Source organism: Adiantum capillus-veneris, chromosome 19 (genome assembly GCF_014529385.1).
Source record: "Adiantum capillus-veneris isolate H3 chromosome 19, ASM1452938v2, whole genome shotgun sequence".
Classification (NCBI taxonomy): Eukaryota; Viridiplantae; Streptophyta; class Polypodiopsida; order Polypodiales; family Pteridaceae; genus Adiantum; species Adiantum capillus-veneris.
The window spans coordinates 72,759,322-72,903,500 of NC_140949.1; the positions used below are offsets into that span (position 1 = coordinate 72,759,322).

Here is a 144,179-nt window from a genome sequence, read left to right on the forward strand (position 1 = left end):
ACAACAAATGAGTCATATGTAAATAATATTTTTTGATCTGAGTTAAGTCACATAGCTTGCTTCTGAAGAAGGCTTCTTTATTCCTTTCTTGAATCTTGTTGGTTGATCCAAGGAACTGCATGACTAAAGCTGCAAAGAATAGTGAAATAACATTGTCAAAATTTTCATGACCATCATGACCTCCTTGCATAATGTAGGCTTTGCTATCTGCACTTAGATCATCCCACCATGCTTTGAGAATTCCTTGGAATCGTGCTATGATCATAGATACTGATTGTCTTTGCGTCAAGTCTTTGTAATGAATTCCATAGTGTGCAAAATTATAGATGAATTCAAATACTTTCCATAAAGATGTGCTGGAACCAATGCTTGGTTGATATAGGAAATAACAGATCCAGAATTCCAAAGAGCATCCAATTGAAAGGATTGGTCTTGGGGGATTTTAATCCATACCTCATAATAGTATGCTCTGTTGTAGGCAGGATTGAACTGGAGGATATGGAATCCATTGATATTGTGTTCGGGTATCCAATCTGTTGTGGGTTCATTAGCAATTTGTGCCAATGCAGTAAGTTCAGACAAATTTTGGGCCATTCCATAGATAAGGTCTACTTTGCCTTCAATAGCTGCAAGTTGGGATTGAACAGATAGCAATTGATGATGGAGTTGTTCACACATTTAGTGCTTACCTGTTGGATGGCTTCCAAGATGGCTTTGTCATTTTTACTACAAATTTGTATGTAGTCAGCTGCTTCATTTATCAAATGTAAAGCAGATGTAGAGGCTTCTGGATGGATGAACGGTTTTTACATTGGTCCACTGATAAAAGGATGAAATACTCTAACCAACTTGAGCAGATTGCTTCCCAACTGGCACAACAGACAAGTGACAACCCATTGGCCTTTTGGGATAGAGAAGAATATTGGATCTCTTTGCCTGTGACCTTAAGCCGATAGGGCTTAAGGCTACACATCCTGGTATGTCTCTGGAGGACACTAAGTTATGTCATGATGAGGAGATTGATCGTCTTCTTGCAGATGGATTAGTTGCTCCATCCAACAATGAATTCGCATGTCATGCATTTTATGTAAATAATCACTCTAAACAGAAAAGCGGAAAAAAGAGATTGGTGATTAATTACAAACCTATCAATGATTGGCTAGAACACAAAAGATTCCCTTTGCCCCTAAAGGACAAATTTCTACGAAGGATAAAGAATTATCGAGTCTTTTCTAAGTTTGACCTAAAGAGTGGCTTATGGCACTTCAAGATCAAGCCTCAGGATAGATACAAGACCAATTTTGTTGTCCCCCAAGGTATGTACCAATGGAATGTGCTTCCGCTCCATACAAATGATGTAGAGAGAGAGAGAGAGAGAGAGAGAGAGAGAGAGAGAGAGAGAGAGAGAGAGAGAGAGAGAGAGAGAGAGAGAGAGAGAGAGAGAGAGAACAAAATTTACAAGTTTGTTCAATATGAGTATTAAATCTTTTGCAAGGTCTTGACATATTAGCTAGTAATAAATAGGCCAGTGGTTGGTTCTTGTGAACCCAACCTGCTGCCATAAGTAGTAGATTTTGAAACCTAGCTTTCATGGAGAGAGAGTGTGAGCAAATAATTTTTTCATCTCGTCATTTCCTATCGAGTGCCCATACTCCATGATAGACAGTTTCCTCATACTTACTTTCCCCCTAATAGACATTCAAATCTTCAACTTCATATGTCAACCCCTCCACAATCCCCTTCCTCTTTTCCATGGCTACCATGCGCGTACTTTACTTGGTCGATGAAATATTGTGTGTATATGTGAAATTTTTTAATCTTTGGAGAATTTTAATCTCACAACCAAGGGTATTTTGGGAAATTTTGAAAAAAAAATGAAGGGCATTTTGGGAATTTATGACAAATTTTGGAAATTTTGGAAATTTGAGGGGTATTTTGGTAATTTTTTTATTTTCTTTGGTTTAGGAAAATGTGTTTTTCTAGACCTGGACAGGATAGGTGGCCCAAGAGTCGGGTGGTTACTAGAGAGAGAGAGAGAGAGAGAGAGAGAGAGAGAGAGAGAGAGAGAGAGAGAGAGAGAGAGAGAGAGAGAGAGAGGAGAGAGAGAGAGAGAGAGAGAGAGAGAGAGAGAGAGAGAGAGAGATGACGTCTGTGCCGAGTGCCAAGCGGAGGGATGAGAGATTTGTTTTCTTTGGCATATTGATTGAGGATGCCATATGGCTGGTACTGCACGGCAGCAAGGACCTGTTGGTGGAAACACTACTGAAAGTGTGCGAGCATAGACGAACATGAGGGCTGGGAAATGAAGCGATGTTGCAAGTTCTTGTGTAGGCAGAGAGAGGCCTGGTTTGGCCCCACCGATTCTTGTTGTGTTGCAATCCTAGAGGGGGGAGAGAGAGAAAGAGACATGGTTGATGGGAGTGCTCATGTTACGGTCCTGATTGTGGCGATCCCAACAGACACACACACACACACACACACACACACATAGAGAGAGAGAGAGAGAGAGAGAGAGAGAGAGAGAGAGAGAGAGAGAGAGAGAGAGAGAGAGAGAGAGAGAGAGAGAGAGAGAGAGAGAGAGAGAGAGAGAGAGAGAGAGAGAGAGAGAGAGAGAGAGAGAGGGAAAAATGGTTCTTCGAATGCTCATGCAGCATGCATGCCTCCCTGGTGAGCTTGAGAGAGAGAGAGAGGGAGGGGGAGAGAGAGAGAGAGAAAGAAGGATAAATTTTTGGTATGGAAGCAGAGCGGATGGCTTTGGCATGTGCAGCAAACCAAGGAGGGCAGGGTTCGTCGTCGAGGCAAGGAAGAGTTGGAACAGGGATGGGCAAGGCTCAAAGGCATGTGTGCATGTGTCGGAACAAGTACAATAGAAGAGCTTATGGCTTTTTGATTAGTGTGCCAAGAAATGTTGCCATCTAATTAAAGAGAAAGTTGTGGAACAGAGCCAATCTTTTTTCAGGTTACCCAAGAAGCGTAGCTTGGTTGGTGAGACCTTTGAGATGTAACCCCAAGGTTGAGCGTTTGAGGCTCATAAGTTACGTTCTCTTGGGTGTATTCTCCTCCCCTATTGGGGGGACTAGTTCCCACGGTTTTCCCTCAAGGGTGTAATGTGCAGCAATGTACATTTGTAAATACATGATATGTGTATAGTTTCTCCCTACTTCTTTCTAGAGGGAAAAAGGTACAAAGGGCACATGGAGAAGAGAGACATGTAAAGGGAGAGAGATACCCGTGTTTTAGTGCGAATAGGTGGGCACAATCTTTTTTACTTGATAGCATGTGGAAGAGAGAGAGAGAGAGAGAGAGAGAGAGAGAGAGAGAGAGAGAGAGAGAGAGAGAGAGAGAGAGAGAGAGAGAGAGAGAGAGGGAGTGCGTGTTCTTCGTAAGTCGACAATCGGACCGACGGCCTTGTTGTGTTAAATTGCTCATGCGTATGCGTTGCCAGAGGACATGTCGACAACAACAAAAATATCAAGAGGGCACCTATTGTAGAGCATGGTAGCCTGCACTTGTGTTAGACATTGTGCAGAGTAGACGAGGCAGGCACATGTTTGAACCTTTGGGCCGGCTAATCTCTCTGTGCGTCAATGTGTAGAGTGGGGGAGCTCGGATTTTGCATAGCAATGGACACATCAAAGGACTTTGCAAACTCGGAGACAAGTGGTAACATGCGAAGGTGCTTTGGAGATTTTGTCCGAGAGAGAGGTTTTTTCTACTTAGGTTGTGATGGCCTCCCTCTGTGTAGGTGAAATGTGTGCCTGCGAGTAGGTTAGGGACGACATTTCTCTTTGGAGTGGAAAAAGCCAAAGGGTGTCACTTGGAGAGAGAGAGAGAGAGAGAGAGAGAGAGAGAGAGAGAGAGAGAGAGAGAGAGAGAGAGAGAGAGAGATGATGTGCATCAGCAAGCACAGATAGATAGAGAGATTTTTTCTTGTTCATTGCGATGGTATATGTTCAAGGAGAGACAAAGAGATTTCTACTATTAGTGGCAATGGAACATTCACATGGGAGCCCTTGAGTGCAGGCAAATGGAAAGAGAGAGGAATGGGTCGGGTGAAGTGCAGAGAAAAAAAGAGAGAGAGAGAGAGTTGGGCTGCTACCATGACATGCACTATCGAGGAGCAATGTTTCACGAGAGAGAGGCATGACGAAGGAAGGGAGAGGAGGGCACAAAGGCGGCGATGCTGAGCATACACTGGTCTTTGCAATGCATGATGATGACAAGGGGGGTGTTTTTCCTTCAAGTTCCAAGATCTGACAAACTCCCACCTTTTCATTTTCACTCTGAATTTTTCAAGGACCCAATGAAATCTTATTTTCTGAGTCACATCCACCCCCAAGGGGGCCCCCAGATGCTTGAAGATATTCCCTTTTGAGAGAATCTCACTTTCCCAGTCAGAAGGGTCAAGGAGTCATTTTCCAACAGGGAGATCAACCTTGACTTCTCAATATTACACTTGGACACCAAGGCGACGGCAAACATTTGCACAATCTATAGGTCTTTTGACAACCTGGGGGCAGGCTTTCAAGAAGAGGAGCAAAACGTCTGCAAATAGTTTTTCCAGAAACTGCTCATTGCCCGTAGTAAAACTTTTTTTGTTTTTGTTATTTTGTATATCATTAGATATCCCCACTCTCAGAAAAATAAAAGAAAATTCAAAACATATTAAGTGCATAAATGAAGGGTGAGTCTAGGAAATGAAAAGACAGACGAAAGTGGAAAGTCGAAAGACGAATGAAGGTGGAAAGTCAAAAGACAAATGAAGATGGAAAGTCAAAAGCCCTTTTGTGTCCATATAAATAGGTGTTTCTTTGATCTTTTATTTTTTCTCTAGCATTTTCCTTTAAGTTCTCTTTAGAGTTTTTCTTGCACTCTCTCTCTCTCTCTCTCTCTCTCTCTCTCTCTCTCTCTCTCTCTCAATGTTGTATTCATCTTTCTTAAGTAATATTGTTGAAAATTGTTGTGTCATTGCCTGTCGTCACGTGCTATAGATTAACGCATCGTTTTTTAAAAAAAAAAAGTGAAATCTTTGAATTAAAAGCACCTTTCAATTTTCAAGCCATTAGTTAAGAATACCCTTTAATTTTTAAAGCCATTAGGAATACCAGCAACACAAGGAGCTCTGGGCTTTGGGCCTCACCTTTGTTGCCCATATGCACACTTGGAGTTGGCAACCAATCAGAGCTCCAATTTAATGACAAAATTTGAGGTTAAAAGGTCTATTAAGCAAGGATGTCCCCTGGCCCCCTTGCTTTTCACCATCGGGTCGCATCCTCTCATTATGATGCTCGAAGCCAGTGCTGCGCGGGGAGAGATTCAAGGTCTGGCATTGCTGAGCAATGACCAGTTATTGGCCAAAATGTTCGTAGATGATTCACTCCTATTCTTGAAGGTGTGCCCTCAAGTTGTCAGGAGAGCTCTGGAGATTGTGCAAACATTTGCCGTGGCCTCGGGATCCAAGTGCAATATAGAGAAGTCAAGACTAATCTCCCTGTCGAAGAACGACTCTTTTGACCCTGCAGTCTGGACAAGAGAGATTATCTCAAAAGGGAGTGTATTTAGACACCTGGGAGCCCCCGTAGGGGTGGAGGTAACCCACAGTCAAAGATTTCAATGGGTCCTCGAAAAAATAAGCACCAAAATGAGAAGGTGGGAGTTCGTTCTCCTACCCTTCCAAAGCCGGATTAGAGTGAACAGTGCTTTTTTGATCCCATATCTTGCTTTCCTCAACCCGTGCTCAAGATGGCTAAGTGTAACTGGAAAGAATTCTTAAAACCAGTGAAAAGGTTTCTTCCAGAGAGATGGGATCTAAGATGAATAGTAAAGCGGGTGAATCTTGAGGCAAATGAAGGAGTACAAAAAGCTCACCGAAGTTGACCCACCCGCTTACAACTCGGGTATTAAATGCCAAACCTCCGCGCTTGTAGCCCAGTGCTATCCATGTGCTTGTGTTGGTTTGCTTGTCGCTTCACTTAATTAAGGTAATTCAGACATAACTAACCTTAGACGACAAAAATAAACTTGGACCCATCATACGGATCTTAAATGTTACGATAATTGTGCCTCACTTTTTGGTCATTAATCCCACTGCTTGGGGTCCAGTCCAGACCCTTTGGTATATAGTGTTTAGTCCCTTGTCTATATGTAACACGGGGTCCAACTCAAGGGATCTAAGGTGGTGATAAAATTGGCCGTTCATTTTGGTTCAGGAGAATTTAGAATTTTGGGGGCGCGGAGTCCAGAGGGAAAGCGATGGGCATGCATTCCAGTTATGACACATAGATCTGCGGGCCCAAATCCAAAATCCTGCGCGTAAAGCTCTGCCAAGTCCTCTTGCACAACCTGCTAACCTGCACGAATCTGCCATATCCTCCTGCTCGACCTGCACGACCTGCTGTTGCATAGCCTGCGCGACCTGAGCAGAGCCTGCGCGTGAATGCTGACCTGCGCGACTTGCTAACCTGCACGGCCTGAGATCTGCGAAAGATTTTGGCAAGGCCTTCGGTGTTTTTGTTGGCCTTCTCTCAAAGCATCGCCCTCTCACCATTCTCTTGATCGGTTCTCTTGAGGGCATGGTCGGCTATGGTGTGCAATGGCTTGTCATCAGCCAAAAGATACAACCACTCCCCTACTGGATGGTGAGTACCTCTAACTGCATGCATTGTGAAAGAGTACCTGAGTGCATTGGTAATTTTGCAATTTAAAACTGAATTGGACCCCTAAGAAGCAAATTTACTCTGGCTTTGTGCTTAGAATCTGGTTTTTTATTGAATCATGCTTTTACAGAAATCGGGGGTGTATATATAAAAGACTGGCATGGCTTGCATATCACCCAATTCTGGAATCATTCACATGATCATTGAAGAAAGATATCGAGCTGTCAATGCAGTATTTTGATCCTTGTTTTGCATTTATCGTAGATGTGTGTAGTGATCTGCATGGGTGGTAACAATACTACCTCGATGTGTGAGGAATTTTCAAAGGAACAGAGGCTATGTGTCTGGTATTCTTAAAGCATATGTTGGCCTTAGCACAACAATCTTTACAGATCTATGCTCGTCCCTCATCACCGGTAATGTCATAGAACTGCTCCTTTCTTGCATTACTACTGAAATCTGTCATAGGTGTGCAGACCTTATAGCAAAGGTGTGGGTTGATTGTGAGTAATTTCAAAGGTGTACAGAGATTACTTTCACCGGTATTTCAAAGATTACAATATTTGCGGCTTCAACTCAAGGGAAGTCTAGGGTGTAGTACTTTTGCAATAAGATGGCGAATCATGAGGTATGTCTACGAGCTCACTTTTCTCAAAATTCCACACAATGTTGACGTAAATTGCGTGTGTCTTTGGAGATTTGGGGCTTTTGAAGCATGTGATAGGGATTAGAAAAATTGAATGTTGTTTTTCGTTTCATTGTCAGGAATTGTCTCCATTCATTGAGGTTATGGGAACAAATGGGAAGGTTATTCGTGAGTGTCATGCATCGCAAACATGTATTGACCAAAAGGTTTCTTACGAAAGGCGATGTCTTCTTATTAAGAATCTAAAAAATGTGCACAAAATCACAAATATTCACGATCCAGAGCACCAAACATGGCAACCTAAAACCGGCGCGAACGGCCACCACGACCAATGACTCCTAGATCTAAATGCCAATGCGTTATAAGGTTTGGAGATATTGCATATAAAGTTAGGGCGGCACGAAGAAATTTTCACAAAGACTTACAAGTGTGAGCAACCAAAGAGTGGGAAAGAGTCTTTGACAAAGAAGGAAAATCGCAAATAGAGTGGGAAGAGGCATGGATTGAAGCACAAAAGTCTGCATGGGAAGTGGACATGCCATTTAGGATAGCAAAGTTAGAGGAAAAAATTAAGCGCGCGTACAAACCTTGCGCTTATGGAGTTCCACATGACGTTGACATTCCTCGAGAGGAAAATGAGAGGGACGACAAAGAGGGTATTAAAGTTTCAGATGATGAGTCTGCCATCGTAAGTTTACTTTCCTTGACTACACACTCCCGTTCTCTTTATAGTGACAATTTTTTTACATTTATTTCAAGTTATAATTTGAATGTTATTGTAGCCGGTTTTATCATCGACCTCTAGCTTTGTGCATGTCGAGACCATTTCTTTCTTGGTGAGCCATGATCGCCTTGTGTGTGAGATCGATCACTGCAATATGGATCAGTTTTTGGATAGGTGTGTTACTAACGTAGATTCACTCTTTTGCGTATAAATCTTGCAAGCGTAATTAGGAAAGTAAACAATATAAGTGTATGCATTTTTTCATAGGTGCCATAAGGGAGTTACTTTTGTTTTTTGGTCTTCTCGAGTTGGGCTTGAGTCGGGGTTAGATGCCCATGTCATTGACGATGTTCTAGATCTTGAGGCTTCAACAAAGAAGATCAAGCTATGCCTAAGTAACGTTATATATTTTTTTCTTTTGTTCACTTGTGTATCTCATCCTTCGTAGGTGGATGGAAAGCATATTGCCCCCCGATGTTCTCTCAGCTGTGTGGTGGGTAGACAACTTATGGTTCCCATTTCTGAGCGTGCTATAGGAGATCATACGTTTAGCAATTTCTTTGGGACACCTGATTTAGGATCTCACATATTTACCTTCTTCCCCGTTTCGGATGGGTATGGATGTTTTTCTTTTATGTATTATCGTAGTATCAAAACTGTCAAAGCTTCAAGTCTAAATGTGTGTTCTTTATATAGATCACATTGGGTTCTTGTGGCATTTTACAATGCCCATCTCATACGCATACCTACTCTTTCTCGACGACGGTCAGCTATACTTCTCTTTGACTCACTTTCAATTGTCTGCATGGAGAGACTCTTACCACACGTGTCTAGGTATGCATTATTTTTTCTTTAAACATAATGGTCAAATTGTTTGCATAATTTCAATTAATCAATTGCTTGTGTTTGAAGGGTACTAAATCATTTTAGTAAGCATTGTTCAAACCTTCAAGTCAAAGAAGAACTTGAATATCCTCGAGAAGCTTGTGAACTCCTCATTGCACAGGTTTAGGGCGCAATTTAGTATTGTGTGCTTTTGCATTGTGTACTGAACTTTCTGTTGTTGACTTATACACATGTTTGTTGGATATAGTGTCCTCAGCAGCCAAATTCTATCGACTGTGGTTATTATGTGATGACAGCAATGAGGTCATTGATAAAGACCACTCTTAAAGATCAAAAGCCTTAAGGAATTTTGGTAATTGCTTGTCTTAATTGAAACACTCATTGTAGTGTGAACTCTCATTACTTTTTTGCTTTCTAATGCTTTGTGTTTTTTTTTCAGTTATAAAAGAATTGGTTTGCGCATGAAGAGGTCGAGTTCACGAGATAGAAACTCAAGGCCTCGTTGACAAGGCTTTGGGTGAGGTCATACTTGGATAGGCCATGGTTTAGATCTTTTTTGTGTTCACTTTTTTTGTATTAATGGAAAACTTTGGAAGTCGTCATGGCCTACTTTGTATCATGATTATATTAACATATCTTGTCTATATCTACATTTTGGTCCACTTTGTATCGATGGAAAACTTTGGAAGTCGTCATGGCCTACTTTGTAATGATGATTATGTTAACAGATCTTGTCTATATGTACATTTTGGTCCACTTTGTATGGGCATTATGTATCAGGGACGCACATGTATGGTGCTAGAGAATAAGGAGATAAAAACGTGTGTGTGTGTGTGTGTGTGTGTGTGTGTGTGTGTGTGTGTGTGTAACTCGAGAGCTGGTTTCTTTAAATTTTTGCTCTTTTGAATGAGATTTAGATCTTACTTTGTTTGTGGTGTGTGTGTGCACGCACCCGCAATACGTTGATAACTGGGTGGAGATAACGTCTGGTGCTGTTAATGGTGCATCTTTTGGTCTTGGTGCCTCTCTTCCTTGGGGAGGCTATGAAATGCAACAAGGAGGTGCCTGCTTGCTGTTGAACTTGGATTCAAAAAGTACTTTTGTCCATCTTAAATGCACAGATGCCATGAATGAAGACATCAGCACGAAAGATAGATGGAATTTGTCTTTTTTTTGTGTTGTAATTTGCAGCAGGCTGCAATGCTGAGAATCTTACTTACATGGGATATTGTCATGTCTGGACTTGGTTCATCCACTCAGGCTTATGGGACACTTTTTTATAGGATTTTCAATAGATATTTGGGTTGTTCAGGGTCATATCTTATTCTTTTGCTGTTTGTAGAACCCAGTCTCGTGATATTTTTGAGTATCTTATGCTAAAGCAAGGCTATGCTATGTAAAAGGTCAATAAACATAAAGAAGAAGCTTTTATTCCGATGTAATTCCGGTGTGTCCCATCAAGAACTTGCGACGAATTATGTTCATAGGTGCTTATGTTCATACCTAAGTTGTCTTATGTCAGAGATTTACCACAATACGTAAACTCCAACCACAAAAATAAGAATCATAGATCTTGAAGGTAAATTGTGTATATGAAAAACAATATGCATGATCTGTAAACCACATGATGACTAAGATATAGTAAGTATAATTAGAGTAAGATATCCACCACTACTTATAGTAAGTGGAAAACAGAGCAAGATCTCGGCCTATCAACAATCAAGTGTCTACTTTAGTAGTATGAATGTCCGTAATCACTCCTTGCTTTGGTATAAATGTCACTCCGTGTCCAACTTATCACATAACTTCGAAAACAACTCATACTCCACTGTGCCAAAAAACTAACCTCACCACATTTGAGATTACTTCTATGGTGAACAGATCAAAATTTCTAACTCTCGGGAAAATAAGTAATCTCGACACAATGTGCAGAGATTACTTTTTCTCCAGAGAGTATCAATTAGAAACTCTCTGTAAAAAAGTAATCTCAACACATTGTGCTGAGATTACTTTTTTTCCAGGTAGTGGCAAATAGATCAAAATTTCTAACTCTCAGGAAAATAAGGAATCTCGACACAATGTGCAGAGATTACTTTTTCTTCAGAGAGTATCAATTAGCAACTCTCTGTAAAAAAAGTAACCTCAAAACATTGTGCTGAGATTACTTTTTTTTCCAGGTAGTGACACTAGATCAAAATTTCTAACTCTCGGGAAAATAAGTAATCTCGACACAATATATAGAGATTACTTTTTCTCCAAAGAGTATCAATTAGCAACTCTCTGTAAAAAAAAGTAATTTCAACACATTGTGCCGAGATTACTTATTTTCTTGAGAGTTAGAAATTTTGATCTGTTTGCCACTAAGTAATCTCTGCACAATGTGCAGAGATTACTTTTTTTCCAAAGAGTAAGAAATTTTAATATGTTTGCCACTACCTAGAAAAACAGTAATCTCAGCACGATGTGTTGAGATTACTTTTTTTCCAGAGAGTTGCTAATTGATACTCTCTGGAGAAAAAGTAATCTCTGCACACTGTGTAGAGATTACTTTTATGACAGAGAGTTAGAAATTTAGATTTGTTTGCCATTAACGTAATCTCAACACACAAATAATGTTTAGTTTAAATCAAAATTGAATAAAACTCATCAAAATTTACCGCTTGTATTAAAAAGAAGCTTGAAATAAAATTGTCATAAATACATCATTACATGGCTTCGACTAGAGGAATACAAAAGTAGCATTCTGATGATGGAAGCTTTGATGCCTAGTAGTTGTTCCCTATTTTCTTGGGTAAGTGTAAAGCAATAACATCTTTTGCACCACCAGATTGGTAAGAAGAGATCACCCCCCCAAAACTCTCAGCTTCATTACAAACGCGAATCACTTGACCCACTAGAGATTGTATGACATTTTCTTTGATGTGCATACGCTTTACTGGGAGGACAGCATGACACGTGTGACACGTGGGTGTGATTTGGGAATCCACTAGCAAGGAATTGGTGCAACAATGTGGACACCAAATACGGGCCCGTTTATCAAAATGGACACGAGATCTATCCCTTTGGTGCTTACATCTGAGTTGGCCCATTTGACGCAATGGTTTGGAAGGTTGGCTAGTTCCATCAAGATATATGCTTTGTTGTTCTTCATTTGTGCGAACTAGTGGTACACCATGACCAAGCCAAGTTGCTGTAACGTGGGTCTGTATTTGTCTAATACGTCCTTTGGTAGGGAGATCAATCTTTGTAGGGATCAAAAATGTTGAGAGTGTCCCTTTCATGTTTTGCAACTGTTGCTTGATGACTTCAATCTCTTTGGGATCCTTGGAATACACCTCTTTCTGTATAGTTGACAGTGCATCCTTGAGGTAGCTGATGAGATCCACCACATCATCTTCCCTCTCTTGTATATCATTGTCACTATCGTGCGCTTCAAAATCACGATGCATGGCATCTTTGTAGATGTTGTATGCGTCTTCATGTGCACCATGTAGAAATTCTTTCAAACGAGGAAAGTGAGTCAGTACTATCATTCAAACACCATTAATATGCTTACACTGGCTGCTCCAATCCGGACAATCACAATAATTGCTTTGCAAGCTGACATGATACCATATACTCTCATTTGTGGTACTTTGAATCTTGAAGAGAAGTGACCCTTCATTTATAACCTGAAAGCTAGATAGTGTGGTTTGAAACCTTCGCAAAATTCTCTCCCCTTCAAGCATTTTTACTGTCTGCACCTTTGTCCCTCCCCGAACGCCATATCTCTCAGAGTCAGCTACCATGCAAACCATGAATAAAACATGAATCCAAACCTTCAACGTATAATTTGCATCAATCAAGAAAGAGAAAAAATTACCTATTTCTTGCTTTTGTTGAAAGAACCTCAAGAGGGTACCACGGATGCGACTTCCAGACTTCGAGTCACCCACAAGCGCATGCAAGAGCTCCAAGATAGATCGATTAATCCGAGCATCCAAAAGAGTATATTTAATATATTGCCATAAGTGCTCCACCAAGTTTGTGGTGTAAACATTGCCATGTCTAAACATTCGTCCAAACCTTGGCCATCGGGTTCTCCACATGCAATCCCCCCCACACCATCCATTAGTGACATAACGAACTATATTTGGGTATGGTGAATACCTTACCAAAAGCTCTTGAAATGTGCCTTCAAAATCCGATTCTGTCGCACAATGCATTAAGTTTGACAAATCATTATAAACATTGTCCCTTAACTCCTTTGGAACCTATATTTCAAAACAAACATGCATATGTTGTACATCATTTTTTTAAAAATAGATACACTAAAGTAACTTAGCAGTATAATACCTGAGGTAAGAGATTCTCCACCCATGCTTTTTTGGTATGGAACCAACAAAGTAGAACACGGCATGCAACTTGATACTTTTTTCCATTGGCGTCAATACTCCAACTATGCGGGTCTTCATCCACAACCTTCGATAGAGCCTCTAACTCTTGTTGTGACTTATCAATCACAATAGCTGACAAACGAATGTGGCCCATCCTCTCAAAGACTACAGTAAATGTCAATTTTAAAGCAATGACATCATGATGATAGCCACGATCTGTCGTACACAGCATGAATCAAATTGGTAGGCCAACACCTTGTTGGTTTGGCAACACTGCAGCATACAAAGGTAAACCATATATGTTTGCTTTAAATGTGTTGTCAATAGTCCATGAGCTATTTGTAGAGAATCACTTGGCCATTTGCAGCATCCAATCAGGATACAATCAACTAGCATGTTTGCCAATCGATTGCGATAAATTGGATCCGATTCGATATTTCTAATTTCGTTCGCTACACTGCTCCAATGTACCATGAGTTTACAACTACGTCAGACTTCAACCAATTTTTTTAAATGTCTTTTTTAGACGGTGTTTTAAGCTACTATTGCGGCTTCTTCACTCCATATTGTAGAGTGGATCCACCGGAGTCATCTTGAATGATAAAGATAAAAAGCTTATCTTTGTCATTAACTGCTTTTGGATTGTATGGTTGGCAATAAATCACCAACATAAAAATTTGAATGTAAGAAGAAAAGAAATTTGAATTACTCTCTATGACTTATGACAAAACATCACCTTGTTGGTTTCACGTAATTTCAAAGCCTCCGTATACATAGAAACCCAGTCATCATCTGATACGTGACTTGTATCAACTTGATCACTTAGAGGGTATCCTCTATATAAAGCAGTTTATTAAAGAATCAAGTCAAAGTGCTACCTCGATAATGCATTTGATAATACAAGATATTGATTTCATGCGGTATCATAAAGAACTTGTAGATAGTACAGTCAAGAAGGGAGGCTCGCTCCATGTGAAATCTTTCTTTTGACCAAGACATAGAAGCAACATATCGAGCATTCCCGATATCAAATAGATCTTCCATGGAACACTCAATTATGGATGGATGGATGGGCAAGTGATATATATCACTTCTTGAACCTGGTACATGACACTGTGACTAGTGTTTAGATAAATATGAACATCATTACTCCCATTGGTAGTTATCACTTGTATTTTAAATGGAAAACCACATTTCTTTGATGTCCTTGTTCTCTTTTTATTTCCCCTTCATCGAGGGGCACCACCTCGATGACATATATAATCAATCACAGTTTTTGATGCACCGGATTTTTTGGAAGAACGAACCATCACTAGCCTTGTCTTGTGCTCGATCATGATGGTCTTTAGGTGCCCCTCTACATCGGACATGTTTGTAGTAACCACATTTGGAGGCTCTTTATTCAGGTCCATTCTTTGACGCCATGATCTTGAAGTTGAAGTGTTAGTTGCATTGCTACATCCACAAGCATTTATGTACTCTTTGATGTATATGTTAGATATACCATGCTTCTTAACTTCAATGCACTATTTGTACTTGATGGAAATGAGGGTTTTATTAAACCCTTGGTGTTTTGATCCTTCAACAATGTGGGCAACTTTTACAATATCCTCCCAACCTTCAACACATGGAACTCTCACCGGCTGCGAATCTCCCAAATATAAACAAAGCCATTTATCCTCATCACGCCCAACATGAAGCTCATCCTTCATCTTGCGCCACTTCTTCAAATCCAACATGTCTCTAGAGTCATAGGTTAAGAGTCTCCAATGTTGTGGTGGAGAGGTCACTTTGAAGCACTCTTATCATGTAATTATATGCCTCTCTATGAAAGGAAAAATATGTTGTGGATACATAGAGATTTGGGTCCTGAAATACCTTAACCATTTGATCATCAAGAGGCCTGTTTTCTCCAAGAACATCACCTTCTTCATGGAGTACCTCAAAGTTCTCATCAATACTTTCACTACTTGCATTGCTTGAATCTTCATCAAACAACTCTTCAAGCATATGATCACCTTCCACATTTTCTTGATCCCAATCCATCACTTGGTTGTGATTGAGCGTGATTGGATGAGAAAGCACACTTCTTTCCGTCTATGATGTGAATGTTATTATGTGTGTGTGTGTGTGTGTGTGTGTGTGTGTGTGTGCGCGTGTGAGAGAGAGGGGCATAGAGAGAGTAGTTTTTTTAAAATGTGTCGAGATTACACAAAGTGTGTCGAGATTACATATAGTGTGGGTCTCTACATTACTTTGATGTGGGTCAAAAGTTAAACTCTTTAAAGTAGGATGAGTGAATGCTGAGCATACTTGCAAGAGTCATAAATGAAAGAATCTACTTTAAGCTTGACTTCAATGCACAAATAAAAGGCACCATGCCACGCCTCCAAACGTTATGACTGTGTGGAATTACTTTTTGTGTCGAGATTACGATTGCACGGCGCCGAAAAAATATGCGGTCCTCATTCCATCTTGATCCAACTTTTCACTCCCACCTTTGATCCCTTGAGTTAGACCCTGCGTTACATATAGACGAGGGTGTTCAGCCCCCCCCCCCCCCCCCCCCCCCAACCCTCGAAAAAAATAAGGGCCCATTACAGTAGCATCCAAGAGAAGAGTTCTCTTAAATGTGGAGGGGCTCTTTAAAAATTTCCTTGTGACACGTTGTGATAGGAGTTTTTTTTTTTGGAGAAACTTCAATGAATTAAAAAGGTAAATAAATTACAAATTCCCCTAAGCAAGGACAGGGGATATCGTGTCTATGAGAGAACATACTAAGGGAAAAAGCAGCTTTAAAAGGATACATCAGATTGACAAGTATCTATGAATAAAACATAACCTTGTGGGCCCATAAAGGGAGAAAAATAGTCTACCTCCATCTTTGCCATCTAATAATCTTTTGAAGCTCTTTAACCTCCACGTTTGACGCTTTTGTAACCATATCAAGGACATCCTTCATAATGTCCATAATTCCAATAGAAAATGGAACTGCAAATGGAGGGTGTACTTGACCATTGTGAGCTTTGTTTCTCTCCAACCATATATGCCATAGGAGTGTTCCCTTCATGCATGTCCATAAGGGTACATCCATGAAACTACATTCCCCAAGTAGGAGGGATCTCCAGTTTATCGAAGTTTCTGATACATCACAAGCCTTCTACATGTCCCCTTTGAATAGCAGATTGAATTTGCAATGCACAAATATGTGTAGAATAGATTCCTCATGACATTTACATATGGGACAAATTCCACTTGAAACACGTACATTTTTAGCTTTAGCCCCTATCCAAATTCCTTGATGGAGGATCAGCCACATCAAAGAGCTATGCTTGATTGCCAGGGGATATGCCCAGACACATTTAAATATATATATCCATTGTTTATCTGTCTAGTGAATGCCCCATTTATGATTGAGTTTATTCATTAGGTTAGGATCCATCTTGACAGTACTCACTTTGTAGAGATAAATGTGAAAGTAGATTTGAGAGGTAGACACATAATATCCCTTAGCAGCATATTAATGAAGATCTCATATCTCTCAATTATTAAGATTGCACAACCCTGAGAAATACACAACTTTGAATGAGTTCTTTTGCAGAAAGAAAGACCCCATCCTTATAAATGTCCTTCCAGCACCGTATACCTACTTTGAAACATTTGTGGGCCTTCCCAGTGAGTTCCCATCCTTCTGACTAAACCATCCAAACTAGATAGAATCTTGCAACCAAAAGAAGTAAGAGTAACTCCAAGCTTCTGGAGGAGACCAATGAGCCTTTTGGCTATTCCAAGCATTCTAAAACCTGCAAACAAGAGTAGACCCTCTACGGGTAAAGTTAGCACTTGAAGTTAATTATCCTTGAAGTGAAAGATCTGACCATGCTCTATAACCCTTCAGGTGGAATTGGCTGGTTCTTCTTTTAAATTAGAAGAAGAAGCTGCCCTCATAATCCATTTACTACGAGCTCAGCCGCTAGGTGTTGAAGGTTAAGAATGTCAAGTCCTCCTTGTTCTTTAGGGCTGAAACAGACTTTCCAAGAAACTTTAGGTACTTCGTTCACTTCTTCTGATCCACCCTAGAGGAATATTCTTGCTAAGGAAAACAACTTGGTTGAGCTGATATTGAGAAGGGTACTAGCAAGATAAGAAAAAAACCAAAGTAAAAAGTAGGTAATGGTTCAATACAAAAACTCTAGTAGATAGATGAGGTTGATGATTATGCACTAGAGAAAGAGTTTTTTCCTGAATTTTTCTAGCACCCAATTACATCTATGGATGAAAAGGCACATTAAATCCCATAGGAATACCTAAAAGCATGAATATTTGTCCTTCCTCTATTTGTTTTGTAGCCTGCCTGAATTATCATTGCAGGATAGGTTCCTTTGGAAATCTTGTAACCTATTTTAGCATGATTGATAATGGAGCCATTGGCAAGACAATAAGTGTTAAGACAAGCCCAGAAGTTCTCAAATGACTGTACATCATTTCTCATAATTGCATTGGTATCATCAGCAAACTAGGTGAATGCACAATTGTTCCATAGAGCCAGGTATGTCTATGGCATTAAGTTTACCCTACTGCATAAAATCTTTAACAAGCCAACCCAAGCCATCAGATGATATAGCATAGAGCAAAGGAGACAGTGGGCAACCATGTCTTATGGATTTATGCAAAGGAATAGCATCTATAAGAGTACCATTCACTGAAATTCTAGCTGATGCATTCCCAAAAAGAATATGAACAATTTTGATAAAGAAACTGTCCATACCTATATCATAAAGACTTTGAAGGATGGCCTCCCATTCAATTATTTCATAGGCCTTATCAAAGTCTTAACAAATTCCAATTTAAACAAAGAATTGTATAAATGTGGCCAACTAGCTTTGAATGAAGGACCCTCTTTATGCAGCTCAAACAACAAAGGTTTTTTATCAGACAATAATATAGAAGAGTCAAATTTATAGCTCACCATCCAATACTATTGTAGCAAATCAGTTTCCATGCACATTTTGTCAAGTCTGGTTGTTATGTGATAGTTCCCCTATTGTTTATTGGGACCATGTAAAGCTAGTGTTCTCAAAGGTGTCCGCTAGAGTGTGTCCGACTGTCAGCTCCTCCCAACTTTTTTTCTTGTAGCCTTGTACTATATGGCCTAAGGCATTGTATCTATCATTCAAAGAAGTTACCATGGTAAAGTCACGAATGATCACGAAAGGAGAATTGAGGGAGTTTAGCTCTGCCCAAGTAGAAGTCCTCTCAAAAATGGAATTTGAAGCATATAGGGTGACTATTGTACAATTGGATGTTTCCTTCAAAGTAACAGCTATCTAGTGTCCCTTATGTCCAGTCTTGACCTAAAAAATAAATTGTTCATGTTTTGATTTGATTCCCAATTCAACTCCTCCTTTACCTCTAGAGTGGTGAGAGGAAAACCATTTATGTTCTCTATTGATTTTCTGAAGATTAACCTCTAGAGAAAATCCTTTAGCTTTGACTTTTTGCAAGCAGTTGAAATCAGGTTGAAGATTAGTAATCTACCAACAATTCCTTAATGCAAAGAGGTCTGATAGGGTCAGTTAACCCTTTACGGTTGAAGGAAATGCCAGTTGTGGCCTTCATCATTTTTTAGAAGCTTTAGAAGGCTTTACATATGAAATTGATGCCTGTTGGGATTTGCATTTTTTTCCTTTTTCCTTTTGGGTTTAGCTTTTGGCCTAGGAAGGGTTTCCTCCTCTGCTTGGGTCATGAGAATATCCACTGAGTTCAGAAGGGACTGTGAGAATTTGTTTAACTACGCTTTGCCTTGCTCCTCGAGCTCATTACAGAAATTATCTTATTTATTGTCTTGCAAAAATTATCTTATTTATTGTCCTTGCTAATTGGACTCCCTTTTTTTGTATGGGCATAATTGGCTCTTGAGTTGCTGGGATGCAGGTTCATTGTCCGAGGAGTCAAAGTCTGATGAGAAGCCCCTAGTTTTGTCCATTGGGCTTTCAAGAGGTATCATTCGGTTGGTCTGCATGGGGGAATGGTCAGAGACTTGTTGTGTTGGACCATTATTTCTTTAAACAGCATCTTGTGTTTGAGAAGAGGGTGTCTTATCTTCAAGGTCAATCTCTTCATAAAAAATAGAGGGATTGAAAACCTCATCAAGGAGATCCCCAAACTTGTTGACATACCTATTGAGATTGTTCCTCGTGAAGTTCCTGTTTCTTCCTCTGCCCCTTCTGTTGACTGGCTGAAATCCTTGATTTGGGTCTTTGATATCCTTGAATATTTATGGTTCTTTCTGAAGTTTACTAACAAGAGATGGACAGTCTTTAATAAGTGGAAGCATGCATTAAGAAGGTTCATGTAGATTATCTTATGAAGATGAAGCATATTTCCTTCCTGGTCCTTTAGTTGTATATGCTCTCTAAGAGAGGCATTTGTGTCCACTTCTATGAGCAATTGGGGATCCCACTTTGGATTGATACCATTGGTGGGGTTTTGACCTAGCACTTTCCCTAGTAGTTGTGCTGGGATTTTCTTTAGCCAGGGGTAGTACTCAATAGGGTAATTTGGGAAATCTACCCAAGCAGGTACCTTGGAGGGTTTTTTACCTTTAGTGTCAAATCCCCTATGCCATTTGAATACAGACATTGGAATGTTTCTAAGCAGCCATTGACCTCTACCAATCACTTGTAAAGCGCTGCCAACATCTTCAAAGAAAAAACAAATTATAGTTATTAGGAGATACTGAACCTGAGTTGGGAAGATATTCCTTGCCTCCCAGTCTTGAGACATCCATTGCTTCAAGACTTCAACAGGAGGTCTAAATCCATGGCAGAGTCCTATTACCACTCTTTCCTGTAGATGTTTATACCAATGATTAAGTTCAGTAGAACTGACCACTAGTTCCCCCTCTAAGTTTTCCTGCTTGAAAGTATTGAGGTTCTCAGACTCTGTGTTGGATTGTGCATTGACATATTCATTACACTTATTCTCTACTTTTGTGTCAGAAGCAGTTCCTTGAACATTAACAGTGTTAGAAAGAAGTGGATTAACAGGGTTTTTTTTGCATGGAGGAGGGCCGATTATCAACATTGTGCTAGACATTTGAAATTAAAAACAATGACCATTTAGAGGCAGGGGGTTAGGACTCAGTTGATGAGGTTTAAGGAGGTGAGAGGGAGGGGTAACATCATTTTGAGCTTGCAATGCCACATTAGACATGAGAGAGGGGAAACCTTCATGTTGTATGTGATGTTGCATAAAGGACATCGGGTTAAAATTGGGGCGTGGTTGAACTCCTTGCACATATGACAAGTGACTTTGCCCTCCTGCTCGGAGATGAGGGGATAGCTCGTCCAATGTTTGCAGGTGGGGAGGGACCGAGAGACTAACTTTTGGGGTAGTTGCAGATGTGAGGAAGACACTCATTGGGTTAGTAGTACCTTCTCCTATGGGTTCACTAGAGCATCATGGAGTGCCATGGAGTTACCCTCCCCCAAAGGGGAAGGGCGGTGAGAACAGGGCCGCAAATGCAGAGCTCTCAGGGAGGAAACGGGAAAGAGAAGATGAAGGGAGATTTTTCCTGCACCAGACACGAACCCGTTTAGAGCTCAAAGCTCCTTAATTACCCACTCCCTCTTCACAAGAAGATTTAGAAATTTTCTCATGTAGGAAAACACAGTCTTTTTCATTGTTTTTCATACAATGCATAACATCATGAGCTTTTGCTCGAGAGGCACTGCATACCTAGCTAGGTACGATCGGGGGCAGGGGACCGTCAACCCGGTGGAACAGAGTCTTTTTCAATGTTTTTCATACAATGCATACCATCATGAGCTTCTGCTCGAGAGGCACTGCATACCTAGCTAGGTACGATCGGGGGCAGGGGACCGTCGGCCCCCCACCGGGCCGACGGTCCCCTATCCCCGATCGTACCTAGCTAGGTATACGGTGCCTCCCTCACAGAAGCTCATGATGTTGAGGTAAGTCACAATGTGAGAATTATTGTGAGAATTTATCCAAAACTTCTTGTGCTTCCAACCATGATAGGAGTTGATGCCCATCTTCCTTTCTTTGAGGAATTTTTTCATTGTAAGAGGGCCAAAATTCTCATTAGCCTTTCATTAGAAGGGCTTTCTTAACAAGTTAATTAAAATTACAATGGCGTACATTTAACATTGAAAAAGAAAAGAAACTAAATTGTAGAGATATAGTAAGTTGAATTGAAACTAAACATGGCCAACCTCTTCATCAACTCAAACAACCTCTATACAAGTAGAGAGAGAGAGAGAGAGAGAGAGAGAGAGATTGCATTACTAAATAGCCTCCACACCAAGTGGAAGACAACGCAACACCGCTCGAAATTTGAATACTATTGCAAGCATGTCAACACAAAGTATTGGGAAGGCTATAGCACAAACCCAATGGAAGCTCAGGCCCACATACGAACACCCATGTCCCACATGGCACGAAGAGCCATCTCTTTGATGCGCACAAGGTCACATATGCTCAAAATAGAAACAAAGGGCTGATTGGAAATTGATGCTTCTAAACGGATATGCACATCATGTACAATGCAAGCTCTCGAAGATGAAGCACATGTGACATTGGAATGCCCAGAATACGCTCACATCCGGGCTAATTTTCAACCACTTCTAAGCGGTTGTTCTACCTTTGCGGACCTATTATCCAAGAAAGACGCCTCCCCTACAGCTCTCGGAACATACCTCACCCGCATACTTGAGCATCAAAAGACGCTCATAGGAACACAAAAAGAGAATAACACACACCACACCATACAGCCCCGTGAGGAGAGACTATGTATCACTTTGAGGTCCCATGGGTCATTTCTGGCCCCCCGTGGACGTTAATACCAAATCAAATCTCTCTCTCTCTCTCTCTCTCTCTCTCTCTCTCACACACACACACACACACACACACACACACACACACACACACACACACATAAGAGAACAAAAAGATGGAGATAAAACCAAAGCTCTAAGTGAAAAGATATTTGTGATATTTATCTCTCCTCTAGCACTACATTTCCTTTTGATGAAACTATCCAATGACAATTCAAACCGTTTTTAGTTGGACTTGGAAAGCCACGTTAGAGTAATCTCACATTGAAGCTTTTGCATTTTTAGTACGCTCACTTTGAAATGCTCACATAGTGTCACTACAATTTCTCCTACATGCTACTAAATTTCTTAAAATGCAGGACTCATCTCTAAGGCCTCTCTTAGAAGGCCAGAAAGAGATTCAGAGAATACTCTAATATAGTCATAAAATTTAATAGGCCAAGAAAATTGATGACCTACAACACACACTAACCAAAAAAAAGAAAAAATCTCATTAGAATTAAGCCAAAATACCCCTTTTAATTTGTGGAAATTCTCAAAGTACCCCTCAAATTTCAAAAATTCCCAAATAACTCTTGTATCTTTTTTGGTTGGATTGTTCAAGATTTTCTAGTCTTTGTTTCTTTTTTACAAAATTGAGATCCATTTTTGAGTGCTTAGCATGTAATTTGTCACAAATTACTTCGCAAAAAAGGCAAATATGTCTAAAAATAATGAAACTATTCACCTCCAAATCCTACATAACCAAGTCAAATTCTAGTTTTAGCATCTTATATTGATAGAAAATCAACCTTCCTATGAAAAGCTACAAACTTTTTTGTCTTTGAAGATATTGAATCTCACAACCAAGGGTATTTTGGGAATTTTGGATAATTTGAAGGGCATTTATGACAATATTGAGGGAATTTTGGAAATTTTTTAAATTTACCGGGTTTTCTAGGAGTTTCCACAAATTAGAGGGGTATTTTGTAATTTTCCCTAGAATCAAACTTACACCCAACGTGCATGTTTAGTAAAATTTTCTTTTGAGCTCATCATCATCATTTTGTTGAAGCACAAAGCACACTAAAATTCAACGCCTAGAGTAAATTAAGAGCAAACAAAATTTAAAATCTTGTCAGCAAAGAAAATTTACTCTAAAGGCAATTGAGTTTTTAGTGAAATGAATTTTTTAATTGTTTTGTTGCACATCAAGAAACTCATAATGGAAATATACCTAATCTACTTTTACATATGATGAACTTCATAATTAATCATATAAAGCTCAGATGTTATTTATTCATTAACTAAGCTCTCAAATTGTGAATCCTATCTAGCCTAAGCTACCATAGGCGAGCGCATGGGAGACTCACTAAGGGCTACCATATGGCAACACATGAGTGTAAGGGAGAGGGGTTATACAAGAGAGGGAAGGTGTACTTAACAAAGCATGGTAAAGTATCAAGACATAAAGAAGGGGCATTTGATGCGCACAGATGAGACTATTATTACTAGTGAATCCCCTCAGGGTGAGCCACACTTCGTGCCACGTCGACAAGCATTATGGCCCTCTCCTTCCAGCTTTTTTTTGAGGTTGATTGGGAGAGAAAATGGTAAAATATCAAATTGAGAGGATTTTGAGCCAATTGTTATCCATCCCAAGTTGGATATGAACTCCTCATCTTAAAACTTCCAAACAACAATGCCCATATTAGCATATACAGACAAGCGAAGCAGAAAAACATACTGAAATGTTGACACAGAGGTAGTTGACCCAATCTAATTGAGAAAAAATTGTTTGGACTTTTGCACTTGCATTTTTGCTGTCAAAGACGATCCCAATGAAAACCTCTTGTTGCGTGCCATAAAGGTGAAGCTTGAGAGCTTGAAAACAAATTAACAGATATGTTTTAGAAAGGTGAAAGGACCTTACTCAATTCAATTTGATCAAATTAATTACTCCTGTACAATTTTTATCTGTTATAAAAGCAAGAAAACTGCAACATTGCAACTTTGGGAGAAGTTAGGCAACAATTTGAGTTTTTTCCTTGTATTCTCTCATCATGGAAACCTCTCATTAAAGACACCACCCAATTCCACACAAGATTGGAAGTAATCTATATAATCTATTACCGGATTTTACACTACTTGGCAAAGAGGTTTTCTGTTGCTAGCTCAGCTTTGACCACATGAGGACCGACAATGATGCCAAATTAGTACGAATCAATTATACTTCTTGGATTTCAAACATACCAAGATTTTTTGGGTGGTGGGGATTTTTATGGTTGGGGGATTCTTCGGGGCTAACTATACTTGTCCAACATAACAAAGAAACCCCCAATCTGTGTCAGTTAGCGCTGTCTGCCTTCCTGAAGATATCATGAGCTACAGAAATATATGGATTTCTTTAATGATTTAGTGACTATTTTAGCAAACAAAGGGTACATTGAAAATGATACAGCAAGTATCATACAACAGCAAGTAGGCTTCCAGCCATAGTTCCATGCAGCGGCAAACAGAAACGAGAACGTCAAGGCCATCTTCTAAGGCGGAAACCGCTTTATCTTTCAAATGGAACAGATTCTTATAGTTATTATTTGTATATGTAGCCTTCAGAGGTTCATTGGAACAGCACAAAAGAAACGAGAATTAGGTAACTTTGGAAACGGAGTTTCCGATCCTAGCGGATTTCCGCGTGACAATGTGCTTCCAATTCACACAGAGTAGAGCTATATTGTAAAAAGTGCTCCTTTCAGGATAGCAGACTAATAGATGTACAGTAGAAATAGCAATCCTTTGCATTAAAGAACATAGCCTTACACTGTGACACTTGTAGGAACGCATAAGAGTGCAAGAGAGAGATTTCAAGAGAATGAGCTCTTGAAAGAAGTTACAACAGCACACACTTCTCTGCCTCCAATTTGTCGATGTTGTGTATTGCCACAACACCTTGTAAGACATTATCAGCAAACGAGCTTCTGGGGATTGCATGAAATAGAGAAAACAGAGAAGGACCAAGCCATAAGATCACGACATTAGCAACCAATGGCGCAGGGTTGCCACTGTACGGTCGTACGGTACACTACGGTTTCCTACGGGCATATACAATGTGTTACAATCTATCTAAATCATACCGTTATATCTGTATGGTGTATGTTTTAAAACTATGAAGAACCATTCAATATTGTGCGGTGTATTGTAGCAGGCGGTCATACTGTACAGTCACAGAGTATGCCGCATTTGTACGTACGGTCACTCATAGCTTCCATGCCTGAATGGCCTACTGCGGAAAGACACGTTTGAGATTAATAAACCATCTCAGTTCACAAAGATAAAGATGGCGGCATTTTTCTATGATGAATGTGGCAATCAACAGGCTCTTGCTTTCAAGGTATAATTTACAAGGCCTTCTATAAAGTGACCTAAAAAATTGTGTAGTTTGTACAACAAGACCATCATTGCTTATCTGCTAGTAGTCAGTGTGTACGATAATAGAAAACTGTGATTACTTTTGCACAGCTCTTCTCATGTGCCATTCAAGAACTATACCTGAGTCAACCGCAAAAACTACTCAGGCTGCACAATATGAAGCTATGTACATTGTCTTGCCTTAAATAAGAGGGGATCCCAATCCGATGCCAAGATCGTCGGCAAGTCCATCCCACAAAGGAAGTAAGGTGAGAAGAACTAGTATTAGAGTCACAGCAAAAACAGCCTGTCTCCAACTCCCCACCTCAGTAACATCATTTAAACACGGCTTTTCAGGATCTCTCTGTACATATCAGCACAACTATTAGAAACCAACTAAAACCATCCATGCATTGCAGTTCTCAAAGCTTCAGAGACTTTACCTGGCAGATCAAGATATACAAGCCCCATGGAAGAGACAGAGGCCCTCCCAGCTGCAAAAAAGGCCGACTTACGAAAGTCAAAACTCTTGTGTATTTTTGTGATTAAACGCTCTGCAGCTCTCAATTCAAAAGTCACTTACCACTCCAAGACCTAATAGCAAGTATGTCCCCAATGCAAAGCCAGTCAAAGCACTCTTTCCAAAGGCTGCCTGAAAAATAAGAGGAACACGGTAGATTGTAAGAAAATCCGTAGCCATTCAGTAAAAAACCAGTTAATAGTGTTTAGCTCAAGACAGAAAAATCCATCGGGATGAGGATTATATACAAGAAAGAGAGAGAAAAAAACAAATCCCCGAGTCAAAACTCTCACATTATGTGACAAGATGGTCAGTAGAGATACCCAAGACTGTTTAAGTGTTAATGCTTCATCCTCTCTTTCTCTTTCTCATACACACTGCCAAAATCCATAGTAACTGCGTTTATAAAATTATCTCCTGCTTTTTCCCAATCTTTGTCCTTCACAAAACATATCATGCTCCATTCTTCACAGTAACAGAGGAAAGACAGACGGATAATTCATGACTAATTTATATATTTTTTCTTTTGTGATGAAACAATGGTTGATTTGTTAGTAGAGGTATGTGATGCGCTTTAAGCATGATGTTAAATTTTCTGTATCGTAATTACAGATTCACACAGTTTGGAGCTTCTTGCCCATTACAGATTTACAAGCAGCTGGCCCCATGAGCAGAATGCAAACATTACTAAGGCAATCATGCGAATACCTGCATCGCTCTTCCACCATCCAGGCAACCAACAGGAAGAAGGTTAAATGCTGTTGTAGTCAATCCACACCTAATCAAAACATCCAAAATAGATTATTTTGGTACAGCATAGAAGAGAAGTGCCTATTCATATAAGAGAAGTAAAAAAAGAAGCTTTTACCAGCCTGCAAGGACCAAAGGATGAATAGAAACTGTAGCTGCATGCATGGCACTGCACATGGGGACAGCTAAATAAGAAACATTTAAGGAAACCACCTCAAAGCGGCCACAGCAGGCAGGGTCACAAGAGAAACCATAACAATTACAAAACCAGAAAGGTAACTAAAATCTTCAAGAAAAGGATTCCGTTCAAGCGGTCAGACAAAACCAGCTTGATTACGTTACATCTTGTCAAGCATTCTAGTCAGCAAAAAATATTTCTTCTGGATGGTCAATAGCTCAAGCAGATTAAAAGATTTCTGTGACAAGGCACCCAACCCTGCACCTGCTGCTCTTCACCATATCCTCTCCTCTCTATGTCAGTGTGCCCTCATCTCTCTCTCTCTCTCTCTCTCTCTCTCTCTCTCTCTCTCTCTCTCTCGCGTTGGGCCTCTCCTTCAATCTTTTAGCCATATTATCGAATAGTACACGTGACCTCTCTGTGTTCGATCTCTCTCCTTCTCTTTCACGCACAGTGTTACAAAAAGCCAGCGCTATCATCTGCTACCTCTTGCGCACCCATCAAACTATTATCAGAGCATTCTTTCGCGTGCTTTCACACACTCAGCAGCCAGCAAAAAGCAAAACGTTGCATGAGCAGGTGGTCTTCAGGTCAAATCAGCCCATGTCCTCTCACGCAGGTCGAGTTAGAACCCTACTGACGCGGGAAATTATCAGCCTCAGCGCTGTTCTTCCACAACAGCAGAATTTGCATAAAAAATTGCAAGTTTTGTGCACAAAAGCTTCGCAGATTATGGGGCTTTTCATGTAAAAGTGAAATTTCACTTGGCCGAGTCGATTTCATTAACATTTGTTAGTCCACACAGCTGTCAGCACGAATTGCAAAAAGTCGTATAGGTTGCCACATCATTAGCTGTCAGCATAATTTTCGGGTCTGCTGTACTGTTCTGCCATGTCAGCATCTGTCCGTAGGTGGTCATGCCACGTCATCATTGTGTGACATACCCCCCTCTTGAAAGAATTGTAATCGCCTTCGATTACGCTTGCAAAATCAGACATAAGCCATAAACCAGTTCAATAGACACTGACTCTTGGGCACCATGCAGAGATATGTTCTTGTTCTCCACATTCAAGACATTTTCTTGCTTTGAAATAATCGTCTCTTTGTTCTTGTGTCAATCAAGATCGTGTGTCTCTTTGTTGTCTGCTTCTGTTTTGACTCGTTGAAGGTTCATCTGGTGGGTAAGTCAAGTTACCTGAATGCATAGCGAATCCGTATTTAGCATGTCCCATTAATTATTGTATGGACTCTGGCTTCTTCTCAAGACAGTAGTCTCGAATTTCTTTGGGAAGTCACAACAAAACTACTCAATTTTCTCCTTAAAACTGATCTTCTTAAAGGATGAAGCGGATAGAAAAGTATCCCAAAATCTCTCACAGTAAGTATCCAAAGGTTCTGCCTTGACCATCCGAATGTGATTCCAGTCAATAATCACGTCTCGTTCGTATTCTTGAGTGAGCCATAAAGAAATAAAGAGTTTCTTAAACTTCAGCCCCTTTGTCGGTGCTTCTTTCCTTAACAAAAGAGTGGACCACCATGTCCGTGCATTGCCTCTCAAAAAGAATGTTGCCCGCCTAATCTTGGAGTGCTCTGTATAGCGGCCTCCAGAAAATGCTATGTCAAACTGTTGGATAAAGGCTAAAGCCTTGGGAGCATCTCGAAACCCTGAAAAGTACTCAAACTTTATTGCCTATCCTCCCTCTTTATATTCCTTGGCCTTTTTGCCCTTGTTGACGAGAAAGTCATACTGGTTGGCTCTGTAAAAGTGCTTCCTTTTTTAATAAAACGTATGGTCTTTTCATCGTTTCTTGCTCTTTTTGTCCTCATCACTCAAGTCAGAAGAGGATGAGCTATCCGAGTTGTTTGAAGAAGATGAGGACGAATTGGACAATCCTTTGAAGCGTACACGCTTCTTCTGTTTTCTGGCGTTCTCAAAAGAGTATTTTCGGCCCAAGTAACCAAGGAAGTCAGTTCCCTTATTATGTTTCTTCAGTTGCTTCTTCTTTACCCCCAACAGTTGGTTGACTCGTCTTTCAACCACATCCTCCCGTTCATCTTCAGTAAACATCCATGGGGCAGGAAGTTTCTTGAGGGCTGACTTTATCGGGGAGTCGATGGCTTTCTGCCAGTGGGAATACACCGCATCAATCGGGTGCCGAGTCAAAAATTTCGCATACTGGGGATCCTTTACAAACTGAAGCATCTGCTTTGTACAATCATCAACCTGTTGTTGATGCTGCATTTCCATCAATTGATATCACGTAGGCCGAGGGGGCCCGTACTCTGGATCTGCCGGTTTATAAATTTCCCCTTGTTGCCTTCCGTTTCGAAAACGTCAGGAGGGTTCGTATGTTCTTGCCGGATCCATCGTTTGAATCCATGTGTGTCGCGATAAGAAGAGGAATCTATCATGCTCTGATACCACTGTCACACTCTTAGACACCCCAAGACGAGAATCTGACACGACACACGAGAAAATCACTTAAATACTTCACAACTCTAAAACTTGAGTCGACACAGCCCGACATAGTTCCGTGACTAGAGGTATTGGTCCCAAAACCTGGCGTCCCTTTCGGTACTTCTTTATTATATTAATGCTTGAGCAAAGTACAACACCCGAAGGGCTTCTCTGCTCTCAGACTTTGCGTCCAGATGCTCTGAAGAGTGAGGCCCCTTGGGTCCTTTTTATTCTTACAAGGGATGCCCAAAAGCAGAGCCCCAAAAGCTTCCAAACTTAAAAGTAAAAAGTCCCAAAAGAAATTGGCTCCAAAATCTGGCCCAAAAAGCATTAGTGCAAATTGCAAAATTCTGTATAGTCCGTACAGCAGTTAGTGCAAATTGTGGAAAGCCGTACAAGTTGCCACATCATCAGCTGTTAGTGTAATTTCTGAGTCTGTCGTATTGTTCTGCCACGTCAACGTCTGTCTAACAGCTTCTGCCACGTCAGCATCTGTCCGTGGGTGGTCATGCCACGTCATCATTTTGTGACATCGCTCTTGGAAACTAAGCCTATAACCATGCCAGATGAGAATTGGGCTAGACTCAATAAGAATACCATTGCATACATTAAAATGGTTGTATCTGATGATGTACATACAGACATTAAGCGTCTTGATACGGCTTATGCTGTATGGAAAAGGTAAAGGATACTTATGGAAATACAACTCCTTTGAATCAAGTGCATCTAATGCATAAACTTGTGAACACGGAGTTGGATGAGTCTAAGCTAGCATCTGAGCATTTGAGTGTTTTCACAGAGATTTTGAGTCAATTACAGGATTCAGGTCTGCAAGACTTTAATTATAGATTAAAGGCTATTTTTTTGTTGATGACTTTGCATGATAGCTAGGAATCTTTAGTGGTTTCACTTAGCAACAACTTTGCTTTAACCTTTGATGGTGTTCGAGACTCTAACCTGAATGAAGAAATTAGGAGGAAGTCTAGTGGTGAAAGCACTGGCTCAACTTATCGAGTTAGAGGCAGATCCAAAAAGAGGGGAAATGCAACCAGTAAAGGCAAAACCAGGAGTAGAACCAGGGGAAAACAACAAGATTTGACTTGCTATCAATGTGGGCATAAAGGGCACGAAAAGCTCGATTACCGATACTACAAGAAAGAGCAAGCAAGAAAGAAACAACAGGAAAAGAAAACAAAGGATGACAAGAAGATGACAGCTCTTCCTCAAAAGAAGTTGCTAAAGCAAATGTAGCGTCTAGTGTCATTGAAGAGTAAAGAAGTGCTTGTTGCAGCCTCATGTAGTAATGGAGACATTATGGCAGAAGCAGGTGATAATATGCACATCACCAAAAGGGAAGTGATTGATGCTTTACTTTCAGCTCATGATGGACTGTCCCAATCTTGGATATTGGACAGCCGTGCCTCTTTTCATGCTACTCCCTCTTTCGAGTCGTTTTCTTCATACATTGCAGGTTTCCTAGGCAAGGTCTACTTGGGCAACAACTATGCATGTGAGATAGAGGGTGTTGGCACCATTCATTTAGTTCTTGAAAATGGCCAAGCGCTGATTTTGCAGGACGTACGATATGTGCCTAGCATTATTAAAAGTTTGCTATCTGTGGGGCGGCTAGATGCAAAAGGTTATTTCACTACGTTTGGTGGTGGGTCTTGGAAAGTACACAAGGATTCTATGCTGATTGTAAAAGGCAGCAAGAAGGGGGCTTTATATTACTTGTATTGCAAAGCATTACCTCGCAAGTTTTTGGATGTAGTGGAATTCCAGTCTCAAATGGAGCTTTGGCACAAAAGACTCGGTCATATGAGCCAGAAAGGCCTTCAGGTTCTCTCCACTTCAGGGAGATTTGATGTAAAAGGCCCTGGTCTCGACTTTTGTAATGATTGTATATATGTGAAGTCTTCTTATTACTCTGGTGTCGCTACGAAGTGTAATGCTCTTGATTTGGTACACTCTGATGTAGGCACCATGCCTGTTAGTTCATATGGGGGTGCACGGTACTTTGCTACTTTCATTGATGATTTCAAAAAAAGTCATGGGTGAAGCCGAAAACTCTACCAAAGAATCTCTGATAGCAGACTCAGGTTTCCAAGGCCGTTGAAACAGCCCATCCCAACAGAATAGACATCACCATTGCAAAGCGACTCTACACCAAACATCCAAAAGAGATGGCCTCTAGCCATCCTTGGCAAATCAGCAGGGCTATGACATTTTTCAACCTCCAAGGATGTCACGTGACACATCCAACCCTCTGTGTCCGTAGACAAGCTACTTCATAACAAGGGTTCCGTTAGTCCAGTCAGTCTAGATTAAAAGTGTTCTGACACTTTTGTAAGTCTGATCGCAGACCATGCATGCCCAGGCACTTAGTGTAGATGCATATCCTCTGGTTGCACACAGCATGATCATAAGCATTCCCATTAGAATCCATCAAAATCCTTCAGGGGAATTTTCCAGCGTATTTTCCCTATTTTTGACAATTTTCACTTATTATTTTAAGTGACTTTCGTTGGAAACTGAGTAGGGCAAATAGGGTAAAATAATATATAAGCAAACCAAGGCTAGCACTATTTGGCAGATAAGCAGGGAGAACACAGGCCCTCGACAGCAGGTTCACCCTCTCTCTCAGCAAGACCAAGCCTTGGCGTTTTTCCTCCAAGGAGAAACCTCACAGCCCTAGCGTTTTTCATTAGCATCGCCATAGCCTCCCATTGGCTGGCGTTTTCAGCAAGTCACCATCGCTCTGCAGTCCGAAGCCTTGGCGTTTTCATCAGTAACCTCCATCGCCAAGTCTCATCAGGTCTAGCGTTTTTCATCCAAGCAATTGTCGCCACAGATCTCAGCCCTAGGGTGATTTCAGCAGGCCTTTGTCGCCCTCTTCCCATGGCCATTTCAGCCCCACAACAGCAACAGATTTTTAGCAATAAAGACCAGCAAACCAGCGTTCTCCATAGCGTTTTCAGCAGTAGCAGAATTCAACCAGCAGCGTTTTTGGACAGCAATACAAGGACAGCAGATTTCAGCCCTTAGATCGGTCTCGCCATCCCCGTCGTCGTCATCGATCTAGCCTAGACTCGCATCAGTCACATGCATTCACTTTGTACCAGTTTGTGCAATCAATCGTAGACCACTCTCGCCAACGAGAGTGGGGCCTGAGGAGGAGGGTTTTACAACGTCTCTAGTGTTGTATTCTCTTCTCTCTCTATCTCTCAGTCTCATATACTTGCACATACAGTGTCCATTCACTTTGTTCGTGATCATTGCACTCTCTCATTAAGGACGGAAGGCTTTCCCTTCCATAAGAACAAAAAGGAACCTTGAGCACATTAGGGAGCACTCATCTTGAGAAAGAACAACATTCATTCCGCTGCACCTTACATTGGTATCAGAGCTTTGGCAGTGTTCTGTATCACTCAAGGAAAGAACCACAAGAATCACAAGAATGTTTTTGCTTGTTGTGGTCGCACGAACCCAAGTTCGCTTGGGCGTGTCGATTCCTAATCGTGTTTTTGAAGAGTGACAGGAATCCCAGGAAAGAAGGGCTTGTCCAGCCTCCCCTTGTGCCTCTTTTCACTCATTGAGAGGGGACCGTGCACTTGGCGGCCGGCCAATCGACGTGAGGTGGGAAAAAGCAACCTTGGTGTGAGCGCAAGGCCGCCAAGGGGTGCATCCGTGGAAAAGAGCACAACTCGGGTGAAGAGAAGATCCTTCTCTAACACAGATTGCAAGCGAAAGAAGAACCTCAAGAACTCAAGACCCCCAAGAACCCAAGAACCACAAGAACCCAAGTTCCTCATGAACTTAAGAACCAAAGATCACAGTGCATGGTCGTCACCCGAAGTGGAATGGATCCTTCGCATGGAGGTGATGGGCATGAAAGTAGTGAAAAAGAATTTGCTTACCATGGAGGTTTTCCTGACCCTCCCTCTACACCATCTACACACGGGATTGTACCCAATCCTATGGAGGCCTTGGTGAAATCAATGATGGACATGATGGCACGACAAGAAGCGACTCGCATTGCCTTGGAACGCGAGCGCGATGAACGAAAAGAAAGAAAAGCACAACGAAAGGAGGAAGCCGAAGCAAGACGAGCGGCCTTGGAGGCTGATCGTGAGGTTCAAAGAGACCTCCGCACTCAAGAATTGGTTCGACAAGTTCTTGCCTCGAAGTTTGAACCAACCAAAGAGGTTGGTAGTTCCTCAAGTGGTGCAAGCCGGGATGCGGACTCCAACAACCCAGTCACAGAGAAGTTGACTTTCAGTAAGTATGATGGTAAGATGGATGCTACGGTTATTCATTCTTGGTTGCATCAATTTAATGCTTATTTTGCGCCAACTAAGAAGACAGAAAATAGCAAGGTTTTGACGGCAGCTATGTACCTTGCCGGTGATGCCATCAATTGGTACCATGCATGGCAAGAGGCACAGTTAGCCGCGCACCTTGAGGAAGCCGACCAATTCACGCCCCTTTCCTTCAATTGGGCTGATTTCCAAGACAAGCTCAAGGCGCGGTTTATGCCACCTCAGTACCTCGCACGATTGAAGGACGATTGGCGTGCTCTCAAGCAAAATGGTATGCCGGTTATGTCTTTCTCTAATCGTGTTTTACAGCTAGGCACTCAATTACGCAAATCGGATACAGAGCGCAAGGAGGCAATCCCTTATGGATTGGACAAGTATATCAAGTATGATGTCGAGGTACTTGATCCAATCGATCTCAACAAGGCGGTAGTGATTGCTCTCACACAGGACATGAAGCACAACAAAGGAAAAGCTAAGGAGAACAAGACTTCTCAAGGAACATCTCAGAATTCTAAGAACACGCAGAATGGTAAGAACGGTAAGAATGGTAATTGTTCTAGCCCTTCTTTCTCTAATTCCTCGGAAAAGAACTCTAACAATGAATCTAAGGGTAAAGCTAAAGCACTTGCAAAACCTAAGCTAACCCTATATGAAAAAGCTGCACAAGGAATTATAGGAGAATACATCACGGCTGAAGAACAAGTGATTTATGCTAAAGAAGGTAGATGTTATCAATGTCACGTCAAAGGTCACATTAAGAAGACTTGTCCTAAGACAGCCCCACCTAAAGAACCAAAGGCACCCACAACAACCACAAGCACTTTAATGAACCAAGTTGAATCTTCTCATGTCTTTGACACACACATTGATGAGTCTCTCATGAAGTGTTATGGTCATGTAAAGGGTCAGCGTTTTATCATATTGTTTTGATCCAGGCAGTATGCATGATGTGATTAGTGCCTCTCTTGTTGAGAGAGCCCGCCTAGAGGTTAGTCAGAAATCTCCTCTCGAGGTTTCTGGCTTTGCTCTTGGTATGGACTCTCTCATCACGAAAGAGTGCCTTGAAGTGATGTTTACTGCTCAACAAGCTGCTTTCCGTCGGAAATTTCTAGTGTCTCCTCTCTCAGGATGTGTGATGATTTTGGGCATAAGATGGTTTCCTGAGCATAACCCTCTCATTGATTGGGAGGCTAACACTCTCACATTAAATGCCAAAACTGACTCCCCCCTCATCATTCGTGCTGAGCAGGGCTTGCATTCTTTGCCTCTCATCTCTCATGTGCACGTAAAGCGTGAATTACGATGAGGAGCACAAGCGGTATTCATCTATGCTGCTCCAGATTCCTAGATCATTCAGGCTCCAACTAAGTATTGAAATTTGTTTACCAAGTTTAAACATCTCTTTTTGCAGGATGATCTTCCACCTCGTCTCCCACCCGAGCGGCCGGAGGACCATCGCATCGAGCTTATGGAGGGGACACAGCCTATCAATAAGGCTCCCTACCGTTTGAACAAGACACGGGAAGAAGAGTTAGAGCGACAACTCACAGAGTTGGTGGCTAGAGAATTCATCCGTCCTAATGTAAGTCCCTTTGCTGCTCCTATTTTGTTTGTTCGCAAGAAGGATGATTCGTCTCGTTTGTGTGTTGATTACAGGGCATTGAACAAGATGACCATCAAGAACAAATTTCCGATGCCTCGCATTGAGTATATCCTAGATAGGCTCAATGGGGCAAAGGTTTTCAGCAAGGTCGGCCTCAAGAGTGGATACCATCAGGTACGGGTATTTAAAGGCGACATCTTGAAGACCGCTTTTCGCACCGAGCGAGGGCAATGGGAGTATATTGTTATGTCTTTTGGATTGATAGGCGCCGTGGGTACATTTAATCGTCTCATGGTAGGTCGTTTCGGCGATATGATCGGTGTATGTGTGTTCATCTTTTTCTCGTTTTTTCTGCATCGTGGGAACAACATGAAAGGGATGTCGAAAGGGTACTAACCCGTTTGGATGAGTGTCAGTTGTATATTGTAGCTAAGAAGTCTGAATTTTTCCTTACTGAAGTCACTTATCTGGGTTATATCATTTCTACAGAAGGCGTCGAGCTAGATCCCGGGAACGTGGAACAGGTTCGTGATTGGGATTTGCCCAAAACTGCATATGATGTGCGTTCTTTTCATGTCAAGCATATAGTTCGCACATAGAGAATTTTGCACGCATTGCTGCATCTATGACTGATGTTCTGAAAGGAGTAAAGACTCGCCGTCAGCGCATAGACTTGCACGCAGTAGCCATTGAGGCTTTCGCAGCTCTCAAGGTTGCGGTGACAGAAGCACCGTGTCTTATCCTTGCCTCTTGGGATGATCCCTTTGAGGTATGGATGGATGCGAGCAATGTCGCTGTAGGCACTGTGCTTCAGCAGCATGGTCGTGCTGTAGCTTTCTTTAGCCAGAAGCTCATTAGTGCGGAAAAGAATTATTCAATTTATGATAAAGAACTTTTGTCTGTCATTCACTCTCTTAAGCATTGGAAGCATTTTCTTTATGGTAGAAAGTTTACAGTTCGCACAGATCATCAAGCCCTCAAGTGGCTACAGTCTATGCCTAGTGCACATTGGAGTGATCGCCAAGCACGGTGGTCACAATTTTTTGAGCAATTTGGAGGTTTGATTGAGTATGTGCCTAGAAAAGCTAACCCTGTTGCAGATGCCTTGAGTCGCAAAGGACAAATTTTGGCTCTTGAGTCAAGATTCACATTTTCTATTCAGGGTGAGTCTTTCGACAGCATGAAGAATCAGTATGCGGATTCCGAGTTTGGTAAGCATTGGTTGCAGGCTCTTGCTTCCCAAGGGCCAAGCAACTATCTCATTCGTGATGGTTTGTTGTATTTTTGTCAACGTTGATGTGTGTTGCCCTCTCTCAGGCCAACCATATTGCATGATGCACATGATTCTCTCACGGGTGGGCACAGGGGAATGAACACCACTTTGGAAAAAATTGAAAGATACTTTTATTGGCCTAAAATGCGAAAGGATGTGTTTCGTTATGTCAACACAGTGCACTATATGTCAAAAAGTAAAAGCTCCTCGGAGTAAGCAACAAGGCCTCTTGCTTCTGCTACCTATTCCTGATGGACCTTTTCAAGATATTTCTATGGATTTTGTGACTAACCTTCCACCAAGTTTGTATTCAAGGAACACTCAATGTTTGACAATTGTCGATCGTTTTAGCAAGTTTTGTATGTTGATTCCTTGTAAAGCCACAATTACTGCACAAGATGTAGCACGATTGTTCATTAAGCATTGGTACCCCCTCTGTGGTTTCCCAAAATCAATTGTTTCAGATAGGGATGTTAAGTTCATGTCCAATTTTTGGCGCGCACTCTTTGAAAATTTTGGCACTAAGTTGAATTTTTCATCGGCTTTTCATCCACAGTCAGATGGTCAAACAAAGATTTACAATCAATTGGCTTTTGATGTTTTAAAGTCATATGTGCATGATCAACAGTCTTAGTGGGAGCTCTATCTCCCATTAGTACATGCTATTTTGAATGACTCTTTTTCTTCTGCCATTGGTCGAACTTCGTATGAGGCAGCTTTTGGCCGTCTGTTCCAGTCACTTTTGACTCGCTCGGTCAGTCAAATGCTTGATGCCAATGCTGAAAGTCAATCATTAAATGAGATTTTTGAGAGTGTGAAGCTTCGGCTAAGCAAGGCTCAGGAATCTTATTCACGGCAGGCTAATAAGCATCGTCAGGATGTTTCAATCAAGGAAGGAGATTGGGTGTATTTAAGAATCATGAAGCAACGTCTTAAGCAAGTTGGAAAGAAGTGTCCCAAGTTGTCTTTTCGTATGTATAGTCCATTTCCAATCATTAAAAAGATAAATGAGTTTTCAATGAAATTGCAGTTGCCTAACTCATGGTCAATGCACAACGTTTTCCATGTTTCTTGGTTGAAAGTGTTTCAGGGAACACCTCCAAAGGACATTTCGGAAGAAGAAGAACCAAAGATCATTGATGAAGCTGAAGTCATGGAGCCGGAGCAAGTGTTGTTGCATTGGTTTCGACATGGTTCGTAGAAGCAAGTGAGACAATACTTTTTGAAGTTCAAGGATCGAGGGACCCACGAAGCGGTGTGGGTCGACGAAGAGTTTTGTAAAGACTATCCAGAGTTGTTGGCAGACTACAAGGAAGCCATGGAGCTCGGTACTAGTACCTCACTTTAAAAAGGAGGGGATGTCACGCGACACATCCAACTCTATGTGTCCGTGGACAAGCTATCTCATAACAAGGGTTCCGTCAGTCCAGTCAATCTAGATTAGAAGTGTTCTGGCACTTTTGTGAGTCTGTTCGCAGACCGTGCATGCCCAGGTACTTAGTGTAGATGCATATCCTCTGGTTGCACACAGCATGATCATAAGCATTCCCATCAGAATCCATCAGAATCCTTCACGGGAATTTTCCAGTGTATTTTACCTATTTTCCCTATTTTTGATAATTTCCACTTATTATTTTAAGTGACTTTTGTTGGAAACTGAGTAGGGCAAATTGGGTAAGATAATATATATGCAAACCAAGGCTAGCACTATTTGGCAGATGAGCAAGAAGAACACAGGCCCTCGATAGCAGGTTCACCCTCTCTCTCAGCAAGACCAAGCCTTGGCGTTTTTCCTCCAAGCAGAAACCTCACAGCCCTAGCGTTTTTCATCAGCATCGCCATAGCCTCCCATTGGCTGGCGTTTTCAGCAAGTCACCATCGCCTTGCAGTCCCAAGCCTTGGCGTTTTCAGCAATAACCTCCATCGCCAAGTCTCATCAGGTCTAGCGTTTTTCATCCAAGCAATTGTCGCCACAGATCTCAGCCATAGGGCAATTTCAGCAGGCCTTTGTTGCCCTCTTCCCATAGCCATTTCAGCCCCACAACAGCAGCAGATTTTCAGCAATAAAGACCAGCAAACCAGCGTTTTCCATAGCGTTTTCAGCAGTAGCAAAATTCAACCAGCAGCGTTTTTGGACAGCAATACAAGGACAACAGATTTCAGCCCTTAGATCAGTCTTGCCATCCCCGTCGTCGTCATCGATCTAGCCTAGACTTGCATTAGTCACATGCATTCACTTTGTACCAGTTTGTGCAATCAATCGTAGACCACTCTCGCCAACGAGAGTGGGGCCTTCGGAGGAGGGTTTTACAACGTGTCTGGTGTCGTATTCTCTTCTCTTTCTCATACACTTGCACGCACAGTGTCCATTCACTTTGTTCGTGATCATTGCACTCTCCCATTAAGGACGGAAGGCTCTCCCTTCCATAAGAACAAAAAGGAACCTTGAGCACAATATGGAGCACTCATCTTGAGAAAGAACAACATTCATTCCGCTGCACCTTACAAAGGAAGTTGAAGCCGCTGCCGAAACCTCCTTTGCCAACCATACCAAAACCTCTCCAAATCCAGCCGATTCTGCTTCCAACAAACAAGAAAGTGAACAGAAAAACATAAAAACAGGCAAGCAAGCAGCCATACATCGATGCACACTTCTCAGAGGCAAATACACAGACACATGTATCACATGCAACTGCCAGCATTACATAAAACAAAGAAAGTCACATACATACGAAACAGGCAAACATGCAGCTACCAAGCAAAACCAAGAAACCTGCGTGGAAAGGAAACAGAAAAAAACAAGGAAAGCAATGCAAGACAGATCCAAGCAACAAGGTTATGGAAAGAACGGAGGCGGGGGGGGGGGGGGGGGGGGGGGGGGGGGGGGGGGGGCATCCAAGATCGGGCAGACGTCATAGCAAAAACTTTCTCAACAAGTCGGCGGCACAAGTAGAATCAGCAGGCAGGGGGGCGCGCTGCGAACACAGGAGGAGGGGGGAGGAGACAGCGCAATAGATATGCAAGAGTACCAAGCCATAGCTCTCTCTCTCTCTCTCTCTCTCTCTCTCTCTCTCTCTCTCTCTCTCTCTCTCTCTCCGCCAAAAAATCCTCTTGCTGCTATCTCACACCTACCGCTGCGTGGAAAACCCTAATCGCACAAGCAGATTTGTGTTGCGGATTAGGGTTCGTGCAATAGTTGGCGCCTTTGATTTAGGTTTCGCGCAGGGCTTTATGGTTTACAATAGGCCCTGAACTAGAGTTTCGCCATAGCAAGCTCTGTCTCAGCCCCCGTCACGCCCATCGGCCCCATACTCCTGCCGCTGCCTCAGATCTACCGCCGCTGTCTCAACCCGCCCTTTGTCTGCAGAAATTTTGGGATATTAAGAGTTTCAAAAAATTTGAGAAATTCAAATTTTTTGAAGGAAGCAAAAACAAAAATTTGGAAACGCTGTTTAGGATTGCAGAGATTGTAGCCAAGTGTGGAATTATCATGTATGCATGATGTGGGAACACTTATAAGCGTAGTGTGGTTTAGAATGCCAGAGATTGTATACAAATGTTAAATAAGCATGTATGCATAATGTAGAAACACTTATATACATGGTGTGGATTTCTCTCTCTCTTAAGAATTTTCTCTATTTTTGTCATGTCCCTCCTATAGGAGAGGGATCTAGCCTATGACAGCATCGAAAATAGGTGTCGAGTGTTCGGACGGCCGTAGTGTGAACTTGGCCAAGTGTGGCTAGCCACTTTTATAAAAGGAGGCGAAGGCCTCATTTGTAACTATCGACCCCCACTGGCAGAGTGTTAATGGTTAGCCCGTAAGGCTAGGAGGGCGCGAGGTCATCTTGAGGAGGTGAGGCCAGGTGATATGGGATGCCTGGTCTTACAGGTCCGCGCCTACGTCTTGGACACTGGCCCTAGCACTGGGAAGTTGTCGGATGGTGGCTATGGTTAGGTGGTTCGTCCGACGTGTGTCCATAGGCAGTCCATGTAGCCGGGAGATCTCCTCCTTGTGTTCGTTTCATGATATTAGAGCCGGCTTGGCTGCAAGAAGGACCATAAGTACACCTATGAATCGGTTCGAGTCGGATAACCTCAATTTCGCGTAATTTTTAATAGTTCATTGCTGAAATTACTGATTTTTCCTCTCGTGATTCGCGTGCAGGTAAAAATTATTGCTCCTTTTGCTGATTTTTGGCGAAAATCAGAAGTTTCTTTGGTTGATTTTTTGCTGATTTTCAATAAAAATCAGAGAATTACTCATTAATTTGCTAAACTATAAATAAATTCAGCATATAGTATCTTTTTGAATCTTTCGATATCCTTCTTCTGTTCGAAGCACAAAGAGAGAGAGAGAGAGAGAGAGAGAGAGAGAGAGAGAGGGTGATTGGGTACTTTTACGGTTTGAAAAGGCAAGGTTAAAGAAGATGAAGGGCAAGGAAAGGTTGTCTCCGGAGCTCAACATGCGTTACTATGGGCCTTTTCAAGTGCTTGATAAGATCAACGATGTTGCTTATAGGCTGAAATTGCCTGACACTTGGAAGATTCATAATCCGTGTCACGTGAGTCTTTTAAGACCCTTTGTGGGTGATGTGCCACAAGATATGCTACAGGAGGATCAGCCAAAAGTCGATGAACTTGATGAGATCTTGGTACCTGAGCAGATTTTGGCACATAAAGAAAGAAAAGTTAAGGGACAGGTTGCAAGACGCTATTTGGCGAAGTTCAAGAACTATCCACCTATGGATGCAAAGTGGATGGAAGAGCGTGAACTGTCAGAGTCACCAAATGTATTGCAGCTTTACCTTGGGGCCTTTGGGTTACAGCCTACGTATGCCCCAACCCAATGTCACAAACTGGTGACGTGGCTGCCCGGTACACACACACTGCCCACTGAAATGATGACGTGGCAGCCTTGTACGGATCCGGAAATCACGCAGCCCTGCTGACGTCGCATGCCGTACAGAAGCCCGTGAATTGCGGAGCTTTTTGCGGCAGACAACAGCAGCTTTTTGATTTGCTTTATTCTACGCAATAAGCAAGAGAGAGAGAGAGAGAGAGATAGCTTTATTTTTCTCAAGCAAGGCTTGTGAGAGAAAAGTTGCTTTATTTTTACAAGGCCTTTTATTTACAGCTTTTGGGGCTCTGCTTTTGTCATCACTTGTAAAACCTTTATAAGTGTGGGAGTGTGGGCAGGCCTCCCACTCCTCAGAGCATTTGGACGCGAAGTCTAAGAGTGAGAACCTCCCACTCCTTTGTACTTTGAGTTGCACATTAATACAAAAAGAAATACCGAAAGGGGCGCCAGTCTTTGGGGCCAATATCTCTAGGCACGGAACTCCGCTGGCACGTGTCGAATCAATTGCGAACTGTGAACTGTAAAGAATTCTTGTCGTGTCGCGGTAGAATCTCGACTTCGAGTGTCCAAGTCTGTTACAGAGGTATCAGAGCGCGGCCGCTTTCAGTTCTACCGAGAAATCCGATCCTTTTTACGCGGCACTTATGGATTCAGACTGTCACAAAACGGGAGCGTACACGAACACTTAGAAAATCTGAAAATTATAATTCTTTGAAAACATGAGAGAAGGGAGAAGATCGACACAGTATTGGGGACCAGAAGATGGGCTGGTCCCCCCTCGTTAAGAGTATTCTTTTATTCAGGGAGAATTCTTATACAAGCACGAGAACCCGAGGAAACCCCTCCGTTCTGTAATCTTAGACCCGAAGGTCGTGCTTTCCCGTAAAGGGCTTGGGCACAAGGCTGTTCCTTTCTGTAAAGGACTTAGGCGCGAAGCCGTGCTTTCCCGTAAGGGACTTAGGCGTGAAGCCGTACTTCCCGTAAAGGGCCTTCCCGTAAGACGGGAGATTCCTGCAAAACAAACCACACAAAGCAACAATTCTCAATGCGTATCAACACCTTATACCTGTCGCTCCTTGCTCTGAGAATCGACCTCCGTACTCAGTCGTCACGCGAACACTTGCAAATTCTGTCGCCAGCACGTGCTCCAGAATCCCAACGCTAGCTTCCTCTGCTGCTCGCGGCGTACTCCGAAACTGAACGCTGGCTTACCCTTTTATAGGGTTGGCACCCGACGGGAATAGAGGCCCAAAAAGCAGAGCTTGGCGCTCCTAGAGAGAGGAGAGAGAAAATCGTTGGGCTTGGCGCTTTCTAGAGAGAGGAGAGAGAGATCGCAAATCGCCCCCCCCCCCTCTCTGCGTAGCTTTTTTTTAACGCTAGCCTTTTTTTTTTTAGTGGCTTGCTTTATTTTATTAATAAAGGCCTGGTCACTTAACCCCCCCCCCCCCCCCTCTGCGTAGCTTTTTTTTAACACTAGCCTTTTTTTTTTAGTGGCTTGCTTTATTTTATTAATAAAGGCCTGGTCACTTAAAAGTGACCGGCCATTTAATAAAATAAAGTGTGAACCTGTTCAAACTTTAAAAACTCACTTAGTTAGTGAAAGCAATGCTACACAAACACATTCCAGGCGTCCCCGGGTGCAGGACACAACACAGATGCAATGCAGAAACAGACTCCTCGCGGGAAAACATCTGTCCTCCCGCGACTGTTTCTGCTTTTCGTAAAAAGCTTCATTGAACCCATCTTTATTCTTGTGCTTGCGTTCTTACGCGTATTTTCTTACTCAGTTCGGATTTCCTCCTTAGCCTACGGGATGCCCCCTTACTGATGCACCCGTCACCCATCATGTGACGCATCAAGGGCACTCGTAACCCGGCCCTTTCCACCGAACTTACGGAAACTCCTTCGCGATGTTTACTGTCACCCATCAAATGACACATCCAGAGTTGTCCGTTCTTGATGGCAGTTCCTGTAGCTACAATCTTTTAATAGTTCTTAGTGCACACAATAAAATATCCTAAAAAAGAGATTAATCATTAAAAAATAAGAAAATAGTCCAATTAGCAACATCCCTCTGGCTTCTAAACAGTTACCTCAATTGTAGTGCTTGGACATATACCTCCAATATCTCGAGATAAGCTGCTAATTCCTCCTGTGTCATCCACTGAGCATCTAGATTCGAATAGTTCTTAAACTTAACCAAATACTTCCGTGTTATCTTTCCGGATTTGAGAGACCGCTTCTGATGACTTACTATCTGCTCCGGTTGGAGTATTTCTTCTGTTTCCTCAACCTTAGGAGGTTCCTCAGCACTAGGCTGGCTTGCAGGCGGTCCCACATACGGCCGGAGTAAACTGACATGGAAAATTATGGATCTTCCAATTAGGCGGTAGAGCGACATCATTCACTCGCTCAGTGATCTTAAACGGCCCATAATAACGGGTAGAAAGTTTTACCACTTTCCCCTTATGAGACGCTTGTTTCTTAAGTCTTGCCTTCTCAAATTTGAGTAAGACTAACTGTCCGACTGTTAAGTCGAGATTCCTTCTGTGCTTGTCTGCAGCTTTCTTATGCTTTTCCTGAGAGCGTAGAATAGCTCTCCTAATTTGCCAGTAGGCGGTGTCCAGATCCCGGACAAATTCATCTGCTGCAAAGGTCTTATCCTTAGTTAAAAGGATGGGTGGAAGCAAAGGCTTACCATAGAGAATCTCAAAAGGTGCTTTCCCCGTCGATGAGTGTATGGTATTGTTATACGCATACTCGACAAGAGGCAAATATTTCTCCCAGTCAGATTGCCGGTCTGACACATAAGCTTTTAGCATATCCAATACTGTGGAATTGGCTATCTCACTTTGCCTGTCCGTTTGAGAATGGTAGGCAGATGAAAAATTCAGCTTTGTACCAAGATTATCCATCAAGGCATGCCAAAAATTTCTTGTCATGCGAGGATCTCGATCGCTCACAATAGACTTAGGCATTCCATGATGCTTAAAGATCTGTGCTAGAAAGACCCTAGCCATATGATCTGCTTTGATCGTTTTCTTGACTGGTATAAAGTGTGCTTGCTTGCTAAACCTGTCCACAATGGTCCAGATCGCGTCATTTCCAGTCTGAGTTCTAGGGAGGTCCATGATGAAGTCCATGGCAATACTTTCCCAAGGTTCATTAGGCACAGGCAAAGGTTGTAGCAACCCAGGCGTCTTATGCCGATCATACTTCACTTTTTGGCAAACCAAGCATTCCCTGACATACTTATCAATGTTTTCTTTAAGGCTAGGCCAAAAGAAATACCTTTCCATTGCTAAGGTTGTATGGAGAATACCCCGATGACCCGCATAAGGCGAAGCGTGTGCTTCATCCATGATCTTCTTTCTTAATGGTTCCACCACATATATGGCCTAATGATGGTAGAGATAACCGTCCCGGATGGAATAGGGAAACTCATTCTCTCCACGATGTAGCTTTCCCCAAATGGTGGAGAAGTCTGGATCATTCGGATACAAATCCGGTAGTGCTTCTAATTCTTGGTGATACACCGAAGTGATAGTGTTCACCCTTGGCCGCCTAGACAATGCGTCTGCAACTACATTCTTACTCCCAGCCGTGTGAAGGATCTGGAAGTGAAACATAGACAAAAAGTTTGCCCATCTCATCTGCTTCTCAGATAGTTTCCTTTGCGTAAGAAAGTACCGCAAACTCTGGTGATCAATTTTGATCACAAAATCCGCTCCTAGAAGATAGTGCTTCCAGTTGGATAAGGCGTGAATCACAGCCGAGAGTTCCTTTTCGTAGATTGATGCATCCTTAAGCCGTCTGCTTTTGTATGCCACTGCATGGCCTTCTTGGTTTAACACTGCTCCGATGCAATCACCTGAAGCATCGCAATGAACCTCAAATGGTTTCCTTAAGTCATGCACTATCAGAATAGGTCCATGGCTTAGCAAGTACTTGAGCCAATCAAAAGCTTTTTGTTGTCTCGATCCCCATCTGAAAGGAAGCTTCTTCTTTGTCAAATCATGAAGTGGTCCTGCTACATGAGCAAATCCTCGGACAAACCTTCGATAATATGAACATAATCCCAGAAAGCTACGTACATCATGTACCGTAGTGGAAATAGGCCAATCTTCTACCGCTCGGATCTTGGCAAGATCCATACTCACTCGATTGTGAGAGACTATATGGCCGAGATAGTGTATCTCAGAGAGAAAGAACTCGCTCTTCTTTGCATTCACATGCAACTCATGCTTTCGCAATTCTTGAAACACTAAGTCCAAGTGCTTCCGATGTTCCTCTTCTGACTTAGAGAAGATGAGTATGTCATCAAAGAATACCCCCATGATCAAAAGTGAGGGTCTTTTCCACATAATCGGGAATAGGTGTCATGTGAAAGTGCCATGGCATACCCAAGATGATATCACATCCCTCAGAGTGCCATCAAAAATGATTCGCGGTCCTTGTACTCGCCAATCCGAAGATTGAGCTGTCCTTGCACGGGAGTTGCATTGGTTGTCAACCCCTCGAATGCCGATCCGGATGTAACCGGTGTGCCAAGCTGAGCCAGTGTGAGGCACAATCGTTCCGCAGTATCCAGGGAGATGAAGTTATCCGTGGATCCTGGATCATAAAGAATGAGTACTCGCTGGATGTTCAAAGACCCCCAGTCCTTCAGAAGTTGACGCTTCCCTTTCTCTGTTTCTGTGTTTCCTTGAACATCTGGAATTGAGTTCGAGCTTGGTGGTGCGGGTTCCTTCCTTGCTTTCTCTTGCCTCGTAGAGGCTTGTTCTTGCCATTGCTGCTTTAGCGGGCAATCCGGTTTCATATGTCCTTTCTCGCCACAGTAAAAGCATCTTCCTTCCTCTCTGAAAGTTTGAAGTTGAGTAGGAGAAAGATACTTAGTTCGCTTGCCAATGCCCTCTGGCTTCTTAGAATGATCATCATCCCTAGATGGAGGACGTTTTCTTCCTTGGCCCCCTTGGTCATCGTAGACCCCTCTTTGTCTTGCACGGTAAGTGCTATGCTCCATCTTTCTGGGCGTCCCAGTTGAGTGCAAATCTTCAGCAATGATTGCTGACTCCATCATCCTTTGAAGAGTATCATGCGGATACACCTTCATACTCTTTCGAAGCTGCGGTTGGAGATCCGCTTCGAACTTTCGTTTCTTTTCCTCCTCGGCAATCTTCATGAAGGGAGTGACCTTCAGAAGAACCGACCAATACTTGTCCACATAAGTCGTTACTCTTTCATGTTCCTTCTGGGCAAGCCAGTCCCATTCCTTCCGTATGTCCTGCTCTAAGTCAGGTGGAAGAAATTGTTCATACAATTCAGATTTGAAGCTCTCCCAAGTTCTGGCCTGAGAACCTTCCAGAATCTTGGCTAACCACCAATTACTTGCCGTTTCCTTGAGGTGCATCCCCACATGGCGTAATTTGGATTTTTCTGTGAAGTGCCCATTGGTAAAGGCGACTTCAAACTGTCTGATGAAGGACAGTGCTTTGGAGATGTCTCTCCGTCCGTTGTAAGTTTCGAACTTGATGTCCTTGTCGCCCGATTTGAAGACTCTCATGAGATGTTGAGACTTGCGACCATGCTTCTTGAATCGAGGCTTATCTTTAGGTTGATGTAGGGTAGTGGCACTAGTAGCGGCTTCCTTCTTCTGACGAGATGATCGAGAAGTAGAGGTATAATCAGGAGAGTAAGATGGAGAGGAGATAGAGATGTCCTTGCTCTCGTCTAGCAAAGAGAACGCTTTTTCTTGGCCTTTCCTTGAAGTAGGCCGTTCATTCCGATCCGAAGATCCTTTGTGCACCTCGGCACGTTCTTCTTCTCTTGCCTCCTGTGGTCTCACGCCAACAGTGTTGTCTGGATGCTTGACTGCATCAGTTCCATTCGTTTTCTTCATTCCGCCCAAAAGCTTTTGGACGTCTGGCAACAGTAAGATTTGTTGCAACTCCGCAAGCTGAGCTTGCACTTGTTGAAGCTCCTCTTCAACGCTTCTCCCTTGGCTCGACATGGTTCTTCCCGTTCTTCCCGGAATTGTCCTTCTTTGCAGAGACAGAGAGGAGTCCGAGCTCTGATACCACTGTCACAAAACGGGAGCGTACACGAGCACTCAGAAAATCTGAAAATTATAATTCTTTGAAAACATGAGAGAAGGGAGAAGATCGACACAGTATTGGGGACCAGAAGATGGGCTGGTCCCCCCCCGTTAAGAGTATTCTTTTATTCAGGGAGAATTCTTATACAAGCACGAGAACCCGAGGAAACCCCTCCGTTCTGTAATCTTAGACTCGAAGGTCGTGCTTTCCCATAAAGGGCTTGGGCACAAGGCCGTTCCTTTCTGTAAAGGACTTAGGCGCGAAGCCATGCTTTCCCGTAAGGGACTTAGGCGTGAAGCCGTACTTCCCGTAAAGGGCCTTCCCGTAAGACGGGAGATTCCTGCAAAACAAACCACACAAAGCAACAATTCTCAATGCGTATCGACACCTTATACCTGTCGCTCCTTGCTCGGAGAATCGACCTCCGTACTCAGTCGTCACGCGAACACTTGCAAATTTTGTCGCCATCATGTGCTTCAGAATCCCAGCGGCTAGCTTCCTCTGCTGCTCCCGACGTACTCAGAAACTGAACGCTGGCTTACCCTTTTATAGAGTCTGGCACCCGGCGGGAATAGAGGCCCAAAAAGCAGAGCCTGGCGCTCCTAGAGAGAGGAGAGAGAAAATCGCTAGGCTTGGCGCTTTCTAGAGAGAGGAGAGAGAGAGAGAGAGAGATCGCAAATCAGCCCCCCCCCCCCCCCTCTGCGTAGCTTTTTTTTAACGCTGGCGTTTTTTTTTTGAGTGGCTTGCTTTATTTTATTAATAAAGGCTTGGTCACTTAAAAGTGACCGGCCATTTAATAAAATAAAGTGTGAACCTGTTCAAACTTTAAAAACTCACTTAGTTAGTGAAAGCAATGCTACACAAACACATTCCAGGCGTCCCCGGGTGCAGGACACGACACAGATGCAATGCAGACACAGACTCCTCGCGGAAAAACATCTGTCCTCCTGCGACTGTTCCTGCTTTTCGTAAAAAGCTTCATTGAACCCATCTTTATTCTTGTGCTTGCGTTCTTACGCGTATTTTCTTACTCAGTTCGGATTTCCTCCTTAGCCTACAGGATGCCCCCTTACTAATGCACCCGTCACCCATCATGTGACGCATGAGGGGCACTCGTAACCCGGCCCTTTCCACCGAACTTACGGAAACTCCTTCGCGATGTTCACCGTCACCCATCAAATGACACATCAGAGTTGTCCGTTCTTGATGGCAGTTCCTGTAGCTACAATCTTTTAACAGTTCTTAGTGCACACAATAAAATATCCTAAAAAAGAGATTAATCATTAAAAAAATAAGAAAATAGTCCAATTAGCAACATAGACAGAGATCAGTTGACTTCCTCTACATCTGGAGAAGCGGGAAGAGATCACGAAGAAGATTCACGCGAGGAGTACGGCCTGCCTCGGCCTACTCATGCGGAGCTTGAAGAGATGGAGCGTCGGCAATTGATCGACAATGCAGCAAAGATGATGTTAAATTTTGTGAAGGACCCGAAATTTGCAAAATTTATGACCCATACCTTCTTCGACGAAGTGCACGCGCAGTGGCGGCAAACCACAGAAACACCCCTCAAACCGGCACTCAAGAAACCTCCTACTCCAAGGATGTTTACTGAGCAAGAATTAGAAGAGGTGGTTGATGCACGGATTTCTCAGCTTTTTGACGCACATAACAAAATTGAAAAGCACGACAAAAAGCAGAAGAAAAGAATTGACTTCGCGGGTTATTTGGGTCGTCAATCTGCTTTTGACTTGGCAAGAAAGCAAAAAAAGCATGTCACATTTGAAGGAATATCCAGTTCTTCTTCTTCCTCTTCTGACATTTCTTCTAGATTTTCTGACTCTAGCGAAGAAGACAAAAGGGAAAAAGCGAAGCAAAAAGCAAAGTTGCAGAAAGGGCAAGAAAAAGGCAAAGAAGTCTAAATCTCGCCCAGTTTCGGACAGTTCTACAGAAGACTGTCTTCGGATAGTTCGGAGTCCGATGATAGTAAATTTTATGCAAGGAAGAAGAATTTTTACAAAGCCAACCAATATGACTTTCTGGAAGATAAAAGCAAGAAAGTCCGAGAGTCTAAAGAAGGTGGACAGTCAATTAAATTTGACAGGTTTTCTGGATTTCGAGATGCTTCGAAGGCTTTGGCCTTCATACAGCAGTTTGACATAGCTTTCTTTGGAGGGCGTTACTCAAAGCACTTCAAGATCCGGAGGGCTACCTCTTACTTCAGGGAAAATGCTCAAACTTGGTGGTCCACCCTACTATTGAACAAGAAAGCGCCAGCCATTTAAAAGGCTTTTTATTTCTGCCTGGTTGACTTGGGAGTACGAACGTGACATACGAACTGCTTGGAATCATCTTCGGATGATCAAGAGAGATTCATTGGACGCATATTGCGAGAGATTCTGGAGCTCTTTTCTACCAGCCTCTTCATTTAAGAAGATCTCGTTCAAAGAGCAGATTGAGCGGTTTACCTTGGGACTTCCTACAGAGATCCGAGATCACTGCTTAGAGCAAAAGTCAGATTCCATTCAGGAATTGATGAGTCATGTGAAACGGGGTTTTGCCATTCATTCAGGCAGTTTGACCTACCCCACAGATGAAATCATGATGCAAAGGACCGAACAGACTTCAAACAATGAACGTAGAAAGAGAAAGAGCAACCCACAAAAGAAAGAAAAGGATACACGACCCAAGCTTACTCTTCAAGAGAGAGCTCTCTACATCAAAGAGGGGAAGTGCTTTGGATGCGAGGAAATTGGGCATATCTCCGCGAAGTGCCCTAAAAAGGCACTGAAAGAACAAAACAACAAGGATGAAGACAGCCATGAGGGTTCGAAAGCAACTGAGGAACGTGGACAAAAAGGCAAGATGAAAGCAGGACTGGTTCCAGATTGCAATGGGTATTGACCCAAGCACGATTGACGAGAGTACAGAACTTTGCCGAGCTTGGAGCAAAGTGAAAGTGTCACGTGCACATCTAACCCTATGTGTGCGTGGACAAGCTACTTCATGACAAGGGTTCAGTTCAGTTCAGTCAGTCTAGAATAGGAAGTGATCTCGCACTTTTGTGAGGCTGTTCGCAGACCGAGCATGTCCAGACACTTAGAGTAGATGCATATCCTTTGGTTGCACACAGCATGATCATCAGATTTCCATTAGAACCCATCAGTAGCATGTTTATAGTGCATAGACCTATTTTCCCTATTTTGACATTTTTCACTTATTATTTTTAAGTGACTTTTATTGGGAACTGGGTAGGGCATAAATATAGAAACCTAGCGCTAGCACTTTCTGGCAGAAGAGGCAGCAGGAGCCAAGGTTCAACAGGCACCTTCTCAGCAAGACTCCCCACATCAACAGAGCTAGCATTTTTGCATCTGCAAAGCCTAGCGTTTTCAGCCATCCCCCAAGCTTGGCATTTTTGCATTGCAGTTCAGCCTCCACATTGGCCAGAAGCAGAAGAGGCAGCAGGAACCAAGGTTCAACAGGCACCTTCTCAGCAAGACTCTCCACATCAACAGAGCTAGCGTTTTTGCATCTGCAAAGCCTAGCGTTTTCAGCCATCCCCCAAGCTTGGCGTTTTTGCATTGCAGTTCAGCCTCCGCATTGGCAGGCACAGTAGGACCTAGAGTTTTGCAGCAGGATCAAAGATCAGCCCTAGCGTTAGCAAATTTCCACCGCAAGACAGTTTTCAGCCCTAGCGTTTTTGCATCAGCATAGCGTTTTGCAGATTCACCGCGACGGAACACCAAGAAGATCAGCGTTTTCAGTTTTCAGCAGTCAGACATCGCAGAAGAAGTCCCGAACCTCGCAGATCTCACCTTCCCGCAACATATCCTCGTCGCACGGTCAGATCCAGCGAAGTTTGCAGTTTCAGCCCAGAAAACACAGATTTCAGCATCTGCGTTTTCAGCGCGTCGTCGTCGTCGACATCGTCATAGAGTCTGTTGCGAAATTGGCTTTATCTGATAGGAAAATAATTCTAAATGAATTCTTGGATTTATAAGTGAGAGGGTTTTCTCGCTTCGACCACCAGGAAAAAAATAATTCTAAATGAATTATTGGAATTTTAAGAGAGAGGGTTTTTTTCACTGGAGACATCCGAGTACAGAGTATTCCTAGTGTGTCATTCAAAGTAATGACGGGAGCACTAAGAACGGGAATAACTGTAAGGCCACCAAGAACAGGTACTTATGATGCGTCACATCGGATGGGTGACAGGGAGCATCGGAAAGAAGTATACCTAGATGAATCCAGGATATACCCGGATTCACCCTTGAAGGAAAGTGCAAGCTATAGACTCATGGTAGTCACCCACGAGACAATATAACCATCAGCTCCATCATGCATAGTATTGACTAAATACCACGACATCCCCACTAACGTCGTCAGTGCCCAATAGTGGGTGTAGAACTAGGTACAAACATATGCTCCCAAACACAACACACACCACACGCACACACATGAGCATACATCAACACAAAGTTCAGCGTGCTGAGTTTCTGTCATGACTCCGGAGATCAAGGGCAGACTCAGCCATAATGAAGCCTAGCACTAAGAGAAGAGTTAAATTGGAAAAATTAGCACAAAAGAAAAGGTAGTTGATAGGGCATAAGCACCACAAAAGATAGAAAGAATTAGCACAATATCAAATGGTCGTAACTCGGACAAAAACTTCACAATGTGAGGTCTACATGTCCGCTATACGACTAAAAAATATACCTAGATGAATCCAGGATATACCCGGATTCACCCTTGAAGGAAAGTGCAAGCTATAGACTCATGGTAGTCACCCACGAGACAATATAACCATCAGCTCCATCATGCATAGTATTGACTAAATACCACGACATCCCCACTAACGTCGTCAGTGCCCAATAGTGGGTGTAGAACTAGGTACAAACATATGTTCCCAAACACAACACACACCACACGCACACACATGAGCATACATCAACACAAAGTTCAGCGTGCTGAGTTTCTGTCATGACTCCGGAGATCAAGGGCAGACTCAGCCATAATGAAGCCTAGCACTAAGAGAAGCGTTAAATTGGAAAAATTAGCACAAAAGAAAAGGTAGTTGATAAGTGCAAGCTATAGACTCATGGTAGTCACCCACGAGACAATATAACCATCAGCTCCATCATGCATAGTATTGACTAAATACCACGACATCCCCACTAACGTCGTCAGTGCCCAATAGTGGGTGTAGAACTAGGTACAAACATATGTTCCCAAACACAACACACACCACACGCACACACATGAGCATACATCAACACAAAGTTCAGCGTGCTGAGTTTCTGTCATGACTCCGGAGATCAAGGGCAGACTCAGCCATAATGAAGCCTAGCACTAAGAGAAGCGTTAAATTGGAAAAATTAGCACAAAAGAAAAGGTAGTTGATAGGGCATACGCACCACAAAAGATAGAAAGAATTAGCACAATATCAAATGGTCGTAACTCGGACGAAAACTTCACAATGTGAGGTCTACATGTCCGCTATACGACTAAAAAATATACCTAGATGAATCCAGGATATACCCGGATTCACCCTTGAAGGAAAGTGCAAGCTATAGACTCATGGTAGTCACCCTATCGTGTAGACGGCTATCCGGCAAGAAGTTGTTTAGATCCGCCTCTGCATGAACCTCTAGATACTTCAACTCCCAAGAAGATATCTTTAGTGTCTTGTTCTAATTCTTACGTGCATAACAAAACAGATAATGGAAAGGTAGGATCTAGGAATGTATCGGAATACAAACTCGAAGGCGATTTTGCCTCTACAAGTAAATCCATTTATTACAAGTTAAATAATCTGGAGAAAATGAATAGAAAATTATCTTGGATCGAAGCCGTTTCGAGTGAGTTTTCTTTTTGGGAAAAACTTCGTTCCAAACAAATCTTTCCATTTCAAAATGAAAAAGATTTGATTGAAGAACCGTTTAACCACGAATTAGCAGTTTCTCACCGCCGTCCAGTAATTTACGAGTCAATTAGTTTGGTGCCTCGGTCTGTAACTCGTACCTTATCCAGATTCAAGGCGGAGTTAACAAATCAATCAAATTTAAATTTATCAGTCCATAATAACTTTGATTTAGCTAAGAACCAAGCCTCTGTTTCCCTCCAATATGTTGGATTCCTTCTCTTTCTTTTCCCGATTCAAATTGCTATAGAAAATTGGTTTTTGGAACCCCGGATTAGGGGTTGGTGGAACATACGTCAAATCCAATTATTTTCAAACGTGTTTCAAGAAGAAAACGCTTTGAAGCAGCTCCGAGAAGCAGAGGCATTATTCCGGTTAGACGATGTGATTGGCAACTTGGCAGATACGCAGTTGCAAAATTTTGATACGGATGCGCGCAACGAAACTACTCGATTAGCAATGACGTATGACGAGCTAAATATTCAGCTACTACTGCGGCTAGCAACCAACGCAATTAGCATTGCCACTTTATTTCCCCTACTGATATTCGGGCGAAAGAGACTCGCGGTTTCAAATTCCCGGATTCAAGAGTCATTTTATAGTTTAAATGACACAATGAAGGCGTTTTCCATCCTTCTATTAACTGATTTATGTGTAGGGTTTCACTCGCCCCATGGTTGGGAAATACTAGTATAGTCCCTTTTCGAATATTTTGGGTTGACTCCCAATAAATATGTAACTCCTCGCTTCGTCTCAACCTTTCCAGTTATTTTAGATACGCTATTTAAGTATTGGATCTTTCGTCACTTAAATCGAACATCTCCTTCAATTGTAGCAACTTATCATACAATGAGTGAATGACAACCATTCTTATGAATTTTTTGTTATTTCCGCTCCTTATTTAATTTAGTTGGATTTGTACCTCCCCCCTGCTCATTGTCGTTTGCCACCCGTTAGTGAGAAAATGGAAGGAATGTAGGGAAGGAAAGAATTGGAGAAGGAATAGACTTCCTAACATTCTACAATGTCACGACCTGGTTGTACAAATATTCAGGACTAATTATTGACCTATGCAAACAGCGATTACCAAAAAGTGGATGAAGGAATGGTGGATTTTATCATTGGCGGCATTAATCAGTTTTGGCAAATTAAGCTGTCCATCTGTATCAAATGTATATCCAATTTTTGCGCAACAGAACTACGAAAATCCACGCGAAGCCACAGGTCGTATTGTGTGTGCCAATTGTCAAAGTATCCGACCGTCTGGGAACGGACATCTCTGATGCGTCATAGGATGGGTGACATAGAGCATCGTGAAGGAGATTGTACCGTGAGTTCGGTAGGAAAGGACTAGGTGATGGGTATTCTTGATGCCTCACAAGGTGGGTGACGGGTGCATCGGAAAGGGAATATCCATAGTCGAGAGGAAATTCCCAATTGTGTTGGTAATGAAGATGGGTTCGTAGGAAACTTTGAGGAAAAATCGATGCTTTTTTAGTAAGCGGGATTGCTTTTCGGGAAAGCAGATACTTTTCCGCGAGGAAGTCTATGTTTGCATTGCAACTGTGCATGTGATTGCATCCAGGGACGCCTGGGAAGTGCTGTAAAAGCATTGTTTTTAACTTACAAGGTTCTATTGAGTTTTTGGACAGATTCAGACTATTTTTAAAATACGCCGGCCGCCCACTTAATAAGTGGGCAGCCATCTAATTAATAAGGCAACAGATCAGCCAGCATTTTCTCTCTCTCTTTTTCTGGCAAAACATCGCAACCAAAAAAAAAAAAAAAACGGTTGCGATCTCTACGCGAGCAGCTATTGTGCCCGTGGCCAGGAGCTATAAAAGCATCACATGCCCTCACTCAGAGGAGAGGATCAGTTTTTGCAAGAAGGAGATGCTATTGTAGAGTTCACCCGCAAAGAAGACGTTTGCCGGTGATGCCCATGACTGTTCCAAGTGCACCCGATGTCGCCAAGACCCAGTGCGCGAGTTCCCTCGCGAAGAAGTGCCTACGGAGCGTGTTTCCATTGCGACAAGCTGCTGTTTTTCTCTGTTTTCAGCCCATACACATCGTAGACGGGGCTGATTTACGAGAAGGAACCCAAGAACACACCTCTTTTGTGTGTAGGATTGGAAGAGAGGATTTTCTATGTAGAGATCTCTTCCGGGGAATTGCTTTTCGAGAACCGAGTTGCGTTCCGAGCGTCGAGACTTTGAAGGTAACGATTTTCATGTTATGATCCCTGAGTATTTGATTGCAGGTGTACTTCCTCCTCGTGAGGGAGTAGGAGCAGAGGAAGGCGTGAGCCTCTAAGGGAGAAAAGCGCTTCTGAGGAACTAGAGCTAGATCAGCCCAAGGGTTTCGTACCCGAGTTTGGGAAGTAGATCCATGGATCGGAGAGAGGTAGTCTCTCAAGTTGTGATCCGGAAGTTGGGATTCCCAAGTAAGGACTTCATTTCGGGAAAGCAGAGTTGCTCTGCGGGAAGAGGACTCTGGAAACAGAGTTAGAAAAGAGAGTTGCAGGGATGTCATGCCCTGAGTCTGGAAGGTGGGATCTAGAGGCGAGAACCTTGGTTCTCAAGGATTTGGAATAAGGAACGGAAGTTCCTTGGAATAGGGTTTTACCCTACGAATCGGTAGCTGAGGCTTCTAGGAACCATCAAGTCTTATTCTAGAATAAAAGTGGTAATACATTCGGTTCAAGTGCTTGTATAAACTTCTCCTTAGTAATAAAGATACTATTAGGGGGGGGACCAGCCCATCTTCTGGTCTCCAGTACTGTGTCGATCTTCTCACTCTCTATCTCTCTCTCTATCTATTTCTCTCTATATTCTATGGCTTCAGTAATAAGTGATAAATCCTATTTATCCGAATGTATTTTATATTGTTATGCGCTCCCGTTTGTGACAGTGGTATCAGAGCATGGTCTCCTCTCTTCCTCTGTAAAGGAGGACGACTCTGGGAAGATACGGGAAGAAGCCATGACAAGCCAATAGAGAAGCAGGCGGAAACCTAAGTCCTGCACGAAAAGCTCGTAGAGTTGGAAAATTTTTTCTCTCTGCAAGAAGTCGACACAAGACTTGGGATTCTCTGAGAAGGCGACAAGAGCATGATGCTCAAGAACCTAGAGAATCCAAGGAGCAGAATGCTCAAGATACTTCAGATCTCAATCCAGAATCATAGCCAAGAAATATTTCGGGAAGGATACGAAGAAGGTCTCTAGACCTAGGAACACTCCAATCAAGTTTCATACTTTTGACAGAAGAGAAGATGTTCCGAAAGCTACCGCTTTCATTCGACAGTTTGAAGTTGCCTTTGCAAACGGCAATTTCTGAGAAGCGTAGAAGGTGAGGCATTGTGACCAAACACCTCAAGGGGATTGCAAGTACTTGGTGGTATACCAAAGCTGTGCAAGGAACTTACAACAAGACTTGGATTCAATTCAAGGCTGAATTTTTCGACAAATTTTTTTTTCCTCTATGCTTTGAGGAAGGCATCCAAGAAGATTGGGATCGGTTTGCCCAATAGGAACACGAGCGAGTCAAAGCAAGTAGTCGTTCACTCTTGCCAAGGTAGCTCCATTCTTGATCCTCTCTGAGGAAGGAAAGATGAACAAATTTAACGAAGGACTTTTGCCCGAATTTTGTAAACGCATCTACAAGATACTTTGCAACAGATGGTGGGGTCAGCAATAAAAGCTGAAAGTGTACACCTTAGTGTACATAGAATACAATCCCCGCAGTGGGACGGGAACCATTGAACATAGAAACAACGAATTTTTGTTATTTCTCCTTGAAGGGTACGTTGCTATTCGGAGAAAGTTTGGAGTAAGGAAATTCAATCTAACTCCTGAGTTCTTGAATAGAAGACCCTCGAACTTTAAGTGAGAGGTAGGTCTTGATCAAAGTTACATCTTTGAGGAAACCATAAAGTGCATTGTGCTTGTTTGCTCTTTTACACGAGATATGCACGTGTCTAACCAGGTCAATCACTCTCGAGTGTATATGAGAGTAGGATTGAGTCAGAACATTGTTTTATATGATGAACTTCTTTGCTTAACCATCTGGAAGGTCCATGATTGATCTGGTATCCGGTAATTCTCGAACATATTATCTGCTACTGTGGGTAGGAAATTATGAAGGAGCCATTCTGAGCTTTCAAGCAAAAAAAAGAAAAAGCTTTCACTAAGCTTGAATACCTTATGAACCAACACCCCCTACCCGGTAAGGGAAGACATGGTAGTGCTTTTTGCACAAGTGAATGAACACTCTCTTTACGAGGGAAGGAACAAGCAACGACTACGGCCTGTGTGATTGAGGAATCCAAGGATTAAAATCCTAGTTTATTTGATGAGCGGGTTTTACTCTAAGATCGAGCCAAGGGATCGTCAGGTTGAGCGTCTTCGCTCTAAGGATCTTATGAAGGGAAGGTAATTTCCCAGGTTCACCAAAACTCTAATACAACTTAAGAATTATGTACACCTTTGGGTACATGGGTAACACACGAAGATGCAAAGCTATGCAAGGAATTGGACGGGAGTTTGTTATACTCTCTTGAGCACCATTTTGTGCGCAAGGATATTCCGACACGAGAATCTCTATTTGAGATGTGTTCAGTAGAAGGAATTTGAGTCTATACAGAGAAGAGGTTTTCTGATGGTCGTTGATCATTGAGTACGCTATGTGCTTTTAGCATTACAGTAGCAACTTTTGGTTGCGGTATATGTTTCTCCTTGAGCAAGTCAAGTCGCATTTACACGTTGCTAGAATAAATTTGAACTATTATGTTCGTAAGAGTATAATTCGCCAACCGTTTCAAAATGGTAAGAACTACATATGGGAGAACATCCCTGAGAATCAAAGAGGGTTCGCTCTATTGTGAACCGGGTTTAAATGTACATTCAGAAAATGCTATGGCTAGAATCCTATCTGCCTGAGATTTTGCAAGTCGTCATTGATGCTTGCAAGGTGAATTATTTTTTATGATTTTGCAAGGAAGAGACACTAATGGGCGTCAGGAAAAAAACATTGCTGGTGGTAATAACTTGCAGGAGAAAGATTGGAAAGAAGTGCCGCCGTGCACAAGGGATCTTCGGATCAGAACAATTGGCCTACCCAAAGCAACGGCCCCGAACAAGAACCTTCTTTAATGTGATCACAGACTCTGTTTGTGAAAGAAAGACATTGAGATTAATGCTCTATGACTTGGGAATTCCCTATGTGGGAGGACACAAGAGGTTTAATACCCTCTGGAGTAACAACGCAAAATTACGTGCAAGGACAGATACCTAGATTGATTTCTAGGAGGATTATTCTTCTCGGGACTGAGAAGGTGGAATTGAGTTAACAGATTCTCGGATGAGGAAACTTTCGATCTGTTGGAAAGACACGAATGACGAGTTCTTACATGGCTCATAAGTTTGATGATTAGTGAAAGATATCCTCGAGGTACTAGAGGAACGACATAAACCGATAAGGTAAGTATTGAATTATTGAATTTTTGTTTAATTTAAAATTTAAATTCTCTTTTGAGAAAGGACCGGCTCAACTCACCATTGAGCAAGATTTTGAATTTTTTCGGTTTCTCCCTGGGCAGTTCAGTTAGACCTCTATAGTTGAGGACAATTGTTTATAAGTGAGAGGGATGTTGCTAAATTGGCTTTATCTGATGGGAAAATAATTCTAAATAAATTATTGGATTTATAAGTGAGAGGGTTTTCTTGCTTGGAACAATAGGAAAAAAATAATTCTAACTGAATTATTGGAATTTTAAGTGAGAGGGTTTTCTCGCTTGGAACAACAGGAAAAAAATAATTCTAACTGAATTATTGAAATTTTAAATGAGAGGGTTTTTCTCACTAGAGACATCCGAGTACAGAGTATTCCTAGTGCGTCATTCAAAGTAATGACGGGAGCACTTAGAACGGGAATAACTGTAAGGCCACCAAGAACGGGTACTTCTGATGCGTCACATCGGATGGGTGACAGGGAGCATCGGAAACAAGTATCCAACCATCCAGGAACGGACATCTCTGATGCGTCATAGGATGGGTAACATAGAGCATCGTGAAAGATTGTACCGTAAGTTCGGTGGGAAAGGACTAGGTGATGGGTATTCGTGATGCGTCACAAGGTGGGTGACAGGTGCATCGGAAAGGGAATATCCGTACTTGAGAGGAAATTCCGAACTGTGTTGGTATTGTGCACAAGGAAAAGCAACCACTTGAATGAAGATAGGTTCACAGGAAACTTTGAGGAAAATCAGATGCTTTTTTAGTAAGCGGGATTGCTTTTCGGGAAAGCAAACGCTTTCCCGTGAGGAAGTCTATGTCTGCATTGCAACTGTGCATGTGATTGTATCGAGGGACACCTGGAAAGTGCTGTGAAAGCATGGTTTTTAACTTATAAGGTTTTATTGAGTTTTTGGGCAGATTCGGACTATTTTTAAAATACGCCGGCCGCCCACTTAATAAGTGGGCAGCCATCTGATAAATACGGTAACAGATCAGCCAACGTTTTCTCTCTCTCTTTTTCAGGCAGAACATCGCAAAAAAAAAAAACGGTTGCGATATCTACTCGAGCAGCTATTCGTGCCTGTGGCCAGGAGCTATAAAAGCATCACATGCCCTCACTCAGAGGAGAGGATCAATTTTTGCAAGAAGGAGATGCTGCTGCAGAGTTCGCCCGCAAAGAAGACGTTTGCCGTTGATGCCCATGACCCAATGTCGCCAAGACCAAGTGCGCGAGTTCCCTCGCGAAGAAGTGCCTACAGAGCATGTTTCCATCGCGACAAGCTTCTGTTTTTCTCTGTTTTCAGCCCATAAACATTATAGACGGGGCTGATTTACAAGAAGGAACCCAAGAACACACCTCTTTTGTGTGTAGGATTGGAAGAGAGGATTTTCTATGTAGAGATCCCTTCCGGGGAATTGCTTTTTGAGAACCCAGTTGCGTTCCGAGCGTCGAGACTTTGAAGGTAACAATTTTCATGTTATGATCTCTGAGTATTTGATTGCAGGTGTACTTCCTCTTCGTGAGAAAGTAGGAGCAGAGGAAGGCGTGAGAAAGTAGGAGCAGAGGAAGGCATGAGCCTCTAAGGGAGAAAAGCGCTCTGAGGAACTAGAGCTAGATCAGCCCAAGGGTTTCGTATCCGAGTTTGGGAAGTAGATCCACGGATCGGACAGAGATAGTCTCTCAAGTTGTGATCTGGAAATTGGGATTCCCAAGTAAGGACTTTGTGTCCGGGAAAGCAGAGTTGTTCTGCGGGAAGAGGACTCTGGAAACAGAGTCGGAAAAAAGAGTTGCAGGGATGTCATGCCCTGAGTCTGGAAGGTGAGATCTAGAGGCGAGAACCTTGGTTCTCAAGGATTTGGAATAAGGAACGGAAGTTCCTTGGAATAGGGTTTTGCCCTACGAACTCAGCTTCCGAGAACAATCAAGTCTTATTCTAGAACGAACGTGGTCATACATTTGGTTCAAGTGCTTGTATAGACTTCTCCTCAGTAATAAAGATACTATTACGGGGGGGACCAGCCCATCTTCTGGTCCCCCCTCTCTCTTTGTATCTATTTCTCTCTATATCCTCTGGCTTCAGTAATAAGTGATAAATCCTATTTATCCGAATGTATTTTATATTGTTATGCGCTCCCGTTTGTGTCAGAGTCAGAATTCAGTAGATAAAGATTTGCAGATTTCAAGCATTAGCATTTTCAGATTTCAGCCCGTCTCGTCATCGTTCTTATTGTCGTCGACATCGTCGGCAAGTCCAAGCATTGTAGAGATTTGTGCAATCATAAGTAGACCGCTCTCGCCATAGAGAGTGGGGCCTTCGGAGGAAGGTTTGACAACATTCTGGTATCGTATTCTTCTCTCTCTATCTCTCAGTCTCAGTACCTTCATTCACAGTGTCATTCACTTTGTTTGTGCCCATTGCACTCTCTCGCTAAAGGAATGGAAGGCTCTCCCTTCCGTAAGTAAAAGGAACCTTGAGCAAAGTTGAACATTCGCACCTTACAGAAAGACCAAGAAGCCCTGATTTTCTTTGATGGAGGAGCCAAGGCTAGCTTCATTTCACCTGAATTGGCGGCGTGGCTCGAGATCACACCCAATTGGATGGGACCACTAGCAGAGAGAGTTCTAGCGGCACCCGGCAGGGATGTAGCCATTACACCTGTCATTGGCAAACTTCGTTTGCATTGTCAAGGGTATTTGGGGTACGAGGACTTCTACATAATGCCCTTGGAAGGTTGTGATGTCCTCTTGGGAAGAAGGACGTGGACGATTTTGTACGCAGTTGCTTGGTATGCCAAAAGGTCAAGTTTGACAGGCATAAAGCACAGGGATTGTTATAGCCTTTACCCATACCCACCTGCCCTTGGGAAAGTATTGCAATGGATTTCATTTTTTATCTCCCGGGAACACAGAGAGGTCACGATGGTATCTGGACTGTTAGTGACGGGTTTAGCAAGCAAGCTTATTTCATTCAAGTGAAGAAAACAGTCAAGCCGGATCAATTAGCGAGACTCTTTCTAGCCCAGATCTTCAGATTACATGGCATGCCCGAGACGATTGTCTCCGACAGGGACCCCAGATTCACGAGTTTGTTTTGGAAGGCTATTTGGGAGAACGTTGGCACGTGGTTGCAATTCTCGTCATTGTTCCACCCGCCGCAGACTAACGAGCAATCTGAGATTGCCAGTGGTACTAGATTTATTGAAGTCTTACATCTCGAATCAGAAGACTCAATGAGTATTTACCTTTGGTGGAATTTGCCTATAATAACACGATACACTCTTCGATAGGGAAGGCGCCGTTTGAGATTATTGAAGGTGCTACGAAGGTTCCACCCTTCCTAAGCACGAAAGATAAGATTTTTGAAGGCGATGAGTACACGCGTGACTTGGACACGGCTTTTGCCAAGGTCCGCGAGGCTTTGCAGAAATCTCTAGAAAGACAGAAAAAGGCAGCAGATCGCCATCGTCGTGATCTGAAATTGAAGGAGAACGATTGGGTGCTCTTACGTTTTGAGAAGGCACGCCTAAGAGAGAAAAAGAGAAAGGAGAGGCTTTTTCCAAAGCTTAGTATGCGATACTACGGACCTTTTCAGATTGCGGAAAAGATAAATGATGTCTCCTTTAGACTGAAGCTACCCGACACTTGGAGAATTCACAATGCTTTTCATGTGAGTCTCCTAAAGCCTTTTAAAGGCGATGTGCTTGAAGATGGGGAGCCTGATGAGCAACCCGAAGTGAAAGAAAATGAGGAGATCCTTGTTCCAGAACACATATTGGCACATAAAGACAAAAAGATTAAGGGTAAAGTGATAAGGCGGTTCTTGGTTAAATTCAAGAACTATCCTGCATTGGATGCGAAGTGGATGGAGGAGGAGGACCTAGCAGATAGTAGATACTCCTCAGATTGTGAATCTTTACCTTGAAGCTTTTGGTTTAGCATACTCTATTCCAAATGGAACCCCAAACTCAGCTTGGGCGGAATCTCGTGCAGCGGGTATGCACAAGTGGGGAATCGCTCCACTCCTTTGTCAACAGATTGCCTCGATTTTTGATACTAAAGTCACTAATGGCTCTTTGAGTTTCAGAAATACTGTGAGCTGATAGTATTCTGCTGTAATGACTTTATGAACTGGAATTCCCGACAATATGATATTGATTTGTTCTTGACTTGTTTAAGTGTAGGAACTGATAGACGAAATGACTGCAGCATTTTGGTCTGAATGATCTCGATAGACATGGTTGCAATAAGGATTAGTCAATCGGGCATCTGTGAGGTCCCGACTGGATCTAGATGCGATTGCTAAATACGTTGCTGATAAATCATGGTCTGAGATCCGAATGAATTTTGAATGTGATTTGTCATGTGATGTCCTATGATGTCCTGTGATGTGATTGTCGATTGATACATATACTAGATGTGTGTTCCTAGTGCGTCGGTACTAACAGTCAGTGTGTGCTAAGACAGTTTATGGCCTCTGTCTGTTTTGCAAGCGTAATCGAGGGCGATTACAATGCTTTCAAGAAGGGGGTATGTCACAAACTGGTGACGTGGCTGCCCTGTACACACACACACACTGCCCGCTGTAATGATGACGTGGTAGCCCTGTACGGATCTAGAAATCACGCAGCCCTGCTGATGTGGCATGCCGTACGGGCCGTACGGAAGCCAGTGAATTGCAGTGCTTTTTGCGGCGCTGTTTACGGCAGATAGCAGCAGCTTTTTGATTTGCTTTATTCTACGCAATAAGCAAGAGAGAGAGATAGCTTTATTTCTCTCAAGCAAGGCTTGTGAGAGAAAAGTTGCTTTATTTTTACAAGGCTTTATTTACAGCTTTTGGGGCTCTGCTTTTGGCATCCCTTGTAAAACCTTTATAAGTGGGGGCAGGCCTCCCACTTCTCAGAGCATCTGGACGTAAAGTCTGAGAGTGAGAGCCTCCCACTCCTTTGTACTTTGAGTTGCAGATTAATACAAAAAGAAATACCAAAAGGGAAGCCAATCTTTGGGGCCAATATCTCTAGGCACAGAACTCCGCCGGGCTGTGTCGAATCAATTGTGAGGTGTGAACTGTTTTGAAGCGAAATTCTGTCGTGTCGCAGTAGAATCTTGACTTGGAGTGTCCAAGTCTGTTACACCCAACGTGTGCAAAGGAGGGGTAATGATGGACCTAACACATCAAATGTACATACGGAATCAATGCAATAGAAGTGTGCATCGCCCTTAAAAGTGTTAAAGGTATTATGCTCACTTCTATCATATATGGAAATGACAAAAGTATGAAGGTCCCATTAAGTCATTTGTATCTTTGGGTTATGAACTTTCTTGCGGGTACATGCGATGATAAAAGCGTGCTAACAACACAAGGTCATCAATGGCATGTATATATGGCATGCAATCGAGGACATTTGCGATTTCAAGAGGAGGGTATGTCACGAGGACGTGGCAACTGCTAATTACTATCACGAGAACGTGGCAGCTGCTAACCTTAGTTGTTGATTTCTTTCCGATGATTTTTATTTAATTTTTGAAGTCACAAATGGCCGGGCATTGTGAAACGGTCGACAACCGAGAGTTTCACCCAAAGTTGGGAAGGGCAGGTCGCCACGAGATGGTCGGCCAGTCGGCACTAAAATCTGGGCAGTAAAAGGGTTTCTAGGCTCAGTTCAAAGTCATTCAGGCCCCCCTTGCTACACTTATAAGTCGGTGGCTACTAGGAATCAACTCTAAAGAGGCAAACTGGACACATGGAGGCTCCTGATGCACTTGCCAAATCTACATGAAGAGGGGGCGCCCATTTCAAGAGAGGAGGCTGATTTTTACTCCCCAAGTGATTAAAGTGTGTGTGTGAGTAGTGGGTGCCCCGGTGCAAGTGATCACAGCTTTAATGGAAAGCTTGCCTTCCCCCTTGCTCTATGTAGCGCGATGATTTGCTCTTGTCCATCTCTCTCCCCCCTTTTGCACATATGGTAATGCCCCACTAGTTGGGCTCCCCCACACGTACGCACAATTCCATCACGAAGGATTGCAAAAACGGAGAGTTTTCTCGCATGAAAACTCATCCTTTACAAAGGGGAATTGTTCCATTGCGTGCGGGAGCACTTGAGGCATGCGTAAGTGTGCTCGCTCCGCTCGAAACGGTCCGAAACAAAGAATTACAGCCTGTTGTGTTTTTCTGCAGGTTTAGGGTTTCGCACCTGAATTGCAGGGAATCGCCAGGGGAGCCTCGGAAAGGCCTTCGGATGCGAGTACAGGGCTGTAGGCACCTAACAATGGCAAAACAGAAAATTACAGCATGCTGAAATTGACCTGCAGCTCACCGTAAAGCTTCCAGAATGTGGGGAAAAGCGTCCTAGGCGTGTACTTTTGACCTACATGGATTTTGCGTCATTGTGCTGGAGAAATTGGGTCAAAAACCTGCGATTACAGCCATGGACAGGTCCGGACAGCTTGGTGGGAATAAGGTGAAAGTGATCGGATCGTTTCTTTGCACTAAGAATAAAGAAATACCGAAAGGGGCGCCATTCTTTGGGGCCAACAGGTGTCAACGTTTGCTTGGTAGCGCTCTAGCTTCCAAATTGTGTGTGTTTGAAGTGTCAATTCCTATTACATTTATTTGCAAAGTTTCTGTGTGTCCTAAAGTCTCAGGTAAAGTATCGAGTGAAAACAAAAGTCTACCGCCCTACGGGCCGTTTTCAAAGACTGCTCTAGTAAGCACCTCTATCTCCATGAGGGGGCCACTCACTCCGCTCTAATGATCTCGTGTGGCACGGAGGCCTTGGCTCTAATCAGCCAAGAGATCATAGATACCAAGGGCTTCTCCATACCTCTCCACCCATCCTAACCCACAGAGGATCCTCAAACCTGAATCCCATAGAGCATGGCTGAAGCTACCAAGGTATCAAAGAGCCAGAGCTTTGTTCGGAGTTCCTGGAACTGAACCTGCGAACACATCCTCTCCACTCCTCTCAGGGCCACATACGCTCTGGTCAGTCTTCAAGGAAAATTTTGGCCCAATGAAGACTACCCCAAGATAAGTGTATGTATTTGTGTACTCCACGGTCTCCTAACCACAAGTGAATGTAGATGTTGATCTCTTGCTCCACAGCGGTGTGGTGTTAACCTTGGTTTTACGAAGGTTTACACACAATCCACTATCCTCCGCAAAGCTATGTAATGCATCCAAGTGTGGCTGCATACCCTCCGGTGAGTGAGAGATCAACACAATAACATCGGCATATAAGAACAATGGAATCCATGTCCCTGCCAAGTGGGCACCTCGGTCACCCTCTCTGTTAATGTAATAAAAAACCTCATCTATATACATACCAAATAGAGTAGGAGTCAATGGACAGCCTTGTTTCACTCCAATAGTGGAGTGAAATAAATCAGATATCCGCTGTGAAGTGCGTGCATGTCCGACCACTGATCTGTATAGAGCCATGATCCCCCAAGTCAACTCAATGGGCACTCTCATGTCTTGTAGTCTGCAATAGTGGAGTGAAGTAAATCAGATATCCACTCTTGAGTGCGTGCATGTCCCACCACTGATTTGTATAGAGCCATGATCCTCCAGATCAACTCAATGGGCACTCCCATGTCTTGTAGTTTGTGCAACAATCTGACTTTGGGGACCATGTCAAATGCTTTACAGAAATCCACAAAGCTACAATAAATCCGTCTCCCATGTGCCCTACCCTCCTCAATGATGGCTCTGAGTGTCAGAATATGGTCTAGAGTGGAGAAGCCTCTCCTAAAACTGGCTTGTCCCGCTGCTCATATGCTCTCACTCTCTACCCATCTGCTCAACTATTGCTCAAGGATAGATGCATACAAGCATGCCAATGTGTGTCGAATCATGATAGTACAGTAGTTTCCATGCTCTGGATCACCTGCCTTGAAGATAGGCACAATAGTAGACAATCTCTAAGTCTCAGGTAGACCCTCACACATGACACAATTGAATGGAACTGCAAGAACCTCTGCCAGCATATCTCTAGCATGTACAAAGTGCTCTGCTACTAGACCATCTTGATCATGCGCCGTCCTGGTCCTCATCCTGTCAATGGCCGTCTTTACCATCTCAGTGGTAAAGAAGGTACTCGTAGATGGGCATGGCTCAAGAGGATCTGGAAGGGGTGTCTGTCCATGGACCGTATATAAGGATGTTGCATATTGACCCCACACATCAGGAAAAGTAATCACTAGGAAAGGGGAGTGCTCATGAAAGAAACGCCGTTCCTCTCTTGAGTCTCTACTCATATAAGTCTCGTTCCATTTGAGCTAGGAATGCTCGCTTCTTCCGTTGCACAAGGCGCTTGAAGGCTATCCCAAACTGTCTGTGATTCATGACCCCTAGGAGAAGATCCCTTTGAAGCTGTGCTCTCTTCTCTCTACACTCCTCGTCATACCAACTGTTCTGAGGCATGGTCCGAGAACGGCGTCTCTGATCAGGCAGCCTCTACTGCTGCACCATGCAATGTCTCAGTCAGTAACCTGGTGATCTCCTCCACTGAGTCCTGGCCTGGCTGTTGTACATCGACGACTATAGATCTCCTCTGTATAAACACAGTCAGTCTCTGGTGTAAATGTACAGCAGGTATGTGTTCTCCCTCCTGACACCTAGGCTGTACTGTACTGAAAGGAGACGGAACGTGTCAAGAGAGCATGATCCACTGCTACAACCACTGGTCTTGGTCCTATTGAGAGAGAGAGAGAGAGAGAGAGAGAGAGAGAGAGAGAGAGAGAGAGAGAGAGAGAGAGAGAGAGAAATGAAATGAAATGAAATGTTATATTAACGTCTTCAAAAGGCCATAGTGACCTATGAGACCAGAAAGTTACAAGGTGGAGAGAGAGAGAGAGAGAGAGAGAGTTTGAATGTATGAGAAAAGGTATAAGGTTCAAGTGGCTGGGTTAGGTGATTGTGGCAAGCTACAGGAGGCTGAAGTGGCTGGATATGGGCGATGGGGCAAGCAGTGCAATGGCAAGCAAGGGTTGGGCAGGTCGGACAGCAAGCAAAGGACTGAGACTCAACGGAGCAGCAATGCAGATAAACTGTGCAGGGTTACACGGCCAGGTGAGCCTCTCAGCTGCAAGATGAACACATCAAATGGATAGCAATCATTTTCTGAGGATTTGGAAGACACCTACAATAACTCTTTTATCATCCTTGGAGAAAAATCTTTTGTTATTTAAAGCTCTTTCACATTGATATGTCTATCTATAGTTGTTTAGAAGCCACTTGGCTGGTGAATGTACTTGGCAAAGAATAAATTTCATTTTTGGACATGAGCCGGAAATTGAAGGAGTCCACCAGCAGTAGTGAAGGAAGAGAAAGTAGGAAAGATTCATGTTCACAGGATATCCTCAATGATCTAGCCGTGCATAGCCTTCCAATCACTCTGTAAACTAAAAGCCTGGCTCAAGGGCAACTTTGGTTTGTAAACCGTTCACAGAGTATTCTGATGGCAGCTGCTGAAATGGCAGAGGCGAACGCAATGGGAGTTGTTAGTAAGAAAAAGGAAGTGGGAAAGAACAGGGGGCACCACAGGGTCTCCTTCAAAAGTTCCTTAGTATTGGCAGCATTGGAACCCCATATGAGAAATAGACTCCATACCAGAGTGCACAGTGAGGAGAGGTGAGGGTGAGGGCAGCAGGGAGTCAATCAGCACATTGTTTGGTGTGCTGATTATGGGCGTTCCAAAGTCCTCACTGCATGGGGGTCCATACCTAATACCCTTTCCTGAGATCTATTTTGATATTGTATTTTGCATTTTAGTTTTATCTCAAAATGAGAATTAATATGACACAGAGGTGACATCCCCATCTCAGTCTGCTTTCCGGGTTTACGGAGGGAGTACCTACCACTTCTTTCCAGGATTGGCTCCGCCATCGGGACTGTCCTGGAGACACCTCGTACGGCAGCATCAATAGCTGCCAAGGCGGCTGGCATCCCCTCAATTCGAGTTTTGGTCAGAGATACCCACACGCTCCCGAAGGTCATCCTTCAGCCTTGGGTGAGTGGGGGTTGGTTTAGACAGAGTGTGGAGTACTCGGGTCTCCCGAACCAGTGCTTCATTTGCCGACAGATGGGCCACCTAGCGAAGGCCTGTCCATGGAGGAGGCCACGACCTGCACCCCAACCTCAACCCCAGCCTGCCAAGGCTGGGCCGAAGCCACAGTCAGCGGCACAGGGCACAGATTCAGGGCCACCCTCCGAGCCTGGGGCTCCAGCGGAGGAGGGGTGGCAGCAGGCCCGTGGCCGTCGACGCCAGGAGCCACAGCGACAGCCTGGCACTCAAAGTGGCCCTCAGGTACCTACTCACCACTTTGGTCCTCTTGAGCAGGAGGAGTCCCCTACGCCAGCCTCCACCTCCGCTTCACCCTCGACAGCCGCTCCCCCTTCAGAGTTCCCCTCCTCCTCCTCATCCTCCCCCCCGCCCTCTGCTCCCGTCGCCTCTCCACCTCGCCCCTCTACCTCTGTCGCCCCACCCCGCTCCTCTTCCCCTCCGCTCCCCCCAGCCCCTTCCCCCCCCCCCCCTCCTGCTCCAGTTCCACAGTCGACTCAGGAGACTGGTCCCTCGCCGGCGGCTAGGAGATCTCTTGGCAGCGCCTTTGCCACAAGTCGCCTAGCGAGAGAGGGTCAGGTCAGCCCTTCTTGCGGCCCCCTCTGCAGATTCAGACATCTTCCCTTGCAGCTATCCCTCGTGGTCTGACGAGCATTGACCTCTGACGCCAATGGGATTTCTTCGACTACGGGTTCACTCGCTTTCTCGGCGATTCCGCAGCAGACCACGAGGCAGCCTGCTCTAGGGTCCATGCTTTGTTCCTCGCTGCTAGGGGGACAGAGGCCTTGGACTCAGCAGTTGGTTTCTCCTTCCCCCTCTGTGGTAGGGCCGAGACAGAGTGGTCCCTCGACTCAGTGTTGGGATGGTTGCATACACAGGTTCTCGAGTTCTCTCATCACATGGGAGAACTTGGAGTTACAGATTTGCTGCAGACTTTGTGGCCACTGGCCAAGTTTGCGGTGACACCCCCAGACTCAACAGGATGTAGGCACATTGTGGTGTACTTTTTTGTTGATACGCAGTGTTTGCCTTGCTATGTATACATTCATGAGGACTCCTGGACAAAGGAGGTTGCTTTACGCACGGCTCGCTCTGCTTGGGCTTGGGCTAGGGCTAGGCACTCACTGCAGTCTCGCCTATCTAGAGGACGCTCGGATGCGGATTACTCCCCATCCAAGCCAGCCTCGAAGATAGCCCGTCTTGCTGCTGCGGCAGCATCTGTTCTCTCTTGCTCCCCATGAGGATCGTCTCGTGGAACGTGCAGGGACTAGGTGGGCCCCAATTTTAGGGACAGCAGGGCCGATTGCGTCAGGAGCTTTAGCGTTGCCTTGTGGGAGGAGAGATTGATCTCCTTATGCTTCAAGAGCACCATCTGTGTGAGAGCCGCATTCGGCGATGTGGTCAGATTTTGCGTGGACGATATGATACCTTTTGGTCAGCTGCTTTTGGACCTGGAGGCATCCAGGGTGGGGTATGTATGACTATTGCGGATTCATTGCAGCACGCCATTGTGGGCAGAGGGATTATTGTGCCAGGTAGGGCTCAGTGGATTACTATGCAGGTTCAGGGTGGCCTTGTGGGCTTCCTGAACATCTATGCGCCCAATGTGGCGAGTGCTCGTGCAGAGTTTTGGTCACATATTGTTGAGTCTTTGCCGCAGGCTGACCATTGGTGTGTAGGAGGGGACTTCAACATGTTGGAGGACCCTTCTGACAGGATTGGAGGCAGCCATGCTACTGTGCATGGAGTCGAGTTAGCAGCTTGGGAGAGGTTGTGTATGACTTTGAGGGTCTCGGATACATGGCAGCACTCTGGCTTTGTGAGGCCTCCAGCCAGTCTTGCCTTCTCTAGATCGGACCGCAGAGTGGGACGAGTGAATCTATCGCGGATAGATCGCTTCTACACTAGTGACCACTTCAGTGACTTAGGGGGATCAGTGGGCATCTTGGTAGGGACATCCTTCTCGGACCATGCACTAGTGATCCACAGACAGGTAGAGGAGTGGGAGCACGATGCTTCGCATCCCAAAGCGGGTCTTGTTGGACTCAGCACTCAGAGAGAGGGTAGAGGCTCTCTGGAGAGAGGGCATGGACAGCCAAGTTCTACCTGCAGACAGAGTGGCCTTAGGCCTAGCTCAACTTAGCCACTTTTTTCTCCAGGAGTCTCTGGCTCGCCGGGCTACAGCGAGAGAGGAGGAGCAGCGTCTCAGACGAGGCATTGCTTCACTACAGAGGATGCAGGAGCAGCATCCAGACAGTCCATGGTTGGAGGAGCAATTACAGCAGGCTTGACAGGAGCTTGCTAGCACAGAGGAGAGGCGTCATGAGTTTGCCTTTCACCGACAGGCATCTCAGTGGACTCAGGTGGGTGACAGAGTGACTGGTGTTTTTTTTGAGATAGTGAGACCTCGGCACTCGCATGCCAAGGTCAATCAGTTGAGGAGACCCGATGGGTCAGTTGTTTGTGAGCTGAGGATATGCGTGCAATTGCTACTGACTTCTACCGTGAGTTACTGTCGGCTGAGTCCCAGTCAGAGCGGTAGGATACATGTAGGGAGCAGGTGTGGGCACAGATGCCTTGTCTTGTGACTGAGGAGATGCGCCAAAGGCTAGAGATGCCACTTCAGCTTGAGGAGCTGCACACGGCTCTTAGGGCCCTCCCTCGTGGTAGCTGTCCAGGTGAGGATGGGCTGACTCCCAGCTTTTTCTTGGAGTACTAGGACCTGCTTGGCCCAGATCTTTGTAGTGCCTTTCAGTACATTTTGCACACAGGAGTGATGCCGGATAGCATGAGTGAGGGCCTGATTTACCTCATTCCAAAGGAGGGTGGCTCCTTGGATGAGATTCGACAGTGGCGCCCCATCACCATCCTCAACTCAGCCTACAAAATTCTTGCCAAGGCTCTGAGTTTGAGGATTCAGCCACTCTTGGAGAGCCTTATACATGGGACTCAGACAGGTTTTGTCAAGGAACGCAGTATCCTTGACAACATCTTCACTTTCTGGGAGGCTTCTACCCAGGCACGGCTCCGTGGGGAGGACCTTGTGATTCTTCTTCTCGATTTTCAGAAGGCATACGACAGAGTTGACTGGGACTTTCTAGAGGGCACTCTACGCAAGATGGGCTTCTCAGATGCTTGGATCAGAGGGGTGTCAGCTTTGTACAGACAGGCTCACAGTCAGGTGCTTTTGGCAGGAGGTAGAGGTGAGCGTTTCATGCTCACACGCTCGGTCAGATAGGGTTGTCCTCTTGCCCCCTTTCTCTTTCTGTTCTATGCGGAGGCGATGAGCAGATTTTTGGTGTCACAGCAGGTTGGTCTGAGGGGCTTAGCACTCCCTTTTCGGGGAGATGAGCTACTGGACGCTGAGTTTGCCGATGACTCAGCCTTGTACTTTTTTTTTCCAAGAAAAAGATCCTTCTATTAGTTAATGAAAACTGCCCATAGGGCTACATCCACCTCTGCAAGAGAGGGCTACAACAAGCATGATGGGGAGACTCTCCCAATGAAAAAACAGCATATATACAATGGGGCTAAATCAAGAAATGGGAGGAGGGAAGAGCCACACAGGTGGACAGTAGTGCCATCTGAGCACCCCCTGGACCATGGTGTAGAAAGGCCCAGGGCACCAGAGTCGAAGGAAAGCCTCGCGGCGCTCCCGCATGCGGTCGGAGCTGCCCTGTAGTCCCTCAAGCTGTCCTCTGAGAGTATGGATCAGCTCTAGCCAAAAGTCACGAACAGTCTCTGCTGGTGGCACAGGGCGAGCCTCAAAGATGCAGAAACAACGGGCCCGCCAGATGAACCAAAGAGCTAGGCCGCTGATGAGCTCCTAGCACTCCTCTCTCTCACTGCACCACTCCTGTGGAGTAAGGTCTGTAGCAGGCTGGAGTGCAGGTCGCCCCCCCCTGTATCACTATCATCCTGCTGGTGGAAGATAGCTCAAACTGTAGTGCCGGGCCCGTGAGGGTGGACCAAGCTGCTGCCCCCCAAGTGTACTGTCGAGCCGCGGAGAGGGCAGGCATCAGCCGAAGAACTCGTAGCCACACCTGCTGGGCCGAAGGACAGTCCCAAAGACAGTGTCGTTGACTCTCCACCAACTGGTCAAAGGCTGTACATGCGGCCGAGAGACCACTATGCACAAGCCAGCTTCCTACTGCTGTGGCTCTGTGTGCAACCAACCACTGGAACAAAGTGACGCGCCTCGGCTGTCTGGAGTCACACAGCCTCTGTCAAAAAGCTGCCAAGAACTCAACTGTGAGACCCTCCTCCTGCCAATGACGTGTTGCAGCGGGGCGGGCCTCTCTCTGCGCTGCAAGTATATGACGTCCAAGCCGAACAGTGTACTGAAAGAAAGGGACTCCTGGGCAGTCTGCAAAAGAGAAGGGGTCCCTCCATAGCCACTCACCAGGATCCCACTGTACTCGTGCCAGTGGACAACACTCCTAAGCCCATAGCCTCCAGTGTCCTTCCTCGAGAGTTGCTGGGTCAGGGTCTATGACGCAAGTCCTCCCACAGATGCCCACAACTCGGATCCTCTAGAAACAGCACTTTGCTACCTGCGGGGCCTCTACTGTAACTCGCTGTAATCGTCCCCCACCCTGAAGCTCAAAGAACAGGGCTGGGACAATCTCTGAACAAGCCCTGACTGAGATGAGAACCTCCAGTCGTGTGAAGGCTCCCATCCATCAGGGTGCTACAGGCTCGAGAGGCGTGAGCCACTCAACTGGAACTGACTCTGAGATGTCCTGATACATGCTCTGAACCCCTCTCATGCCCTGTAGCTGGACACCCTGCACCTCCTCTGACAAACCTGTGAACTCTAGCCAGTCACCTAGAGAGCGCGCTGGACCTGCTACCATGGGACCCCATGAAACATGAGGTCTACTCCCAACCAGGTGGCCTCTCTGAGTGCTAACCATGGGGTTCCAAACGAGGGGCTGTCGTAGGCGCTCCTCCGTGCATGTCGGTTGTCTCTGCTCTAGGCCACGCCGTAAGAGCTCCCAAGAGCGAAGCAAACTCACAGCGAATCGGTCCTCCAGTCTCCTGCTCAAACCAACTCGGCGCAACTCTGTAAAGATCCATCTGGTCGAAGGTTGCCAAGGGCCTCCTGACTGAGGCACCCTGGCACGAAGCCTCTGCAGCAAGAACTCTTTCCAAGGCTCCTCGCCTGGAAGAAGTCCTCTGACGACGAACTTCCCAAGAAGGGCTCTACTCTGCTGTGCTGGATCAATGATCCCAAGCTCTCCCTGAGAACAAGGAAGTGTGATGACCGACCAAGCCACCTTGGCTTGGGCAACCTGAGTGTCACAACCTGACCAAAGGAAGTTCCTGATTAGCCTCTCTACCTGGCTGATACAAGAACTCGAGAAGATCCAGCAAGAAGTGATGTACCACATAGTTGCCAACAACACCTGGTTGGCAACTACTACTCTACCAGCCAGCGAAAGTCGTGCTGAGCTCCAGTGGAACAGCTTTCTCCTGATGGACACGAGAAGAGGAGCAATCTGCTGCTCGGGGGACAAATCCAAACCAACCTGACAACCCAAGTATCGAACTGCAGTCCCTGGGAGAATCCACCTGAAACCCTCTCCTGGCATCCACTCTGGCACAGGAGCACTGCCAACCGAGAAAGCCACTGTCTTTCTCCAGTTGATCAATGCGCCCAATGCACAGTAGAAGGTCTCAAGAGCCTGACCACACCTGTGTAAATTGGCCTCCTGGCCCTCTTAAGTACAAGGCTAAGTCGTCGGCAAACTCAGCGTCCAGAAGCTCATCTCCCCGTATCGGGAGTGCTAAGCCCCTCAAACCAACCTGCTGTGACACCAAAAATCTGCTCATCACCTCCGCATAGAACAGAAAGAGAAAGGGGGCAAGAGGACAACCCTGTCTGACCGATCGTGTGAGCATGAAGCGCTCACCTCTACCTCCTGCCAAAAGCACTCGACTGTGAGCCTGTCTGTACAAAGCCGACACCCCTCTGATCCAAGCATCTGAAAAGCCCATCCTGCGAAGCGTGCCCTCTAGAAAGTCCAAGTCAACTCTGTCGTATGCCTTCTGAAAATCGAGAAGAAGAATCACAAGGTCCTCCCCACGGAGACGTGCCAGGGCAGAAGCCTCCCAGAAAGTGAAGATGTTGTCAAGGATACTGCGTTCCTTGACAAAACCTGTCTGAGTCCCATGTATAAGGCTCTCCAAGAGTGGCTGAATCCTCAAACTCAGAGCCTTGGCAAGAATTTTGTAGGCTGAGTTGAGGATGGTGATGGGGGGCCACTGTCGAATCTCATCCAAGGAGCCACCCTCCTTTGGAATGAGGTAAATCAGGCCCTCACTCATGCTATCCGGCATCACTCCTGTGTGCAAAATGTACTGAAAGGCACTACAAAGATCTGGGCCAAGCAAGTCCCAGTACTCCAAGAAGAAGCTGGGAGTCAGCCCATCCTCACCTGGACAACTACCACGAGGAAGGGCCTTAAGAGCCGTGTGCAGCTCCTCAAGCTGAAGAGGTATCTCCAGCCTCTGGCGCATCTCCTCAGTCACAAGACAAGGCATCTGCGCCCAAACCTGCTCCCTGCATGCATCCTGTCACTCTGACTGGGGCTCAGCCGTCAGTAGCTCACGGTAAAAGTCAGTAGCAACTGCACGCATATCCTCAGGCTCACAAGCAACTGACCCATCGGGTCTCCTCAGCTGAGTGACCTTGGCATGCGAGTGCCGAGGTCCTACTGTCTCAAAAAAGGCACCTGTCACTCTGTCACCTACCTGAGTCCATGGAGATGCCTGTCGGTGAAAGGCAAACTCATGGCGCCTCTCCTCTGTGCAAGCAAGCTCCTGTCGAGCCTGCTGTAACTGCTCCTCCAACCATGGACTGTCTGGATGCTGCTCCTGCATCCTCTGTAGTGAAGCAATGCCTCGTCTGAGGCGCTGCTCCTCCTCTCTCGCTGCGGCCCGTCGAGCCAAAGACTCCTGGAGAAAAAAGTGGCTAAGCTGAGCTAGGCCTAAGGCCACTCTGTTTGCCGGTAGAGCCCGGATGTCCATGCCCTCTGTCCAAAGAGCCTCTACCCTCTCTCTGAGTGCTGTGTCCAATAAGACCCGCTCTGGGATGCGAAGCATCGTGCTCCCACTCCTCTGCCTGTCTGCCACTGTGAGGATCATTGGTGCATGGTCCGAGAAGGATGTCCCTGCCAGGATGCCCACTGATCCCCCCAAGTCACTGAAGTGGTCACTAGTGTAGAAGCGATCTATCCGTTATAGATTCACTCCTCCCACTCTGCGGTCTGATCTAGAGAAGGCAAGACTCTCTGGAGGCCTCACAAAGCCAGAATGCTGCCATGTATCCGAGACCCTCAAGGTCATACACAACCTCTCCCAAGCTGCTAACTCGACTCCATGCACAGTAGCATGGCTGCCTCCGATCCTGTCAGAAGGGTCCTCCAACATGTTGAAGTCCCCTCCTACACACCAATGGTCAACCTGTGGCAAAGACTCAACAATCTGTGACCAAAACTCTGCACGAGCACTCGCCACATTGGGCGCATAGATGTTCAGGAAGCCCACAAGGCCACCCTGAACCTGCAAAGTAATCCACTGAGCCCTGCCTGGCACAATAATCCCTCTGCCCACAATGGCATGCTGCAATGAGTCCGCAATAGTCATACATACTCCACCCTGGATGCCTCCAGGTCCAAAAGCAGCTGACCAAAAGGTATCATAACGTCCACGCAAAATCTGACCACAGCGCCGGATGCGGCTCTTAGACAAATGGTGCTCCTGAAGCATAAGGAGATCAATCTCTCCTCCCACAAGGCAACGCTGAAGCTCCTACTGCAATCGGCCCCGCTGTTGCTGAAACTGGGGCCCACCTAATCCCTGCACGTTCCATGAGACGATCCTCATGGGGAGCGAGAGAGAATAGATGCTGCGGCAGCAACAAGACGGGCTATCTTCGAGGCACGCTTGGATGGGGAGTAATCCGCATCCGAGCGTCCTCTAGATAGGCGAGCCTGTAGTGAGTGCCTGGCCCAAGCCCAAGCAGAGCGAGCCGAGCGTAAAGCAACCTCCTCTGTCCAGGAGTCCTCATGTATGTATACATAGCAAGGCAAACACTGTGTATCAGCAAAAAAGTACACCACAATGTGCCTACATCCTGCTGAGTCTGGGGGTGTCACCGCAAACTGGGCCAGTGGCCACAAAGTCTGCAGCAAATCTGTAACTCCAAGTTCTCCCATGTGGTGAGAGAACTCGAGAACCTGTGTATGCAACCATCCCACCACTGAGTCGAGGGACCACTCTGTCTCGGTCCTACCGCAGAGAGGAAAGGAGAAACCAACTGCTGAGTCCAAGGCCTCTAACCCCCTAGCGGCGAGGAATAGAGCGTGGACCCTGAAGCAGGCTGCCTCGTGGTCTGCTGCGGAATCGCCGAGAAAGCGAGTGAATCCGTAATCGAAGAAGTCCCAGCGGCGTCGGAGGTCAATGCTAGTCTGACCACGAGGGATAGCTGCAAGGGAAGATGTCTGAATCTGCAAAGGGGGCCGCAAGAAGGGCTGACCCTCTCTCGCTAGGCGACTCGTGGCAAAAGCGCTGCCAAGAGATCTCCTAGCCGCCGGCGAGGGACCAGTCTCTTGAGTCTACTGTGGTACTAAAGCAAGAGGAGGGGGAGAAGGAGCTGGGGGGGGGGGGGGGGGGGGGGGGGGCGGAGGAGAAGAGAAGCGGGGCGGGACGACAGAGACAGGGGGGCGAGGTGGGGAGTGGACGGGAGCAAAGGGCGGGGGAGGGGATGAGGAGGAAGAGGGGAAATCTGAAGGTGGAGGGGCTGGCGAGGGTGAAACGGAAGAGAAGGCTGGCGTAGGAGGCTCCTCCTGCTCAAGAGGACCAAAGCGATTCCCCGTGGGAACCCACTGCTACTGAGTAGGCACCTGAGGGCCACTTTGAGTGCCAGGCTGACGTTGTGGCCCTTGGCGTCGACGGCCACGGGCCTGCTGCCACCCCTCCTCCGCTGGAGCCCCAGGCTCGGAGGGTGGCTCAGAATCTGTGCGCTGTGTCGCTGGCTGAGGCTGGGGCCCAACCTTGGCAGGCTGGGACTGAGGCTGAGGTGCAGGTCGTGGTCTCCTCCGTGGACAGGCCTTCGCTAGGTGGCCCATCTGTTTGCAAATGAAGCACCTGAGGGCCACTTTGAGTGCCAGGCTGACGTTGTGGCCCCTGGCGTCGACGGCCACGGGCCTGCTGCCACCCCTCCTCCGCTGGAGCCCCAGGCTCGGAGGGTGGCTCAGAATCTGTGCGCTGTGTCGTTGGCTGAGGCTGCGGCCCAACCTTGGCAGGCTGGGACTGAGGCTGAGGTGCAGGTCGTGGTCTCCTCCATGGACAGGCCTTCGCTAGGTGGCCTATCTGTTTGCAAATGAAGCACTGGTTCGGGAGACCCGAGTACTCCACACTCTGCCTAAACCAACCCCCACTCACCCGAGGCAAAAGGATGACCTTCGGGAGCGTGTGGGTATCTCTGACCAAAACTCGAACTGAAGGGATGCCGGCCGCCTTGGCAGCTACTGATGCTGCCGTACGAGGTGTCTCCAGAACAGTCCCGATGGCGGAGCCAATCCTGGAGAGCAGTGGAAGGTACTCCCTCCGTAAACCCGGAAAGCAGACTGAGATGGGGATGTCTGCCTCCTCTACGAGCACATCCGAAGTCGGGTCAAAACCGTGTCGCCACTATCGAAAGTGGGCGCGTGATGCTCAGATAGCCAGTGGACTCATAGCTATGACCTTGGAGGCCATCTCGGAAGTCTCGAACTCGATCTGGTAGTACCCCCGTCCGAGGATCTCGACATCCAAAATGTTGCCCACCTCTGCGAGAAGGCGGGCCTGGAGAAGGTCACGCAGCTCTCCTCTGCTGGGTCGGGTGCCGAGAATCTTGCAGATGACCGAGGTCGCCTGCAGATGCTCTACCTCATCGGCTAGGCTCGCTTGCTCTGTCGGTGAGACAGCAAGTCGAATGGTGGGCTCAGCGGTGTCGGGCGAGGGGGCTTCGGAGGAGTCTTCTGAGGTGGAGCATGAGCCTCCATTAGTGTCTGCTGCTCTGAAGGAGAAGGGCGGACGAGAAGGCCAACGCTTGAGAGCTCGGCAAGGAGAAACCAACTGAGAATCCACTGCCAGGCAATTCAAACGAGGCCTTCGGGGGGGGGGGCGGGGGGGGGCTAAGGGGCTGGAGCGGCGAGACAACGGGCAGCAAACAAAAGGGGGGCAGCGGGCTGGGCTGCACTCTGGCTGGGCTGCGCGCAGGCTGGGTGTAAGCTCAGCAGCGCGCGTGGACAGACAGCGCGCAGGCAGGGGCAGCGCGAGGGCGAGGGCGAAGGGGGGGCTATGGCGCGGGGGAGCAGGAGCAGGCGGGGGGGGGGGGGAGGGGAACGCGCAGGAGCAGCAGCGAGCCCACTTTCCAAGAGTTGGGGATTAGATGGCTCACTCAGCCTTGTACTTAAGAGGGCCAGGAGGCCAATCTACACGGATGTGAGCAGGCTTTGGAGACCTTCTGCTGTGCATCGGGCGCACTGATCAACTGGAGAAAGACAGTGGCTTTCTCGGTTGGCAGTGCTCTTGTGCCAGATTGGATGCCAAGAGAGGGTTTCAGGTGGATTCCCCCAGGGACTGCAGTTCGGTACTCGGGTTGTCAGGTTGGTTTGGACTTGTCCCCCGAGCAGCAGATTGCTCCTCTTCTCCTGTCCATCAGGAGAAAGCTGTTACATTGGAGCTCAGCACGACTTTCACTGGCTGGTAGAGTAGTAGTTGCCAGCCAGGTGTTGTTGGCGACTATGTGGTACATCACTTCTTGCTGGATCTTCTCGAGTTCTTGTATCAGCCAGGTAGAGAGGCTTATCAGGAACTTCCTTTGGTCAAGTCGTGACACTCAGATTGCCCGAGCCAAGGTGGCTTGGTCGGTCATCACACTTCCTTGTTCTCAGGGCGGGCTTGGGATCATTGATCCAGCACAGCAAAGCAGAGCAGAGCCCTTCTTGGGAAGTTCGTAGTCAGAGGAATTCTTCCAGGAGAGGAGCCCTAGAAGGAGTTCTTGCTGCAGAGGCTTCGTGCCAGGGTGCCTCAGTCAGAAGGCCCTTGGCAACCTTCGACCAGATGGATCTTTACAGAGTTGCGCCGAGTTGGTTTGAGCAGGAGACTGGAGGACCGCTTCGCTGTGAGTTTGCTTCAATCTTGGGAGCTCTTACAGCGTGGCCTAGAGCAGAGACAGCCGACGTGCACGGAGGAGCGCCTACGGAAGCCCCTCGTCTGGAACCCCATGGTTAGCACTCAGAGAGGCCACTTGGTTGGTAGTCGGCCTCATGTTTCTTGGGGTCCCATGGCAGCAGGTCCAGCGCGCTCTCTAGGTGACTCGCTAGAGTTCACAGGTTTGTCAGAGGAGGTGCAGGGTTTCCAGCTACAGGGCATGAGAGGGGTGCAGAGCATGTGTCAGGACATCTCAGAGTCAGTTCCAGCTAAGTGGCTCACGCCTCTCGAGCCAATAGCACCCTGGTGGATGGGAGCCTTCACACGACCCGAGGTTCTCATTTCAGTCAGGGCCTGCTCAGAGTTTGTCTCAGCCCTGTTCTTTGAGCTTCAGGGTGGGGGACGACTACAGCGAGTTGCAGTAGAGGCCCCGCAGGTAGCATTGTTGTTTTCAGAGGATCCGAGTAGTGGGCATCTGTGGGCGGACCTGCGTCATAGACCCTGACCCATCAGTTCTTGAGACAGGACACTGGAGGCTATGGGCTTGGGAGTGTTGTCAGTTGGCACGAGTACAGTGGGATCCTGGTGAGTGGCTATGGAGGGACCCCTTCTCTTCTACAGACCACCCAAGAGTCCCGTTCTTTCAGTACACTATTCGACTGGGACGTCATATACTAGCAGCACAGAGAGAGGCCCTCCCCGCTGCAGCACGTCATTGGCAGGAGGAGGGTCTCACAGTCGAGTTCTTGGCAGACTTTTGGGAGAGGTTGTGGGACTCCAGACAGCTGAGGCGAGTCACCTTGTTTCAGTGGCTGGTCGCACATAGAGCCACAGCAGTAGGGAGCTGGCTAGTGCATAGTGGTCTCTCAGCCACATGTGCAGCTTGTGACCATTTGGTGGAGAGTCAGCGTCACTGTCTTTGGGACTGTCCCTCGGCCCAGCAGGTGTGGCTACGAGTTCTTCGGCTGATGCCTGCTCTCTCCACGGCTCGACACTACACTTGGGGGGCAGCGGCTTGGTCCACCCTCACGGGCCCGGCACTTCAGTTTGAGCTATCTTCCACCAGCATGATGATAGTGATGCAGGGGGGGCGACCTACACTCCAGCTTGCTACAGAGCTTTACTCCACAGGAGTGGTGCAGTGAGAGAGAGGAGTGTTGGGTGCTCATCAGTGGCCTGACACTTTGGTTCATCTGGCGGGCCCGCTGTTTCCGCATCTTTGAGGCTCGCCTTGTGCCACCAGCAGAGACTGTTCGTGACTTTTGGCTAGAGCTGATCCATACTCTCAGAGGACAGCTTGAGGGACTATAGGGCAGCTCCGACCGCATGCGGGAGCACCACGAGGCTTTCCTTCGACTCTGGCGCCCTGGGCCTTTTTACACCATAGTCCAAGGGGTGCTCAGATGGCACTACTGTCCACCTGTGTGGCTCTTCCCTCCTCCCATCTCTTGATTTAGCCTCATTGTATATATGCTGTTTTTTCATTGGGAGAGTCTCCCCATCATGCTTGTTGTAGCCCTCTCTTGCAGAGGTGGTTGTAGCCCTATGGGCAGTTTTCATTAACTAATAGAAGGATCTTTTCCTCGAAAAAAAAAATATGAGACAGAGGTCCATCAAAAATTCAAGTTTTTTACTAGCTTCCATAACATTCATTTTTATGGAGGTAAGATTTAGACTTGAACCTAGAACAAACTATCTATCTGAATTTTAACGAACACTGATAACTTAATTAAGACCCCCTTGAAAAATCACCTACTGATTACAAACCAAATCTTCACTTTCCAATTCCATTCTGTGAAGTCAGGTTCAGTAGAACCAATGTCCTCGTAGGATGTTCATGCCCAACAAGCTCTTCTCAGAGATGTAAGTAATTCTTTCTTCCATCAAGTGGCAGCAACATGACAAATTACACACAGAAATTCTCATAGGCAAGAACATTTCTTGGCAGATTTTCCACTTACTTTCACAGTGACTTCAACTCTCAAAGAGAGGTTTTTTTTTAAAATTTTCACCGGCGCAGTTGAATTTTGCATACAAAGTAAGCAAACAACTCAAGCCTAGATAAATGCTTATGTGGCATAATTCATTGCAGAAAATCCAGAAACGCTTTTAATACCTTCGTGAAATTACAAATGACTTCATTAGTGGAAACAAGATAACTCACTTATAGCCAAGGACACTCCTGCTTAGATATCCTAGTAGAAGCGATCCTTGGAATAGCATACTAGGGACTTGTACCAAGTCGCTGGCAGCTTCAGGGCTTGTCGAAAGCAAAAGCCCAACACCAAGCATGGCAAGGGACAAGAGCCCACCAGCAAGAGGGCCTGCCAATGAAATGTCAAATTTTGCCGTTCGGTCAGGAAGAATGGATCTGAACTGCAAACAAGTACAACAAGTAAGCCATGAGATGATATAGCTGCTTCGAGCGGATACAAAAATGAGTTGAAGGATTATGTAATGTCTATGATGAAGAGAGCAAAAGGCAGACTGCTCACAGATATACAGGGTCAAACAACATGTCGGAGTCCTAATGGACTTGGTTACACTTTGCTAAAAAGTGATAATCACATTGCAGCAAGCTATAAGTACGACATGTATGATTAGTAAAAGCCCAATACAGTACCACACATTTAAATCTCACATAGCATGACATTTGGAGACCAGCATAGTCAGATTTTTCAAAACCATAGAATGTCAATTCATATATTGAGATCCTTTTGATTTTCCCGTCTTGAAGAAGCTTTAAGTTATTCGAAGGTATTACCTACGGATTGGGTGCCCCTATTTTTTTTGCACGTTAATGGGGCTGTGGAACTTTCAGGTTCAATACACACCTCTCTCAGCAGCAGCATTGGAACAGGAATAACAAGCCAGAACAAAGAATGGGGAAAGGGTACAGAATGGCAATGTGGGGAATCAAGAGGCTAAAAACACCTAAATTTCCGCATTTTTTATCTTCATGACTTGAAAGACTTGTATAGTGGGAGGAAACCAAAGACCGAGCAAACCAAAACCAAGCAGAACACCAATCAAAACCGCGAGGCCACATTGTTGGTAGTAGACCTCATGTCTCTTGGGGTCTCATGGCAGAGGGTCCAACCTGCACTTTTGGGGACTGGCTGCAGTTTACAGCACATCCTGAGGAGATTCAAAGCATTTAGCTCCGAGACATGAGAGGGGTGCAGAGCATGTGTCAAGATATCGTAGAGGCTGTACCTACAGAGTGGCACACCCCTCTTAAGCCGGCAGCACCCTGCTGGATGGGGGCTTTCACGCGACTCACTTCAGTTAGGGTTTTCTCAAACACAGGTTCTTGTGTGTTCTTTGAGGTTCAGAAAGACGGTCTCCTTCCTAGAGTCACTATCGAGGCACCAGAGGTGACCGAGTGTTGCTTTCAGCAGATCCGAGTTGTGGGCATCAGTGACAGGACTTGTGTCATAGACCCTGACCCGCCAGCTCTTGAGTCAAGGCACTCGCGGTTATGAGCTTGGAAAAGCCACCCTCTGGTGCAAGTGCAGTGGGACCCGTGGGAGTGGTTTTGGCAAGATCTTTTTACATCAGCCGATCAACCCGGGACCCCCTTCTTCCAATACACAGTTCGGTTGGGTCGCCACATACTGACAGCGCGGAGAGAGGCTCATCCTGCTGTAGCGGATCACTCGCAGGATGAAGGCCTCATGTCCGAGTTCTTGGCAGATTAACAGCCGAGGAGAGTCACCATGTTCCAGTGGCTAGTTGCCCATCGAGCTACTGCAGTCAGCATCTGGTTGGTGCACAGTGGCCTCTTGACAGTATGTGCCACCTGTGACCATCCACTTGAGACCCAGCACCATCGTTTGTGGGACTTCCCCATGGCACAACAGGTTTGGCCTCAGATTCTCTGGCTAATGCCTGCACTTTCTACAGCTAGCCAGTACACTTGGGGCACTACAGCTTGGTCCACACTCACGAGCCCAGCACTTCGCTTTGAGTTGGCTTCAGTCAGCACGATGATTGTGATATGGGAAGGCCGGCCTGCACTCCAGCCTGCCACAAAGCTTGTTTCTCAGGAGCGGAGCAAAGATAGAGTGCTGTTGGGAGCTCGTCTGCAGCATGACACTATAATGCATTTAGAGAGCCCGTTGTTTCCGCATCTGCGAGGTTCGACCCGTCCCACCGACGGAGACTGTATGTGCCATTTGGCTGGAGCTGATCCATACACGTAGGGGCCAGTTTGAGAGACTTCAGGGCAGCTCCGACCGTGTGCGGGAGCGCCATGAGGCCTTCTTGCGACTTTGGCGACCAGGGCCATTCTTCGCCATGGTTCATGGCGCGGCTAGATGGGAGTACCGTCCACCAGTGGGGTGGTTTCCTCCTCCCATATCCTCATTTGGCCATCATTTAACATATATTACCTTTTCATTGGGAAATTCTGAACGTGTTTTGTAGCAGAACTATTTTCTCTTCATCGCTATCGCCATCAAGATGGCGATACTACAGACATTTTGCAGGTGTATTTCCGACATGAAAAGTCATGATTAGTAGCACCTGTTAGAGACGATTATTTGCACCCAGGCTTTATCTCAAAGTCAGAGGGCAACTCCATATCCCTTTGCCAATAGTGAAGGTGGTGATGCGGATGTGTTTGCTGGTTGTGTTTGCTGCTTCATTCCTCCCGGCATCCCAAAAATTGGCGATAATTATGCATTCAAAGTGCCCACTCCTGAATGAAAGGGAACGTAATTGCAGACAAAGTAGCTGCCCTTAAGGATTATTACTAAACATGAAAGACTCAGAGTGACAAAAGAATGCCATGTGCGTAAGAATGGTATGCGTTAATTTTAACAGAAACTGAGAGAATCGCAACTCTTCACAGCGCACATAATAGTGAAAAATGGAGAGGCCTTACTTGTGTGATAGCCCCAAAACTTCCTAGAGTTATGTTGGGAATGAAGTACGGAATGCCCAGCTTGACTTTCTTCCGGGCAGCAGCAAGAAAATGCCCAACCTCCTGATAAACCGTAAAGAAAACCCTTGAGCAATGGACACTTCTGCACTCAAAACTTTGGTCCAATGAGCTTAAGATAGAAAACAGTAACATTCTACGAAGTTATACATGGAATAGTTGCACTCCAAGAACTCCATAAGTAAGAGGCATAGCAGCCTCTACATATGGAACTAAGGTGTTCAAATCTGGTGGTTCAACGACCTCTGGATTCGTAAAATATCGCACAACTTCCGGTGGCAACTTTGAAAGCTGTACAAGCACACCAAGAAAACAAACCTTTTTCAGCATGATGTTAAAAACACAAGGATGGACCAAAGCAGAACAACATAGCTACCTGTGAAGCAATACCAAGCTCCAGACAAGAACCTGCCGTTATAAGGAAGAGTACAAATGCTATCACAAATTGCCATAAGGTTGTAGCCTTCGGCTCAGAAACCTCCTTTCGTAAGAGGACAAAGCTGACGCGAGGACCACCTCGAGGGTCTTCTTCTTCTGAATTTGGTTCTTCTACCATGAAAAGGTTATACTTAGAGCCGGTCACCTCAAGTAACTGACGCTGTAGCTTTGCAAAGACTTCCTCTCTTTTGCCTCTCAAATTTCCTAGGAAAAGAATCCCTGCACCAAGATCCCCAAAAGGTTCTTGCCCGGTCACCCAGAAGGTGCTATAACCAAACACTTTCTCCTTCAATAATTTCACATCTTCTGGATCTACTTTCTCAGGACCAAGCAGATCCAACAGTTTGAAGGCATCCATTTGTATATTGCTATATTCTGGTCCTTGGACAAGATCAATCTGAGCACAAATCAATGCAAGAAGATGTATGGTAGTTGACAACTGGATAAATTTCCATAAGGAAATACATAATCAAGCAGCACATAAGCAGCATTGAACAGCTGTTGCGAACTCCTTTTTCTAATGTGTAGCATATCACTTATTCTAAAATCAACATGCAACACTAGTAAACATGTTTACTAAAGAAATTTTAGTACCATGACTTTTAATTCAACCTGAAACAAGCAAAGGAATTATCAAACAATTCCATTAAACCAAGCCTGCTCATGCAGAATATAGTTTTATTCGGTTTTTTGGCAAAATCTAAGATTGGGACGTGTGACAGAATATAGAACTGCAGAAATGCCAATCACAGCATAAATTGAATATACCTAGATAAATCCAGGATAAGCCCAGATTCACCCTTAAAGGAAAGTGCAAGGTATAGACCCATGGTGGTCACCCACAAGACAATATAACCATCAGCTCCATCATGCATAGTATTGACTAAATACCACGACATCCCCACTAACGTCGTCGGTGCCCAATAGTGGGTGTAGAACTAGTACTAACATACGGTCATAGGTATATACCTTCACCATGTCAAAAAGGTCTGAGCTCACGAACTAAAAGAGGGCTACAACACTTGCACAGCACAAAAAATCAAGAGTCACATAGAAAGAGGTTAACAAAGCGTGAGTAATTCAACAATCACCTTGCTTGTTTTAAAGCAGATAAATAGACAAAATAAAACAAGTGCAAACCTCAACTTTGAAGCCATTCACAACAAGGACAAGACAGCGCAAAGACTTGATTCCTACATTTCAAACCCATACAACAACGCAAACCAAGACCAGAGAAAATCGTTACATCCTAAAGCCTACAACTCCCAAGGTATCAACGTCAAAAGGCAAACCAAAACTAGATTAAACTCAAACATGAAAACTTGAGAACGTGTGACCCTAACTTCTGTCATGTCATAGTTTCGAAGACACTGTTTCTTCTGCTCACAAAACTTATGAGAAATTTGAGAGTAGAGGATTTTTGTAACAATCAAGGTGCATGGACTTGTATGTGTAAAAATAATTCTTTCGAAGCCTGTGTCATTTAAAACATTTCAGAACTCCGTGGCTTGTATCTGCCATGTGGACATGCTACTACAACCCGAACCCAAGGCCCCGACCCATAGACTAGGAAAGCCTAGGGGATTGTAGCCTAGCACTATTGTGCACCTTGTGAGCCTATTTCCGAGACTTATGCGCATGTCTTGACAGATCCATTAGAGTAGCTAAAGCCTTTGCATGATCCATTTTCCATAATAAATCGTACGAGGCACAGCTTGCTGTCAAAACACTTTGAAGCATAGGACTACTCGCACGCACTAGTGCGGTCTCATAGTGATTTGAATCACGGAGCATGTGACGTGCGAGCATGCCACTAGTGTGCATTTGCAATAACGTCTTACAAGAATTTAACTACAGGTGACTTGACATGATTTACTTTAAAGCGATTATTAGAAGTTTTGACAGGGGATTATTGGTGAGCCTAATGTTGAATTCCTATTTTAAGTGACCCTTGGGATCTAACTTTCTGGCATTTTCTAGCAGCCTGAAAATTTGTAGTAGATCTCAGCAGCTAATAACCCGGAGGTTGGGACCACCAGGGGCCGCATCTTCCCATCCAAGGAGGGCAGTCCCTTGCAGCCCTTCAGAGTTCCGTCAGTCCAATCAGTCTAGATTAGAAGTGATCTGGCATTTTTGTGAGTCTAATCGTAGACCGTGCATGCCCAGTCACCTAGTATAGATGCATATCCTCTGGTTGCACACAGCATGATCATAAGCATTCCCATCAGAATCCATTAGAATCAGTTAGGGGATTTTTCCTGTGCATTTAGCCTATTTTACCTATTTTTGAAATTTTTCACTTATTAATTTAAGTGACTTTTGTTGGAAAGTAGGTAGGGAAAATTGGGTAAGAAAATATATAAGCAAACCAAAGTTAGCACTGAATGGCAGATGAGCCAGGCGAACAACAGGCATTTAGCGACAGGTCCTCCCCTCTCTCAGCAAGAACCACCAGGCAACCCCTTGCCTTGGCGTTTTTCCCATCCCTCAGCCCTAGCGTTTTTTGTTGCATCATCGCCAGCCCTTTGCCTTGGCGATTTCAGCCTATACCGCACAGCTTCACCCCCTTGCATCCAGCGTTTTCAACATCGCCAACAAGTTGCCAATTCAGCGTTTTCAGCATCAGATCAGGCTGCATTTTCAGCCTTGAACAGCATCAGATCAGGTTGTGTTTTCAGCCTTAAACACAGCAGCAGTTCAGCATTTTCATCAGAGCACTTCAGCGTTTTTCAGCAGCCCCAAAACAGCCCCGAAAATCAGCACTTCATTCGCAGCAGAATTCAGCAACGAGCGTTTTTGGACAGCAGTTAGGATCATTCAGTTTTCAGCCCTATTGTCGTCATCGCCATCCCGGTTGTCATCGTCGACATAGTCTAGATCTGCATCAGTTCATGCATCATCATTGTACCCATTTGTGCAATCAATCGTAGACCACTCTCGCCAACGAGAGTGGGGCCTTCGAAGGAGGGTTTTACAACGTCTCTGGTGTCTTATCTCTCTTCTCTCTATCTCTCAGTCTCATACACTTGCACATACAGTGTCCAATCACTTTGTTCGTGATCATAGCACTCTCCTTTAAGAACGAAAGGCTCTCCCTTCCATAAGAATTAAAAGGAACCTTGAGAAAATTATGGAACACTCATCTTGAGAAAGAACAACATTCACTCCGCTGCACCTAACATTGGTATCAGGGCTTTGGCAGTGGTCTGTATCACTCAAGGAAAGAGCCACAAGAATCACAAAAAACTTTTTTCTTGTTGCGGTCGCACGTAACCCAAGTCCTCTTGGGCGTGTCGATTCCTAATCGTGTTTTTGAAGAGTGACAAGAAATCCAAGAAAGAAGGGCTTGTCCAGCCTCCCCTTGTGCCTCTTTTCACTCATTGAGAGCGGACCGTGCACTTAGCGGCCGGCCAATCGACGTGAGGTGGGAAAAAACAACCTTGGTGTGAGCGCAAGGCCGCCAAGGGGTGCGCCCGCGGAAAAGAGTAGAACTCGGGTGAAGAGAAGGTCCTTCTCTAACACAGATTGCAAGCGAAAGAAGAACCTCAAGACCCTCAAGAACCTCAAGACCCTCAAGAACCTCAAGAACTCAAGACCCCCAAGAACCCAAGAACCAAGACCCGCAAGAACCCAAGTTCCTCGTGAACTTAAGAACCCAGGACCACAAGAACCCACGACTTCAGTGGATGGTCATCACTCGAAGCGGAATGGATACTTCGCTTGGAGGTGATAAGCATGAGAGAGGCGAAGAAGAATTTTCCCCACCAGGAGGTTTTTCCGACCATCCCCCTTCCCCATCTATGCCAAGGATTGCACTAACTCCTATGGAGGAGTTGGAGCAGATGTTTATGGACTGGAAGTTAGAACGCGAAGCAAGAAGAGTAGAAAGAAAAGCAGAAATGGAGCGCAAACACCAAGAAAGAATGGCAGCCATAGCGCGTGAGTGCGAGGAAGCACGCTTGGAAGCCAAAGAACGACAAGCCAAATTGGATCGTGAGCGCACAGAAAGACAAGCAGAATTTGATCGCGAGAACAAAGCCATCAAAGAGAAGAGTGATCAACACATGAAAGAGTTGTGGCGACTTTTTTCACAAGTACAGGTGCACTTTGCACAGAATCAGGAAAAGGAGACTCTCTCAATCTCTACTTCTCCAAAGCAAGACACACATGATTTGCATGATTATGATAAGCATGATGATTTGAATGACAATGATAAGCATGATGATTTGGATGACAATGACAAGCATGATGATTTGCATGATCAAGATGTGATTTCTCACAAGCATGATGAGTTGCATGAAGATGTGATTGTTCACAAGAAGGATGATGTGTTAGTTGATACTTTCTCTAGTGAAGCTAACCTCATTGCATAGACGATCAATCACAAAGACCCGATCCTGGCTCTCGAGCCAGGTCCAAAGAACTCCTTCAGGAAGAACCGATCTTGGCTCTCGAGCCTAGGTCCCAAAAACCATTACAGGAAGTACTATGTGTTCGCATGATTGGTCAATACGCAATATACGAGTGTTTCATTCGTGATCGTTTCCTGTATTTTAGTCAGCGTCTTTATATGGTCCCTTTTCCTAGGCATGACATATTGTACATTGAGCACGTTTCACTCATGGATGAGCACGGATGTATGCGGATTGTTCATGAAAAGTTGAAAAGTATGCATTTAAGGAAGTCACATTTCATGTCCCTTCCTTGGTACGACACAGTTGTAGAAAGAGCACATAAAAGTATGAGCACCAAGCATGGGCATTTCCGTTGTGAATTGCCACAGTTGATTGCTTTAGATCAAAAGAGAAAGATTCGATCTCATTGTTTGCATGTGTGTGGTGAACGGTTTGGCACTCCGTCTATATGTTCATCTACATTGCATGCACAGTCTTTGAGGAAGACAAGATTTTTTCCACTCACTTTACATGGAGTAGGTATGTTCATGGTTTTGGGTTGGAAGTGGTTTCAGGAATTTTCAGCCATGGAGATTCTTGAAGAAGAAAGAAGCATGACTCTCGACGAAGTTGAAGCATTGAAGGAGCCACAGAAGACTTTGTGTTGCTTTCGGCGCGGACCAAAGAAGCAAGCGTTGCAGACCCTTATGAAGTTCAAGTACCGCACGACCCACACATTAGAGTGGGCCGACGAAGAGTCCCTTCCACGATTCCGAGATGCTATTGGCGATCTCCCTCGACGCCATATAGTTCGGTACTAGTACCTCACTTTGAAAAGGAGGGGATGTCATGTGACACATCCAACCCTATGTGTCCGTGGACAAGCTACAGCATAACAGGCTTCCGTCAATCCAGTCAGTCTAGATTAGAAGTGATCTGGCATTTTTGTGAGTCTATTCATAGACCGTGCATACCCAGTCACTTAGTATAGATGTATATCCTCTGTTTGCACACAGCATGATCATAAGCATTCCCATCAGAATCCATTAGAATTAGTTAGGAGATTTTTCCAGTGCATTTAGCCTATTTTACCTATTTTTGAAATTTTTCACTTATTAATTTAAGTGACTTTTGTTGGAAAGTAGGTAGGGCAAATTGGGTAAGAAAATATATAAGCAAACCAAAGTTAGCACTGAATGGCAGATGAGCCAGGAGAACAGCAGGCCATTGGCGACAGGTTCTCCCCTCTCTCAGCAAGAACCACCAAGCAACCCCTTGCCTTGGCGTTTTTCCCATCCCTCAGCCCTAGCGTTTTTTGTTGCATCATCGCCAGCCCTTTGCCTTGGCGATTTCAGCCTATACCGCACAGCTTCACCCCCTTGCATCCAGCGTTTTCAACATCTCCAGCAGGCTGCCAATTCAGCGTTTTCAGCATCAGATCAGGCTGCGTTTCAGCCTTGAACAGCATCAGATCAGGTTGTCTTTTCAGCCCTAAACACAGGAGCAGTTCAGTGTTTTCATCAGAGCACCTCAGCGTTTTTCAGCAGCCCCAAAACAGCCCCGAAAATCAGCACTTCATTCGCCGCAGAATTCCGCAATGAGCGTTTTTGGACAACAGTTAGGATCATTCAATTTTCAGCCCTATTGTCGTCATCGCCATCCCGGTTGTCATCGTCGACATGGTCCAGATCTGCATCAGTTCATGCATCATCATTGTACCCGTTTGTGCAATCAATCGTAGACCACTCTCGCCAACAAGAGTGGGGCCTTCGGAGGAGGGTTTTATGTCTCTGGTGTCGTATCTCTCTTCTCTCTATCTCTCAGTCTCATACACTTGCACGCACAGTGTCCAATCACTTTGTTCGTGATCATAGCACTCTCCATTAAGAACGGAAGGCTCTCCCTTCCATAAGAACTAAAAGGAACCTTGAGCAAATTATGGAACACTCATCTTGAGAAAGAAGAACATTCATTCCACTGCACCTTACATGAGGCTTTGGAGGGACCCTTTCTCCTCAGCAGACCATCCAGGTGTCCCTTTCTTTCAGTACACTGTTCGACTGGGACGTCACATACTAGCAGCGCAGAGAGGCTCGTCCTACTGTTGCAGCACCTCATTGGCAGGAGGAGGGTCTCACACCTGAGTTCTTGGCAGCTTTTTGGGAGAGGTTGTGGGACTCCAGATAGCCGAGGCGAGTCACTTTGTTCCAGTGGCTGGTTGCACACAGAGCTACAACAGTTGGGAGTTGGCTTGTCCATAGTGGTCTCTTGGCCGCATGTGCAGCTTGTGACCATCCTGTGGAGAGTCAACGTCATTGTCTTTGAGACTATCCTTTGGTACAATAGTGTGCATCAGGTGCACTGATCAACTGGAGAAAGACAGTGGCTTTCTCAGTTGGTAGTGCTCCTACGCCTGATTGGATGCCAGGTGAGGGTTTCAAGTGGATTCCCCCAGGGACTGCAGTTCGGTACTTGGGCTGTCAAGTTGGTTTGGACTTGTCTCCCGAGCAGTAGATTGCTCTCCTCCTCTTGTCCATCAAGAGGAAGTTGTTACATTGGAGCTCCGCACGACTTTCTCTGGCAGGCAGAGTTGTAGTGGCCAACCAGGAGTTGTTGGCTACTATGTGGTACATCACTTCTTGTTGGATCTTTTCGAGTTCTTGTATCAACCAGGTAGAGAGGCTGATCAGGAACTTCATTTGGTCAGGGCGTGACACTCAGTAGCCCGGGCCAAAGCGGCATGACAGGTCATCATTCTTCCTTGTTCACAGGGAGGATTGGGGATAATAGACCCAGCATAGCAGAGAAGAGCCCTTCTTGGGAAGTTCATCGTTAGAGGACTTCTTCCAGGAGAGAAGCCTTGGAAGGAGTTCTTGCTTCAGCGGCTTAGTACCAAAGTGCCTCGGGCTGGAGGCCCTTGGCGACCCTCCACTAAGGCCCCTGGCGACCCTCCACTAGATGGATTTTCACAAAGATGCGCAAAGTTGGCTTGAGCAGGAGACTGGAGGACCACTTCACTGTGAGTCTGCTCCAATCTTGGGAGCAACTGCGGAGAGGCCTGGAGCAGGTCAGTCTACTTGCACGGAGGAGCACCTGAGACAGCCCCTTGTTTGGAACCCCACGGTTAGCACTAAGAGAGGCCACTTGCTTGGTAGTCGATCTCATGTTTCCTGGGGTCCCATGGCAGAGGGTCCAGCACGCACTTTAGGTGACTCGCTACAGTTTTCAGGCTTGTCAGAGGAGCTTCAGGGCATTCAGCCTACAGGACATGAGAGAGGCCATGAGAGGGGTACAGAACATGTGTCAGGACATCTCAGAGGCAGTACCAGCTGAGTGGCTCGCACCTCTCGAGTCAGCAACGCCCAGATGGATGGGGGCCTTCACGCGACTAGAGGTTCTCATCTCAGTTCAAGCTTGCTCAGAGATTGTACCCTCCCTGTTTTTCGAGCTGCAGGGTGAGGGTCGCTTACACCGAGTTGCAGTAGAGGCCCCACAGGTGGCAGAGTGCTGTTTTCAGAGGATCCGAGTGGTGGGCATCTGTGGGAGGACCTGTGTCATAGATCCCGACCTAGCAGCTCGAGACTGGCCACTAGAGATTGTGGGCTTGGGAGAGCTGTCCACTGGCACGAGTACAGTGGGATCCTGGAGAGTTTCTTTGGAGGGACCCTTTCTCCTCAGCAGACCATCCAGATGTCCCTTTCTTTCAGTACACTGTTCGACTGGGACGTCACATATTGGCAACGTAGAGAGGCCCGTCCTGCTGCAGCACCTCATTGGCAAGAGGAGGGTCTCACAGTTGAGTTCTTGGCAGCCTTTTGGGAGAGGTTGTGGAACTCCAGACAGCCGAAGCGAGTCACTTTCTTCCAGTGGCTGGTTGCACACCGAGCTACAGCAGTTGGGAGCTGGCTTGTGCATAGTGGTCTCTCGGCCGCATGTGCAGCTTGTGACCATCTTGTGGAGAGTTAGCGTCAGTCTTTGGGATTGTCCTTTGGCACAGTAGGTGGGGCTTCGTGTTGTTCGACTGATGCCAGCTCTTTCCATAGCTCGGCAGTACACTTGGGGGGTAACTGCTTGGTCCACTCTCACGGGCCCGGCACTTCAGTTTGAGCTATCCTCCACCAGCATGATGATAGTGATGCAGGGGGATCGTCGTACACTCCAGCCTGCTACAGAGCTTACTCCACAGGAGTGGTGCAGTGAGAGAGACGAGTGTTGGAAGTTCATCAGCGGCCTGACACTCTCGTTCATCTGGCAGGCCCGCTGCTTCCGCATCTTCAAAGCTCGTCTTGTACCACCAGCAGAGACTGTTCGGGATCTTTGGCTAGAGCTGATCCATACTCTCAGAGGACAATTCGAGAGACTCCAGGGCAACTCCGACCGCATGCAAGAGCGCAGAGAGGCTTTCCTTCGACTCTGGCGTCCTGGGCCTTTTTTCACCATGGTCCAGGGTGTGCTCAGATGGCACTACCGTCCACCTGTGTAGCTTTTCCCTCCTCCCATTTCTTGATTTAGCCCCATTGTACATATGTTGTTTTTTCATTGGGAGAGTCTCCCCATCATGATTGTTGTAGCCCTCTCTTGTAGAGGTGGTTGTAGCCCTATGGGCAGTTTCATTAACTAATAGAAGGATCTTTTTCTCGGGGGGGAAAAAAAAAGTGAAAGGTAAAGTGATTGGGCGGTTCTTAGTTATCCGGCATTAGATGCGAAGTGGATGGAGGAGGAGGAGGACCTAGCAGATACTTCTCAGATTTTGGAATTTTACCTTGAAGCATTCGGTTTAGCTGCGTCTACTCAGAGAGATCCCACAGATCCGCATGGTTGAATCTAGTGCAGAGGGATTGCACAAGAGGGGAGTCACTCCGCTCCTTTGTCATAGATTACCTGGATTGAATAGAGTCACTCCGCTCCTTTGTCATAGATTACCTGGATTAAATAGAGTCACTGATATCCCTTTGGGTTTCACGGATAGTACCGTGCTAACAGTATTCTATTGTACGACTTTATGAAATGGAATTCCCAAAATTGAATATGAATGATTTGTATTCTCTCATCTGACTTGTTTAAGTGCAAGAACTGAAAGACAAAATGATTGCAGCATTTCAGTCTTATAAATCTCTATAGACATGATCGCAATAAGGATTAGTTAATGCGACATCAATGAGGTCTGGGACGGATCCAGATGTGGTTACTAAATACGTTGCTGGTAGTCATGGTCTGAGATTTGGAATGAATTTTTTTGTGATTGATTTGTCATGTGATGTCTTGTGATGTCATGTGCAGTGATGTGACTGTCGTCTCTCTACAAGTGCTAGATGTGTTGTGTCTAGTGCGTCGATACTTGAGTCAGTGTCTGTTGAAATGGTTTATGGCCTCTATCTCTTTTGCAGGCGTAATCGAGGGCGATTACAATTCCTTCAAGAGGAACTGGTGACGTGGCATGACCACCCGTAGGCCAGATGATGATGTGGCAGAGACGGTACAGACTGGTGACGTGGCAGGTCGTACGGGTGTCCGCATAATGCACTAACAGGCTGCTGATGTGGCTGTACGGAATCCCGCTTTTTGCGAACACAACGGGCCCCATGGACATGTGAACATTGACCACTTTCAAACTACACTGAACTACCAACCAGAAACGAGTATTTAAGACAGATTCTAGTTCTGCCTTTTGGCAGTAAGTTAAGATCAACTCCAAGGCAGACTAAGACATTTAATTTGAAACAAATGAACTCCATGCTCAAATCAACACAGCTAGTTATGATTAAAGTTTAATCTTTGATTGAACTAAACTTATAAGTCAAAGAACTTAAATCAGAGTATGCCATGTGTTCTTTGAGCCACATAAATAGAATACACAATGCATCACACAGGTATAAAGCACAAATCTAATCACCAAATGACGGCATTTTGCAACGAGAAGAATTTAGGTGGCATAACTGGTAGCATACCTTCTCAGAGGATGGAGTTGAGGGCTTTGGTTTAGAATCCTCGGGCTCTTCTGTTGCCACTGTTGTGGAATTTGCATTATCGTGTTCATCATCAGGGCCTGTGGCATGACGCCTGAGCCTGTTCTCACTCTTGCCTCTTGAGCAATCCAGCTTTCGGCATCGACTCCGAAACCTGCTATTGCTGTTACCACTGAGTTTGCACGTGGCAGAAAACCCTAGAGCTACCCTTTTCGATAAGCATACTGGAGCTGACCTTTGGGGATGATGATGAGAACAGGTGAAGCTTCGAATGGGCTTTTTCAGTCTTATCCACCAGAGGCTCCTAGATGGAGCTTCTTCTGATGAGGAAATAGGGGAAGACAATCCGTAGTTGGCGGTACAAAGAGAAACCCAGGAAGATAAGGGATGGAAACAAAGCTCTGCTTGTGTAGATTTGCAAGGTTTTTGCAAGAACGGAGCTCGGGTGATGGAGGGGGAACCTACAGATGCAGCCATGTATAAGGAGACGTCTGTAAGCGCGCTGGAGCAATGGAGCGCTTGCTGCCGAAGTTGATCAGCATTCGGGTGATAGAAGACTACATGCTTACTATCCGAAAAATTTCGTTAGCCGGTTTCTCTTTTCCCAGCAACATTTGTCACCAGGAATTGCTCGGAATTGCCTCATATTGGTCCCATTCATCATATGTGAGGCATGGATTATCATTCAATCAAGAGCTACACATGCCCTTTAAGTACCTAGATATAATGTCAGAAAATAGAGTCATTTAACTTTCCCATGCCCCTAATGACTTACTTCCTACTTCTTTGTCTTCACTTGCTTGCATTTCCCTTAGTCTCAAACACATGATCTCCAATAGTGCTTTCAAACTAACTCATGTTGCTTAATAGACAAGAGACTATCAAAATTGATTGCTAATATAATTTGATTAAACCCGCAATCCACCATCCCCTCCCCAACAAACACGTGCACAAGCACTCACACACATACCCAAATATAAGGAAGCTCAAAGCTTAAAAAGATAGAAACAAGAAACTTTCCTTGGTCAAGAGTATCTTGCTTGCACATAAGCGGAGATAATTGCCAAGAGAAAATGAGCAAGCAGGGTAACAAGTCATTGATTCAAGTGATGCACAACTATACAAACAAATTGTCACTTTCTTTATGCTTGCAGTTGGCGTTTACATCATGATATGATCTCTCTTTGTGCAAATAGAGAGAGAAAGAGAGAGGGGGGGGGAGGGAGAGGGAGAGAGAGCACTCATGTCTCTATGTACATACTCCTAATTGCATCCCCTCCACCTCAAGTTCACTATTTGCATCTTCAATTTGCTCACTCATTGCGTTCATGCTATGACCAAATAGTTAATTTGATGGAGTATCAAGTGGATTAGTCCTCAATAAGCATTTTAATTAGATTGTTTTTGCATCAAAATGTGTCCCAAATAGTCAATTTTTCTCTTTTTTAAATTTCAATTACTCCTCCCATATATGAGGCTTCATTGCTCTATGTGTGACTCTCTGCAATCAACTTTCAAACAAGCCCCTAACTCTGCAGTTCGGACTACATCAGCCCCTAATACCAACCCCCTAATTATTTGCCTTATTTAGGTGTGTATGTGCGTGAGAGGCTTTGCCTAATAAAGAGAAAACACTATTTCCCCTACCTCTGCAGTTTGGACTACATTAGCCCCTAATACCAAGCCCCTAATTATTTGCCTTATGTCGGTGCGTATGTAGAGGCTTTGCCTAATAAAGAAAAAACACCATTTCTTTGGCCTACCCACCACATCAACCCACAAAGGGAAACTTGGATAACCAATTCTTGGCAAAGTTATATGTGGTGCTAAGGTTGGGGGCTCAAGGGGTGCACAAAAAAAGGTCAATGTACCACGTGTGTTTGAAAGGATGGGTATTTCATTCATTAAATTTATTTTAGATTAGATTATGCTACTTGCAGAAGGGGTTTTGCTTTTGTACCCGAACTCCAAGATTCTTCCACTTTAATTTAATCTTGCATGTCAAGTAATTCCCACGAGAAGGCTTCCTAGCCCAATAGCATTATACTATTATCACAAGCTATAGGTACATTCCCATCATAGTAGAGCTGACCTTGTAGAGTCTCCAAGTGTTAAGACCCCTCTCTCTTTGCTCAAGGGGGGGAGGGAAAAATTTAATGTGCATGGTCACCTAATGAAGAAGCCTCAATGGTCCACAGTCAATAGTCCACAGTCAAACCACAATCATCAAATGAACTATCCACAAGTTGAGGCATTCAAACTAGGGCAATAAGTGCACAAACTCAAAGCAAAGATGAGTGAACCTTAGGTATAATTATCACCATGTGCATTTCATAGATGCACGTACTGGGATGGTATTTAATTATGATGTATATTTGTTGTATACAAGTGGCAAGCAAGCTGATAGAAGGCAAGACTTATGTCCAGATGGACGATTGTAATAATTCTGAGAAGTTGATTGATATCTATAAATAGATACGTGCAAGAGAAAAATGCTCACTCTTGCATGGATGGAGATGTACCCAGTGCTCCGTCTCTCTCTTTTTCTCTCCTCACCCCTCTCGCATGCATGCATATTACTCCAATCTTGAGGTGCGCATGCTATGCTCTCTCTAACTCTCTCCCTCTCGCTACTCGTGTATCTCAATGAAGAATGTGTATAATTGATTCTCAAGGTATGTATGCCCATTTACGCATATACTATGCAAGTTTGTGTGTGTTTTGCAGATCCTCTATGCTCTCACATTGTAACAATTGTATCAAAGATGGTTGTATGCCCTTAGTAGTATAGTAATCATGTTCATGAAGCACCATTCATACAGATTGTGGATATTTGGCAGTGCAATTGGAGTCAAGACATCACTGCCACTCTATGCTCTTGGCGATGCAACTCAGGGTAGCTATGGAGACAAGCTAAGTATTTTTGTTCCCATTTTATTGAGTCTATTTTGCTTACAAAAATTGTTTTAGAAGACACTTGAGTATGAGAAGCGCTTCTTTCATAGAAAACAAACACACAATTGATAGATCAAGGTATGTATCACACTTAGAGGATAGTAAAAACTTAACGATATGATAAGGGGGATGATGGAGTCAAAGGCAAGTAGATGAAGAAGAAGAAATTGGAGTAGTTTTTTTGGTCGAATTAGAAGAAGAGGGAGAAGGAGAAGAAGAGTTAGAGAAGTTCTCAATGTCGTAGGAATAATCCCAAGAGAGCTTGGAGAAGATTTTACGGAATAACAAAGGAGGAGGACAATGGATTCTATAAATTTTGAAATTCCGTAGAGGAGCATGAAGGAGTAGTGGAGTTTGTAATGTCATAGGAAACGGTTTCAAGAGATCTATCTTTGCCAAAGCTTAGCCTTTGTAGGGAAGCACTTCAAGGGAGAGATCTCTCTTCCGCTCTGTGTGAGACACACACATGGTGCTCCCAAATGGGGAGGGGAGGGCTCCACTATGCCTACCCTCTCTTTGTCTTCTCCTTCATGGGAATCTTAGCCCCCCTCGCCCCCCCCCCCCCCCCCCCCCCCCCCCCCCCCCCCCCCCCCCCCCCTCTCTCTCTCTCTCTCTCTATATATATATATATATATATATATATATAGATTGTGAAGCTTGAGGAACTTGCAGCAACACATGCCCTCAGCCCCCCCCCCCCCCCCCCCCCCCCCTCTTCCTTCCCAGATGACTCTCTCTCATATTTGTTTCTCTCTAGCACTCTCTCTCTCTCTCTCTCTCTCTCTCTCATTTGCGCGCGCACACACACACACACACACACGCTTTCTCTTTAGCACACACACAATATTTATATGTTTACATTTACATAATACACACACACACACACTTGCTCTCTAGCACACACACAATCATATATACGTACATACATAGACAATTCACACAATACACATGATCACCATAAAAAAATGATAACTCACAAGCACTCATGACAATATGCGCGCGCACACATGCACACACACACACACACACCTCATAGAAATCACAAAAACCAAAGTTACAATCAACAAGGATTAGTATGATTTCATGGGGAGCAATGCCCTAGAGCGGACTGAATCCACCAGTGACCCCATGACAGCATGTCTATAGTCATCATCAGCTAAAACAAATGAGCTTGAAAGCTTTGACGAGCTGCGACTCAAGAAGATCGATCATTGATGAGCATCACCTACTTTCAATTGGCTTGTAAGATGTATTTTCTCAACATTTTATTAGCAACCATTGTAAATCTCATCTATCGCCTAAAACAAAGCAAAAAATCTAGTAGAATCCACAGTGAAAACAACTGCTTGACAACTCCAATGATCCCACTAACACCAATTATTGGATTTTCTAATAATTTGAATTGTGCTAAATTGTATAAAACCATGACCGCTCTCTAGCCTTTGGATAATGGTGGGCCAAGCGAGAGCATCTAGCCACATGACCAAGCCATGCATCTCCATGCGTAGCCAAGAAAACAACCATAAGCACACTTACCACCTCTTTGGCTTGGCAAATAAGGTTTTGTACTAATCATACTTATGGGACCTCTCCTTCATTATAAAAGAGGAGGCTATTTGTAACTTTTGAGGGGGGGAGGTCAAGAGTTTTGGGAGAGACATAGGCGACGAGAGATTGGGGAGAGAGATGGGGGATACACATTGAAATTGACATGTACAAGGGATTAGAGGATGCAAGTTAGTGCTTGCACGATGCCACGTATTGAGGGGTAGATTATGGCAAACCACACGCCATGCATTGTGAGAGCACTCATCCATGCACCATATCAAGAACTAGTTGTTTACCTATGGGCAAGGAGACCATAGCTCATTGACGATTGGCTATAGCAAAGCATGAAATGCATAAATGTCTTCTCACCCTCATTATAATAGAAAAACTGATATCCATCAATGCATAACCATATTCTCTCCATGCCTTTACTTTTTTGGGCTCTCACGTGTTTTTCTTGTGGTATGGTTTATGTAAATTGCGAGCACCGACACTCTCTCTTGCATAGGGAATACAATATTGTGTATCTTGGATCGTTTATTTTGTGAGTGTTCAATGATAGCATGATGAGTTTGGATTAAGCAATGTGGGAGAGGAGTCGAGAAGGCACCAGGCCTTTGTCTATGGGAGAGTGATTGGGAAGATAACCCACAAGAAATGTGACACAGATTGCAAACAATTGCTAATTGAGATTAGAAACCGGTTAGAGAATATATCCACAATCGGGCCCCGTTGTACGCTCAATAACAAGAAATTTCTACTTGTTGAAGATTGGGAAGGCAAAAATCCCTGGCAAAATCTCTCAAAGTGCTTTTAAAGGTTTGATTCTTGAAACCTATGTATATGGGGGTGTGCTTGGGGTGGGCATGCACCCTTACTTGGGTTTTAGGGTAAATTAGTTGACCCTTGCCCCAAATTGGGCGTCTGCATGTGAATTGGAGGTCCAAAAAAACATCATGGCATCGACGTGCGATGTTGCTGAAGGGAAAGATAGATAGATAGATAGAGAGAGAGAGAGAGAGAGAGAGAGAGAGAGAGAGAGAGAGAGAGAGAGAGAGAGAGAGAGAGAGAGAGAGAGAGAGAGAGAGAGAGAGAGAGAGAGAGAGTATTGGCTTGCTTGTGGAGGCATGTTGTAGTATCAAAAGATGCTTAGCATGCCCTCGCAAACCCCTAGAGGGAGATTTGGTGCGATTCCAAGTAGGTCACCCACACACACACACACACACCCTTTGACTAAGAGATTTTTCCTAGTTTGTAGGCAAGTTTCTTACTCCCCTTCTCCACAGTTTGCATGAGCATGCATGCAAGGAGATTCCATAGCCTTTCCCTTTCTTAAAACAGCTTTGATACAAATCTAAGGCATGGGCAATGAAACTTGACTCTCAACCTAGCCATATGCCCTCATATAGGCAACCCCTGATCCCGGCTTCACACTAACCTATTGACTTACATTTTTGTTGATGAATACATCCATCCGCATGGACGTCTAAGCATCCACAAGTAAAGGGATCCCAATTCAATTGAAGTAAAGGTAGGTGCTTCGCGTCCAATCCCACATCAATGTTCATAAAGGCTAATAAAGCTTTTTCCCAAGATTGAATATGGATTTAAAGGATCATATTCTCTTATTAGATTTGAATCTAGAGAAAGTATTCAGCCATTTTTAGAGCACCTTAATGTGATCATGGATATAGATCTTGTACTAGCGGACTCCATAAGCAAGGAGAATACTTCCACTTGGACAATGACATTTTTTTACATGTAAGCATCTTGCCTTCTTTCCTCAATAGTGTCTTTACACATTCCTTACAAAACAACTCAAAGTCTTAGCTTGGTAGGTGGTTGAAGAACACTCTCTCGCAAGAGGTGCTTGAGAGTGTGCTTCACTAACAATTTGTGGTGCGACTTTTGAGATTGGACATGTCCCAAAATGCTAAGAAGGTTCAAAGCTATTCCAATGGGGTGGATGCAAGCAAACATATTTTTGTATTCTTTCCAATTGTGGGTAGGCACTTGTATGATTCATGAATTCTTCATTCAATGGATGTTGATCTATAATGACCTAAATTATTACACTTTTAGAGATCATTAGTTTGTTTTTGTATTGTACAATAAGGCAATCAAGAAGATAACAAAGATTTCTTAGGACAATGATGTCCTTATGTACCTCAATTCCTTGACATCAAATGATTCAGAAGAATATTTTCCTTTTGTGTATCCATAATCCCTAATTTTGTATGGAAAGAACATCAAGTAAGTGTGAATTTGTGACATGATAGTGTCTAAAGTGTTGAGTTTTTGTAGGACATTGGAATTGATGGCTTCAAATTGCACAACCTCGTATTTGAAGGAGTTCATGGTTATGCCAAGAGGGAAATTATAAATTGGCGAGTGTCCTAAGGTATGCTTTTAGTGATAAGCATCTCACTTTTGTTTTTCAGTCTTGCGATGCTCATTTCATATGCAAAGTCCCACATCAATTTAATGTGGTCAATTGTGATTTTTACATCATGACATACATAAAGCATCCTGTTAAAGTCCCAAAAATTCATTAATATTGTAGTTCTTATCTTTGCGCATTTGAATCTATGATTATGTTGTTTGCAAGTTTGATTCTTATTTGTAGTGCTCTCCAGGCAATTAACAAAGGCATGGTTCAAGCATGACCAAGTGAAGGTGTTAAAAGAAAGCTTGAATGCCTAGACTAAGAAGCGCATTGATGGGACTATGGCATAACTAGTTGAATGAGAAATATGGCTCTCTTGCTTTGTAACTTAATGTTTTGTGTAGTAGTGTCTCATTGCCAATTTTTAACGACACAAACCTCTTCAACGACACTTTGTCTAGTTCTTTTGTATCCAAGTTTCCATATTAGCCTACGTATTTGCAAGTTTTTAATTCCGTGTAGCTGTTAGCTTTTGGTGTAGAAACATGTTGATGGCAATTTGGTTTATGTGTTGCTAGTTTAAATGAGATTATTGTGCCTAGATTTGCGAGTTCATGCTTGAAAGTTTGAATGAGATTATCACCTTTGGATGTTGTTATGCTTAATTTGTGATGATATATTGTTGTGCTTAATTTGGAAGTTTGGTTTTGAAACCTTTGGATTGATATGTGAACTTTTTGAAGGTGGGTGTGAAAATTGTCATAATAATTAATATCTAATTCTCCTAAATGATTTTCTCATGTTAAACGGATCATTTAATATGGGGAAGTGCCAGGGGAGAAAAAGCTAGAATATTGGTTAAGCTAGCAGACCGGCCACAATAGGGATCCAAAGGGGGGACCATATGAAAAAGAGCAATGTGCAACAATGGGCTTAAAAGACCCTAAGGTTCAACCCATTAAGACTTCTAAAATGCTAAGGTTCCAAAATTCAAAGGTTGTGTCCAAAGGTCAAAAGCCTAGGGAAATTGGATGCTTTGTGTGTGTCCCAAAAGTCTTTCTCAAGCTCTACAAAAGAGGGGGCGAGCCCAAGAAGTAGGGGATGAGAGAGAAAAACACACACACACACACACACACACACACACACACACACACACACACACACACACACAAGCTTCCTTTGTACACAAGGGGAAAGAGGGACACATGTCATCTCCCTAGCCCATATGCCCACAAGGTGTACTCAAATCCTATTGGATGGCCTTGGAGGTGGACCAATGAGCATTAGGCTAGAGTAAGTCTAGTTTAATTAATTTAAAAACACTTAATAAAAGAACCAATAAGAATTAAGCTCTCTCAAAGACTATTGGACAGTCTCCCTAGGGGTCCAATGAGCATTCATTAGCTTAATGGCTTGCCTGATTTCTATTGGCCAGGAGGCAAAGGGGTCCAATGAGAGTTTAGTTGCATTTATTAATTACCTAAAGATCTCACAAAAAGGGAAAGGGGGACACATGTCAAAAGGCTATCACTTATGCTGCTTAATTTCCATTGGCTAGGCCTGGGGAGGTCCAATAGGGCTGTAGCATGAGCAATTAGCAATGGGGATCGACCAAGAGAGAGAGGGGGCTGCATTATTCACTTACACACTCACACAATCTATGTGTGGAGCAAGAAGACCCTCTCTCTCCTTCTCAAGCTTTAGTGGAAAGCTTACCACCTACTCCAAGCTTGTGAGAAGGGAGGCCTACACTAACAACTCTTGCTTTGTGATGCAAATCCAACCAAGAGCCAAGCTTCGATGCATGCTCATATCCTCTACCATGCTAATTACTAAGCTAAGCTATGCTAATATGAGTGATTATGTGAGGAGATGTACATATTTCTTGTAAGACTACTCCTTCTTCCTCTCAATCTACTCTCATACCCCGCTAGCTCTCACCATTTTCGAAGGTGTGTGAGGTCTTGGGTCTAAGACCGCGAGGGAATTGATGTTGTGTTTGATAAGTGTTTAGCTTAGTGCTTGAAGTTCACATCTCCATTGCACTAGCTAGTATTGAAGGAACACAAAGAGTTGTATTGTAAAATGTCTCTCTTGATGGGAGAAACCATAATACAAAGCCTTTTGGAGGGGGGACTGGCTCCATGCAAACCCGGTCCTCAACTGTTGTCAATTGCTTAATTTCTCTCTCGGCAGTGTTTTTATTCTCATTAGGAATCTATTCTAATGAAATGCTCACTTTGTTCATGCTATTTTCCGCTACACACAAGTTTCTAGGCCATTAAATGTTACAAAATAGCATGAAATATGCATGAGAGTTTGTGAAACTTTCCAAATAGTAAGCCCTTCACTAGCCTTAATCACAAAAACCTTAGTACAAACTTGGTTATGAACATAGCATAAACTATGCATGAACGTATGTGAAAATTTATAGAGAGCAATGCCTCCACTTACCTTAGTCACAAAAACCTTAACACACTGTATACTTGGTGAGATATTGGTTCAAACTTGGCGTGAACCGTGTTTGAACTTGGGTGTGAACATTACATGAAGGTCTATGAAACCTTCTAGACAGAAACTTTTTATGACCATAGTGCTTGAAAGTCAGAAAGACCTCAATGTACTGTATACTTTGGTGAGAACTCATTGTGAACTTGGGTATGAACAAAGCATTTCACTATGCATGAACTATGCATGAAGATCTATGAAACTTTCGAGAGAGCAAGCCCTCCACTAGCCTTGATCACAAAAACCTTAGTGCACTGAAAACACAATGAAAACTTGGTGTGAGCTATGTGTGAACTATAATGTAAACTTGGCGTGACATGGTGTGACATATACACGAGGGTCTATGAAATTTTCCAAAGAGAAAGCCCTCCACTAACCTTAGTCATGGAAACCTTAGTGCCATGTATGCATGGTGTAAACTGGGTGCAAACTTAGTGTGAATTAGGTTTGAACGCTGATAAAATTTTGAGAAAAATCTCAAATGTGAACTATGTGCAAATAAGGTGTGAACTGTGTGTCAACTGTTCATAAGTTGGGAAAGCGAAGCATCCTTCATTGTTAACACTCCCAATTAACATGTGGTGAAACTAGTCCTATTTTGTAAACGATGGTAAAGGGAAAAAATGATGGTAAAGGGCAACTAATGTTAACAATGTTAAGCATCCTTCATTGTTAACACTAGCTACCCAAGTATGGACAACGATTGTAGAAGCTTGCATGGATTCCAATAGAAACCGGTTGGTGGCCGCATAAAAAATTCCCATGGTGTTGGACATGCAATACTACCTACCTAAACATGGGTGGGCATTGAGATCCAGACCCCACAATTAAATGCCATGGTAGTAACCAATCCTCTTGTGTTGCAGGCAAACTTGTCAGAAGGTTTGGCTATGGGTGTCTAAGCCATCCCCTCCCATCCCAAAAATAGGATTGGCACAGCAATGTTGGTGTGTATTCAGCCTTAGTGATGTGGCAAGAAGTCCATACTTGGAAAATTAACATAACAAGGGTAAGAGGTTATTTGATGAAGAAAAAATCTATGGGCAATTGCAAAGCCCTCCCTAGACAAGCTAGGACACTATATACCAAGGGCTATTGAATGAAAACCATGATGTGGGAACGATGGTCAATGCAAATGTCAAGGAGAATCAATGGGTGAGAAAAAGTGGATGGCATTGATCAGCACCCCCCCCAAACCCGAGTCTTGAACCCATGAACTCCATGTTAACAACCTAGCACACTAACCATGCATGCACATGTATTTTGTTTCTCCCATGGCCACTTCACTTTGTAATAAAGTAAACCTCCTAGGTAAAAGTAAACTTGGACAGAAAAAGTAAACTTAGATAGAATGGATGGTTGTTGCACACCATGGGAATTGTGCCTCAGTTCAATAGTGTCCATCCCATCGCTTGGAGTTCATTTTGTACCTTGTGGTATATAATATGTTGAGGCTAGAAAAGAAACCCAAGTTAGATCCAACCTAAATTAGGGTATCATCATTCACTATTGCCACCCAATTGTTTGCAAAGGATGAGCATGCTTTAGGTATAATTATAGCATGATTGGACACCAATTATGCTCACTTTGTGGATGGGTGTACAAGTATACATGAAGCCTAGGATGTGTTGGAGAAACATTTTGGAGCTAAAAATAAACAAAGCAAATTAAAACATTTTGGAGCTAAAAATAAACAAAGCAAAACATTTTGGAGCTAAAAATAAAAGAAAGGATTATACAAACTAAACCATACAAGGTGATGAGGACATTGTTAGCCTTGTCAACATGCTCAATAGCATTTTTAGTTCTATATGCACCCCTCATGTCCATTTTTTAGTTGTTGATTTGAAGGATACCACAAAAACTTTTGAATAGCCAAAACATCAAAAGAAAAGCCAAAATTCTAAAACAATGCTTGAAAAAATGTGTTCTAGCTTGAGCTGCTAAAAATTTGAAGACATTCGATTGAGAGGAGAGTAAGAACAAAAAGTTTCCAAAAGTCTAAGAAAATAGGGGTGATATGAGCAAAAATATAGTTTAATTTTCATAATCCATATAAAAATTGGCTTAAAGAGATATATGTACATTTGAAATAAAGGTTCCCCCCAAACACTACTTCAAAAGAAAGGGTAATATAAGGTGTTGGAAAATCTATGAGACAGAGAAAGCGTGAAACTCTTTTTGCCACTCCCTTTCTCCCCAAAAATACTTTGAAATCGATATACATCTTGGTCGAGAATTGTTGAGCTTTCGACCCTGTTAAGAGGTCAAAATTAAGGCAAACCAAAGCAAAAAATCTGAAAGCTCATCAACTCCTTAATCAACCAAAAAAATTCCCACTTGATGATAACAAGGTGATAATCAAAGATAACATAGGCATGTTAAAACTTAATAGGCTCCCTATAGCATGTATCTTAGAGCTTAGTCATGCTTTAGTGTATGGTTTTGAGCGGGGCTTGGAAAGAAACCAAGTCATAGTGCATGTCAAACATTCTTCGCACAACATTGTTGGCTTCATAATTGGAGCAAGCCCTCTTGCGGAATTACTATTTTGAAAAAATATAGCTTAAGGCTTTTTCCCCCCCTCTAGAATGCAAGCCTTGCTAAGATTTGAGAGTCATACAAAAGATTTTGCATTTTCTAGAAATGGAGTTCTTCATTCCCACTTCCCCCACTATAAGTAAAGGGCACTATTCTTGAAGAAAAATCTCATAGCATAATAACAATAATGGGCAATACAAAATTTACAAGCATTTTTTACACCTTTAGATTAGAGCTTTTCTGAAAGCTTAAAACTAAACCATGGTAAATTTTGCAAGTTTTTATAAATGTAAATTTTTATGTCAAAGGTAAAAGACCAAAATTTAGCGAGTGCCTTATAATTGTTTATAGGTTTCTAGTGAACACTTCTTTTTGTGTAGATTTTTAAAAGAAAATATGCAAAGAAAATGTGAAAAAGTTTGAACTCTCTCTTTTTTGAGTCTGAAATGGAAGTGTGCACATTTAGGAAATGGCTTTTGACAGATTTTGAAGAAAAGAGATTACAAAACTCATAAAAGTATATGGAAACTGGGAAGCATATGTGAAGACTCGACACTTTGAAATGAAATGTGTCCACTTCAAGGACACATATCCAACATTAGAAGGTAGACTACCTTTCATACCTCTTCTCTATGGCTTGTTTTAACAAGCCAAAATTAGTGTGGACTTTAGCTTTGTTGGATTAGGCGGATTGCTACTAGAAGGCATCAAAGTGACTACACCTCCCTTAATGGTAATCAAAAGCATTGCCCAAGCTTCCTATCAAAACTCCAAGCTCTTATTTGGAATGAAGTGTAGAAGCTAGCAAGCCCATGTTGATAATGTCAATGTAGCTCTCAAGGTTGAGTCTCCAAGCTTCTTGAAAATAGATGAAAAATCCCTAAGATGCAAGATTAGAGAATCTTTAGGGTCAATAAATCTCTCATTATTGAAAACCCTATTGCAAATAGTGAGAGCTAATTAGGATTGATACTAGAGAAGCTAGTTGATAGGCTACAATACCACTAATTTCTACTAATTCATGCGTGTTACTCACGAATGAGAGTAATTTTGCACAAAAAAATAGTAATTACACACTTTTGTGTGTAATTTCATGAATTAGTTGAAATTTGTGCATTGTGTGCTTGCATTTTGTTGCTAATGGACTCACAATTTCTTGAATTTTTTGTTAATTACAAGGCTAGGTGCTTGAAGAACCAATTAGTAATAAGGACATTTAACAAACGTGATTGAGGAACTTTGAATGTTTGCGCCCTAGATAAAGCACTATTATTGCACTAAAATTGATTTAAGTGATAGTGCCTTCACCCATTTTTGTTTGACAATGGTTGACGAGTTTGCATGTATATGCAAAATCAGTATATGCACTTAATTTTTAGTACGTGTTTGTCAATTTTAGAAGCAACTACACTTAAAAGACATGCATATGCATAATTGGGCTTGTGTGTGTGCAAGCATGAGTGCGTTGTTGTGTAAATTGTCAACTTTTTGTTTTATTAATTGTGTGCTTGATTGAATCAAGTTTGACTATGGTTGCCAGGTTTGTACTTGATGATAACCAACTTTACAGGGTTCCTTGCTCAATTTTATATGCTTTGATGATCCAAAAAACCACATTTGGGTACTTTTGGTAACTTTTAGAAATTTGAAGAATTCTACCCATTTGAAGGCTTTTTTATAATTTGAATCTTCAATTTTTTTAGAGTTGAGGGTACGGAACTAAAGCATGCTATTCTCTAGCCAAACATACTCTTCTTATAGGCTTCCTAGCCTACCTTTATGAGACCCCTTGGCATCTCATGCTTAGCCCAACTTGCCAAGGCCATGCCCCACCTTGGTCCTATTTTTGTTCGGAGATTACTCCCCCCTTGAAGGAGAGTTTTTGCCCTTGTAAACATCAATAAAACAACTATTCTTAAAAACATCATGTTCGCTTCGAGAATACCCAAATTTTCCTTTGTCTTCAAAGAGTTTTGACAGTTCATTTTCCTCTAGCTCCAGTGAGGATGGAAAAAAAGCAGAGGGAAAACCAGAAAAGTATGAAAAGCAAATTCTTGAAAAAGTCTAAAAGGCACAGGGATCCATCTAGCAGTTTAGAGGAGGAGACCTCAATGTTTTTCTAATATGAACCTACATTAGGTCACTTGTATTAGATGACAATTATCAAATCAAACACTCATGTATGGAGCTATCTTCTCATAGAAAAAAATGAATTGAATGATTGCAATCACTATCTTCTTAAGATACTATTCCTTTGGTCAAAAGGAATCTCTGATCTTTTTGTTTAGATTTGATACTAGTGGTAGAGCCTACCTCAAACGAGATTCTCTAAGTGAGCAAAACTTATTGCTCTCACTAGTTAACTAATAATGGATCCTATCTCAAGAGAGATGCTCTAACTAAGAAAAAAACATATTTCTTACATTTTTCAACTATTAGTAGAGCCTAGCTCAAGCGAGACGCTCTCACTAAGCAAAACTTGTTGCTCACTCTTCTCAACTAATAGTAGAGTCTATCTCAAGGGAGATACTCTTAACTATGCAAAACATATTGCTCTCTCTTCCAAAACCTAGAATGCTTCTTACTAATGCAAATTAGTCAAGTGATTGATGGAGCATTTGGACTTGCATGTGACACCTAACAAAAGGTTGGTGGCCTATGTCTAAGTCCAAGGTACATTTACTCTCCACATGTGGAGTAAATCCGAAACTAGTGTTGTTCATTGTGAAAGAAGAAGAGCCTTCTTAATGGGATCCCTAAAACTTCTTAACTCCATAATCTAATGGATATTGCAATGTGCCAATCATGGATGCACAAGAACTACACCTACATCCATATGCTTAAAGGTTTCTAAGTTGAGCAGCCAAACATGCTCCTAGATATGATCAAGGCTAATGTCAAATTATACACTCATAGTGTCTCGATATAGGAAAAATGGATCTTGGTTTTCACATCTTCCAACACATTACACTCATACTGCTACACAATGCCTCTAGGTTGAGTAGCCCAAGGTACCCTTAGATGTGAACAAAAATTGCCTCAAACCACACACTCGTAGTGTTCTAAAATGGGCAACACAATTTGTACTTGCTCATAGCCATATATGCATCAAAATATTCCAAAAATATAATATGGATGCTAAAAATTGAACCAGAAACCTATCTACGGCACACTCAATTTCTTTATGTAGTGGAAATTGAGCTTGGTTTCCACTTTTCCAAGGTGTTATACTCAACATACACCATACCATCTTGTAGACATATTGCAATAGAATTGTTGAAAACCAAAACTAGAAGCACACTATGTACTTGATCTTAGCTTTTGGACATACTGAAGCATGCTAATCTCCATCCAACCATACTCCTCTTGTAGGATTCCTAGCCTACCTTTAAGAGACCCCTTGACATCTAATGCTTAGCCAACCTTACAATTTTTTGCTTGGACTTACTGCCTCAAGAGTCGAATCCATTGAAGTTGATGACCACCCTAGCAAGGAGCCTAGCTATGACATGACCCAACCAAAGGAAGAAGACGAGGTCTGCTCCCTTGTAGGTGGTCTCTCATTCAACATGTACAAGAGATTGGTTTGTAAGTATTAACTTAATCTCTCTATAATCTCCCTATACCTATACCCTCTCTACATCTCTCTATCCTATCTACGTAACTTAAAATCTACCCCACACCCAATCTCTCTCTAATTTCTCTATACCCTCTCTACATCTCTCTGCCATATCTATCTAGCATAAAATTTATCCTACACCCAATATCTACCCTCTATATAGAGAGGGTAGATAGATAGAGAAATGTACAAAGAGAGTTCTCTCTCTCTCTCTCTCTCTCTCTCTATACACCTCTTCTCTATTCTCTACACCTAATCTCTACCTAATCTACACCCCTCGATCTATCTAAGTAAGGTAGAGAGAGAGGTAGATATCAATTGTCACACTTAATCTCAACTTAATCTGAGGCTAAAGAACACAAAGAGAGAGGTAGATAGAGAGTGCATAGAGAGAGAGAGGGTAAATTGAGGTAAATAGAGAGGGTGTAGAGAGAGAGAGAGTCCATCTCTCTCTCTCTCTCTCTCTTTACACCTTATCTCTACCTAATCTACACACCTCTATCTCTCTACCTAAGGTAGATAGAGAGGGTGTAGAAAGAGGTAGATCAAGGTAGATAGAGGGAAGCATAGAGGGAGAGGTAATCTCTGTCCTCTACACCTAATCCGAGGCTAGAGATGGTGTAGTGAGAGAGGTAAATAGAGGTAGATGGAGAAGGCACAGAGAGAGAGGTAGATATATTTAATCTATCTATTAATCTCTCTACACCTATCTCTATCTAGTCTTTATTTAAGGTAGATAAATAGGCCATAGAGAGGGAGACATACATAGAGAGAGAGGTAGATAATATTTTGTATGATCCAACGGTCATTTGATAGATTATGACCCAAAGAATGTGACCATGCAAAAAAGTGAAATCTTTAACGGTTCATTTTTTTAAATTTACGTAGACACTCTTTAGTTCTCATCCTACTATCTGCAAAAAAAATTTATGCTTTATAAACTTGCTCGGATGATCCTTGAATAGTATAAAAAGCTGACCACACTGCATCTTCTTGTGCGATAGAACTTTTCTTTTCTTTTTTTCGATACATGTTTTGCCAACTTCAAGGTCTTCAAATTCTATCATGTGTGTACTATTTGAATTCTTATTGGGAAAATAGGTAGCTTCTTTGAAGGCCCACATGAGGAGCATTTGTCCATCAAACCCTTCAGTGGGAAAAGAAACTTGGACCGCTAGCCTTTGAGCATGAAACTGATTCCCAAAGCTTTGTAAGGCTAGGGAATTTTTTTGTATGAGCATTGCATTTCACATCTACACCAAAAATGTCACATTGATAGCTAAACACTTTCCCATGCACACGATAAGAAACTTGACTTATATGGTTCAAGGCATCCCTCAAGTATGACATTTGAACATGCGTGATGCAACAACAACTGTATTGATCTCAAAGCTTGTGTACAAAATAAGGCTTCAACTTTTCAAATGTCCTCTGGTGAATTTGTACGTCTGGGTAGTCACTCTATTTGAAGGCAAGAAAGAATTCTACGTGCATTAAATAATGATAATCAATACACTTTTTGGCAAAATCCAAAATTATTTTCAACGTGCAAAATTAAAATCAATCTGGTGGGAGTTTGTATCAGGCTCGTGACACTTTTGTGGTCAGTGGAAGGAGAAAAATAATAAGAACGTGAGTCAACCCACAACCAAACAAGTGAAGGGGCACCACCTTGTTATAGGATGCGAATTAGGATGCAAGAGATATTTTGCAAAAACCAAGAAGAGGCACAACAAAACACACACAAGAAATCTCACACGAAGACACATACCAAATGGAGCAAGAGAGATATAAAGCAAAGAGAGAGAGAGAGAGAGAGAGAGAGAGAGAGAGAGAGAGAGAGAGAGAGAGAGAGGACTGGAACTTGTGCAATACCTCGTTTGTGACTTGGAAATGGAGGTGGTTTGTTACGATGCTGTCACAAATCTTGTACAAAACTAAATCAATGCTTCGTGAATGCTAAACATTGACAACACACACACACACACACACACACACACACACACACACACACACACACACACACACACACACACACACACACAGTGTCTTAGGGTGTGGGAGACCTCTCACCACCATACCCTCTTAGAATGGACACAAACTTGGCAATGAAAACACACTAAAGACTTTCTCAAACAAGTTTAAATGATAGAACTTAAAAGACACAAGTCACCTTGAATTCGCCAAACTACATTGCACAAGTGGAAAGACGAAGATTTGAAAGCCGAATCGCGCCTTTGAAGCACCAAACCTCAATTTTATTGTGACGGAGTAGCATATACAATAGTGGTTTTGAGATTTTAAACTCACACTCTCTCACTTGCAATGTGTAGCATGAAAGCTTCTGTCACACAAAGGTGAAGCTCAAAAAGTGGTTCCTACACCTAAGTCTCTCCTCACGCATATAGTGTCGAGATGCTATGTGGGAACTATGAGATTAGAGATCTGGATGAGAGGTAATTTACAAGAAAGAGAGGGGTCTATTTACAAGTTGAAGACCCTTCATTAAGGTTATTGGTAACCCTATTTTACAAGCTAATCAAATAAAAAATAGGATTTTTTTGAGTATCAAAACATTACGTGCCTTCTTTGTCTACTTGAGTCATCGATGTGGAGAGAGAGAGAGAGAGAGAGAGAGAGAGAGAGAGAGAGAGAGAGAGAGAGTTTTACTATAGGTACATGTCTTGAGGTAGGTGACTTTTAAGGTTAGGTCACTGGATGTTTGTGTTAGTAGGCTAGTAATTAGTGTTAATAATCACTAAAAAGTTAATGATACATTTACAATGTGTAGAAGTTTTGGACTTACTTGTGTAGGTTTGCAAAAACAATTGCCGATCCTCTTCTTCTTCTCTTCTTATGCCATCGCCGCCAAGGTTGAACACCATGATAAACATACTGATTTTAGAGAAGAGGTAAGAAGGAATTGAAACCTAGAGGTGATAGAGAGAGGCATATAGATGGTGTATGTACATGTAGAGTTCATATGAGAGCTATTGAGGTGAGAGGGGAGGTTAATGATGAAGAGGGTGAGAGAGGCCATGGAAGGTGCAGGTTTGAGTGAGAGATAGAGAGGAATGATTGTGTGTGTGTGTGTGTGGTAGTGTAAAAAGGTGAGAGAAGACTAAGGTTGACTCTTGTGTGAGAGAATCGATAGATTGGGATCCGCCAAAAAATTATTATCTCCCTAGTGGTAGCTCCAAAAATTATGATTTTTTTTGAGGTGATTATTCAGCTAGTGTGCTATATTTTTAATTTAGACTACTTATTTAAAATTGGAATGGAAGTGGATGCCAAAAATCTCACCAAAATATATGTTGTTTATTCCTACAAGAGTCTTCTAGTGACCCCTCTTTTGTTGAATTTGCATAAGGCTCCAAGGGCGAGCCCCTCTTTGCATGAGAGCATGACCTAATAGATTCTTAAGGATTAGAAACCATGCATGGATTATGATTATTCACAATTATGATATATGGATATTATGAAAAAAAATTGGTTAGTTTATAAACAGGTTACGGAATCTAGAATAGTGTCACCTGTATATAAATATAAAAATAAAACATATAAAATTATAGGAAATTAAATAAGGGATATCCTCATCTGTTTTTATTTATGTAGGTTTATTTACAAAAAGTAAGAAAAAGTGCATATAGAAAATAGTACTTTAGTAAAAGGGAATGAGTGGGTGAAATGTATTTTTGTGTTTTTTCTTGGATTGGGCTCACACCAACATTTAAAGATGCTTGGATGAAAATATTTATTTATGGAATAAAGAGTATGCACAATGGTAAGAAAAATTGGGTAATGGTGATGAGTCAATGTACATAGCATACTTAGACAAATAATGTACTCTATGTATAAATATTTAAATATATACCAAAATAATAATAATAAAAATACTCATATTTATGTCCTATATACAATGAAAAACTTACATCCAAATGGGCCATAAAATTTTTTATTTTAATTTTTTGACTCAACAGCCCAGTAACTAGCTAGCTAAGGGTTTTCAAGAAGATATGAAAAAAGTCTCCTAACACACACACGTCTATGTACATTGAAAAGGTGAGGATAGCCATACTATTTAAGTGATCTCTCTAGGGTAAGGTAGCTTACTATGGCAAATACAGATAGCCAAAAAATGGCTATCATTAGCCCTCCCCCAAGATGATGGTACATTCATGTGCCATCAAAAGGCATCATTTCTAATGAGAGTGGTTTTGAGTCCTCTAGGATATTTGGTATCTCTACAAGATTTTCATTGTGTAGCTCTAGCTTGTCATTTTGACTTGAGTTATACACACACATCATGTAGAAAAAACTACACAAGATAATAGCTCTTTGACAATGCTTTGGTAGATCCTTTGGTAGATCCTTTGGTAGAAGGCGACTCAAATAGTGCTTTAGTTGATACCCATTCACCTTCTTGGAGTGCTCTTTGTCATTCAAGTCCATGAGCTGGTTGTAACATGAGTTGAATGCCTTCTTGATAACATATGGACCTTGCCATTGAGTATTGAATTTGACTTCAAATCTATTATCAAGAAGATTGTCATACCTTAGCACAAGAGTCCACTTTTAGGGGATGTGTCACATGATGACTTTTCCAAGTTTGGCTGAAGCGGGTGATTGTTAAGGTGAACCCAAACTTGGGCAGCCAAGGGTGCGAACATATTGTAAGATTTATAAAAGCCCTTGAAAGTAATAAAAAATACTCTTTCATTTTGCTTATCTACTAGTGGAGCTCATCTACCTTATATTCTTTCTTGTCGGCTTCTCACTCTCCATAGCCATTGAGGGCCGCTTCAAATTTTACTCCGTCTCTCTCTTGGTATGCACTTGGTGTGGCAAGGCTTCAAGGACCCAAGGAGGAGGAGGGACCCGTTGCAAAAAACTCTATGTATATATTTTGTATATAGCTATGGTTTTGACACATTTGGATCTCAAAAATAAGGAGAGGTAGGAACAAACCTATGAAAAGAAAAAAAACATTGGATGCTGATTCTACCCGACGGTAACTACAGGTGAAGAGTAAAAGTCAATAGTGAAAGGGAGAAGAATTTTATGCATTATTGAATTGGAGTCAAAAAAACATTATCAAAAAATCCAAGCATAATTCACTTGTGGACATAAGGCTTGCACATGAAGCCAAGAGGGGACCACTTGGAAAACTTTTGATAGGGAAAAGACGAACACATATTTTTGTGGGAATTTTCTCTATTTTGTTCATTCCAAATCGGAAAAAAATTTCAACAACAAAGTTGTAGGCGTGAGCTGATCTTTTAGCTCGTATTTTTCTTATAATTTTTGGAGCTACTCTTTGGGAGGTATGGCCGAAATGGTGGAGCCTATCTGTCCACTTAGGAAGAAGTCAAGGTTATCTAACTATAAGGAAGATACATCTTTTAAAAAATATCAAAATAGCTCTTATGTCGTCCCTATACAAAAACATTATAGTTGGACATGTGTCTGACTACATTGTTTTTTCATAGCGACGACATGATAAGAGTTTACCAACATTTTTACAAACAACATTAATATTGGAACGGATTACCTCATTATGAGAAGACAACTATTTGAATTGATGGAACAAGGAGAAATTTGAAGAAAACATGAAGGTTTGGTTAAAATTGAATATGTGAAGCGAGAGAAGAAGGCCCAATGTAAGTCAACCTTGAATCGACTTCTTGGATCAATGTGGAGTCTTGAATGGAGCTAATTGAAAAATATTTACAAAAATCTTGTTCGAGTGCGAGGGCCTCCATATATAGAAGTGCACACTTAGTAAGGTAAAATATGAACTAACACGATTTACGATGCATGGATTTGATCGTTATGCATGGATTTGACCATTGGGCACAAGGTGCATGATTAGCATGATGACATTCTATTTATAGCTCTCCAAGGGGCTATATATAACATTTTAAGATCAATCTGTTCTATTTTGTGAAAGTCTTCTTTGCAAATTCCAAAGCTAAAGAGCTCAAAATGTTCTTAAGAAAACATAAAGGTAAGTATTTTAATTCGGATTTTTTTTGTAGTGTTTTTTGTGTGTTTATGTCGTCTCTATGTGAAAATAGAACACCGACAGACAACCATCCAATTGCTGTGTTTTTGCATAGCAAAGACACAAACTTGCAAGAAAACATACCTATTGAGTCACTCATATGCAAAACTAGATAGCCGTCCGAGTGCTCTACTTTTGCATAGCAAAGACACAACATATTGTGTCACCCTTATGCAAAAATAGAACACCCAGACACCCGTCTGGACGCTCTATTTTTGCATAGCAAAGACACAATGTCATGCATCAATAGTATATTTTTGTAAACCTATTGTGTTGCTTGTATGCAAAAATAGAGTACTCGGACGGCCCTCCGAGTGCTCTATTTTTGCATAGCAAAGACACAACGTATTGTGTTGCCCATATGCAAAAGTAGAATACTCAGACACAAGTCGCCGTCTGAGTGCTCTATTTTTGCATAACAAAGACACAACGTATTGTGTCGCCCATATGCAAAAGTAGAACGCTCAGACACAAGACCAGGTGCTCTATTTTTGCATAGCAAAGACACAACGTAATGCGTCAATGATATATTTTTTAAAACCTATTGTGTCACCCGTATATGAAAATACAGCACCAGAGTGATCTATTTTTTCATAGCAAAGACACAAGGTTAGAAATTAGAAGTATATTTTTTTAATATGTCGTGTCGTCCGTATGCAAAAATGGAACACCCGAATAGCCTTCCGTGTGCTCTATTTTTGCATAGCGATGACATATGACTATGGTTGTTTAAGGATGAATATCACTAAGAAATTCTCAAACGTTTACCGCAATCTTTCACCACAGTTTGTAGAGAGAGTCTCCAAAATGGGTTGGTGAAAGAAGAGAGAGGGGGATGGGGAGGTATTTTTTTAATTCAAACATTATTGTGGATATTGCCGCTCATATTATCGCGTATATTACTGCAATTATTGCCACTTTAATTGCCGCACTTATTATTGATTCTTGCTTCAACGCTTAAACATTCAAATTTTGGTGTTTCTCTCAGTTTTTCTTGTGAATAAAAATTAAAGAAAATTATTTAAAATTTCAAAAAGAGAGATGAATGGACGACACGACAAAAAATTTTCATAACTTCAAGTATACAAAATGTTTATGAATCATCTTTCAAAAGATCTCTACAAGAAGCATCATCCAATTCTAAGACCATGGCTCCTAAATCAATAAAGAGAGGAATAGAATTGTCATTTGTGGATGTGTTGGCTTCATCAACTTTGAATTTGTCATCCTCCATCTCATCATCATCGTCTTCATGGCAATCATCCTTGCTAAGACTAGCGGCCATTGGAATTGAATCATCGATCTCTCTCTCTCATTCTCCCCCCCATCCAAAGTAGTAGGTGGGAGAGGGTCAAGATGGTCTCCACTTCATTAGTGGAAAAAATGGTTCTCCCCCGAGGTGTTAAGAGAACTATGAACCAAAGTTTTGGTTGTTGGACTGTTGGGATATAGATGACCTCTAGAAGAGAAGTTCAAAGTGAGTAACATTGGTATAGTTAATATTACAAGCAAATAAGGGTAAAGAAGGTGATCACTACCTTGGTCAAAATTGGGTGGCAAAATTAAATTGTCATACCTCATTGTGTGATGCACACTAGAGTCCACCATGTAGAGGCCATTCTCATGCCATCTAAACACATTTGCAAACCACTTGCACTGAAAGATGAAGGTTACCTTTAGTATTCTTTCAATAGTCCCACAGTACCTAGCTTCATCACCATCTATGTCAAAGTTTCCCCATGGTGTTTTGATGTTCATCAATGTGGTGTTTACAAAAGTGTCGACCCTTTGACCACATAGAGTTAAAGGAAAGGCACTACAAAATAGAAAAATATATGTTATCAATTACAAAGTTAAAATTAAGAAAAAACTATACAATTTGTTTTAAGTATATGAGTACTCTACCTTTGGTATGCAACATCGTGCATACTCCCATTCTTTCTCGGTGATGTCTTCTCCACGTGATTTTGCTTCGGTCATTCTCTCATGAATCCACTTGGCACTAATGAGATTTGGGAAACATGCAAGGTGTCTAGGCACTGGGGGTGCCCTCTGGCCTCCATGCGCTTGCTTCCATACATCCCTTTCCTCCAAACGCCTTGCCTTTCCCACTGTCCATAAGTCCACCCACTTGGTCATAACCTCTGCATTGAGGATACAAAAGTTATTGACCACTCGGGATAGATCCATATCCATGTTAAATAATTTTTCCTTTCCACTTGGCAAGTGTGAAGTCATCCTTGCATCCTCCTCATATGACCACATGCGAGTCATAGAGGGATTAAATTGTGTTAAATACTATGAAATGTAAACAAATGCCTCTTGCACGATCCACCCTTCGGCCATACATGCCTCTGGCTATTTAGGACTGTGGCTGCACAAAATCTTTGAGAGTCTTTAAAAACCTCTCTAAAAAGAACATGTCAGGGGGTCCACCTTTAAGAAATTGTTCATATAACGTGCGTTCAAAGGGTATTAAAAAAACCCCTTTACTTACATGCTTAAGGTAATAAAATGACCCCTTTTTCTTCAAAAACTTATGGGTTTTTCTCTAAGATCAATTTAAAAACCCCTTTTGTTATTATAATCCTGTTATAATTTTATGATTTGGACAATTAAAAAACCTTTCATTTGAACTCACATGGTAACTTACATGTCTAAGAGGTGAACCCCTCAAGAAGAACATCCATCATGCATGCATTACTCTACATATAGCAATCTCCTAAACCACGTGAACCAAGAGTTGGATTTGGCTAAGAAGAATGGATCAAGGGAATACATCCTCAATGGAACACATGGTTTCCATGGCAAGTGTATGAGCAGCAAGGATGGCATCTATTTCAAATTCTTTGAAGCTTACAAATCTACAAGAGAACACACAAGAGTACACTAAGTGCTTGTTGAGGGTATTGTGTACATAGAAAAGTTTAGTTGAGAGGATCTGTGGTGTACCTTATTAACTCCCCGAGTTTGAAAATAGCTTCCCTCACTTTCTTGTCCCAGGATATGCACATACTCATCGGAAAAATGAACTACAATGTCAAAATAGTAAACGAGAAAGTGAGAGTGTCATAATAACTAATATCTAATTCTCCTAAATGATTTTCTCATGTTAAACTGATGATTTAATATGGGGAAGTGCCAGGGAGAAAAAGCTAGAATATTGGTTAAGCTGGCAGACCGGCCACAATAGGGATCCAAAGGGGGGCCATCTACAAAAGAGCAATGTGCAAAAATGGGCTTTAAAGACCCTAAGGTTTAGACCATTAAGACTTCCAAAATGCTAAGGTTCCAAAAATCAAAGGTTGTGTCCAATGGTCAAAGCTTATAAAAATTGGATGCTTTGTGTGTGTACAAAAAGTCTTCATGCTTCCTACATAGGAGGGGGCGAGCCTTGCAAGTAGGAAATGAGAGAGAAACTCACACACACACACACACACACACACACACACACACACTCACAAGCCTCCTTTACACAAAGGGAATGAGGGACACATGTCAGCTCCCTAGCCCAAATGCCCACAAGGTGTACTCAAATCCTATTGGATGGCCATGGAGTTGGATCAATGAGAATTAGGCTAGAGTAAATCTAGTTTAATTAATTTAAAAACACTCAATAAAAGAACCAATAAGAATTAAGATCTCTAGAAGACTATAATTGGATAGTCTCCCAAGGGGTCCAATGAGCATTCAGCAGCCCAATGGCTTGCCTGATTCCTATTGGCCAGGAGACAAAGGGGTCCAATGAGAGTTTAATTGCATTAATTAATTGCCTAAAGCTCTCACAAAAGGGGAAAGGGGGACACATGTCAAAAGGCTATCACTTATGCTCTTTAAATCCTATTGGCTAAGCCTGGAGAGGTCCAATGGGGTGGTAGCATGAGCAAATAGCAAGAGGGGTCGACCAAGAGAGAGAGGGGGCTGAATTTGAAAAGGCATTATTGCACACACACTCACACAAGCTCATGTATGAAGCAAGAAGACTCTCTCTCTCTCTCCTTCTCAAGCTTTAATGGAAAGCTTATCTCCTACTCCTAGCTTGTGAGAAGGGAGGCCTACACCAACAACTCTTGGCTTTGCGATGCAAATCCAACCAAGAGCCAAGCTTCAATGCATGCTCATCTCCTCTACCATGCTAATTACTAAGCTATGCTATGCTAAAATGAGTGATTATGTGAGGAGATGTACATCTTTCTTGTAAGACTACTCCTTCTTCCTCTCTATCTACTCTCATACCCTGCTAGCTCTCACCATCTTCGAAGGTGTGTGAGGTCTTGGGTCTGAGACCGTGAGGGAATTGATGCTATGTTTTACACCATCCCGGTGCAAGGATTTTATGAAGGCATGGACGCTTCTCTCTCTCACGAAGTTAACGATGTCAATTTAATTGTTCAACAAACTCAATTTACTCGTCAATTTGTAGTCTCTAAGCTTGCAAGATGTGATAGAGTTCCTCACCTTCAAATCTAAAATTTAAAGATAAAATCTCAAAATATGTAGGTGGGACTACCCTAAACCTAGGATTTTTTTAGCATTCGGCTATACTATGCTTTTCCCATAACTTTTTTTAGAGAAAAATTTACTACATTTGAAATTTTTTGCACTAAATTTCTCTACACTTTGTAGATTCTCAATTTAGGTTCTCTAAAATTTGTAGCTTCTTTGAACTTTGGAGGTATTCTCAAAAAATTTAAGGTTGTGATTTACTCCTATTGGCAGAGCCCTCCAAAACACCTTCATTCTCATGGAAGACTCTAGATGTTACTTGCTATCGCCACCCATCTTGCTTGTGAAGACTTCCCTCACCTATTCAATAGATTTGGCCACCAAGTTGAGCTTTTGAGATGGGAGATGTTGTAATGGCCGCTAGTTGCTTTCAACGGACAGAAAGCAATAGATTTGGCCACCAAGTTGAGCTTTTGAGATGGGAGATGTTGTAATGGCCGCCAGTTGCTTTCAACGGACAGAAAGCCTAGTTACTCCCTTGATTGGGAAGTTGAGACTCCATGTCCAAATCTATGTCAACAAAGAAGACTTTTTCATCTCTCCTCTCCAACATGAGGATGCTATCCTAGGGGCACCATGAAACTATGAAAATGTTTACCGTGGCATTTTACCGCGTTTTGGAGAGAGAGAGAGAGAGAGAGAGAGAGAGAGAGAGAGAGAGAGAGAGAGAGAGAGAGAGAGAGAGAGAGAGAGAGAGAGAGAGAGAGAGAGTCCAAAATGGGCTCTCCAAAGAAGAGAGAGGGGGACAGGACACCAAATTTTTGGTGTTGAAGTATTACCATGGATATTACTGCCCTCATTACCGCTGTGATTACCACTCCTATTATTGCCTGCATTACCGAACCCTTGCTTAGCACTAAAACGTTCAAATTTGGATGTTTCTATCTAATTTTCTTATTTAAAAACTATCAAGAACATAATTTTTATTCATTAAAAAATTGACAAAAAATGGTATTGAAACATGGAATAATAGTTATTTGAATAAATCAAATTACGCAAAGCATGTGACCACTCTGTCACTAATATTGATTTGTATGTAATACACACATCGTGCAAGAAACAGAAGAGGCTCGCACCCTTTTCCTGAACAGCGTACACATTTCACCTGAGCGACTACATCCATGCATTTGTTGGATTCTTCGCATATTAAGAGGCTTGCATGCTTTTGTAGCAGTGGCTAACACATGGACCAAGGATGCATCAAGCATAAGAGGACATGCTACAATTTTTGCTATTAGTCTTGTATAGTTTTAGGCTTACATTTGTATATTCTATGGAGGTGAGCTTGATGATACCACAGCTACCATGCCTACCCCAATGATGGGCATGCCAAGAAACACGCCATGGACCTCATTTGTTAGTAAAGCACCGCTACATGGTAGCTCAATGCCTGCAACAGTACCTACAAGTGTGTACCAATCGTATACACCCATGGGTCCTCATACTCATGTAGTCCCTACCCCTCCCATTGTTTCAAGTATCTATGCTCCACAACCACAACACCCAAGCTCTTATTTCCATGGGACCATACCGGCTAGCATTAGCATGTCACATCCGACGTCTGTTATGCCTAGGGCCACACATATGAAGTTTGGACCACCACATGGCACAACACCATACCAAACGTGGAACCCAAGGGCTTCCTATGCACCAAGCCCAATGCCAATACCTACTCCACATGTAGTCTCTGGAGCACCATCGTAGTTGGTGTTTCAAAGCGCAGAGGCCAAGGGAGGTGGGGGGCGTTTTAAAACACAATGGGCAAAGAGTGAGTGGCTGCCTTGACTTGGAGTCAGCAGCATTTCAAGATGCTGGGAGCTGTACGATAGTGTATTGATTCTGTCGAGGGTAAGAGGGTTGTCGTTGTAGGCATTTCAAAATGCGTGCAACGGAACATAGCGGTGCTGCCCAAGTCAAGCAAGCTGTCGACTACACGTTCTAAAAATGTGCCAATGCTTTGAGCACTTGTGTTGATAGCCAACAGAGGGAGGGGCTGAGTGATGCTGATCTACAACGTTTTAAAACGCTTAATGGTAGGTTGTTTCAACGACATGTGAGATCTTCTACTTCTCAACTTGCTCCTACTCTGTTAAGGTTCTTCAATGACACGGCTCTTATACCATGTCAAATTTGATGATGCAAAAGCATAGAAACCAAGGAGAGAGAGAGAGAGAGAGAGAGAGAGAGAGAGAGAGAGAGAGAGAGAGAGAGAGAGAGAGAGAGAGAGAGAGAGAGAGAGAGAGAGAGAGAGAGTAGTTAAAGGGTTTGGTAATGGAAAATGTTATTTTTGTAATCAACAGGAGACTATACGTCATTTATTTTGGGGATATAAATAGGTGGTGGAATAATGGAATTGGTTTAGACATGGTGGAGTGCTTCCTGGGGTGTTAAGTTTACTAAGTTTTCTCCTACTTTTGTTTCTTCAAAATTTTGAATGATGCTCAGAGGATGATGCTCATTTGTTTTACTTGCACTCTTTTTGAGCTTGACTCTTGTGGTATATTTGGATGCCAAGAATTGCACAAGGTTTGATGGGGACCCCTTTCCCCCCCGTCCTCTGTTCCTTCATCCTTGATTCTATCAAAGGTAATGAAGGACGTTTTGACCATTTGTCATTTGCAGTTTAGCGATAGATGTAAGCTCATTCTGAGCAAGATGTAAAAGAATACACATTGTAATATAAGAATACTTTCAAAGAGAGAGTCTCCTAAACCGATCAGCCTTGGCAATGAATAACTAAATGTGTAATACAATGGTGGCACGGGGTTGCATATATACCAACCTCATTAAATTTCCCTACCTAGACCTTGAAAAGTAAGTAAAATAAATACATAAAAGCCAAAATAAATAATGGAATCACATTGGATATTTCACTTGAGATGCCAAAAATCTAACAAGGAGATGGTGCTATTGCAGGTGCAATGGCGGGTGAAAACTTGGTATGCCCAAAAATGCAACATACTTTGCTCCGATTCTTTTCTACAACCACGAATCATTACGTGGATATTACCACTTGATATGTGCTTATGGCTATTAACTTTTGCCCCAAATATTCTAGTGCGGCAGTATTTTTTTTGTTGCACTCTCCATTTTGATTTGTAGATGCAATACACCTTTTTGGTTTTCAATGTTGATGGAAGGTTTTTGGCATGTGTTAGAGATAGAACAATTTAAAATTACTTTTATAGGTAAAGAAAGTAAGTAGGGAGTATCTCTAACCAACAAAAATTCAAGATATTGTGGTGTGTGGTCGACTTTGCCTACACGACCAAACCAAGTGTGCCTCTCTCTCATCCAACACCTCCTTATATTACCATCAAGCAGTTACAACCATAACATGTCTGACCACACTGGGTGGCCGGACTCTACCTACACAACCACACACCACAATATATACAACTAATATATTGCACAAGGATATAAAAAAACATTGTAAGTTTTGCAAAGTTTATGGTTTGCGTAATTTTGTGTCAAAAAAATTGTTAGTTTTGCTCGGTTTATGGTTTGCTCGATTTTATTGGCTCGGATTTTGGGATTCCTCTAGTGAAAACAGGGGCAAAATGAGTGGGTATCACTAGAGCATAGGAGTCATTGAGCCTGCTTGGAACCATGTTTTTTGAATCACCCTCAAGTTCTTCCTTGTTGCTAATACCTCCCCTAGCTGACCCGCTCTCCACACCTTTGAAGTTCGTAAACATGATGCCCCTCTCGGTTCCACCATGTGTGGTTGTTATGTTGCATACCACTACTACTACAAGGATAACGAGCTTACCTGAATAACCCCCTATTGATGTTAACAACATGACTTCCACTAAGAAATTGCACATCAAAAGGACTTTTGCTACCATTGGCTTGGGTGATGCAGTATATATCTACAAAAACATATGGAGACTTGAAAAATGGTTGTAGTCCACATCGGCCCACATCTTGAATGCCTTTAATAGCATCAAAGAGAAGGGATGCTCAATTTACGCATATGCAATGGAGATCCAAAAGTTGATCAATTATCTTGACATGTTCAATCAATCGTTGGCTTTAGTACGGTGTGAACATTCATTCAAGGGATCGATGAGGGATTGACCCATACATCGGTAGTGACCTCTCTAGTCAAACTTTGGATGGGTTGAGGGCCAAGGTGGTTTAAGCACATAGATTGAAAGCTCATATTGAGAAATCCTACCTCCCTTCCTTGAATGATGGCAAAGCATTAGCTGTTTCAGCAAAACAAGAGGAATGAGTAGTCACCCTACAACTTGGCAAGTACCAAGCACATCCATCCTAGAGGCTTATAGAGGATCAACAAAGCACAGATTTTGATAGTGTGGGCAGTACAAGGAGTTCCCATATTCTTGATGTGTGGTGTGGACATTGCAAAATCGAAATTCACATGGATATAGAGTGTAATAGTCCATGGTGTGATATATATCAAACTAATAACGATGCCACACTAGGATTCTTGTTCAATGGAAGCAACCAAATGGTGGAAAGTTCACGGCCTAGCCAATAATCTCTTGGTATGTATCCTTAAAAGCCTATTTCTTGGTAGGTACTGAGCACAAATGGCCTAGAGGCTCAAAGACAAGTGGAAACATAGATTTTGATAGTGTAGGCAGTAGGGGGAGCTTCCATATTCCATCCATGTGTGTGATGTAGGCATTGCAAAAATGGAAAGTCGTATGGATGTAGAGTGTAATAGTCCATGGTGTAATATCTATCAAACCAATAACCATGCCACACTAGGATGCTTGTTCAATGCATGAGCAGGAGTTATGTGGGTAGGTTGCCATCATGAGCCAATTCCAACACAAAATAACAAAAAAAAATCCACCAACAAGAGTGAATGATGTCAAAATTGTGAAGCTAAAAAGAACTTGACAATACTTACCTAGCATTAGTCGTAACAACAAGTTGAGTGTTGGCCATTAGAGGGCATGAGTTGCCACAAAAGAGTGTGGTCATTTTAGATGTTGTCAAGTGGATCGAGAAAAAGGTAGTGAGAGCTCAAGCCACCTAGATGGTATGCGAGGCTCAAGCACCAAAACCAAAGAAAGCACCAATTTGTCACAAGAAGTGGATACCAATTTCACAGCCAATGCTTGCCGATGCTAGACAACACATACCACCTTTCATGAAATGTTCACACCCAAGGTTTATACACAGTCCACACCAATTTTACACCAAGCTTTCCCCAAGGATACAATGCATTAAGTTTTTGTGACTAAGGTAAGTGGAGGCATAAATTTTCATGTACGTTCAGGAATAGTTTATGCTATGTCCATGACCAAGCTCTCACCAAGTTTCCATGGAGTTTCAACCAAGTATACAATGCACTCTGGTTTTTGTGACTACGGTTAGTGAAGGGCTTACTCTCTAGAAAGTTTAACAAACTCTTAGGCTTTTGTTGATGCTCAAAGAAAAGGTGGTAACAGCAATGTAGCCACCTCTCATGGTTCTTTAGAGAGTAGCAAATCATTTGTTCCTAATGCTTCTGCTGGCAGCACCTTGTCTATGAATTCTAATAAAAAAGTCAAAAAGAATATGCATTGCCATTATTGCAAGGCTAATGAATACTTGATAAAGCAATGTCCTGGATTGAAGGCAAAAGAGGCCATTGAGAAAGAGTCTGGTTTCACTACAAGTGCAACTATTGTAGAATCTTCTGTGAAAGGAGATTGTGATGCTCATGTAGATACGGAGTGGGAATTTAGTGCAGAGTTCAGATATGATCCTTCTATCCATGATGCATATATATCATTTATTGTAGATTCACATGTGTGGTACTTTGATAGTGATTCTACAAAGCACATTACCTCTCATCGTGACTTGTTTACCTCTTTCAAGGGAGTTGGAAAGATTTTGTTGACTGTTGCAAATGGCAATTCTTTCACACTTGTTGATGCACTTTATATACCTAGGATAAAAAAGAACCTTTTGTCTATATCTATACTTGCTAGACTTGGTCTTGTTGTCAAATTTGTGGATGACAGATGTACAATTCATGATCTCCATTTTTGTGATGAAATTGCTGCATCTTGAATTTTGTGTCGTGGGATGTATAGGCTCACTTTGTATGACAAGTGTTGGTAAAATTTTGCAAATGCAGTTGTTAATTCAAAGGTTGTTTCATATGCAAAACTTTGGCATGCACAAAATTTGATATAGTTTCTTCTTTGCCATTCAAGAGGATGATGTGTTTAGACTAGATTAGGGTCTAATTAAAACTTGGATGACCAAAGGCAAAAAACCCGATGGAAAACAAGTGCCTTTCGTATACGCTCTTATTCGAGTTGAGAAATTCGAGTTGAAGTACCTGTCATGCAAGGTGAGTGCTTGGGACAAACAAAGGAAGAGTGCCTAATGCAAGTGCCAATTATGAGACACTCTATATGCATATGAAAATTTATTGAACAAAAGCATGCAATGCGAAGGAGGGATGTGCTGGCTGCGTCAAGGAACAAATGTAGCACATGTGACATCAAAGGACATCACAATAGCTTCCAAGTTTCCAAGAAGGGTTTTCATTATAGAAGCTTATCCACTCATACCTCAATGTGCTCAGTGCATGAGTGTCCTTTCAACTTCCTCCTTCACTTCACCAAACATAAATTACATAGACTGCAACTCTTATGCTTTGTGATAGCCAAAGCGCTATCCATCTTTCGAAGAACTCAGCCTTTCATTCAAGGACAAAGCACATTGAGGTGAGATATCACCTCATACGCACTCTTTTGGAAGAGGGACAGCTAAAGCTAGGAAAGGTGCATACAAGTGAAAATCCTGTAGACATGTTTACAAAGGTGGTCAACAAGGAGAAGTTGAGCTTTTGCTCATCTTCAATCGGCATTCAAGGATAAGAAGCCAGAATGGAAAGCAGTCACAGGTTTGGTTTGGAGATCAGTCTCCAAGTGGGAGATTGTTAAGTATGGAGCCTGATTTACCCTTGTAATTTTCTGTGGTAAAAGTGCACATTTGTAAGGCCCCCATTATGAGGAGAAGCCATTGTGCGTGAAGGAAAATCACTCACCGGAAACCAAAATTTTCACGGCCAAGAATCAGGGGCAACTTTAGGGGCCTCGGGGGCGAAAACCCCCGATTCTTTTTTTTCCCTCGCCGGAATATTCTTTTTTGCCAGAATATTATGGCCGGACGGCGGTCGAAAAGTGGTCGAAAAACAACCGTCGGTTGGCCGGTGGCCGGTAGTCAATGGCCGGTGGCCGGTGGTCGGAAGTCAATGGCCAGTGGGCCGGTGGCCGAATTGGTGATCTAGCCAATGGTTGTTCTTGCCTGGTAAGAATGTTCTTTAAACCATACTCATGATTGGCTATGAACATGAGCGTATTCGCATCTATGGAGTACTAGTTTTCGTTGGTTGTGGAACATGCATTGGCTGAGTGTAGTTTAATGCTACTCTAACATCATTCAAAGGAGGTGGTTGTTGCCCTAGCACACGTTATGGCTTTGGCTGAGTGCTACACCATGGAGTGGGCTTATCCCCTCCACAAGTATTACATCTCCTCAACTGAGGCTGTCACAAATTTAGGTTCTGTTTGTAGCCTTTGTAAATTCCTCTAATAGCCTCCTTAACCACTTGTTTCATTTCCAAGGAGTTTGAAAATCTCTCTTTATTGTTGATTCACTCTTCAAAGATGAGGCACTACTACTCACATTGTCTGTATCTTCAATCACCTCTTTGTAGGCCTTGCAATTGTCAACTAGATATAGAGATTCTCTAGTGACTTGCTGGAACGCCGTACATCGTTTCAAATGTAGGTCCTTTTTAGAGTTTCATTCCTCAAGCCCTCTATGAAGAGAACTGATAATCTCTCATCTTGTGGTAGCTCTCGCACAAGACATCTGTCTATGTACTGTTTAAAGCGAAGTAGGGCTTCCTTTACTTTTTTGTCCTTTTTTTGTTTGAAATAGTAGACCTAAGGACACTATGTTGTGTTTGATCCCCCTTTTCAAGAACTCCTCTATGAATTCTTGTAAGGGTTGTGCTATATTTGTAAAATAATCTCTATTCAATGGTTGGAACCAAGACAAGGCTGTTCCTTCCAATGTCAACCCACATCTCTCATACTGAGTATGAAAATCTGCAATTTGTTCAGCACTTTCAGTACTCAAAACTTGTTTGAAGAGTGATACATGAGCATTTGGATCCCCTAACCCATTGTACTTTGTCTTACCACATTGAGCCACTTGATATGGTCTTAATCGTTATGGTTCAGTCACCAATCTAACCAATTCATAGTCTTTTGGAAAGTTGTCTCTCTATATCTCTCCTCTCGTCTTGGAGGAAATCCCAGTGGAATCCTCTCTGATATATACTTTGGCATCCTTTTTGGTTGAAATTAAGTAGAGATTGGAGTATTCTTGTACTTATATTGTTCTAGGTCAGTTGAATCAACAAGTTTTTACTCACGTCCATACTTATCTACCATCAAAACTTGCACTCCGTGAGCATCTCTATATGTGAATGCATAGAGATTCTTATGGAATGGCAACTCTCTAGCATAGGGTTCTACACACTTGTAGAAGATATGTTGATCCCCGTTTGTGAATCTATAAAAGCCCTCGTGAGAGTAATCCATTAGCATTCTCATGGCTTCATTGGTTTTTATGAATCTCACGTTTGGTTTGCTGATCAGAGGATGCCTCTCCTCTATGTACTCTCCCAATCCCACTATTGAATGCATTGCTGCATTTCTGGCATTTTTCATGTCTCTGAGTGTAGTAAAAAACCCTGGTGGTGGATGATTTGTCATGGTAAAAGGCTCACTCATGATTCTCAAGATAGTGCTTGACAATCCTACTTTGGCTTAGCGCAACCTATCCCTTTTTGCCCTTGATCAGGTCTCTCAAAGTCAAGTCTTTATGATCCTTGGGTCTCTTTAAATTCGTTCTGGGTACCCTAAAAGTTTGGAACTAGGAAACCTGGAAAATTTTTATTGCCTGCAAGCTTTCTTCTTGGCTCTACCTGACTCAATTTGGAGTTTTCTATCAAAAATTAGAGAAATTTTGGTGAATTGTACTTGAAACAGCACTCAAATCAATCTCAAGACCAAGACCAGAAACTCTGGTTTGTATCTTGGTCTCCAAAAGGCATGTTTAGCTCAAATTTGAGATTTGGGATTTCCTCAAGTATGTCTATAAGAAGTCAGATACTCCCACTATGCTGAGGTACATGGATCGCAATCCATGTTCCCATATCAAAATTTTTCTCCAAATTTTCCCAAATTATACAGTATGTAGACAAGGTCATATGCAAGCTCTATACCAATTTTCATCAAATTTTGAGGTTGAGGTACATGGCTCACAATCCATGAGCGCCAATGTTAGTAGGTCACCGCAACAGATGTCAATAGAATAAATTTCTGGTACTAACATAATTTCAATACTCAAGGAAGTGTCTCGGATGGGGAATGAAGACTCTTTGCGATGGTTGTCAATCTCAGAAAGTGAACCTAACAAGCTAACACAACAACTCAACAAGCAACTCAATCACTCAATGATCAAGGAGTCTACCTATGTCATTTCTCACCACTCTAGGTCATCACACCATTTCGGCACTCGAACGGACTCGAAATGAAGCAAAACTTTAGGAAGACATCTAAGACACCTAGGGGCAATATCCTACCAAGTCTGGTTGCAATACAAGGTACCAAAATCACAATCCACCATGAAAAAGGTCATGAAAATTACAATTGATCAATCCAGAAAGGTCGCCCTATAGTCTAGGAACACTCTCATATGGTCAAAACGTCAAAATACAATGGTTTAAGCACTCAAATCTACAATTAAGACTCACTAACACGTAGTCACAAACCACAACAAAACTAACAATGCTTACACTTGAATGAAAGTGAAAAGAGAGAGGAACAAAATGCAAGTTTTAGAATAAAAAATGGATACCCAAATTGTTAGAAAAGCTAATTACAAGCTGGAGAAGCTTTGTAGCTTGAGTGTACATTTCTAGGGCTCCTTTATCTTCCCCAGATAAGCCTCCTTTCACATTAAAGTTATTGATCTTTATACCTAGGGCTTTTTAAATGGCATTGGTTCACAAAGACCTTTACAAATATCATGAATAAATTACAACTCTATGAATTGACCTACTTGTCTGGAATCACAATTGACACAGAGTATCACTAACTAGCTCAAAAAAAATAATAGACTACAATTTTGGTGTCCGGCTAGGTGGGCGCCTGTTCGGTCATTCGGCTAAGAATGAACCATGTAAATAGCCAAAAAATAAAGGAAAGAGAGTAGCAAATTCAAGTTTCCAAACAAAGTCAAAGAAGACTATGAAATGTTTAGAGAGGGTTAGGTTCATGAAGTGGCACCTGTGGAGTTGGAAGGTGAGACTCAATTCTATGAACTTTGAGTAGGGAGATGGTCATGACACTGAACTTCAGAATCTCAGGGCTCACATGGAGCAAGAAATGGATACATGAACATGTGCCTGCAATCATTGATAGATCTTTGGGGTCACACATTTTAAAGGCACTTACTATTCATAGGGGTGAGCGAGTTCATGAGATACCTTTATGTAATTGTATATTAACACAAGGGTTGGGGAGTTAATTTAATTTGAATAGGGCTTTCACTCATGAAGAGTATGCTCCCATTTAAAGGTCTTCGTGTTCTTTCTTTGCATCTTACAGATGGCACAACTGAACCCGTGGATGCTAACATTATGCTCACATGGGACAAGCATTGGCTTTTTTTGTTAATGAAGAGTTTGAGAAAGAGATTGAGGAAGATCCAATTTGGTATTGTTTGTTTGGAAAGATGCTCTACATTTGGGAACGAAATCATAGGACAACATCATGGATGGAAGTTTTGAAAGAAGTAACTCATGCTTTGGTAAATGACAGTGTGGTTTCATTTGACTTAGCTTCTTGTATTTTTCATTATGATTAGAATGTTCAAGTTTGGTATATATATGCTCAAGTTTTGGTATTTCACAATTTAGTTTCGTTTTGTCTGCATCATGATTGAAGTGCCTTTTTGGACATACTAGCTTATATTGCTTAGAGGTTCATTTTTTATATTGGACATTGTAGGAGCATTTGTAATTTTCTATTTCTATTTGACATAATGGAAAGTATATGGTTGGTGTAATCTTTTCATATATTGGTTTTTAATATACACATATTCAGGTTTTGGTAATGGGCATTGTAATTTCCTTTTGCCTTGCTACGCATATTACATATTATTATTATAGTGTAATAATGATATTTTTGTCCTTGATATGTATATTTCATATTATTATAGTGTAATGTTTTCACATTCTAACTTTGATTGCATAAACGGTATAGTTCTGGTATCCAACATTGTAGTTTTATCTATCATCATGGCTGCTTTGATATTTTCTTATCTTACTTAGATTGCCATAATCTTGTGTTGGACTCTTTATTTAGTGTGTGAAATTTGGGCACTACTTGCCTAGGATATCGTGTTTTTTTGGCAAGCATCAATGTATACTGTCTTATATGTTCTTTGCTAAAGTGATGTTGTGCTTGTAAGATGATTTAAAACATCATAAGTAATATATTGAAAATAAGTAATAAGTAAAATATGTATTTATTCAATAGAAAAGTCTCTGCTCGTCTTTTCATTTATCACAATACACATAGATATGCAATTATGCAATAAAGTTCTCCATCTAAAAAATCTTGAATTTTTTTTTCCAACATGTATATTTATAATGGAAATATATAAATGGATCAAATCATTATGTGGAAGCTCTTCATTTGTAGCTCGGGTTTTAGTTCATTAAAATAACATACCCCTTTTCAAGCATCTCTTGAGTTAGTGGAAAGTAATATTTCTTTAACTGGCATCCACTAATCCAATTGGGATCTCTTTTCCATCTAATGTAGCAAGGTTTATAGCACCACTTGGAGATATTGAGTGAATCACAAAGGGTCTCATACCTCGATTTTTCAGGTTCATTGTTATCTACTTTGAGAGTGTAGACATACACATAATCAATTGATGCGAATGTTTTTGACTTCACATGCTTGTATGAAACTCTTTCATGCATCTTTTTGGAGCATATATGGACACTACCACACGTAACCTACTTTTATTCAATTTATCTAAGTCGTTTAAATTCTTAGACCATTCATTTCCAATCCACTCAAGTTGTTTAGATACTTGCAATGTTGGAATCAATAATTCTAAGGGTAGAATGACATTAAGTCCAAACACCATGTTGTACGATGTCATCCCTAACACATTCTTGCATGCAACTTTGTAGGCCCAAAAGTCAGAGTGTAATTTTTTATCCCAATCTGATCTATTCTCATTCACAATATTTGTTATATTTGTGCATAAAACCTTATTAGTACTCTTGACTTGACCATAAGCTTGTGGTTGATACAAAGCAGACTATCCATGTATTACCATGAACTCATCAAATACACAATGACATCATTAAAAAAATGTGTCCCTCTATCACTAACAATTTCAATAGGTAAGCCATACCTAGTAAAAACATTCTCATACAAGAATTGTGTCATGGTTCTAGCATCATTCTTCTTCATAGCTTTTGGTTCAGCCATTTAATCAACAAATAGTTTTTTGCCATTATAATATACTTCGCATGGGTTCTGTAAGCTAGCGGTCCTATAAGCTTACAAAGTTTAAGCCCCACTTGGAAAATGCACTTTATCCCATCATTGGTCTCATCGGTATCTCTTGGGGGCAATCGTAGCATAGCCTAATCAACCCAAGACCAACAAAATTATCAATCCTACGACCGGTAACCTAGCTAGGGCATGGAAGCATGAGCATTGGATGTATAGAATGAGAGGATTCAAGAGAATGCTCATCCACTGCAATAGAGATTAGCCATGGATCACTAACTCTAATCACAACATCAATCAAGCATCACCTATACACATTAAGTCCATTGAAGTTCGACTTACCATAGACTAGAATCTAAAAGCACACTCATGAAAATCACACACTAATTGCATTGGTGTTGGCCTCTCCAATCACCACATGCCAATCAAGGCACTTCATCAAAAGGTACACACACAAGGTGAATAGTGCTAGCGTTTCATTAAACCCATCCACACACACAAGCAAAGAATAGGGCACATACACTAATCACAAGATTCAAAACCAACTTAATCAACCTAAATCGAGTGCTCATAGAAGGATAGGAGTGGTCAATAAGCAAGAAGTCATCACACATACTCAAATCTAGAATAATAATAAGCTGAAACTACTTCATGACATAATGAAATATAGAAGAAGTAGACTAATGAAGAAAGTAGATATTAGATTAAGAAATGGTTCTCTAATTACAATGGATTAGCACTAGCCTATTAAGCATGGGCATTAATCTCAAGGCTAGGCCATCCATAAAATGAACACTCAAGAGAGAGCTCTCAAGAATGGATCCTCAAGAATGACTACTCAAGAATGAAGCCTCCTTGTATAAAGGCTTTCTTATAAAGGCTTGCACCACAATCCTTTCTACTATGGGTTTAAGTTTGAGCCTCCTAGCTAGCATATACAACTTGGAACTCACAATGAGTCCAAAACCTTATACAAATGTGGATAGGAAATATTGTGCACATCCATAGCATATCTCCCGCTTGATGCATAATTGGTGTAGCCTATGTTAGCCACTGCTGCTAACAACATCTCATCCTTTTTAATAGGAGTCTTTGTCCTTTGGTATTCATCGCACCTTCTCACATATGCATAAACATCAATGAAAAGTATCGGCCACCAAATTTTGGCAAACATTATAGGTTTTGACCTTCTCTATCGAGAAGTGAACTTCAACTTTCCCTAAATGTGCTTCTTACAAAATAGGTAAGTACTCACTTTCAAATGCACAAAGTCTTAGATGATTATCTTTACATATCTTATACAATTGATTTCCAATCAACTCATAAGACTGTACTTCTATCTCTGGGGGTGCACTATGTAATCATGTTAATGTATAACATGAGTTATAAAATAGGATGGGTTTTAAAATTTAAAAAAATTAGGTAATTTAAAAGAGATACATTAAAATAAGGGGTTTTTATATTAAGTTTTGTATAAACAATTCCTAAAATAAGGGGTAATAATCGATGGACGTCTCCAGCATAACTTTTTGTAGTAACATAATGTCAATATGCAAGGAAGCGACTCGAGATAGGACATAGAGACTTAATGAGAGTGTCAATCTCACCAAATTGAACTCAGAGGGCTACTCATAATACAACAAAAGAAAATCAACCACTTCCTAGTTAGAAAATCAGTCTATGTCTGATCTCACAGCTCTTGGTTATCAAACCTTTTCGGCATCCAAACAAATTCGGAATGCAATGAAACTTAAGGAAAGGTGTTACAACACCTAAGGGTATAATCCTACTAAGTTTTTCAGCTGTCGTAATAATCAATATCTAATTCTCCTAAATGATTTTCTCAGGTTAAACTGATCATTTAATATGGGAAAGTGCCAGGGGAGAAAAAGCTAGAATATTGGTTAAGCTAGCAGATCGGCCACAGTAGGGATCCAAGAGAGGGAAAATAGGGATCCAAAGGGGGGGCCGTCTGTAGAAGAACTATGTGCAACAATGGGCTCAAAAGACCCTAAGGTTCAGCCCATTAAGACTTCAAAAATACAAAGGTTCCAAAATTCAAAGGTTGTGTCCAAAGGTCAAACATTAGGGGAATTGGATGCTTTGTGTGTGTCCCAAAAAGTCTTTGTCAAGCCCTACATAGGAGAGGGCAAGCCCAAGAAGTAGGGGATGAGAGAGAAACACCCACACACACTCACAAGCTTCATTCATACAGAAGAGGGACACATGTCAGCTCCCTAGGCGAGATGCCCACAAGGTGTACTTAAATCCTTTTGGATGGCCATGGAGGTGGACGAATGAGAATTAGGTTAGAGTAGATCTAGTTTAATTGATTTAAAAACACTGAATAAAAGAACCAACAAGAATTAAGCTCTCTAGAAGACTATTGGACAGTCTCCCAAGGGGACCAATGAGCATTCAACAGCCCAATGGCTTGCCTGATTCCTATTGGCCAAGAGGAAAAGGGGTACAATGAGGGTTTAGTTGAATTTATTAATTACCTAAAGCTCTCACAAAAGGGGAAAGTGGGACACATGTCAAAAGGCTATCAATTATGTTGCTTAATTTTCGTTGGCTAGGCTTGGGGAGGAAGCAAAGAAGACTCTCTCTCCTTCTTAAGCTTTAATGGAAAGCTTACCACCTACTCTAAGCTTGTGAGAAGGGATGCCTACCCCAACAACTCTTGGCTTTGTGATGCAAATCCAACCAAGAGACAAGCTTCAATGCATGCTCATCTCCTCTACCATGCTAATTACTAAGCCAAGCTATGCTAATATGAGTGATTATGTGAGGAGATATACATCTTTCTCGTAAGAATACTCCTTCTTCCTCTCAATCTACTCTCATTCCCCGCTAGCTCTCACCATCTTTGACGGTGTGTGAGGTCTTGGGTCTGAGACTGTGAGGAAATTGATGTTGTGTTTGATAAGTGTTTTGCTTAGTGCATGAAGTTTCCATCTTCATTGCACTAGCTAGTATTGAAGGAACAAAAATTATTGTATTGTAAAATGTCTCTCTTGATTGGAGAAACCATAATACAAAGACTTTTGGAGGGGGGACCAGCTCCATGCAAATCCGGTCCTCAATTGTTGTTAGTTGCTTAATTTCTCTCTCTTTTGAAGTATTGTTCATGCTATCTAAGTAGGTGTTATGCTTTTTGTTGCTATTCCGCCCAAGCACTGCTGTTATTCTCATTAGGAAGCTATTCTAATGAAATGCTCACTATGTTCATGCTATTTTCCGCTACACACAAGTTAATTGACCACTAAATGTTACATTGGTATTAGAGCAAGGTTTCTCTTTTCTTGCTCAAGAAGGGAGGTCCTCAAGCTAGCTATAAATGGTTGGTACTATTAATTGCATATGAGTAAGTAGAATAGGGATTTTTCAGCCTTCCAGTGCACCTGCCTTTGTGCAGTTAAAGGGGCATCACCGTTGAGAGCTATGGTCTTAATAATGGAGTCATATGCGGCTTGCCTATGGCTTAACCGCTATTGAGCTATTAGAAGCTTGATAGGAGCCGGTGTTGTTTTGGTGTTGAACGACCCTCTCTTCTATTCCTTACAATTAATGGTATTTGAGCCACAGGTACAGTAGCTTGAGTGATTTTTCTAAAGGGGTAAAGAGGAGCAGCAACTAGGGCTTGAAGTGCCAAAGTACACCTAAAAAGTTGTTAGAATGGCTGACAATAGTGATAGCCATTTTTCGGCTCTCTGTAATTTCCATAGCGAGTTACCTCACCCTATCAAATCACTCAAACACTGTGGTTACCCTCACCCTTTCACTGTGTATAGGTGTGTGTGAGTTAGGGGACTTTTCCCATATCTTCTTAAAAACCCTCAATTAGCTAGTCACTGGGCTAGTTGAGAAAAAAAATTAAAAAATTATAAGTATATTATGGCCCATTTGTGTGTAAATATTTCATTGTATATAGGGCCTAATAAAAGATTTTTTCATAATTATTTTGGTATTTATTTAAATATTTCTACCTATGGTGTGTTATTTATGCTATGTACATTGACTCACCATTACCATATTTTTTCTTACCATTTTGCATACTCTTTATTCCATATAAAAATAATTTCATGCAAGCTTCTCTTATTTTTGGTGTAACTCCATCCCAACAAAAATCCAAAAAAACTAGTTCTATATTTTTTCACTATTGTGATTTTTTCCTTCCTACATCTATTCTCTATTACTCTCATAAATTAGACTACAAAAAATATTCATCTTTTTATGGTAGACTTATAATGAGAGAGATTTATTTTGACCCCTTTATATTTTTTTCACCTATATTATTTATATTTGACATGTACATATTTTTTTAGACCCCTCAATATTTGATTTTCTTAATTGTACTATTCACTTATATCATGATCTCAACAATATCTTCAATTATAGACCTACCAAATAAGGTCAAGGGTATGTGGCATGTAACAATTACTGGTCTATAAAGCTTGTAAATAGCGGAAAATAACTTAACATAGTGAGCATTTCATTAAGAGCAAATTCCTAATGAGCATACAAGAGTGCTTGGTTGGAGATAACAACATTAGCATAACACCTAATTAGTTTGGCATATCAATACTTGAAAGAGAGAGAGAAATGAAACAATTGACAACTATTGAGGACCGGATTTACATGGACCGGTCCCCCTCCATTAGGCATTTGTATTGTAACTTCTCCCATTAAGAGAGACTTTGTACAATACAATTCTTTGTGTTCCTTGGTAAAAACTCGTCGGTGCTATGAAGATGGAAGCTTCATGCACCAAACTTACATGTGATAACACATAACATCAGTTACTCGTTGGTCTCAGACCCAAGACCTCACACACCTTCGAAGATGGTGAGAGCTAGCGGGGTATGAGAGTAGATCTAGAGGAAGGAGTATTCTTAAGAAGTATTTCCTCACTTAATTACTCTTGTAGCTTTTCTTAGCTTAGTAATTAGATAATAGAGGAGAGAAGCATGGCATTGAAGCTTAGCTCTTCATTGGATTTGCATTCCATATCCAAGAGTTGTTGGTGTAGGCCTCCATTCTCAAACTTGGAGAAGAAGATGAGCTTTCCATTAAAGCTTGGAGAAGGAGATGATTTTCTTGCTCTACACATGAGTTTTGTGAGTGTGTGTGGAATAATGCCCTTCAAAATAGTCCCCTCTCTCCTCTTGGTTGACCCCCCTTGCCAATTACTCATGATGCATTCCTATTGGCCCTTTAAAAACCTAGCCAATAGTATTTAAGTATGAGTTTTACTCTTGCTGGCTTCCTATTGGCCCGTAAATAATTTGGCCAATAGCCTTTGAGAGGCCTAGTCAAGAGCCTTGTGACAAGTGTCCATCCTTTTTTCCATTTTGTAAATGCCAAATAATTAATTTAATTATCTTCTTTGCTATTGGATCTTTTAGTCCTTTGGCCAATAGGAATTAAGCAATTTTAGGAACTGTTTAATTATCATTGGACCTTTTGACTGTCCAATAGTCTTTTAGGGAGACTATTTCTTATTGGTTATTTTTTTGAGCATTTATAAAAATAAAATTTTAGTTTACACTAGCTAACTTCTCATTGGTCCACCTCTGTGCCCATCCAATAGGATTCAGGCAAGAATTGGGGGTTTCTTTGCATGCTTGACATGTGTCCTCTTTACTTTGTGGAAAGGGTAAGCTTAGGTGTATAGAGTGATTGTGTGTCTAGTCACTTATTAAGCTTTGTCATCTTCCCAAAACATTTTTGCTTTTGTCCTCTAGCTTATTGGCCTTTTGCACACACACAAAGCATCCAATTCCATTTACAATTGACCATTGTACTTTACACTTTGAAATTTTGGAACTTAACCTTTTGGAAGTCTTAATGGGCTGAACCCTAAGGTCTTTGGAGACCATTCATTGCACATTGCACATTGCTCTTGTGCAGATGGTACCCCTTTGGATCCCTACTGTGGGCCCCCTACTGTGACCAGTCTGCTAGCTTTACTAATAATCTAGCTTTTTCTCCCCTGGTACTTTCCCATATTAAATGATCAGTTTAACATGAGAAAATCATTTAGGAGAATTAGATATTAGTTATTATGACATTACCTCTCTCTTGAAATCATAGTCGTCCTCGACTATGAGGTAGAGATGATAAAGCATAGTCATTAGTCCTTTTCTTAGCGGGTATAGGATCCCTATTTTACCCTACGACACCGTTCCACAATGGATGACTAATCCATTTGGCGCTTGAGAGCCGAAGCTACCGCAAGCATGTCTGCACATTAGTCCTATCAATCTTCCATAGTAGAGTGACAAGCTCTACTTGGTGTTTGGGAGACGTCGTCTCCGCAAACTTGATCCTAAGCATGCATACTTCTTAGCATTTTTGCACAATAAAGAAAAAAAGAGTCTTATAAGACAATAAAATTGATCATTTAAAACATATTTACATTTGCTTACTCTAGGGAATCATTGTAAGCATTGACAAGGTTTAGGTTACCTTTAATTGTATGCCTTGCATCCATCTAGCATCTTCAAAAGGATAATTCTTAAACTTAATAAGATACCATCAGATAATATTACCACCTCTCAATACCTTGTCTTCGTGTCGGAGAATGGACTCTGTCTGCAGTACCTCTTCTTGGTCTTCAATCTCCGGTGCGTCTTCTATGGTTGCTTCTTGGGGTGGCTCTCCTTGGTAAGGCTTTACAGGCTCACATGAAAAGCATTGTGTATGAGCCAGTGGTTGGGCAACTTGAGATGATAAGCCGTCTCATTGATTGGCTTAAGAATTTGAAAGGGGCCATAGTACCTTTTTGCTAGTTTAGCATAGTATTTTTGGTGTTCTGTAGGAGTCTTGCCCGTCGTGTGCCTTAATCGAGCCTTGGGAAATTTAAGCAAGACCCAATCATTTTCTTTAAAGTTCAGGGCTCTTCTGTGCTTGTTAGCAGCATCTTTTTGCCTTTGCTATGAGATGGATATAGCATCTTTAATCTTTTGGAAAGATTCTTGTAGGTCGCGGCTATATTCATCTGCAACGAAGATCTTCCCATGTACCTTAAGTAGCAGGGGACTTTTTGATCTTCCCTCAATTACCTCAAAAGGTGCTTTTCCCGTGGATGTATGTACTGTGTTATTGTAAGCATACTCCACTAAAGGTAAGTACTTCTCCCATTGGGATCTTTGATCTACTTCAGTGACATAAGCTTTGAGTAGATCAAGAATTGTTAGGTTAGCTATCTCACTTTGACCATCCGTTTGCGGGTGATAGGCCAAAGAGAAATTTAGCCTTGTACCTAAATTCTCAAAGAGACCCTTCCAGAAATTGCTGGTCATTCTAGGATCTCTATCCGACACTATTGACATTGGCAAGCCGTGGTACTTTGATGGAGGCATTTGGATGCCATCTTTAGAGATAATATGACCTAAATACTGAATATCTTGAAAGAAAAATTCACTTTTCTTTTGATTTATATAAAGCTTATTCTCTCGCAAAACTTGAAAAATTACCTGGAGGTGCTGTTTGTGTTCGTCCAAGGAATTGGAGTAGATGATTATATCATCAAAGAACACTCCAGTGTAACTATGGTGAGGCCTCAAGAGCTTCTCCATCATGCGGTTGAATGTAGCTTGTGCATTGGTCAAGCCAAAAGGCATGACAATGAATTCGTAGAGACCAAACGTAGTGCGAAATGCGGTCTTTACAATGTCTTGATCAACAATACTTATTTGGTGATAGCCACTTTTTAGGTCAATCCTATTGAAGTAGGTCGATCCTTGTAGCTTATCAAATAGGTCTTCTACTAGGGGAACGGGAAACCTATTTTTGATAGTGATCCTATTTAGTGCTTTGTAGTCGACACACATACGATATGTGCCATCTTTCTTTTGCACTAATAAAACTGGTGAACAAAATGGAGATGAACTAGGCCTAACCATTCCTTTCTCAACCAACTCATGCACTTGCCGCACAATTTCCTCTTATTGAGCTTGAGAAACTCGATAAGGAGGTTTATTAGGCGGTGAGCTTCCTGGAAGAAGCTCGATTGCATGGTCATCATCCCCTCGTTTTGGAGGCAATTCATTAGGAATGTCGTCAATAAAAACATCTTGGAATTCATTAAGGAAATTAGATAACCCTAATTCTTTTTGATTCCCTTTATTTTTATTTGACAGAACATTAGGTTCATTTTGAGAGTCTTTTACAAATATCATGTACACGGAAATAGAGCTCTTTATTGACTTATCAAAAGCTTGCTTATGTACAAGAGGTATAGTGTTACCTGACTCATTAGCATATATGTACATGTCTTTGTCCCTGTATTTAAAGTAAATTTTCCTTTCAGGAAACTTGATGTTGGCCGCCATGCGATCAAACCATGGTGCCCCTAGGATTACATCCTCTTGCTTAAGGGGAGAGATGAAGAAATCCTCTTTGTCCACATAACTTTGGCCATGAAGCCTCAATTTCCCAATCAAGGGAGTAACTGGGACTTCTTCTCCCTTGAAAGCATTATCGGCTGGTAGGGGATTTCCCATCTCAAAGGCTTGGATGCCTAGCTTAGTGGCCAACTCTGTGGATATGAAATTGTGAGTAGAGCCATTGTCAAAGAGAATGAAAGCATCATGTTCTCTCACCTTCCCCCAAGCATGGCATAGAGGAGATCCTTTGTGATGAGCATCTTCTTCTTTAACTTCAATTATGGAAGCTCTAGGAGGTTCATTGCGTGTGTTCTTCTGTGGGCAAGCACGATAAGCATGCCCTTGCTCCCCACATTTGAAACAACGGTTATCCTTGCGATAACACTCTAGCTCTTCAGGAGAGAGTTTATTTTTGCCTTTGTAGACTCCCTTCTCCTTAGCTTTGTTGTTGTTGAAGTTGCCCTTGGGAAAATTTTGGACATGGTCCTTCCCCTTAGGCTCATTACGGTCTTTGCCCCATGGGCTAAAGATTTTTCTTAGCCCCTTGTTGGAAGTGGATTCGTGAAGACACCATAGTATGGTGTATGACCGCTGAAATAGTGCATACTCCGCCATATCTTCAGATAAACCCACACAAAATTGTTGTTTTTGCTCTCCAAAATCTATCTTTTTGTAGACAGTGGCTTTGAGATGTAAATCCCAAAACTTGTCTACGTATTTGTGAATAGATTCGTAGGGAGAGAGCTTCAAGCTTCGCCATCCGGTGAGCACTTTGTCTTTGGCATCGCTAGCCAAAAACTGCTTCATAATTGAAGCTCTTAAAGCTTTCCATGTTTGTGGAGCTTCAACATTTGCTCGTAGGCTAGACCACCATTGCCTGGCAGACTTTTGGAGATGCATGGCTACATGACGTATCTTAGAGGACTCCTTGAAGCCCTCATCTCCAAATGCCGCATCAAATTGTTGAATAAAGGCCAAGACTTTGTCCGTAGCACCAAAGGTGCCATCGTAGGTAAGAAAAGAGATACTCTTTCCTCCCTCCTTGAACTGTTTGAGCTTGGATGACCTCTT

The 144,179-nt window shown here is 43.0% G+C and overlaps 1 protein-coding gene and 1 pseudogene across 2 annotated transcripts; one reads left to right on the forward strand and one right to left on the reverse strand.

The window, feature by feature from the left end:
* Positions 1-7,269: 7,269 nt before the first annotated feature.
* LOC147434232 (uncharacterized) lies at positions 7,270-9,409 on the forward strand (annotated as a pseudogene).
* Positions 9,410-25,369: 15,960 nt separating this feature from the next.
* On the reverse strand, positions 25,370-96,647 carry EGY1 (Peptidase M50 family protein). 2 transcript variants are annotated; one of them, XM_086490800.1, is made up of 11 exons: positions 96,231-96,647; positions 95,978-96,149; positions 85,574-86,032; positions 85,348-85,488; positions 85,141-85,242; positions 82,417-82,628; positions 26,882-26,932; positions 26,722-26,791; positions 26,077-26,145; positions 25,937-25,987; positions 25,370-25,857 (listed from the first exon to the last, which is right to left on the reverse strand). In XM_086490800.1, exons 1-11 carry the CDS (start codon positions 96,470-96,472, stop codon positions 25,696-25,698), a joined length of 1,731 nt encoding a protein of 576 aa, XP_086346926.1. In that variant the 5' UTR covers positions 96,473-96,647; the 3' UTR covers positions 25,370-25,695. The 2 variants fall into 2 exon arrangements, with proteins under 2 accessions (XP_086346926.1, XP_086346924.1); XM_086490798.1 differs by having other exon boundaries at positions 95,978-96,646.
* Positions 96,648-144,179: the final 47,532 nt, after the last annotated feature.

Coding starts and splice junctions, on each gene's coding strand:
- EGY1 (XM_086490798.1), bottom strand. CDS start 96,472: ATGGCTGCATCTGTAGGTTCCCCCTCCATCACCCGAGCTCCGTTCTTG. Junction 26,146..26,721: donor ATGGTGGAAGAGCGATGCAG/GTATTCGCATGA, acceptor CTTATTTTTCAG/GCAGCCTTTGGAAAGAGTGC. Junction 25,858..25,936: donor TGTATATCTTGATCTGCCAG/GTAAAGTCTCTG, acceptor TGATATGTACAG/AGAGATCCTGAAAAGCCGTG.